This window comes from Miniopterus natalensis, chromosome 6 (genome assembly GCF_054644295.1).
Source record: "Miniopterus natalensis isolate mMinNat1 chromosome 6, mMinNat1.hap1, whole genome shotgun sequence".
NCBI classification, from domain to species: Eukaryota; Metazoa; Chordata; class Mammalia; order Chiroptera; family Miniopteridae; genus Miniopterus; species Miniopterus natalensis.
In genome coordinates, this window is record NC_142086.1 from 51,204,131 (window position 1) to 51,348,309 (window position 144,179).

At 37.0% G+C, this 144,179-nt stretch overlaps 1 protein-coding gene across 1 annotated transcript in view; it reads left to right on the forward strand.

The window, feature by feature from the left end:
• Window positions 1-134,830: 134,830 nt before the first annotated feature.
• Window positions 134,831-144,179, forward strand: part of GMNC (geminin coiled-coil domain containing) — an 11,766-nt gene continuing 2,417 nt past the window's right edge. Inside the window, exons 1-5 of the mRNA XM_016200174.2 lie at window positions 134,831-134,894; window positions 138,082-138,518; window positions 140,183-140,357; window positions 141,929-142,017; window positions 142,951-143,067. Coding sequence (XP_016055660.2) covers window positions 134,831-134,894; window positions 138,082-138,518; window positions 140,183-140,357; window positions 141,929-142,017; window positions 142,951-143,067 — 882 coding nt within the window. The remainder of the gene's footprint in view (window positions 134,895-138,081; window positions 138,519-140,182; window positions 140,358-141,928; window positions 142,018-142,950; window positions 143,068-144,179) is intronic.

Below are 144,179 nucleotides of genomic sequence, written 5' to 3' on the forward strand. Positions count from 1 at the left end.
CTGCTTTGATCGCTCTTCCCCAGACCTTTGTATGAGTCACAGTCTCATGTCCTTCAGGTCTCTGCCGTAATGTCTCTTATTAGAGAAGCCTTCCTTTGTCACTCTTTATTAAAATTTCACTACCACAAACTGCCTTTCCTTCCTCTGTGCTATTTGCCTTCAAAGCACTTATCACCACCTTGTAGTCAGTATTTACTTATTTGTGCATTGTCTGTCTCCCCCTACTGGACTGCTAAATAATGAGAACTAGGGTCTTATAATTTATTCGCCACCCTTCACTGGCAGCTAGGGTGTTACTGCAAAGTACTTGCTCAACAAATGTTCACTCAATGAATGAATGAATGAATGAATTTCCCTTCACTGCCTCACATATATGGTCAGTATCAGCAACACTTGGCTAAATGTTTCCAAAATTCCATAAAAGGCCCTGTATTTTACTTCCTGTTTTAATCCATTTCCCCCCACTCCCCATTTCCCATTTCCACACACTCAATTCATATCTATATTTCAGGGCTCAAGTTTCACATTGTATTATATGCAAAGATCTCACCAATTGAAAGTTATATCAGTCCTTAGAATATCCAAAATACTTTACAAATGTAATTACTTGGGGTTTTTAGTACTTTCTCTTCTATCATTCTATAAATTCTTAGAGAGTAAGTACCAAATCTCTCCTGTCTACCTTATTCCACAATTCCAGACCGTAGCATATAAGGATTCCTCAATAATTGCTTTTTGAATAAATATAAAAATGAAAGTTTCATTTCATTAGTGTATACAAGGAAAGGTATATAGAAGTCCTTGCCATAGCCTTAAATCAGGATTTTTAAGAAATAAAATTCAAACCACTTATATACACTACACAAACTTAAATGATCTTCCTTGCATGGTCTTTTATGATCTTACCAAACCCTACAATTTCACTTTGTGGCACCCCCTACCTCAGTCCTCGTGCTTCTGTTCTACTAGCCTTGATTTTTCTAGAATCTTTGAAGCTCTTTCCCATCTTAGGCCTTTGTCCTTAGTGCTTTTCTGCTTGCATTTTTACATGGCCTATTGTTTTGTAAGTGGATAACTCAGGACTCAGTTCAAATATCAACTTCTTGTATATGTCTCCCTTCCTTGCCCACCTAAATTGAGGTCCCTGCCAATTCCCTCTTTATCAGATCTCCATACATTACTGTCTTCAAAGCACTTATCACAATCTAAAATTATGTTTTGAAGTTTGTTTACTTGTAAATCGCATGCACTTTATCTCTTCCCCACTCCTACCCCTTGCCCCCCTTAACCCCATTACCCATAGTTCATATATCTGAAACATGAGATGCGTGAACAGCATGAACTTGGTTTGCCTTTTCACTGCTGGTGTTCATCATGCCTAAAACTGTGCACCATATAGGAAATAAATAAACATTTCTTATTTTTCAAATATCTATTGTTCTATTTGACTTTTCAAATCACTTCTATATTGGCTTATTTGTCCTTCATTAATAGCAACATTCCAGAGTTTATTAATCGAATAGGGTTTCTTTGTTGCTTCTCTCTTCATCACAGGAACCCACATATTCATGTAAGGAAGGAAAGCACACCTTTTGGCATATGTCTTTTCAGAGAAACACTAACCACAAGAGAAGTCCTGAAATGAATTGTAATTGATTCATAAAGTCACCTCTTCGCATTTGTGAAAGATAATACTTAGCTCCTGAAATAAGCACCTTCCTTCTTACTGAGGAAACTATTTTGTGCAGATAAAGTTATACAGCAGCAGTAGTTTCTAAGGAGGAATAGTCTAAAAATAATTCCTCAGATCTCTAAAAGAAAGCTAGTCCAGAGTGGGACTATACACAGTCCTATTCCAATTTACTAATATTTAAGAGCTTTGGTATTTTGTGGCAAATGTGGCTTTCAATGCTTTTGTGTGCAAAGATTTATTAAAGTCTTTTTCATGAGACCAAGAAAAAAAATCAATATAAACATATAGAATTGACACCATGGAAACAGATTCATGCTGAAGGGTTTTATACTTAGCTGTCTTAATGTTTTTCCATTGTGGTTGACATTTGCTGAAGACAAATGGAAACATCTTGTTTTAACATGAAACTTTCTGGGATCCTCCCAAGCAGGCACAAGGCACAATCTCTCTTCTTCCTTTTAACTCCAAACCCATCTCTCTCTCTCTCTCATTTTACAATGTGTCATTACTCCTAATTACTCCTAAGTAATTAAATTCTCACTAGTATGCATTTTTAATCATTTCCCATTGCTTTCTATAATTTGAAGTACATAGAAAGTGCTCAGTAAATGTCTGTGGAATATATGAATAACAGTATTTGTGTATACAGTTTGTTTTTACTCTTTGAGGGTTAAAATTTTTAAAGGTTCAAATTGACAATGATCTTTTTTTTTCATTGAACTTCTGACTTCCAGAAAGACAAACTTATATAGTACCATGTAAAACATAGTTTTCCAGATTCCCGTAGGAAGCTGAAATGACTGTCTAGCTCTTTATTTGTAAGATTTAAGTACGTGCCATGGGGTATTTAGTATTAATTTATAAACAAATTGTGGAAAGGCCATCAGAATGTATAGATCTCCTTCCTACAGTCTAGCACAATGCTAGGCAAGGTGATGAAAATGCATTTAGATGTAGAAGAGTAGAGTTTACACACACAGAGTTGCATTACAGAAAAGCAGAACAAATAGGTCTAGAGATTGAAAATTTTAGGGTTTGCTCAGGAGTGGTATGTTGCTTGTTGTATCTACAGAGGGGGATCAATAAAAAAAAATAGTACATGGCAGTTTGAGAAGGAAGTTGCAGACTGCTACAGGCCCTGGACTGTTTAAGGCTTGGGGCTGAACTTGGCAGGCAATGGGGAGCTCTTGAAGGTTTCAGTGCAGGGCAATGACATGATAAATGCTGTGCTTTAGGAAGAATAATCAGGAGCGTATGCTTGATAAGTTGGTTAGAGACAACTAAGGAAAAAAAAGTCTTTTCAGAAGCTCTTTGCGACATTCTAGATAATCTTTTTTCCTATGGGAAGAAACATAAACTAAAAGTTTGTTGTTTGACACTTAAAGGGAAAAAGAAGATCCGATAACGAATGGATTATATCTGTGTAATTTTTCTCTGTCTATGTACTCATGCATACACATATTTCTTTGTCAGAAATATTGCTGACTGTTTAGAGTTATAAACTAAAGTGTTTGACAGTGTGTCAGATTAGATTTCAGGTATATATATTGGCATGTTTTGTTTTATTAGATTGTATGACTCACAGCCCTGGTTACAAAATCAATTTTAAATTTCATCTAATTTTTTAAAGGAACTTCCATTATAAAGCTACTAATGGCAATTGATCTAGAATAACTTTTAACTTAGCATTTTGTGACTATGTCAAATGTGATGTTCACCCTCAGAATACAGGCTTTTCTCATATTTTTTGGATACCCTACTATCAAAACAAAACAGGCAGTAGGCAAGGAGATAGAGTTGACAATTCAAATCAACTCTACCATATATGGAATGGTAATATTTAAATATCCTCTAGAAAGATTAATACATTATAGAGGGTTGCAGTTATTTTACAGCACAGACATGAAAACAGGCATAGGTACAGAAAAAAGTTTTTCTTATTCAACTGTTATTGAATCACTAGTACATTCTGATCCCTTGTTGGATATTAATATAAATCTGACTCATTACATGTTTACCTTCCTGAAGAGTCATCTCTCTCATATTTTTATAGCCTCGAGTTATTCAACCAGACTTCTTGGGTTCAAATCTCAACTGCTTTCTGACTCAAGCTTAGACAAATTACTAAATCTCTCTATATATTTACAGATGATTGGTTAAGTTTTCACAACTGTAAAATGAGGAAAACAGGATATTACTCAGGGACTTGTTATGTGCAGTTTAAATTGTTAGTACATTAAAAATGTTATAAATGCTGTGTGCATATAGTAGGCACTCAGAAAATATTAGTGATTATCAAATTCCATCACTTATTCAAAGAACTTTATAATTAGAACCCCCTCCCCAAAGTTCCCTTTGTACATTAGGGAAACGACTGTTAGGATACTTAAAAGGTTGTCTTCTAATCATTGATTGACATGTCAGTGTTCCACAGATGAACTATAAACTGTTTGAGGGAATAAGCTTTGCTCATATTTTTATATTTCTAGTACCTATAACATCTGGTCCATCGGAAACAAAGAAGGAAGGAGAAAGGAAGGAAGGAAGGAAGGAAGGAAGGAAGGAAGGAAGGAAGGAAGGAAGGAAGGAAGGAAGGAAGGAAGGAAGGAAGGAAGGAAGGAAGGAAGGAAGGAAGGATTAAAGATTAATTGGCCATGGGTGTTGTGTCAGTTCACTATTGCTGCATGACCAAACACCCAAGGACTCAAGCGCTTGAAACAACAACAGTCACTCATTTTACAGGATAAAATTTGTGATTTGGGAAGATATCTTGGGAATAGCTTGTCTCTTCTTTATGTGGCTTCAGCTAGCTAAGTTGAAACCATTTCTGTAAAATGCAATCTGCCATAGATGTGGTGATGATGATGGTTGTCTCTTGAGGTTTATAAAATGATGATAGCAATGAAGACAGAAACACAAGACAGTTGAGTATCATTGCAAGGAAGTAACAAAGTGATAAAATAATTAAAATAAATACAATTCAATATAGTAAGAAACCTGGGTATAAAATTCCTGGGAATGGTGATGAGATAGGAATAATCCTGACTTCCTCTCCTTAACCACATGAATTCTACCTCTGCCACAAGAATGCTGGTTATGTACTTGTAGTTTACTTTTAAAAAATAAGCCTAACTCACCCTGCTGATATGGCTCAGTGGTTGAGCATCAGTGTTGACCTTTGAATCAGGGGGTCAAGGTTCAGTTCTGTTCAGGGCACATGCCTGGGTTGCGGGCTTGATCCCCAGTAGGGGGCTTGCAGGAGGCAGCCGATGGATGATTCTATTTCATCATTGATGTTTCTACCTCTCTCTTCCTCTCTCTGAAATCAAGTAAAAAATATTGAAAAAATAAATTAAAATAAACAAAAATAAAAATAAGCTTAACTCCTGAGCCTCCTTTTTTTTTTTTTTAATGAATATGCAGTTACTTATTTTTCCATATTGTGAGTGCTTGGAGACACATTTATATCTCAACAAAATGCTGCTAATTGATGGGAAAGTATTTGCATTGAGATGTTGGTTTTAAAACACTTCGTCCTTAGAGGACACACTGCTCTCTCCAAAGTGAAGCATAATAAGCAACATGGGACAAATAATTACCTACATTTTCCACCACTTGCTGTCCTGATTGCTTTCCCGTTTGCCTTTTTGCAGGAAGAGTAAGTTTGCAAACTACCCTGGCAATGGCAAGGCTCTCTTTCCCTTGTTTAATGGAGTGTTAAACACAGCCTAGTTGGAGGATTTGGAAAAAGATAAATTCTCCATATAAACCAAAAACAAGAGGCTGGCTCACATTTTGATAGGGGAAATGATTTGTTCATTCATTCAATCAGTCTTTTAACAAGGAGGTTTTGAATCTCTGCTCTGGAACTCTCTTGGGTAAGAGGTTGAGATGACGAATAAGAATTATGAAGGCTTCTCTCCTGAAGAATTTGTGTTGGTGTAGGAGGGTTTTTATTCTGTTTTGTTTTGAATTCTCTCATGTATCCTAGTTGCGTAACTTCTAGGGCCAGACAAAACACTTGAGGATTTCAGTGTGGTGCAAAAATGGAATAGGGGGTGGTAGTAGGGCTATTAGGTACTCAACAGTCAATTACCTTACATTTATGTGGGGCTGCCCACTTGTGACCAATTAGAAATTTGTCAAAGTGTCTCATGACTGAAAGAAAGCCTAAAGAAATTACTGAGTCCAACCTGAAGTACTTTACTTTAAAAAAAATCCAAGTTTCTACCCTTGGAATTCCCCTTCATCCAACCACCTCCATCCTTACCTACCTTTTCCAGCCCCTCATTCCCGGAACTCAGAGCCACTTCCCATGGGATTTACCTAACTCCTAATGAGAAGACCTGTCTGTTGTTACTAGAGTTTCAATCTTTAAGCAACTACACATCATTACTGAAACTGTAACATGTCAGAAAAAAATTGGATTTACTAGAGAAAGGAATGTTTATTGTATGAGGAAACTCTGAATACTGGATATAGGAGTGAGGAGGGGGCTCCCACGGGACAAAGCCCCAAAATGGTAGAGTTCTAGATTATCTTCTAAGGACAGTGCAAATGCAAGGTATATAATTTATGCGTAGAATATAAAAATATGAGACAGAGCTGGATTGCTCAAGACAAGAGAAGTGGCTGGATGCTTCTGTGAGCATCTCACGGAGAGTACTCAGCTAGCTTCTAAAATAAATGGTAATAACCATCTTTAATAAGCACTTAGTATGTAGCAGGAACTGTTCTAAGTTTTCAATTGTACTAACTTTCATAATCCTTGAAAAAATATCTCTGAGATAGGGGCTAGTATCATAGCCCCCATTTTACAGAGGAGGAAACTGAATTCCATAGAGTTTAAGTAACTTATCCAAAGTAACAAAGGAAGTAAAAGCAGACTCAGAACTAGGGCAATCCGAGTCCAGCGTCTGTGCTCTTTTTTTGTTTGTTTAAAATATTACAAATGTCCCTTTTTCTCCCCAATGACCCATTCCACCCCATCCCCTCCCCCTCCCAAGTCCCTCTTCCCACCATTGTCCCTGCCCTTGGGTTGTGCATATATGCAGATAAATTCTTTGGTTACTCTCTCCCCCTCCACTCACCCGCCCTCCTCCATCCCTCTGACATTCATCAGTCTCATCTATGCTTCCATGTCATTGAATCTATTCTGTTCATCAGTTTATTAAGTTCTTTAGTTTCCACATATAAGTGAGATCATGGAATGTTTGTCTTTCTCTGCCTGGCTTATTAGACACTTAGAAATTTGACTGTAAAATATTTAAAGACTATTAGCTTAAAATGACATCCAACTTATTAGCCTATTCTGAAGATCAACTTCTATTTATGCTTTAAGTATGAGATGAGATCTTTCTTTATTTAAGAAGTCCTTCCAGGACCTTTTCAGGCTATGCTGGGTGTCCCTCTTTATCCTGACCACAAGATCTAGAACTCAGTCATGTCAAGACTATGACTTACTTTTTGAATTCCTAATGCTTGACATAACATGGGGAGCTAAAGGGGAGATTTTAAAATGGCTTATTGCAGTAGGCAGGATATTTAAACCTAAGCAATAGAGTGCAATCTTATTAATTTACACTTTATGACCATCCTAAAAAGCAGTTGTGTATGTACTAAATTTATATTCAATTTTATGATCATTTATTGTACTCTTCAAAGTCTTAAGAATTTATAAAACCTACAAATAATAACCACTATTTATTGTTAATGCTGTTAACATTTCAGTATTAGATATTAAAACCACAAAAATGTTGTTGCCAGATAATAGAATATGCTTAATTAATCAAACAAGTCTCTTGGGTTTTCCTTTTGTAGAAAAGGAAATCTATCTATCCATTTATCTATATATCTTTGACTATTCTCTGTAACCAATGATACACATCTAAACATGCCCTTTATTCTCATCAAACGTAATTCTCAGTTCTCTTTTATCATAGTTACCTGTCACTTTGAGAAATAATATGATGAGCAATAGAATGATGATCGTTAATACTGGCTCAATGTATTTCAACACTGAGATTTCATGCTTTTTATTTTATTTTTAACTGAATTTATAGAGGTTACATTGGTTAATAAAATTATAGAGGTTTAAGTTGTGTAATTCTATAATAGATCATATTGTAGTGAGTGTTCACCACCCCAGGTCCTGTCATGTCTCTTTCCATCACCATTGACACCCCTTTTACCTTCTCCTGTCTCTCCTCACCCCCATTTCCTTGTGGCAATGACCAGACTGTTGTCTGCCTATGAGGGTGTTTTGTTGTTGATGTTAATCCCTCCACCTTTTTTACCTAGCCCCACTCCCTGCTCCCCTCTGCCAGCTATGAGTCAGTTTCTATTCTGTTCGCTAATTTTGCTCATTAGATTCCACATATAAGTAAAATCACGGTATTTGTCTTTCTCTGACTGGCTTATTTCACTTAGCATAATACTATCCACGTCTGTACATGCTTTTGCAAAAGGTAAGATTCCCTTATTTTTTATAGCTTAGTAGTATTTCATTATGTAAATGTACCACAGCTTTTTTAACCACTCATGTTCTGATGGGCATTGGGGTTATTTTCAAATCCTGGCTATTGTAAATAGTGCTGCAATGACTATAGGGGTTAAATAATGGGCAAAAGACCTGAATAGACACTTCTCTAAAAAGGACATAAAGATGGCCAATAGGCATATGAAAAAATGCTCAGTGTCATCACTAATCATCAGAGAGATGCAATTTAAAACCACAATGAGACATCACTTCACACCTGTCAGAATGGCTCCATCAACAAATCAACAAACAAGAAGTGCTGGCGAGGGTGTGGAGAAAGGGAAACCCTGGTACACTGCTGGTGGGAGTGCAGACTGGGGCCGCCACTATGGAAAGCAGTATGGAGTTGCCTCAAAAGATTAAAAGTTGACCTGCCATTTGACCCAGCGATCCCAATTCTGGGAATTTATCTGAAAAACCCAAAACATTAATTCAAAAGAATATATGGGATCTCATACATTTTAAAGGGTAATATTTTTTAAAGTTCAGAATTATATTCAAGGTTATTAGTCTTTAGAGCTGCAGTCACCATTCAACATGCAGTGTTTTGAGTAGGTAGGCCCTAACTATGTCTTTGAATGCACGCAGTATGAAGTAACTGTGTGTTCAATATTTTTCCATTGTAGTCAGGACAAAGCCCAGGTGAAATGCCTACTTCCCCGAGAAAACCTTTCTAGATCCTCTAAATTTTTATAAAACTTTTTAAGAGTATCCACTACCATTGGTTTTGCATAATAGCTAATTGTGAATGCAACTGTCTTCCTTTAATGTCCAGGAAGAGCCCCGAGAACCAGCTGAATTAAGTTGCATTGAACTGACTTCATAATACTTATGTGTATGACCAGCAAATACCCCTTAAAGCACACTCCAGCTACTCTTTGCTTCATTTTTTTCTATTATTATTCTTCAGCTCACATGGAATTTGGGGGGTGACAGTGATGCTGCTTATTCTTATTTTCCATTATTAGAAATTTATTCAAGTGAGAGATTTAACAGGTGACCTATTTTCCAAAGTATTTCATTCTATGATCCTAACATCACTCTATATCACTATCATACATTCAAATACACACACACACACGCACACTTATCTCAGTATTTTTAACATAAGGATCCTGAATTAATTTACTTTATGAAATAAGTAGTCATTGTGAGAAATACTATGTGAGAAGTAGTACATGGGGCTGTAGGAATGGAAAATAGTAAAACAAGGTTCTTCATCCTGTAGGTGAGATTAATATAGAATTAAAGGCGTTGAAGGATATCAGCCTTGAATTTTAAAAAGGCAGCTCCCCTGGCAGTGTGCAGAAATGGTTGGATCACAGATGAGAACAAGGGGCAGGACAGGAGGCCATGAGACCAGATAGGAGTACATGGGAATAGGCTAGGTAAGAAAACAGTGGGCCCCTGAGCTATACGGCAATGAAGTAACTCTGTATAAGAAGTAGCCAACTAAAAGCTGCAAAAGTGTTAACTGCTACTATAAAATGGTATTTGTTAATGATTCAAATTTTATTCCAGCAAGAGGGATCTTTTTAGCTTAAAATAATGTTCAAATCCTGAAAAAAGTATAATTTTGGCTTCTTTTAGTTAAAAACATAAATAATTAAACACACTGGTAAGAACTCAGCCATGCTTTAAATGTATTTTATTTTATTTTATTAATTGTAGTAGCATTTAAATACATTAAAAAGTAATGCACAAAAACATGCAATGGGCTAATATATATTATTTTTCCATCTACAGAAAATTCTCAGCAAGTAGTTTGGACTTTTTGCACTGGTAAATTTGGAATCATTGGTACAGTAGAAAGAATCCAGGATTTGGAGTCAGAAAAACTTAAGTCTATATCTGGATCAACCAGTGAGTGCATTCTCTTTTAAGTAGGGACATGTACTTGTCAGAATTTTGCTTGATTACAAAGCCAAGTGCAGAGAACATCATGTTAAAGGAAGCTATCAATAACACTGACAGTTAATGAGGAAAGATTTATTGTGGCTCTGTTTCCTGTGATTCTCACTCTTTGTCTTTGTTCTAGTTGTCATGGATCAGGAACTTCCACTATGATAGACGCCCCCTCCCACAAAGTATTTGGAGATAAGAGAAGTAAAGTAGTTCCTTAGCTTAAACTAATTCATCATTTATTGGATGAGGGCAGAATGTCTGTAGCCTTAATCAGTGTAATAAAAAACTCAAAAGAAATAATAAAATAACACACTAACTTAAGACCCAGGGGTAACACAGCAGAGCACTATCTAGAGGATCAAGTTTTATGAGGCTGTGACACAACCGTCATGGAAGAAAAAGAGTAGGGGAACATAAGAGAGATTGGATTAAATGTGGCTGGTGTGTGTGTGTGCAGAGTTTGGGCACAGGCGTCCACCTCCCTTTCTACAGAGAAAGCTGATGCCTTGAATCCGTTAAAATTAATTCAGCATGGTTTGAAAGCTCGCCTTTAGTCTAAATAGACACTAGCTCTTTAAAATGCCTTACCACAATTATATAACTTATTATTCTGTTGGTCAACCTTGTGAATTTAGTTAATAAGAGTCTGTCACTGAGAGCTGGATGATCTATTCATTTTAAAGTCCAAAGTAATAAATAATGCATTCATCAGTCATCTCAGAGGATGCCATTTTAAATATGTGTACCCGAACTTTTGTCCAGTGCTTTGACAGTGAATTTGAAGACAATGTTTATAAAATATTGTGTAGAATTTATGATTTCTGTGCAAATAAATGTGAGCTTAAAACCCTGGATTCAGTTGTGGGGAGAAAGGACTAGATCATCTGATGAGTCTTCCCTATTTTTAATTCTAATTAATAGAGCATGTTTCTTTTTTTTTTTTTTTCTTTCAACAATGCTTTACCCCACCCCCAGTACATACCACTGGAAATTTATATAGAAAAGAATCATTATAACTGAGAATAATTCTCAAAGTCCCAACTTCCTACTAAAGTGTAAAAATAAATATTTGTTACTTTTCTTTTACAAAAATAAATTTTTTCTCCATACCTTTCTATATAGCCTGTGTTTTCATTCAGTAAAATTCTGACATAAATTTACTTTAATCACATTTGAATTTTTTTGCTTCTCTAACAGGTTCAGTTATTGATTACAACATACATTTGATAGAGAATGCAATCAGATGGGTTTCAGCCAAGTCAATTATATCTTAACACAGATAAAGAGTTCTATTGGTCCTGGATGAAGCATACCTAATGGGAAACTTTACAGTGATTGCTATTCTATTTGGTAGAGATTCTAAGACCCTGCACATATCTAAAAGGTAGAAACTAATGCTAGAAAAGCACTTAGCTCTAGTCTTTCTTGTTTCCAATTTAAAGACAGCTTTCCAGAGAGGCAGTTTAATATATCTGGATGTATTGTGAATAATAATCGAATGGTGTTCTAGACTATAAATCAGCTTTGCAGGATGCATTTGAAGGAAAGTTTATGTTACACTTCACTGCCTCAAGCAAAGCCAGTGGCTCAGTGGGGCCCTTCGCTCACAGAGGCCTCCTAAATGCCTGGTCCTTATTCACGGATGGTTGAACTAGGCTGATATTCAACAGTGTGTTCTGGGCTGCTGAACCCAAATTAGCTGTGGTTGCTTCTCTCTGTGGGAAGAATTCAGCCCTTCTCACAGCCCTGGCCATACTCTCCAGAAGGAGCTTTGTTATATTTGGTTCTGTTGCCTATGATCTAGCTGTTTGGTCTTCCACTTGGAAAACTACAGATTAGTAGATTTAAGATACACTTCTTTAGAACCATGAATGGCAGAAACAAATTGCAGCGCTGATTGAACAGTCTGGGTCGCTCATATAGATGCCCACGTTAAGGGCCCAGTTTTAGAGACTGACCAGTTCAATCTTTACCTGCCCAGATGCCGCCTGGATCCATCATTTTATTGGACATGGCAGCACATCATAGATGGAACACACATTACAGAACTCAACATTGTTAATGCAGGGTCACTACATGTCTAATGTATTAGTTTTGCTAAAAGTTGACCCATCTGATCCATGATGAGAGAGGTCATATTACCCAAGCAGTGGTCCTTGGCTGCTACTGGAAGCTACTGGAAGCTTAGCTACATCGTACTGTTGACATTTTCTTGGGGCTATAGGTAGTGCCTCGCTGCTACTGACACTTTTTCCTGTTTAGAATGTGGCTGTTCCAATTTTACCATTTGATTCTAGCCATACTATTACAACCCTTAAAACTAATCATTGTCGTATTTTTATATTTCTGGTTCTTTTGCAAGTCTGATCCTGTGTGCCTTTCATTGCAGAAGCCATTGAAGATGGGCCAGTACTCAAGAGAACTGATATGTCTTCCATGCTCTCTACGTTCCATTCACAGGCATCTGGTATTATTGAGCATTGGAATAGCCCCATCAAATATAGACTTAAAAACATTCCTGACTCTTCCTGAACTCCTCATGATTTATACACTTTAAGTAAGGCAGTTTGGTCATTAAATATGGCTGTTTTTCAGAAAAAGATCATCTCTTGGTCAGTTCCTATTTTGAAAATTTTGTATTGCACCCTCTCTGTTCTGGGCATAATACTTCCATCTTTTACCTGACAAAAACCCAGGCTGGGTCATTTGGTACAACCTTCCAGTGGCCACTCAGCCAAAAGGGGGTCTCTGGGTTCAAACTTAATTGTGGCTCAGCCATCTGTATCCTCTTGTTGGACTGACATAAATCTAAAGCATGAGAATAATTACTACTTGCTTGCATATGCTGTTCACAGAATACCCCTAAGTAGCATACAAGAACCAAAGTGGGGGACATATTGAAAATGCTTTTGTTCCTCTTGAACTTGAATTTTCTGGACAACAGGTCTGATGTGAGCAGGGGGTTGTTGAAAAACTTGTTATCCATACAGCAGTGGGAAACACCAATTCTGTGGCCATGGAGGTAAGTTAATAACCCAGGTGCCTGTGGAAGGAACCGTGTGAACCCCCAGAAGTAGGGCAGAAAGGAATACATGAACAATCCGTTTTTAATAAAATCCAGCACTGGAATCTTCCTCATGAAGGAAAATGCCCTGATACAGCTCTTTCTAAGGTGTGGTAAGCACCTTAAATTCACTTGGAAAAGGTGGTAAGAAATATGTTTCTGACTTCAGCTGAAGTGGCTGACGGTACCTTTGGAGGTCCATTATCCCGCCTGTCACAGTGAGTGAGGGAAGTCAGACACACACAGGACGTCCTGTGTGATTTCATTTAAGTAAAGTTCAAGGACAACTGAAACTAGTGATAATGCTATAAGCCAAAATAATAGTTACCCCAGGGATGGGGGCTGTCCTGATTGGGCAGGGGCATGAGGTTATTGCTCGGGTGATGGGAATGTTCTGTATTCTCATCTCTGTTGTGGTTAAATGCAAAATTCCAATATCTGTATACTTTAGATTTGTGAACTTTAATATATGCAAGTTGTCCTCAATTAAAAATATTTTTAAAAAAAGATTTCTAGGAGGAGATCACTTTTTCCCTCTCCTTCCTCAACTAAGAATGTCAGTTTCTTATATTTATCGGTTGTGCATTTCTGATTCGCCCTCACTCTGCTCTAGAGCCCTTTTGGGTTCCAGCTTTATCTGAGGGATGTCGATTTGGGAGTTTCCTGAACTTCTTCTGTCTCTGTATCACGTGCAGTCATCAAAGTGCTTTCTCTGAGATTTCACAAAAACCCTCAGAGTAAAGGCTGGCTGTGTGATCCTACATTTCCCAGCGTTCCTGTTTTATTTGTTTATTGGCTCATCATATCCCTATTCCCATGTCACTTCAAAATAAGATTTAAAAGAGCACATGCATGTACGTGTGTGTGAGCACCTCTGCATTGCAAACGCCTGTCACCCAGCATTATTACTGTTTTAGTCAAGAGGGCCACTCTGGCTGTGTAGCTCCTGTACCAAAGGGAAGGAGTAACTCCTCTTTTTAATTTTCCTTCTTTGCTTTAGACCTGTGTGGGTTTTTTTCTTCCAGGCTCATCTTGAATGGGAGCTTTTTTTTATTGTCATGTGCTATCTTTTTCTGGATCTCTGTACACCTCAGTTCCAGTACAGCGTTTTTGGCAAATGTACTCCTGTATTCTCATCTCCCAGTCCAAATCAGATCTAATATTTACAACCAGGTGCTACTCTCCTGTGTCAAAATGATGGGCAGACTTATTCACTGAAACCCTGTGAATAAAGCTTTGTATTCTTCCTCTCCCCATCTCAGCTATGCAGTTCTACATAAGAAGCAACCACGAGTAGTCACAGCATGTTAGGCCTCTCTCAGGTTGGAGCATCCCAGCCTGGCTTCTGATTTAATATAATAAGCATGGCTTGTGTCACCTGACATACATACCTAAATTTCCGTTCTGACCAAACACAAACTTGTTTCTCTCTTAAATTACATTTAAAAAAATATTTTTTTATCTTTTTCATGTTTAGAGAGAAGGGAGCAACAAAACACATCCTCTGACAGTGTGCCATCTGAATTAACACGTCTGCCTGTGGATTTCGTAACTGGTGACCCGTCCACAGCAACGCATGAGAAACCATCACTTGGTCTTCAACAATCAGACTAATGGAAACCTGTTTCCTTAAGCTGCCCTCCTCTCATTTTCCCAGGAAGATTGAATAAACTTATCCCTTAAGTCATTGCATTTTATGCACGTCTCTCTTATGGCTCTTATAATACTATGTTGCATTGTTTTCATGCATCCTTTCTCTATAAAATTCGGAGCTCCTTGGGAGCAGGTATCATATCTTGTTTAAATCTGAATCATTAGTACATAGCAATGTACCTAGGTACTCAAAAAATTATTACAATTAATTAACTAATTAAACACCTCAATTTAATTTCTAGGACTTTATAATCTGACTCCTCACAAGTTCTGCTTTTTCTTTTTTTCCTACTAATTTTTAACAACCACCCACTGCACCAGCTAAACCTATTGCCTCATGTTTCCCAAACATGCTGTGACATGCGCATTCTTATTTTTGGGCTTTTCTCTTTCTTGGAAATGTGTCTCCCTGCTTTGAAAATTAGTGGGGTATGTGTGGTATATTTAACAAGTCTCTGTTTACAGCAGTATTTTAAAATCATGGCATACAAGGACGGATGTATATATTTATAAAAGACGTACAAATGAAAAACCTCAGAGAAATTGCAGGGGAACCTAGGGGAGGCGAATAAAACCTAGGTGACATTAAACACAGTTCAAGTTGCATTCTGGACGCACTGGTCTGAATTTCACTGATCTGTCTGATATATGCCAGCATTTTAATGGGCAACAGAGAAACATAAATTCTAATGCCTGGTGTGCCTCGTGCTGCAGTTTGCTTTCAGGGGTTAGAGGGTAAGGAGCTTATCTGGACCTGACTGCTGCAGAACCACACAAATATTACGCCGACACCAGGGCCTACAATTTGACTAAAATATCTATTTTAAACGCCATGTATATGTTCCATCCAAACATTGTATTAGGTAAAACAAGTAACACCGGAGCAACTTTGCATGTGTTTGAAGAGGAAACCACTACAGTGCTTGGATTAATCCCCATGGAGTTTTCATCCACATTTTAAGAGTGTAGCAGGATACAACCAAAAATGAAATATTGAAAGCTGAAACTGTTACTGGCATGTATTTCTATGAGTGACAGGCTTCAGATAAAAGAGGGATTTCCTCTTTTTTCTTTAAATACATCACATAGGAAATTCAAAGTGATTGATCAGATTTATTTCTCTTACTAATTTTAGCACCTAAATTTATGAAAGCCAATATAAGAAATTAGGTAATGTCTTTTCATTTAAACTTGGTTAGTAACACATGGCTCAAAACATATATATAAATATATATATATAAATTATAATTATATAATTATATAATATATATATAAATTATATATATATAATTTATAATTTATAATTATATATTAATTATAATATATATATATAATATATAAATTAGATGTTTATTTAAATGCCTGTTAATTAGATACTTAATACTATTTTAAAATTCACTGTTAATTAATCTGACCAAAAAAGTCTGGCTAGATTTAAAGCCGAGCTTTGGCATTTTTGGCCAAGTTACTTAAGTAATCTCTGTTTCTGATACTTTTTGTATAAAATCAATATCTATCTCATGATGTTTTTAAGTAAATTTAGTATAGAATATATAAAGTAATTTCATTTTATTTCTTAACAATACTGTATATGTACATTAAAATACATATGTATTACACTATAAAATAAAATTATTTATTTTACATAAATATATATATATGAGTTCATGTATATTTATACACACAAAAATATATACCTACATATATGTGAGTTCATAGCTAAATAAATATGTGTGTGTGTGAAGTGTTTTGAACAGTAAGTACGTGGTTCATGGAAAATAATATGTGTAACCAATTATTATCACTAATATTGCTATTATTAATGACTATGCTTAAAATTTAAGCTACCCTCCTCCCCCTCAGTTTAGGGGTTAAAAAATATAAATGGAGTTTTCTGGGTTTAGAATTTTATATTTTATATCTGTCATTGGAAACATTCTTTTGCACAAGTTAAATAAGAAATATATCTAAAACAATTTTCATAAAGACTAATAATAAATGCTTTTTCAGTGTTTAGAAATAACCCAAAGTAAATGTGTTTAGTATTAGCTTAATTACGAGTTTAATTATAATTGAATATATTTTAAGATGCAATTACACAATAATATTTTTAGCCTTAATTTTAGTAAAATGTTAAATAGACTTGTAAGGTAAATTATAATCAGTTGACAAATATTATTGAGTGACATAATGAGGTTATTTATAGCTCTCTAAGCCTTAATTTGTAGATATAGAAACTGGGGAAAATGGCAATGACAATCCCATAGGTTGTTTTTGTGATTATATAAGATCATATTGGTACAGCATTTAGTGCTAAGCCTGGTTCATTGCAGCTTACAATACATGTTAGTTATTGTTGCAAATATTTATAGTCAGTATTTTAAGAACTCCTAATGACAAGGGCAAAATCTTACTCCTTACTGTGCATATAACTGGTTATATTTTGCAAAAGTTTTATAAAATTTAAAAAATTATAAAATAAAAATGTCAATTCAATAGATTCGTACTGATTGCTCTAAGCATAGTGAAAGTGTGTGAGTGTGTGTGTGTGTGTGTGTGTGTGTGTGTGTGTGTGTGTGTAATGTGTTTCTCTCTCCTTCAGGAACATTTTTTTGGTTCTGATATATAGAGATTTTAAAACATTTGCCTAAAATAACTAGAAATTAAATTGAGGTCACACAATAGAAAAATAATAATTTTTCTAAAAAAAATGCATAATATATTTTTAAGGCTGAATTTTGAAAACAATAAAAATCTCAGGGACACTGTAGATACAGCATAAAATTTAAAACCAATTTATACCTAACCAGTGTACCTATACTTATGGGAAAATTGACCATATAACATTGACTAAACAAAACAGTCCTATGAATTACTGTATTATTGATTTAATTCACTTGTGAATTGCTTTCTCATTAGCTACAGATATTTAAATATTTGATATTAAAAACAAGCAAATGTAATAGAGCCACTTGAAAATTGCATTTACTTTTTTTGATTTAAAAGCAAGGTTTCCTTGACTCTTTTACTAATTCACTTTAGTTTAACTTGGAGAGAAGATAGTTATAATGCATCAGTATTATCTGAGCTATAGCAGGCTCTCCATTCTCTAGGGAATAAGAGATGAGCCTATCATAAATAATACTGATGGGCATAGTGCAGTTCCTTAGCAATTAGTGGGGATGGGTACAGGGAGGGGAATTATTTGTACAGAAATCAAATTTAGTTTTCAAACCTGTATTTATGATTTTGAAAAGAGCCAAGAACAGAAAAATTTTAAATAGCTGTTAGGGGTTTTATGGAAACTGAATAAATGAAAGGTTTAAATGGGAAGCTAAATGTAAGTACATAAAAAAGATAATACTAGCAGGAAACCATCAGATATTGAAATAATATATTTTAAAGTGAAGACATCCATTCTTAAAAAACAGTGACAAAGCCAATCAAAAATGATTTTCCCATTCTAGGGACTGTCCAGAGTTTTAAGATATTGCTTCTCTATTGGCTTTATTTTTTAATCTTTCATTTGACATTCAAGTTTATTGGTGTGAAAGAAATGCTGTTACTTCTTATAAACCTTTCTATTTCTTTATTATTGAAATATGGTTTAAAATCTTAAATACCTAGGCAGCTCCTTATCTCTATAAATTACACATATTTTTATAAATTATATTTTATTAGTATGTAGCAATTTTATTTTCTCTGATTTATTTAAATAACAACTTATTTGTTCAGTGTCTATGTGAAAGGAACTGTATTAGGTGCTACAAAAATAGAAAATAATTAGATATAGTCACTGTCCTAAAAAATACTTACAATAGGGGGGTATTAATATAAAGATAAATTGCATACATATAAATATCTGAATATATGTACATAAATACATGAATATATATGCATACTCAAGATAGAGACAAAAGGAAAAAAGAAAATAGCAAAGTTGAAAAGAAAATCATTAAGAAATAGAAATTTAAACAAGGTCCTCTAGAACATAGAAAGAAACTAAAAGAAACAATCAGAATTCTGGGGAATGTAGCCAACTCTGGGGGTAAGAGAGCTTATTACTAAGTTGGGACAATAAAAGGTATAAGATGTGAAGGGGTCAGTACTGGTGGAAAACTATTTGAAGGATGCATAAAATTCACTAGGGAATGGCAGAGGAAGAGAGACTTCTGGTAAATAGAATAGCATGAGAAAACAGAATTTCTTTTGAGAAAATGAAGGCTTATTTAAAAAAAACTAGTACTATACTATTTTTTGCATTTTAAAATTTCAAAAAATATAAGCAAACACTATTGAAAGAGTGGGGATTGAATATTTTTAAAAGTTGAATGTTTAAAAAAATTTTTTGATATTTTTCAAAACGATACCTATAGACTGGAAGGGAGCTTTTTCTAACATTCACAGGGCCTACAGGTCACATATCATATAGGGAAAAGTTCTCCTACAGTGACTAGAAGGCCAGGTAGAAGCTTAGGTTTATCTAATTGTTAGAAAGGTGGCAATGCATAAAGAATTGGCCCTGGCCTGTCAATAACAGACCACTCCCTTCTATCCCACCCTTAATTCCATTGACTTGTACTTTGAGGGACTATGAACGAGGTGGACACTCCAATCCACATAACCAGCTTCTATATATCTGTAAAAAGACTCCCACTGGTGTGGTTCATCTTTGGGAAAAAGAATTGGAGGAGGGGGCTCAAGTAAACTTAGGTAGTTTGGGCAAAATATTCCAAGATCTTGTATGCCCAAACCCTGGTCTAGAAGTTGGGGTGTGGTTCTGGTTAGGCATGAATCCTAGGTCACTCATAATCTTCAGCCTGTGGGAGGAGCATGGCTGGAGAAGGGCCACAGGGGAAGACTTATAAGGCAGAGGTACTCAAAGCCTGGTACTCCAACTGGAGCCATGAACTGCTTGTTACTGGTCCATGGTGAGATTAGGAACTTCTCCAGAATGTAAATTAACTATATCACTTAGCACACTGTTTATTTTAGCTAACATTTTTCTTTGTCCCTTAAGAAGAAACCAGTATTAGCTTATTAGTTTACATTCTGATAGAAACACTTTATTTTGTCATGGATCCACTCATAAAGTGGCACCGTTCGAAAATGTGAGGCTAAAGCTGGGGCCACACTTGACCAAGTCTAGAAGTTAGAGTTACAAGAGACCAATAAAAACAAACAAGTTGTTTTTTTGATACATAACATATTCCCAATAGGTATTTCTAGCACGGGGGTAAATATCTCCACTGTTTAAGAAAGTTCTGTCAAAGGCAAACTCGTTAGTGAATTCACATTATATTTTTCCTAGTAACAACACCAGTTTAATTGAATTTAAAATACAAAACATGATTATTTTGGACACTAAATAATTTTTTTTATTCTGTAGATTAAGATATGTCCTTCAAGTGAATTCTAACCTTGTATTGTTTTCTTCCAAGATTAGTGTTACTAGTCATAATTAAATGCAATGATTATATAAAAATAATTTTGATGATCTAATGTAAAACCATAGATGTGAAAAAAATAAAAGTTTTCAACTTAGTCTAATTAACTTACATCCAAATGGCAAAAGTGATGTATTATAAGAATACTGTAGATAATGCCTGAACTCTGTAAATGGAAGCTTTTATCTCAGTACTAAAGAAAAGACTGGGTTGGAGTGATAATAGACAGTCCAATATCTTCTACTTTAAAGACATCAGAAATATTAATATTCAAATTTAAAGAGTTTAATTAGGAGTTATTTCTCAGTGATTAAAAAAAATTCCCTTAGAAATCACCCCAAGGGAAGACAGTTAATATATTTGCCTCTTTGTTTTAAAAGATGTGGGTATTTAACAGAGAGGCTATCACAGAAACTTTAACCTCAAAAATATTGACTATCAGTAATAAAAATGATTTCCTCAGAAATTACAATATAATTTTATTAGAAAATGAATTTAATTTATACAGTTATTTTGCACACTTTTTACAACACAGTGTTTCACAATACAGAATACTATTGAAATGTTTGTTTTAATGTAGTATTATTAAAAAAGAGAACTTCATCAATAGAGTGAATGTAAGATCATTTCAAAAGAAGTTAATTTGAGTTCAACTGCTATAGACTGTAACTTCATTTTTATATAGGCTCAAGTGTACAGATCTAGAAAAGAGCAATTGGTATCTCTTTAAATCTAATTTCCAGCTCTTGTTTCTAAAGCTAATTTGACTCCAGAGACAATCCATATGTTCAGGTTCATTTTAGGTCAAGGCTGAATGAAACCTAAGAATGAAACTTAAGAATGTCCCCACTGCAAGAGGTCATGAAGATTGGCTTGTAGGTTGCTTTCTTTTTAGAGATATGAAAACAGTTCTGGAGAGGGTAGGTGACTTTTTAAAGACTCATAGAAAAATGAAATCATGAATTTTTTCCCTAAATCAGGAGGTACCCTATATCACTGCTGCCCCTAAAACAGATTTTATTAGTTACCTTCCTTTAGCTATCGAAGCTTACTAAAAATACATTGTAATTGAGCAAGAAGCCCATTTTATCTAGGATGGATCACCTAATATTTCATACATAGCCACATTATTTATCCATTTATTCAGCCAAATATATGCTGTAACTTAACTTCTATGTGCAAAACACAGCTGGGTGTGATGAATCAGACAGATGGTTAGAGCATGTTCAGTACCATTACTATTATCAAAAGCTCACCATTTAGTAGGGGCTCTAAGAAGTAGACACAAATATTAGATGCCATATTTATCCCCCCCCCAAAAAAAAAGCTACACTCCGAAGGATCCATTTATAGGTAATTAGAGGAAACAAAGAGCATACCCCGTGGTAGGTCAGGATCAAAGCTTCAAAGATGAAACTGTGACTGAAATTCAAAAAGTTTTTCTGAGAAAGAGTGGAAACAGTTTGCAAGTTGCCAAGGAAAGCTGGCAGCTGAAGGATGGAGCAGAACTGATTATAGGATGCAGATACCAGAGCCCTGCTGAGAAGGAAATTTGATAAAGAACCTAAGCAAGAGAAGGAAAAGAGAAGGAACCGGCTCCCCTCAGCTACAATCACTCCGAGATAGTGTCGGAGTGAAAGAACTTCTTGGTCTAAACGATGTTTATTTAGAAAGGACTAGCAGGCTCACTGCTCTGTTCTGGGTGTGTACGTTTGGAGTGGGGATGCAACTCATGGCTGTCATAATAGTCTATACTTCTATTTTCCAGCTGGCAGTGGTCACACCGCACCATGCCTACCAAATCCAACTAATAAGGAACATAGACAGGTCCCACTTGGGTCCTACTCTATTGACATTTTTTTGGGGTGAGGTTCTCAAAGAATTTCATTGTAATATGATCTTGAAGAATAAACTCTAAGAACAGCAATATTCTATTATAAAATTTTATATGTTCACCTTAATGAATTTTTAAAAGCATATAGAAAATGATAAAATAATAATCAATCATAATTTACACAAAAAGACCCAAAGTAACTACTGCTAAAATTTTGGTCTTATGTGTGATGTGTGTGTATATAGACATATATATGTAATATACATATATGTAAGCGGTGATTAAATGACAAATGACTACTTTTAGAAAATGGTATTGTGTGCCTTGGAAACTCAAGAAAATAAGTCTCGTTAGTAGTAAAAAATGTTTAAAGAATAGAAACGTTTTTTATTTAACAAATTAGAAATGGCTAACAACTAACGACAATATCCAATGTTGACAAAGGTTTAAGGATATGCACATGGTTAGAAGTGTAATTGTTTTAATATTTTGCAGCATAATATGGCTATATAATTCAAAGCTCTTGAGATAGTTTTTACTGTGATACAGAAATGTATAAAAAGGATGTGACATGAATATATACAAAGTTTTATAAATAAGTATGTTCACTAAAGTAGTATTTCTAATACTAACTTATTGAAATAACATAATTTCAATACTAACTAAATAAATGATGATATGGCTACATGAGGTAATAAGATACCACTATTGAAAATCATGAAGTAGAGGATGATATAAGTATGTAGTAAAATGTTCATGAAATGTCTTGCATTTTAAAGATTCTAAAACTGGCATGTTATCATTATGTATTATCATTACATAATAATAATGAAGTCAATTTATCAAAAAGACACAGCATGCAAAAAGTATGTATGTACCTAATAACAGAGTTTCAAAATACATGACATAAAGGTGATAGAATTGAGAGAAAGAATCATTTCACAATTAAAATTGGCGCTTTTCAACACCTTCTCTCAGTAATTGATAGAATAAGTCATCAACAACAAAATAAATAATAAAATAAAATAAAATAAATAAAATAACTGGTGTGTGTGTGTGTTGCATCAAATCTTTTAGGTCGTATATATGTATTGAAACAATTTTGTTAAATTGAGAAGAATTAAAGTTTTATATATGGAAAACTTTTCGTACTTTTTAAAGGTGCACCAAAGTTACAATTTTCTCTTAAGTGCATAATAAGGGTTTAAATAAACTTTTAATTTAATGGAAATATTGATAGAAGTCAAATTTCTAATCTGAAGTTCCTTGATAAGGGTATCTCTTGGCATTACATAATAAGCTGGCAACTAAATATCAGTACTTTTATTTCTCAGGAATTAATATTTTTCAGCCTTGATGTCCTGAACTCCTGAACTGGCATCTCAAGGTTGCCAGAATCCATGCAATCCAAGATTTGCCAGTAAAGTGAATAAATAATATGATGGCATATGTATATATATTCCATAGTTATAAATATACTGGGATCCTATTGAAATTAATAAAACAGAAATTCATCTAAAGAGTAATTGAGTTCATAGTGGTAATTTATCACTGTACATTTTTCCATCAGAGAGATAAAGTGCAGCTTTTAGTAATGTGGGAAAAAATACAATTTTATTTGAAGCTACTTGTTACGGATAAAAAAAGAGAAACCACGTATCTAACACTCTAGTCCTGTATCTTTGTCTAGTATTTTCTTTGTGTGTGTGTGTGTATTTATATCAGTTTCAATATACATGGTTGAGTTTTTTTAAGAATACTTTCATCTTCTTGGTAGAATCATGGAAAACAGTACACTGAAAGATTTGCTATTTGGGGTTCTCATCCCTGTTCACATAAGCTGTACCTCCTATCAAAAGGTAGATTCTATTTCCCCACACTTTGAATCTGGGTTACATTTGCCACTTGCATTGACCAATAGAATTTAGTGGAATTGACCCTTTAAGATTTCTGAGTCCAGCCTTCTTAATAATTGTTGGGTCCTCTGCTTTTGCTCAGGGGGAACCCATATGCAATATAAAATGTTAAGGTTGCACATGTGAATTGAAAGAGAGGCCACATGAAGAAGAATGAAAGCCTCAGATATGTATGAGCCCAGCTGACACTGTAAGAAGAAAGAGAGGCCCAGCCATCCCAGCCACCCCCAGACATTCAAGCCGTCCCCACTAAGGAGCCAGGCATGTGAGGCAATCCTAATATTCCAGCTGAGCTGATGGCCTTGCTGAATGAACTGAAGAAGGACCTATGTGTCACCATGTGGAAGAGATGAGCTATCTTCAGTGAGGATGCCCAAATGTCTGACCAGCAGAGAAAACAAATGATTACTATTTAAGCCAGTAAGCTTTGAGTTGTTAATTATGCAACCTAGTTAACTGAAACAGGAGTTCCTAGTGTGCAATAAGAAACATAAGTACCTAGTAAACTAGTTCTAAACTAGGTAACTAACATCCAAAACATAATTCAGTACATAGAATTGATTATTAAAGTGCCCTTTCAAAGGCAGATTCTCTTCACATGGACATGAATTGACATTTTCTGTGTTATTGGTATATATGCTATTTCTTATAATAGGATTCTGCCCATAAACTAATTTCTTATATGCTATTTCTTATAACATTTTACTTATATGGTCTTGCCATGTTCATTAATAAAACATAAAATATGTTTATGGTTTGTTATGTTCTATTCTCTGCACAGAATATTATTAAGGTAAGTCATTTAACAAACTAAGGTGACATTTGAATCTAATTGAAATTAATGTCAGGCCAGACATAAAGGGTCTGTGAGAAAGAAGTTTGATTGGAGAAAGAATCCTGGTTGTCCCAATGGCTTGAGGTTATAGGAAGTGCTTGAGCACTTACTTCTTTGAGGCTCTGATTCCTCATCTCTAAACAGAGGAGGAGAGACCTGCTGACATCTACATTCTCATCTGATCAAGTATTAAATCTGTATTGAAAGTACTAAGGCACACATTTTTGACTGAACATTTGTTATAATTTATCTCCTAAATGTATTCCAAAACATAATGAAATATTATATAGTTTTTTAGATTTCTAAAGGCTAATTTGTGTGATGACCTGGGATAGCAACTGGAAAGAAGACTGTCATGACTAAGATTAGGTGACTGATATTACTTCTTTTTACCTAGAAATTAATTCTAAAACTTAGAAATGAACCAGAGTTATATGAGCAAGCCCACTTTATAGGGCATAAAAATTCTGCTTTATTTATAGGAGTATTTCAATGCAACCTAGACAAAATGTGTTTGCTTGTTTTTTAAATTACAGTAAGTACTTGAAAAAGGTAAAAATTAAACTGGGCAAATACAGGAAAGAATGATTTAGATGGTGAAGTACTTGAAACCATGCTGTTAGATGAAACAATTGAAATATTTAGTTTGAAACAGTGATTGGGGGAAGATGTGTAGCAAAGAGGTTGGATTAATCCTTGTGACCCTAGGAGAACAAGAATGGATGGGTGGGATGGAAGAGAGACACACTTGACTCTGTTATATGGAGGAACTTAAGACTTCCCTCATAAAGGATCAATCAAGCAGAGATTATATAATCACTGGAGAGAAATTCTTCCAAGTAAATTCAATAACTCGTTTCATTTTCTGGTTATTCTAAGGCTCTGGTGACTGGTTATAGGCATAAAGATACTTCTGACTTTAGAAAGAAGTTTGGGTAGAGAGATTGCTCCTCCTGCACCTAAGTCAGTGGGAAGGGCAAAGGCTCAAGGCTGCACTTGGGGATGGTTAATATTGCAAATCTCTTCAGGGGCAGTAGAACCAACTCCCAGGCAAATAGTCCCATTACAGGTCTGAAGCATTCCCAAGGTTAGCCAGCCTTCAAAGACAAACACATTTCTCTAAATGCTCCTGCACCAAAATTACATCAATGTGTTCTTTAATTCTTGTATTTTAAAACCCATGATTTTCTTGTGGTGAGTGCCTCAGAGCCATTGGAGACCTCGAGGATGAAGACTTGCCAAAGCCAATTGTGGCCCAGGCACATGTGCCAGCTGGATGGTTGTGCTTGACTTTGGTTTTTTATTTTTTTTTATTTTCCTTCTTCTTGCAGCTTTGAGGAAAGGACCCTTTCTTGGCTTTCTTGGGTCACAAATACTGGACTCTGGACTGAAGTCATCTTTGGAACTCGGCTGTCATAGGGTACCCTTGAGGGAAAGTAAAATTTGTTTTCCTCTCTAAGGGATTTGACAGAAACCATTTTCCACCTCGGAGCCTCTGTTAAGGAATTCGGAGCTCCCTTTCTGATCCTCCACAGTTCTAAAAAAGAATAAAAGCTTCTCTTCGCATACTTCATAGCCAGGATGTATGTCCTTACTAATGCTACGGGCTCCTGCCATGTCCATGTGCTTTCAGATTTCTGGATCACCTGCTGATGCACTGTGACACAAGTTCCGATTACACATTGTAATGAAATGACCAGTACCGAGGTTTTGTTAGCATTATGGCTTTTCACCTGGAAGTTTAGTTTCATTGCCTTTCTTATATTCCTTGTGAAACAGTGGTGGAGATAAGATCTGAAGGATTTAGCTCTGTAAAATTTTTCCACTTTACTTAGAATCACGGAAATTAAGACAGAAAGAACAAACTTTTGAAGTCACAATAACACAAATACCGCCATCAATAATTGAGGAGATATTTGCCCTAAGATGTTGAGCGATTGAACACAGAAGGCAGGTATCTTTATTCCTTGCCCAGGGCTCTTCCAACCACACCTGGATTATTCATAAGACACGCTCTAGGCCTCCACAGAGCTCCCTAAAGGCTGTGTATGGCTAAGTGTCTGGCTGCTATACTAAGGCAGTCTCTTACTGAAGAAAGAGCCCCAAAATCAGATTCATTGATTAAACTAGATACTGAATATAGTGTTATATATTAAGTATTCAAATATAAGTTTCTTTCCCTTCTAAAATCTCAAAAGGAAAAAAACACCAATAAAATAAAATTGTGGTGCATCCTTAGCATTTAAAACAGGAAGACAATTGTTTACAGCACCTTTAAATTAGGAAAAAAATACAAGAAAACCTTGTTATATGTATCAAGAGTAAGGCTAGCATGATAGCTTTAACTATAAGATATGAGATTCATTTTTATGTGTGGATTTTAGATATCAGTTTTGCATGCAAACATATTAACTATGATTATCAGTTGTATAGTTTTCTGAATATTCTACATAATATAAATTGCTTTTTAACACTCAACTCTTTACTTATAATATTTTTGTTAGTTTTCTTTCAATTGACAGAGATATAGATCATTGATTCAATCCACTTTTCCAGCAAAAGTTTAAGTGTTCATGGGGATTTTTAGCTGTTTACCATAGGACGTATGATTAAAGAAATTTGGGCTTCTTATATTTGGGGACCAATTCAACTTACACACACACTTTTTTTTTAAAAAATATATCTTTATTGATTTCAGACAGAGGACAGGAGAGGGGGAGAGAGAGGTAGAAACATCAATGATGAGAGAGTCATTGATCGGCTGCAGCCCACAACCCGGGCATGTGCCCTGACCAGGAATCGAACCCTGATCGCCTGGATCCTAGGTCGACGCTCAACCGTGTCTAACCGACTAATGAAGGTGATGCAGAAGAAAAATGATGTAGTAATATATATGCAGAACAACACAATGTGCACATAGACTGAGAAGTGCAGAAGGGGCTCAGGATTCGTGAGTGGCATCATGTGCCTGAAGTCTATATAGTGTGTCAGTGGGAAGCAATACGGTGATGATTAATCTGGAAAAGAGAGGGAAAGGTTTGGATTTTATTCTACTCTATGCATCTTCCTGCCCATCTTTAGTCATTTTTTGAACTGAGATGACAAGTAATATTAATACTTTAAAAGCGTTTTAGGAGAAAATAAGCTCTGGATAGTCTGGTTTCAAATCTTGGTTTCTCCACTTACTTCATACGTAACTTTAAACAAACACTTTATCTTTCTATGCCTCGGGTTAGATGCTTGTTAAATGGGGATAATAATAGAATAGGCTTCATTTAGTTCTTCTGACTGAGGAATAAATGAATTAATGAGTGTAAAGTATTCATACTGAGTAAATGCTCAATACATTTGGCTATTATTATTAATATTACATTTGGCATTAAAAAGCCCATACTTTATATTTTATTTTAGCAAGTCTTTGTCTTATTTCTGGAAGCATATTTCTAAATGTGGAACACTTGTTTGATTTTAACTCTATCCTCTCTTGTGACTTCAGTATAATTTCAAATGAATTTGGATCTGCGGAGATAAGGTTGTATTCTGAAAAAGAGGAAAGGGACCAACTTGATTAGGTCAGAATCTTGGCTCTACTAAATTCTAGGCATTGACAATAAGAAAATAATTTAAATTCTCGGAGATTTGTTTTCTCAGCTGTAAAACAGGGATACTAATCCTTGGCCATTGTTACAGTTTTATAGAGTTGACTATCATCGGACGGGGCTAGAAAGGTAAGTAAGAAATGGACAAGGCAAGGTCTTGCAGATGGTGTTAAGGATTCTGGACTTTGTCACACAGACAATGGAAAGCCCTATGGAGATATTTAGTAGGAGAGAGAAATGATTAAATATTAGTTTTTAAAAGATCTTGCTGACAGCAGTGTGTAGAAAGTAAGAGTAGATGAAGGAAGCCATATCAGAACTTAGTACACGTAAACAATAGCAATAGCTTAGTTTAAGTTATGGGCACTAAGAATGGAGAGAGATGCGTGAATTGAGGTCTATCTTGGAGATGCCATTAACTGGTGAGGCTAGTTTGGGAGGAAAGGGGATGGAAGACGTCACAGATGAAAGGCAGGTTTTGCTTCAATCATCTGAGTAGAAGGCCTTGAGCAGCCCTGAATAAAGAATAAATACTGTTGGAGGGAGAGGAAGATCAGGAGTTGGTTTTGAATATCTGTTGAGTTTGAGGTACCCGTGAAGCATCTAAATATAGATGTGAAATAGACAGTTGCATAAATAGCCTGGAACCTAAAAGAGAGGTGTGGGTTAATGGTATGGATTTGGTGTCCATTAGAAAATAGGTGGTCACTGCAGCCAAAGGAGTACAGGAGATGACATTGTTTTAGGCGAAGGGTGTTGAGAACAGGAAGGGTGAGGACAGAGCCCTGGGGAAATTTTTATAGCTCAATAAAGGAAGATAAGCCATCATCTAAGACTAAGGAGAGAGAGCCAGGAAATAGAGAATTAGAAGTTTGAAAGGCTTAGAAGTTAAAGGAAAAGAATGTTTTCAGGAGGAAAAAGTGATTAACCATTTTGAAGATGACTTAGAGATCTAATAAACTAAGGAAGGAAAACTTTCTCCTGGATTTGAGGTACATGCATATATATTTAATTTTAATAAAAACAGATTTGTATTACATATAGTTTTATAATATTTTTTCTTTAAACTACGTAACATGAATATTTGCATGTCACAGAATATCTACATAATTTTTAATTTTCCACAAAGCAATACCTATTTGTCCAGCCCCAGAAATAATAAAGCATTCAAGGGACATAGTCTAGTCTATAATTCCAACCTGAAAAAGAGAAGTTCTCAAAGTACTAACTAGATGTGTGATTTGGGGTATGTCTCTTCTAAGTCATAGTGTTGAAAGGATCGGATTAGTGGATCTGTAAAATTTCTTATAGCTCTATAATTTCTGTTCTGTTCTATTTTATTCTCTTCTATTTTAAAACACTAACTGGTAACATCCTAGTAAATTCACTATGCGGTAAATGTATTCATCTGATTATACTTAGAAGAAAACTGGGACAGAGAACATTAAGTGGCTAACACTGATTTATTGGGAGAGTGAGAGCCAGGGCTGGGAACAGAGCCCCAAATGCCTCGCTGCAGTGTGCTGAGTTCTCCGCTACTCAGCAGAACCACGCTGGGCACCCCACCCTGCCACTCTGAAATACTGACTTACCCAATTTGAACCTCCGAGGTTTTTGAGGTTTCAACATCACTAACCTTTATGGGCAAAAGCCTGCTTTCCAATCCCAGTGTGGCTTCCTCTGGACATCCCCCCTTTCCAGGCCAGGATTCCAGCTCAGCAATTGCAATAAACCTCTGCAGTCCAGATCCAGGAATCGTATCTTGCCTTGTTGTCAGATCCCATTTTAATCTGTAGTGACTATTCTGCTGGATCACTCTACTGAAGCTGATTCCAATATCCTATTCATTTTGACTTTTCTTCTGCAGACAGTTTTTGTCACAGTGTAATTTGTTTGGGGGTAGATTGGAGTCAGTGATTATAGACTACCCTTACATTAGTCAGTGCAAACCTTGGCATTTCCAGCTGTTTCTCTTTTGTGGTACATTTTTAAAGTTAAGTTTTATTAAAAAATTCATGAATATACAATATTCATGTATGGTCAACAATAAAGAAAGGGAAAATGCTTTATGGAATTCATGAGCAAAATATAAACTCCAATTAGGAAACCAAATGTCAATTTTCTTGATTAGCAGTTTATACCAATATTAAGAATGAAAGGATATCAGGAGTCTACATTGAATGAATCTAATTGCTAAGAATATATATTTTTTACACACAGATTTCAATTGGTGTTAGACCATCTTTATTTCATGAAGGGCATCAAGGTAGCTATTTCATAATATCCCTGGGTTATGGAAGAAATGTAAATACATTTGAAAAAGTATCACATCTTTAGAATATGTTCTCTTTTTGCTATACAGGTAATATATGCTAATAAGTAAGCTGGCAGTTTTGTACTGAGTTAACAAAGTTTTAAAGCCTTGCTTGCTTAAAAGTCGGGTAAATGAAATATACCCTCAATAAGCCCTTATGATGTTTGATGGTGGATATTCAAGAAGCCTTTTAGGAATCATAAACATTTCCCTTTTTAAAAATATGGAGACAGAAATGAAGTAAACCAATATTTTTTTCCTGGGGAAATTTTTTGCTATTTTTTTTCTTAAATAATAATTCTTCAAATGCTCTGACTTCTAAGCAGAACCCCAGTGTAAGGCTCAAACCTACACTTTCTAGACATCTTTATTTGAAAACCTCTAGTCATTTCACACTAAGATTATCTGAACCAAAATTTATTCCCTCCTTTCATAAACATGTTATTTCTCAGTTTTCAATCATGGTCAATAACATCTCCATTATTTTATATGTGTACAATTTTATACTATTTTGACTGCTCTCTTTCTTTTAACAGTGACATCCAATAAAAATCTGGTAATGCTCCCTTCTCCCCCTGATCCACCTCAGATTTTACATAGGTCAATAATATCTACATAAGGCTCAAGGTATTTGCCATACTATTACTTTAAATGAGTTACAGAGTCACAAAAATTTCTTCTTAGAAAGAGAGAGACAGAGAGAGAGAAACAGATAGATACAGAGACTGAAAGACAGAGAGAAAGAGAGAGAGGGAGAGAGGAGGTCATATCTCATAACTTATACCATATACTTAAAAATGGGATAGCCCTGTGCCAGCATCTGGTAATTGTCAAATATCAATATGTTTTATAACATTTATGACACAATGAGGTATTTTGCTCATTAGCTATCATTTCAGGAGTTTTGACCTATTTATTCTTATATTAAAACTTTTATGGTAGAGCCCTGGCCAGGTGGCTCAGTTGGTCGCTGCATCATCCCTTATACTGAAAGGTTATGGGTTCGATTCCCAGTCAGAGCACATACCCAATTTGTAGGTTCCATTCCTGGTGGGGTGTGTACAGGAGGCCACTGATCGATGTTTCTCTCTTGCATCAATGTTCCTCTCACTCTCTCCCTTCCTCTCTAAAATCAACAAAAATCATATAGTATGCCACAGAGCCTGCTGAAATTATTCAGACTACCCAACTCTAAATCTGTTTCACTGGCTTTGCCTGCTCCTTCCCATGGAAACTACAATGAAGGCTCTTGTCCACAATTTGATCTTCTCTTTCAGCCTCCTGACCGACCTCGTGCTTCCTCCTGTGAGTCCCCGTCTCCCCCTGCCTGCATGGTATGGTGTGCTCTTTCTCTTAGCATCTGGAAGTATGACAAACTCTCTGTTCAATGGCTGTCTCAGTTAGCCTTGCCATATTTAAATAATAATAAAACTATATAAAACAATAGGATACTGCTGTACATACATGCATTCTATGGATTAATTCTTACATCAAAACTCTGAGGAATGCCCAGCCAGCATTGACCCAGGAGCTAAGAGGTCCCAGTTCAATTCCCTGTCAGGGCACAGGCCCAGGTTACAGGTTCCATCCCAGTAGGGGGTGTGCTGGAGGCAGCCGAAAGGATATGTTAAAATCCTGGAATATCACCTCTCCGGGTCTGGGTGCAGACATAAGAGAGGGTAGTTTTATTTCTTCTAATATGACAAAAACAACACTAAATGTGATGTCCATTTTTATCTTTCATCTACTATGTATTCTTTTTTTCTCCCTAAATATATCTTTATTGATTTTAGAGAGAGGAAGGAAGGCAGCGAAAAAGAGAGAGAAACATCAATGATGAGAGAGTCACTGATCGGCTGCCTCCTTCCCCCCACGACTGGGGATCGAGCGCACAACCTGAGCACGTGCCCTGACCGGGAATTGAACCGCGATCTGCCGGATCCTAAGTTGACGCTCAACCACTGAGCCACACCCGGCCAGGCTCATCTACCGAATATTCTTATTAAAACTATTTAAAATCGGTGAGAGTCATTTACTTTATCTAAAACCAGGGCCAATCATGGCTTAAGCTTGTTAGAGAGGTGAGGTTTTATGTACACACAGGCACCACTGGAAGGAGCGCAGAGTCTAAGCCACAGCGGGCGCAGGCTCCCATCCCGCAGTCCACCCTGCTAGTGATAGAAGTGACACGGTTGTAGCTGAAAGGTGAATGTGAGAAAAGGTAAAGGAAGTCAGATAGGCAAGCTGACTTTGCGTTCTAGCAGCAAGGCAGTTTTTGTACTAATAAGCAAGCTTTGCTTCATGCTCTCCTCCTCTAGGACTGAAAATAAAATAATTTAAGGGCTTGATGGACAGAAATGCAGTTCCTCAAATGAAGGTACATCGATATAATGAGCTGGAAAAGAGAAAGAAAACGATAAGGAGAGAGACAAGGGAGCCTCAGCAAGAGGAATAGCGTGACGAGAATTATTTTACAAAATTTTCTAGGAAGGGAAGGACTTCTACACTCAATACATCTATCTGTAAACCTTATTCTCTCTCCCTACAGGAGCAAACTTGAATGAGGAAAAAACCCTCTTAACTCAGAAATCTGTAAAACTCTTAATGTGAGTTTTCCATTACCTATTTCCTGAAATTTCATCTGCTTGTCAGCATGGATATCAGTGCCTTTTCACGTAAAGACCAGAGACGAAATTCATTTGCAATGTGTTCTGGCTTTTCCATTGACCATTGAGAACTGTCACTAAAGAAAACAAACCTGACATTCAATGAAGCCCATGATTGTCCTTCAGTGTGCACTTCATGAGACATGATCTCAGCTAACCTAAGCTCTTTCTTCTGTGCCTTCTTTCCAATGGAAAAGGCAGTTAACTGACACTGCAAAGCTGAGTAATCTATTTGTTCAAAAACACCAGGGGCCTCAAGCATCATAGCTAAAGCTAAAGTAATTTAAATGGCACACCATAAGTCCTTTCAAATTAAAATATCACAAGGGTACAAGACATTTGTGCTTAACAATCTGGAGACTATTTTGCCATGCATTTATATGAGTACCTAAATAGTGATTGCTTAATTATTCTAAATTTTTGTCAATGGCTAAGAAATAATTGTAGGAGAGTATAAATGAATGATACCCACACATATAGTAGCTGTTCTTTTAGGCAAGTGATTTAATCTCTCAGGGCTTTAATTAAATTATTTTTAAAATGAAGACAAATTTACATGGTTGAAACTTAAATGTAAGAGTACCAAACTAAATTCTTTCCATATGTATATGTTATATTTGGAGTTTTATACTACTATTTACATAATTAAGAAGAGAAAACTGGAGAAGATAAATATAAAAATAAATTACGTGATTTACTATTATGGCACATAAATCGTTTGGGGTGGAAGCTGGAGGTTATAATGTCAGAAAGCTAAAAATGTTGATTAGAACTTATTTTGCTCTGGCTCTCTGTCTTTTAGAGAGGGTTAATAACAGACATTAACTTGCTCCAGGCCACATAGCTGATATCAGAGATCAGGGATTTAAACTTAGGATCCAGTGCCCTTCCGCCTTCTGAATCCTTCACTTTCAAATTCATCTTTAATTCAGTCAGTTAAGGTGGGTTCTTTGACCTGTAGCTTCTCTGGCCAGGGCTACTGTTCTTGTCTTCAATTAATGACCAGTATACTGAGCCTGCTGCTTAAATACCAACCTTGACTTGTACTAATTTTATCCTTGATGCCCATGAAAATAATACTGTCTGAATTTATTTAGAAAGTGTTTGAAGTTTATAAGTGACTTTAATCCTTATTATATTAAATGCTCATCATAACCGCACTATGAGAAATGCAAGAGAGATATTATCATTCCTGCTTCCCAGAGGTTAAATGATTTTCCCCATGTTGCAGAGGAAAGAAGCCTCCTATCTCCAATTTCACAGTGCTTTTCCGTGCCCCAGACCGCTGCAGGGACACCAAGATGGATGACATGCCACCACCAACTTGACACATCTCCTATCTGCTCCCACAGCCTGGCACAGGTGACAAAAACGTTGGCAGCCTGAAATATACAGTCTCGTCTCTAAGGAATACAAACATAATTATATAATAAATTATGCACTCCTTTAAAATCTCATTAAGGTGGTGTTAAGTAATTTTACCATTTCCAAATAATGTCAGTTGTTGCAGGGAAGGGGGAAGGAAAGGGAAGATAAGAATAATAGAGCCAGACTCTTGGGCTCCGAGTCAGACAAACCCATCGTAGAAGAATCAAAACCATCCCTCCCTCCTTGCCCATCAAATGAAGCTAATCAAGCGTGACTAATGAGGCCATTTGCCAGGGCGTGGGTGAAGGATGGCACACCTCGACTGGGGGGTCAGCGAGGACAGAGGCCCGCTGCGCGGTGCCCCTTCAGTAGGCTGCTTAGCTATGTGAAGGGTGTTCTTGTTAACCATACCTCAGAGCAACTCTGATTCTACTTTCTAAATGCATTAAGATTCAGGATAGATCTTACTTTATTTATTTTTTTAATAATAAAAGTAAATTCTAACAAGTCAGTTAATACTTGAAACTACATGTTGTCTTGTAAAAGAAATCTCACTCTTCTATTAATTTCTATTTTTATTCCAGAAAGGATGTGTCTGCATTTTATTGTGGAACTAAAGTTGTCAGGGGCTTCTCTTTCATAGATTTTCATCTTCTCAGCTTACTCCCTTACGAAGGATACAGTGATCTCTCCACAAGCATTGAAATAAAGTGAAAAATAATTTCGGTAAAGAAAAAGAATATGATTTTGCCCACAGTCTGCCAGATTGCCCTGATTTCTAATGTGAGACTTATTATGGACCAGGTTTTTCTAAAGCAGTACACTTCAAAATAGTTTATTGACAGCAGAAGTTGTAGGAAACAAAATATAGATTTCCTAAAAAATGCCATTTATTATGGGTACAAGACTTCTTGGAGTTAGGTCACTCTGTCTTTATCTTAATGTAATTTTGATATTTTATTGGATTAATTTGGATATAGAATGATAATAGAGTGGTTCAATGTATTGCTGACACTTCTTGATGAGCATTACACAAATTCTCATTAGAAGGATAAATAAATTAATTAACAGATGAATGAAATCCTCTCAATTTTTTTTTTATTTAAAGAGGTAACTTCATACTCTGAGGAAACCATTTGTATAATATTTATTATTTTATGTTTTTCTTATTGTTTTTGATTTTTTTAAATAAGTAATACAAGTTACTTAATAGGTCCAGATGTCTGTATTTCAGTGAATGGACCCTACAAACATTTTAGTTTTCTTGTTTTCTATTTCTCAAATTAATAAAACTTAAAATATGTTGTTTAAAGTCAACCAGAGAGATTTGAGAAGTGTCAAAGACCATAAAGAACAAAGGCCCAGAAGGCATGTAGAATTACACGGTTCTTCTCTTGGAACCATGGCAACATAGGGAAATATTGTTGAAAACAGTGCCACATTTAACAATATCCTCAGATAGTAATCAGCCTGACTCCTAAGATATGACATTTAAAAAAAGAAATCTGGTTTATTTTAAATCTCCATTAATTCAGAGGCAGATCTCTGAAAGCAGATGTGGCCCCTCAGCATTGCCTTTTACAATTCTTTAATTCCTTTAGACTCAGGGCAGGAAATACATAATACCGGTAAATTCAAGTTACCTCAGAGATCACAGGTACTGAGACCAGAGACTAAGACAAACAAACTGCAGAACACAGAGGAACACAGTTTCCCATGTCTGCCTCTAACACTGATAAAGGATATATTTGTCAACTAATACTTTAAATATCCTGGACTTTCTTGCGTCTGTAAATGAGGCAGCCATATGTTCTCTTGACTCTTTGTTTTCTCTACTTGAATACATTTTCCTGGCCAACCAAAGACCTAAGTTGAAGTCAAAGCCATATCTAAGTTCTTGTATCCTGGACAAATTCTTTTTTTTATTGCATAGTCCTAAATTATAAAGTTCCAGGATTGAATTAGATCTTTTTTAGGTCTTAGAGTCTATGAGTCAATGAATTAGAAATGAAATATTTTGAAGGTCTACTGAAAAGCATATGTAAAGGAGCTATGCTTTAAAACTTAAAAAAAATTATGAGCTCTCAAAGATCTTGGACAATCTTAAAATTATCATAGAATCTATGTAATAAGATTTGAAATTTGTTTTCTGTGATTATTTCATATACATCATCTTTCTCATATGGAAAGTTCTTCTAACAAGAAGAGTTAGAATCTCATGTTATCAATAACTTTTCCAACAAAACTGGGTTTATGTACTCTTAATCAGGTACAGTAGTTGGTAAATATATATATATATTTTTAATATGTCTTTATTGATTTCAGAGAGAGGAAAGGAGAGGGAGAGAGAGAGGTAGAAACGTCAACGATGAGAGAGTCATTGGTTGAGCCCACAACCTGGGCATGTGCCCTGACTGGGAATCGAACCCCGATCGCTTGGATCCTAGGTCGATGCTCAACCGCTGAGCCATGCCCGGCCAGGTGGTAAATATCTTTAAAGACAATAAAAACTCAGAGTTTTAATATGGCATAATTTTCTCAGAGTTCTTTTTTAGGGCAGAATGATTTCTTCAGGCTAGAGCCTTATTGAAGTACCCAAGGGCCCCATGGTTTTATGCTGGGGTGCAGCCCCAGCGGTCCAGGGGTCCCCAAAGGTGTGGACAGCATGGGCAAAGAATGGAGGAAGGACTCGGAGACAGCCTCCAGAACATCAGGACAATCAGCTTCTTCTCCCATTGCCTTTTTGCAACTGTATTTATACTATTTGATTTTATTGCTGGTTAAACAACATGACATCATGCTTTGTTCTGGTTTCTGTTTCGGCCTTTCACAGTTAATGAATATACCTCCTTATCTGACCTTTGCTGAAGAATTTACATCTGTTTAGGTATGTTAATTTTAGCCTAACCTATTGTTTATATTTCTATAGACTACTCTACAGGTTAATCTCTAGTTTGTTATTTATATTCTGAAGTTACTATTTTATCACTCTACCACATAGCTAAAAGGAGACTAACTCAGCCAGCTTCTCTTATGTGAAGGTGATGCGAGTCCTGAGTGAGGGCTCTGGAGCTTGTGCGTGATTGTCTTTAGCTGTGGTGACTGCCCGCCTGTCTGGCATGAGCCTTGGTCTCTCTGCTACATTCCCTGCAGCAGCCGGTCCTCATGTAAGATCCTGTGTATGATTATTCCGTGTATGATAAGGGTTCTGGTGTAGATTGAAATAATCTCTTTCCTAGTCTGGTCTTTCCTTGTGGGGATTCCTAGAGTTTTCCATTAATATAAAAATCTCCCAGTAATGCATTCCTTAGTGGGGACTCACTGGTGGCCTCCCTGTGGATGGCCCTGCGCCTGCCGAGTCAGCAGGGCCCGGACCCAGGCCTTTCCCCTGGTGGGGAACTTCCTATGGCAATGGGCCTGACAGTCCTAAGCTTTCTGCTGACAGTCTGAGTTCCTCATGAGCGGCACATGATTTTCCTGTACTCCTTGGGGCTTTTACTGAATCATTGTCTTTCCAGTCCCATCCAATCCCCCTGCTAGGGAAAAGTTTCCAGCCAGGGCAATGCCCTTTCCTGGTGCAGTGACTCGGGTAAGGACAGAGAGCGTTAGAAAGGGAACAAGCATGGGAAGAGGGACATGCCACACACCAAGTCCGATGGAGCATTGGCTGTGCAGAGGTCTCCTCCTGGAAGGGCCATGTCAAGCAGCGAGGATGGAACAGCTTCCGGCCGTTTTATAGCTCGGGAAAGGAAAGTCTACATTAATTGCCTCACATCTATGGCCAGACTTAAGTTGTTTGGTAACAATGAGTTTGGGTCCTGATCTTTTGTAGATGAAACTTGAGTAAAAGTTTCCATCAGCTATTGTTCTTTTATTATAAATCTTATTTACTGATAGTTGAATTTGCTTGCTAGCATTTTCAGAAATGGTTGTATTTCACTTTATAAATTCTTATGTTTTTGTAGGATATTTGTAGTATATGAAATCATTACACATTCTTTCCTATTTCTCTGTTGAAAATCATTACATTGTTTTGGGGAGTTTTTAAGCTCCTGAAGAAATCAAATACAAGGTGGGACAACAGAGCAGGGCATTCTCTATACAGGAAAAGAGCAAGGCTAGCCAATGCCAGGCAGACAGATCAAGGATGAGTGCTGGTGGTGAGTTTAGGGAAGCACTGATAAAGAAATAATTTTTGTCCCAGACACACTTGCAGCATGTATGTTTCCTGAAGAATAATAGGGGTGTGTGTGTGCGCGTGTGTGTGTGTGTGTGTGTGTGTGTGTGTGTGGTTTGAAAGAGAGAGTGCCCAAACACTTGCCCACACTTTGCTGGAAAACATTCAGATAGACAAAGTGGTAGCATGTCACAAAAGCAGCAGTGCTTCAGTGAACAGAGAAAGTGAGCAGCAGAACTCAACATGAGCACCGGCACAACCAGAACTGCTGGAATCACGCATGGGCAATGGATCTGTGCTTGAGGCTTAGCTGCTGAACTCATGGTCATCAGAGGACGTCAGTTCCTAACCCACCGGCAGGTAGCACTCACAGTGAGAGACGGCCCAGACTGATCCAAGCACCCTCAATGTTCACTGAGCATTTACCAAGGAGAAATCTGTGGAATACTGGATGTCCTGCAAGTCAAGTATATGAAAACTCGGACATAGTCAAGTGGACATTAATATAAGAGGGGCTGCACTAGTGCTAGTGAAGGATGATTGATTCCAATTATATAGAGCTATTAAGAATAAATGGGAAATGGCAAAAATAATTCCATCTTGGACATCTAAAATGACATTAGGTGGAGTTGGCAATGGACCAAAGATTCAAAGAAAAGGTAGGAAATTGACAGTTAGAAATGAAGGAGACATATTCAGGTTGAAGGCTTAACTAAGCCAAGGCATGGAAGTGAAAAGGACATTTGGCAATATCTAGAAACATTTTTCATTGTCACAACTCATAACTCGTGGGCTGGAGTCGGGTGGGAGAGTGTGCTGCTGGTATCTAGTGGATAGAGGCCAGGTGTACTGCCAAACATCCTACAGCGCACAGGAGAATCCCCTACAACAGATAACTGTCTGGCCCCAAATATCAGGAGTGCTGATGGTGGGAAACCTTGCTCTAGTGCATTCCCTTCTAGTGGTGTCATATGCAGTTCCCCAGTGGGGGCAGTTTTAACAACTGTCCTTCTACTTTTGCCAGGGCTCTCTGTGCACTGCCTACCACCAGTGATGGGGTCATTATTGCTGGCTGGGTGGTGAGGCCTCATCATCCAGCTTTAAGACCCTCATACCCACCTCTGATTTCTCCACTCACATCTGATACCAACTGTGGCAGCTTGGGTTCCCTGGGAAGCATCATCTGACACAGAGATTAGTGTGTAAGAAGTTTATTAGGGAGTGTTCTTGAGATCAACCCCCTGTGGAAGGGAAGGAAGCAGGACTGGGCAGAGAGAAAGGCTGTTCTTTGATCAGCTCAACAGAGGCTTCAGCCAAAATGCACGTAGTTCTAAAACTGGGATGAATGTTCAGAGTTGTTGTGAGAGGGGATGAGAGGAGCAGACCTTTATATACCCATGTCAATCAGTTATTAAGAACATGCTGCTCGAAGAAGGGCTCATGACCTTGGGCTAGGTGATTTTCTGCACCCTATAAGACCATTTGGAGAGGCTGACAACTAAAGACCTTCTGGCAGTCTTTTCAGAAGCTGAAGGAGTGGGTTCAATATTCTTGAAGGGACATTTGGGCTCTTAATCTCTGCATTAATGCCACACTCATTCTCTTAGGTACATATGTAAGTAATAATGTTATTTTCCTATAAGTTTGTTTAAAGACAATTGAAATGATTAAAATAACAATGGTGATGTTCTAACAACACATTATTGTTCACTTTCTTTAGTCTTTTTCTTTCTTAAATGAAAATGCCATTCAATAGTTCCTGCAATAGTTCCTTCTCTCTCTTCCTAAGGTTAGCATAGGAACCATCTGAAACTTCCAACCACATACTGATTCATCTCAAACTTATATTTCCATGTTTGAACCTTCTCCCGTGTCTCCAGCTGCACTGGATCTTTTCATTCTGGTGAGAGAAATAAAGAGCATCCCCTGACATTCAGAAGCTGGCCTGGCACTCACAATTAGCCATGCTATTCTCCTATTAAATATAAACAGTTTTATCAAAACCAACCCCAGAGAAGGTTATATAAGACCATTATAAACTGAGAAAAAAAGCAAGGTTATTTCATAATTATGTATAAGCACACACAAAAATGAGGTCACTGTTCTACCCATAGAATACCAAATTCCCTCTTTCTTGTCCTAAATAAATGCCTGCTGCTTTTTAATAATTACAATTTTATCATCATTCTAGTCTTTTCTCTATACAGAAATTCCTAGAAATTTGTTTTTAGGCTACAAGACTATATATATATATATATATATATACTTAAATATATCTTTATTGATTTCAGAGAGAGGAAAGGAGAGAAAGAGAGAGAGATAGAAACATCAATGATGAGAGAGTCATTGAGAGAGCCCACAACCCAGGCATGTGCCTTGACCAGGAATCGAACCCTGATCGCCTGGATCCCAGGCGGATGCTCAACTGCTGAGCCATGCCCAGCCAGGCAAGCCAATATTTTTAACATGGTCTATATAGGCTTTACCTGCCTACTATTTAGATGTCATCTCAGATCCCACCACCCTGCTCTCTGGATTTTAGTAACAATGGTAAGAAACCACTATCATCCCCATTTTAAAGCAATTATTAAAATCAAAGATACATGGAGCTCTTGCCCCAAATATCACAATATCATAAGTAAATTACTTTTTTTATATTTTCAATTCAATTTAACCTAATGTTATACACAAGGGATTGTGATAGGAAATATGAAAGATACAGAAATTTGTTTTCTCCCTTTTGTGAACTCACAGTATATTAGTTTTACTTATACCTTTTCCTCCTAAACTTTACCTTTCTTTATTCCCTTTCATTAGTAAAATTTATTATATCTCCATGAAGCTTTATTTTTCATAAGTTTCAAACTGAAAACAATCATGCCTTATCAGCTCATAAGTGAATACACAACTTGCGGTATATACATAAACATGGATGGACTATTCATACATGCAAAAAATGAATTTTAAAAGCATTATGCTAAGCTCAAGAACCCAAACACAAAATACTATGCTCTTTATTGTTCCAATGATATGAAATTCCGGAACAGTCAAAATGATACTGGCTGAAAACAGATCGTGGTTGCCATAAGCCCACTCACTATGAGAAAGGATATTGGTTGAAAAAGACTGCAAGGGAACTCATGGGGAGATAGATTCTATATAATGATTTTGGTGGTGGCTACATGACTATCAAAATTCATGGAGTTGTACACTTAAAATTGGTGAGTTTTATTGTCAGTCAATTATACCCCAACAAAGCTGATTTAAATTTATAAAAATCAGTTGTAGAAAAATATGAAATCTGTGAACCTGGTTTAGATTCCTCTCAGGAGGCAAGAACCATTTAAATAAATATGCAAGAGAACCTTCTCTTTCAGGAAAAGTCTTCTATAGTTCTGGGGAGTGGAGATCTATTCAGACTATTTATTTTTCAACGTGGGTGACATTGGTGGCCTTGCTGCTCATGGAGCAAATGGACTATCATGAAACTCACTTAATTTGCTTTAGAAGTTATGCTGGAAAGTCTAGGAGTCATAGAGAGTATAGGAGGGGATGTCTCCTGTGGTGCCTATTTTCTTTTCTTTCATGATTTAAATATGCTATCCAATTTTATTAGCATAATTAAATTTCCTTAGAAGCATGTATAGTATTTCTTTATGCATAATATACTGCACTATGTATCACACCCAAAGGATTTAGTTAGGCTAAATTAAAATTTGAAAATAAAGATGCACTTAATTATTTGAGGTGTGAATCAGCATTACTTATTAACACTTAATTGGATTTCTTCATTTAAATATTGTAAGGGCATTATCTAGATCTTAAATATAAAGGAGAAACCTAAAGGAGAAGTTAAACATGTTAGAAAAATTGGAAAAGTCCTCCAGGAAGAGATGGCAGTGTTGCACTGTGGGAAGAGAATCGTCTTTGAAATTGGTATATGTGGCTTCAAGAGAGCTGATTCCAGATTCACCTGCACTCCTTACCACCTGAATAATAATACTGCACAAGTCAGTGAATGTTACTGAACCTCTCAGTTCCACCCATTTTGCAGGTCATTGTGAAGATCAAATGAAATAATGTTGGTGAAAATACTTTGTGTACTCTAAGTTAATGTGCTGAAATTCAGTAAGTTGCCAATATTTGAATTTTTATTTCTAATATGGTGATTTCACACAGTTTAACCAAATACTTGGATAATACTTTTTTAATTGTTAAAGTTGCTCCACCTAGCATAGGAAAAGCGAGGAAACAGATAGCAACAATCACATTCCAGATCAAAGAAGTGGCACAAATGAGGCCTAAGAGTAGAGGAGAGAAATGTGGAGGTGTGAGCCCAGAAAGGAAAGTAAAAGGGGCCGGAATGTAAGGTCCTGGCAGGAGGGCAGGGGAAAGCCTCCGGGGAAGATAGTGGTCTCGATTGAGAAAACCCAGACCGCTGCTCTGGATGGCTAGAGCCTAATTCAAAGGCAGTGGGACTTGTGGGGAGAGGGGTGCCATGGTGAAGGGTGGCCTGAGAAGGTGTGCTCTGGCCCTGCAGGGAGGAAAGAGGGGAGAAAGGGTAATGGAAACTCACTGGGAAGGGTGCTGCTTTGATTCAGCCCAGCGCACTGAGAGTTATTCCCAGATGTTTCCCTAAGACGCCTGAAGATGTGCACAGATGTCAGGGAAGGCCCAACACTCTGAAAATCAGAAGAAGAAAAAGCCCACAGTAAAACTGTATCTATTTAAAGACCTAACCTCAACAGTAGAGAGGGTTTTCACCCCACATCCTCCTGCCACAGCTGCCTGGCATGTTGCAGCCCTATTTCAACCTAAATAACAAAGGACATTTCACAGTACACCATTGTCATGGGGTAGTTTTGAAACCATTTGTCAACTAACCGCAGTTCTTTTTGTTCAGTCTGCTCTTAATGAGTTTGTGAAGGACTTTGTAACCTTTGGAAATCAATTTATGGTCTTGTCAGGAAACTGTCCCTTTTAAAAAAAAAAAGATGGGTTATCCAATTGAACACACCACAAGCAGGACTGGAAAGTCATCTGAAGAAATCACATATTTAGCGCAATCCAGTCAGCTTAACGGTGTCTCTCAAATCTGATTACATCTGAATTTAGAAGCTTTCCTTTTGAAGGGAGACTTTTTTCCTCAGCTATTTCCATGTTCCTGCCCAGGAAACATCCATAAACCCTTCCATCAATATTCAATTTAAGCCCATAGAGATATGCAGAATATTTGGTTGATGTCAAAAAGTACCTCCTTTAGGCAGGCAGCATTCGATTTCACTACAGGGAACAGCAAAGGAAATAAAACTTCAATCTTTTGTTCCAGATGTTCACAATTTAAGTGCCATAATGATCCTATAGGGGAAAATTGTCACTGTTACTAACTTTATAAAGAAATGGTTTCAGAGAAAGTTAAAATAAAAAACCATACCCAAAGTCACACAACTAATAAATTACAGAGCCAGAATTAGAGCCTACGTGGTCTTATTCCAGAGCCCACATGCTCAACTGCCATTTTATGCTACCTTGCATTAAACACAGCTTTAACTTCTGTCATAAATCTTACTGGTCTGTGCACTGAATTGCAATTCAATGTTTCTAGGTTTCTCTTTCAAATGTGCAGAGAAATAATAACATGTAAAAAGCTCACTTAGAAAAGTGCCTGGCACTTAATGAGCATTTCATAAGTGATGGCTAATATTAATTATTAAAATTCAGAAGGAAAGATAGATTCCTGTCTGATGTTGTCTGGAAGAGCCTGAGTAAAAACTTTTAAAATGTGAGAAGGATTTTGGAAAGTTAAAATCTGGAGGAACAATATCCAAGAAGGGATACAAAGGCCCAGAGGAAGAAGAGCGGAGGTGGGCTTGCAAGAACAGTAGCTGATGGAGGGTGATAGATGGGAGGGTACATAGGGACAAATAATTTGAAATATAACCAGAGTCCAAATCAAAGAAAATTTGTGCATTTTTCTGTCTGCAATGGAAAAATCGTTAATAGGCTCATCAGGAGGGAAAGGAACCAAATATTTGCATTTTACAAAATTACTTTTTGAAGCAGAGTAGAAGGTGAGCTGAAGAGAGGAAATGGTAGGAAAACTAGTAGAAAGATGCAGCCAGTTGTCCATGGTCACCGATTAAAAACTACTATTTATAGGGTACTTACTTTGTGTCAATCATTATTCTGAGCTCATTTGGTGCATCAACTAATTTACTTTTTACAATAAAATTATGAAGTGAATACTTATTGATGTAAGCCTCCAGCCCACTTCATCCTTAAAAATGTGTCAGTTTGGACAATACCAAGACTATAGCATTCAGTGGATGTGCTGAGAAGGTTAGGAAGACAGGAGGCTTGAATAGAAATTCTCGCTATATCCTGGGATTAGTATTTTTTTATCAATTATCCCTAACCATAAGAACCAAATATTGCTATAACTAGAAGGGATCATAAAAATCATCTAATCCTGTAGATTTTAACTTTTACACGTAGGTAGGACCCATAGAGACCATAGATAATACTTCGGGAGACTACAAAGCCCCCAACCTTATAGGCAAACTTTGGACTGTGTTAGCATATGTTCTTTTTTCTTTCTTCCCCCTGAGAAAATCCATCCTCATTGTTTTATCATATTATCAGAGTTAGGAGCCATTTATCTGGGACAAGCTATAAAAAGCTAGGTTCCACAGAGAAAAAGTGAAGACTTTTACACAGCTAGTCAATGACAAAGCCAGAAATAAAGTCTATTTTGTTTTCTGTTTCTTATACCTAATAAAAATAATTAAAAGATGTTTTTGCATTTACTTTAATGTTTGATATAGTTTGCTTAACCAAAGGTGAATGTAAAATTTAAGGAATCAGCATTGCATTTGCTTTATTTACAGTGTTCCCAGTGCAAAGAATGTAGCTCAACACATAGTAGGACCTTAATAAATATTTGTTGAACAAGTTGATGAATGACATTAACTAGTCTCTTATTCACTGTTTCGTTGTAGTGTTGGATTTCTGAGAACAAAATGCATATTTCAACCACATGGTGGAGCCATTTTACAGTTTATTTGAAAAATGAGTTGAGAAAACCAAATAACCAACACACTCTTTCTTTTGATATAGTAACTTAAATCCATAGTATGAAATACATTATTTAGATAATTTATCTGGAAAATCTACTCACATATAAACCTACATAAAAAGTAAAATGACCATAAGACTTGAATTACTGATAGAGGATGTAAATGCTGCAAATGAGCAGTTTTTGCTTATACTGGGGTTTATTGTAGAAAGCGTTTAGTCCAGGTGACATTTACTAGGTGGCTGGTAGACACTCTTGTGGTCAGTAAGCATCCTGGGAACTGAAAAAAAGCATTCACAAAACAGCTGAATCAAGATAGAAAAATCCACCTGATGTCTGCTCTGGGTCGCAAAGTTCTCGGGAGAAACAGTAAGAAATGGAGCTTCCCCAGATTTTCACATTTTATCTCAGATTTGGGTAAATCAAGGAACTGGGGAGTAAAAGAGGTAGAAAATAGAGCTTTGTAAGTGGGATTCAGTGGCGGAGCTCTAGGGAAGGCAAGTTATAAACTTTCCTTGTGTCTGTTCTGAGGGGCAGGTGGTTCTCATTTAGTTCAATTTTCATAGTCAGTAACAGAGGGTGATAGATGAGAGCACCTCTCTGCTCAACATCATTTCACAGTTGACTTTCAGGGGTTTTTTTGGGTGTTTTTTCCCCTAATGCTTTCAGGTTCTCTCTGCACATTCACCCTACCTCCAATACACACACACACATGTTGCCTTCTCAGGCCACCAGTCTCATCCTCTGCATAGTGTCCTAGGTTTCAGGTTGATATGTGACCAACCAGTAAGATATTACTTTCCACATGCATAACTATGTGCATGACTTTTATCCACTTTTCCCCCTTTTTTAAGTGACTTGATGAAGATCTCACCATTCTGAATCTTCCTAAGACAAATATGTCTTAATTTTCAAACAGCCCAGAATAAATATCAAGACCATATTCCTCCTGTAATTATCCATGACAAGATAGTAAAAAAATATATAAAGACAGTGTCAGGACAGGGACTAGAGCTCCATTGTAGAGATTTTCCTTGGCTCTTTAATAGCCTATCCTAAGCCCCTTGTCATACTTCATTACTTTCTCTTCTTATTTTTTCATTTACCAAATTCTCAAGGTCTTAATGCCACCTCCCTTTTTTTCAAAGTTCTAAGATATACATGCCAAAGTCTTGCTGCACCAATCTAATAGGTAATGCCTCAAAATTTAAAATTTTCCTTCACCCAACCGTACAAAAAAGGGCATTTTCTCAGTGGCTCATAGTATTATGTTAGAATATCCATCCCATCAGTGAAATCCCTCTGCTTTTTCACAGGGGTTTGCCAGCTCAACAAATTCCATCTAGAAGGGTGGATATTTGAAGGGTGATAAGAAAGCTTGTGTGGAGCAGTGTGAGGGGAGGAGTGGAGGCCTGCTGCCAAGAACACTCACATTAAGGGTTAACAGTAAAACTAAAAAAAAATACCATTTACCATTGCAACTAAAAAAATAAGATACCTAGGAATAAATTTAACCAAGGACGTAAAAGACCTGTACTAGGAAAACTACAGGACACTGAAAAAAGAAATAGAGGAAGATACAAACAAGTGGAAGAATATACTATGTACATGGATTAGAAGAATTAATATCATTAAAATGTTCATACTACCCAAAGCAATTTATAGATTCAATGCAATTCCTATTAAAATGCTAACAGCATATTTCACAGATCTAGAACAAATATTCCAAAAATTTATATGGAACCAAAAAAGACCCTGAATAGCCACAGCAATCTTGAGAAAGAAGAGAGCTGGAGGAACCACTTTACTGGATATCAAGCTACACTGCAAAGCCATTGTACTCAAAACAGCCTGCTATTGATACAACAACCGACATATAGGTTAAAGGAACAGAACAGAGACCCCAGAAATTGACATACATCACTATAGTCAATTAATATTTGACAAAGGAGGCAAGAATATACAATGGAGTAAAGACAGTCTCTTCAATAAATGGTGTAGGGAAAACTGGACAGGTACATGCAAAAAAATGAAACTAGATCACCAACTTACTCCATAAACAAGAATAAATTCAAAGTGGATAAAAGACTTAAATGTAAGTAGTGAAACCATAAAAATCCTGGAAGAAAACATAAGCAGTAAAGTCACAGACATCTCACATGGTGGAATTTTCACAGATGCATCTCCTAGGGCAAGAGAAACAAAGGAAAAAATAAACTTATGGGACTACATCAAACTAAAAAGCTTCTGCACAGCAAAATAAATCATCCTCAAAATACAAAGGAACCCTACGGTCTGGGAGAATATATTTGCCAAAGATACATCTGATAAGGGGCTAATTTCCAAAGTGTACAAAGAACTCATACAACTCAACAAGAGGAAGACAAATAATCTAATTAAAAATGGGTAAAGGGCCTGAATAGACACTTCCCGAAAGAGGACATACAGATGGCCAAGAGACATATGAAAAAATGCTCAATGTCGCTAATCATCAGAGAGATGCAAATTAAAACCACAATGAGGTATCACTTCACACCTGTCAGAATGGCTCCATCAAGAAGTCAACAAACGACAAGTGCTGGTGAGGGTGTGGAGAAAGGGAAACCCTGGTATATTGCTGGTGGGAATGCAGACTGGTGCAGCCACTATGGAAAACAATATGGAGTTTCCTCATAAAATTAAAAATGGAGCTGCCTTTTGACCCAGTGATTCCATTTCCTAAGAATCCTGAAACACTAATCAGAAAGAATATATGCACCGTTATGTTCATAGCAGCTTAATTTACAGTAGTTAAGATCTGGAAACCCATCTGACCTGGAAGCCCAAGTGCCCATTAGTACATGAGTGGGACATTCACACCATGGAATACTACGCAGCTGTAAAGAAGAAGGTTCTCATACCCTTTGGAACAGTATGATGGACCTGGAGAGTATTATGCTAAGTGAAATAAGCCAGGCAGAGAAAGACAAACATCACACAATCTCACTTATCTGTGGAATCTAAAGAACATGATAAACTGATAAACAAAATAGATTCAGCGACATAGAAACATGGAACAGACTGACGATTCTCAGAGGGAAGGTGGGGGTGGGTGGGTGGGTAGAAATTAATCAAAGAATTTACATGCATGTATGCATAACCCATGGACACAGGCACTGTTGTGGTGAAGGCCGGGGGTGGGAAGTGGGTGGGGGATAGAAGGGGTTAAGGGGGGAAAAAGAAGACATCTGTGATATTTTCAATAAAAATAAAGTAAAAATAAATAAATAAATAAATAAATAAATAAATAAATAAATAAATAAATAAATAAAATAATAGGCGCAAAATAAATATAAATAAATAAATAATAGGCAAAAAATAAAAATAATGACTAGGTTAGCATTTTAACAGATTTGAGAATTGGATTTCTCTGAAATTAAATTCCTAATACTACAGAGAACAGTTGTTTAAAGAAAATATGGATGATGTATTGTAGAATTGTGCACCTGAAACCTGTTTAATTTTGTTAACCAGTGTCAACCCAATATGTTCAATAAAAAAGAAAAAAGAGTTAACAGTAAAGGCAGAATCTGACATTCCCTGCAAAACTCCTTAAAAGTCCCAGGCTGAAAGTCAGAGGTATGGCTGGCAAGGAGAGAGACAAGAAAGAAAAAAATCAACGGAGTTTTTGGTGCAAAGCAATTATGAGGCTGGTAGCTTTAAGACAGATAAAAAGCTAAACTGCAGGGCAGCCAGCTTACCAGAGAGAACCATAAAAAGAGGCAGCTAAGAAGGGCCCTCCTGGGGTCAAAACAAACTTCAAAGAAGGGTGTCAAAAACTACCTCTGCTTGGATTTATTTGTATCAGTCTGTAATCCCATTTATGCTCCACAGTAGTATTGAAAACAATAGCGCAATCAGTCAACAATCAGAGGATTTTAAAATCTGAGCGGGATATCAGTTTAAGCAGACAGTTTACCAGAGACATCAGATTTGGATGTAAGAGGTAGACAAAGAGAACCCTCCTTAAACCACTATCATGCCGGTCACTGTGCTTGCACAGAGCTGCATCCTTTTAGGGGCAACTTCAGAAGGTTTACACTGATAGGGAAATAAACTTCATTAAAATAATCTAACCAATTCACTAACAAATCCCAGAAAGGGGTAAAGAGATTCGACATCCAAAATTGCTATAATATATTACCTAAAACACTGAACTTTTAACAAAAATTTATGAGACATGCAACCCTCCACACAGGAAAAAAAATCAGGGAACAGAAACTGCCTGTGAAAGAACCTAGATGTAGGATTTAAGAGACAAAAAATTTAAAGCAGGCATTATAACTATATTCAAATATAAATAACTAAAGGAGGCCATGTTTAAAGAAGCAAAGAAAGCTAATATGACAATATCTCATCAAATAGTGAGTAACGATAGAGATAAATATTATAAAAAGTAATCAAATGGAAATTATGGAAAATACCAATGTAATTTTATATATAGTTCCACATGGTTCAATATCCAAAATGAAATGCTTATTAAAGTAGATATGAGTAGAGTAGGTTTGAACTGGAAGAAGAACCAGTGAACTAGAAAGTATAAGTGAGATTATGAAATCTGAAAGAGAGTGAGACTAAAGAATGAAGAAAAATGAACAGAGTTGAAACAATATTAGAAGAAATATTGGTTTAAAATTCCCAAATTGGATGAAAAACATTCATTGACACATTCAAAGAGTTCCATGACTCAAAGTAGGATAAATACAGAGACCCACATACAGACACATCATAGTAAAAATGCCAAAAGTCACAAAGAAAATTTTGAAAGTAGAAAAAGAAAAATGACTCATTATGGACAAGGAAACCCCAATAACAGAAATAGCTGACTTATAGAAATAACAACAGAAAGCAACAGGGTAACATATTTAAAGAACTGAAAGAAAAATACTGTTAACCAAGAATCTTATATCTAGGAAATCTATGTGTCAAAAATAAAGGCGAAATAAAGACATTTCCAGGTTAAAAACTTAGAGAATTCTTTGTTAAAAGAATAATTTAACCAGAAATACTAAAATAAGTTGTTTGGGATAAAGCAAATTACCACAAAGGTTAATTTAATTCCACACAGAAAAACAAAGAGGAAGTTAAAAGTTATTATATATTTGTGAAAGACAGTATGAATGCATATTCTCTTTTCTCATCTGGTTTAAAAAAACCAATTGTATAAAATAATATGCATATAACATAATGTTGAGCCTATAACATTTAAACATGTGTTATGTTTGGCAGTAACAGCACAAAAGAAGTGTTTGGGAGCAAAGCAGTATTAGAGAAAAAAAGTAGCACCAGATGGTAAATTGAATCCAGAGGAATAAATGAAGAGACTGGAAGTGATAAATAAGAAAATGAACATAACTCTATCAATATATATTTCCTTTTGTCAGTTTCATTAATTGACATAAAAGTATATAAATTAATAATTATTGCAATGTGTTGTTGGGTTTGTAACATATACACATGTCCTATGTATACTAATAAAATTAAAAAGGAGAATATGAAAAACTGTGTGCCACAAATTAGATAACATAGACGATGTGTACAAATTCCTAGTAAGACGCAAATTACTGAAACTGACTCAAGAAAAAAAGGAAATTCTGCACTTATGTATAACAAATAAAGACACTGAATTAGTAATAACAAATCTGCCTGCAGAGACCCAGAGGTCTCTCCTCATTGTATGTTCTTCACACCCTTGTCAAAAATCAACTGATCATAAATGTGAGGGCTTGTTTCTGAATTCTCAATTGTGTTCTACTGAGCTATACATCTGTTTTTGCGATTTGGCATGACAGTGTGGTGCTGGAATAAGAATGGGCCTATAGATCAATGGAATTCAGTTAAGAATCCAGAAACAAACCCTCAGATTTGTGGTCAATTGACTTTTGATAAGAGAGCTAAGATAACATGATGGGAATGGAATAGTCTTTTCAGTAAGTGTCTGGGATGACTGAATAGACACATCTGAAAGAATTAGTTTAGACACCTGCCTCACAGAGTATAAAAAAGTCGACTAAAGACCCAAATGTTGGTACTAATACTATCAAACCCTTATGGGAAAACATAGGCATGTTTTAAGAAGACATTGTGCTTGGAAGGAAACCATCAAGAAAGTGAAAAGAACATACCAAATAGGAGAAAATATTTTCAAATCACATAAATAACTCTGATCTAGAATATGTAAAAGAAAAATTCAATTAAAAAAAGACAAATAGCCCAATTAAAATTGGGTCAAGCATCTGAATAGACATTTTCCCAAAAGACGTAAAGAAGTGGCTAGTAAGCAAATTAAAAGATGTTCAGTGTCAGTAGCCATCAGGAAAATGCAAATCAAAACCATAATAAGAAAGCACTTCCTACTAACTAAGATGCCCATTATCTATAAGACAGATAAGAACAAGTGTTGATGAGAGTATGGGGAAACTGAAGCCATCATGTGCTTCTGTTAGAAATGAAAAATGCTGCCACCATTTTAGACAGCAGTCTTCCCGTTCCTCAAAAGATAAACATGGATTTACCATATGACCTGGTAATTTCACCCCTGCCTATTTTGAGGCACTTGAAAATATATATCCATGCAAATAAAAACTTGTGCACAAATATTCATAGCTGCATTATTCATAATAGCTGAAAAGTAGAAACAATCCAAACATTTAAAAACAGATGAATGGGTAAATAAGATGTGATATATTCATACAACATAATATTATTTAGCAGTAAAAATAAATGACGTATTTATACATGATACAACATGGATTAACCTTGAAACTATTATGCAAGAGAATCCAGTCACAGAAGGCTCACATATTATATGATCACATTTATGTGAAATATTCCAAATAGGCTAATCTAAGAGACGTAAAGTAAAATAGGGGTTGTCTTTAGGGCTGGAGGGATTTGTGGAACACAGGGAGGACTGCTAGAAAAATGGGGTTTCTTTTTAAGGTGATGAAATGTTCTAAATTGTACTGAGGTTAAGGTTACACAATTTTGTGAATAAGCTAAAACCAAAAAAAGAGGAAGTCATGATATAAAAGAATTCAATGGTCAACTGTACTAGATAATAGTGAATTACTGCACATCTCTTTCCAAATCTCCATTTAGTGACTTCACATTGGCACTTTGAAATTAGCCATGTAGGGAGTGTTTGCATGGTGGAAATTAGAAAATATTATTAACAGGGGCTCAATTCATCATCACAGAGCTGTTTTTTAAATATTAGCAGATCATTTGTTGCAAAGAGAAATTTTAGATTTCAAGTGTGGAGGAGGCACTGTTCCAAGTCATGAGGGCTGCCTGACCTGCAAGCTGGGCCTGGGGCAGAAGGGGGAGACTGCTTCCCATAACCCCCCCTTGGAGATTGATCATAATTCATGTTCATTCTAACATAAACTAGTAACCCTCACCCGCCACCCACTACTGGTTCCTGAAACAGGTCATTGCCCTAACCTGGTCAAACATGTAAACCATTTACACATACCTGGGGCTAGTCATGAACTAGGACCCATCACTACCTCGCCTTGGTCTATATAATTCTCTAGTGTCTGCCAAGGGGCACAGGGATACATTTCATCTTGCTGCTGTCCCAGACATGCCTCATAGGTAAGTTTTCCTTAATAAACTCTATTAATTACCAGACTAGAGTGTCCAACTTCTTTCTTTGATCTTCCCTGCCCTCCATTTACTGTGGTAGATTTTCAGTTCTAGGACCTTTCCCTGGGTCTGTGAGTTCTAACACCAAGACACTACATCCTATAGCAGAACAGCAAGAACTATCTCTTTATAGTATGAACTTTGAATAATAAGGTAACAGTAAAAGGCCTTCAAAGTTTGGGAATGGGGAAAATATTCAGAGGGTAGAACAAGGGGTTCAAGTTTGGATACAGTGTAGGATTTTGACTCCATATCTCACCTAAACCTTCCATTCCAGCTTCTTTGGGAATGAAAATTTCTTAATACCTACTCCTCATTACAGTTCCAAGCTCTAAAGGATATTAATCCCTAGATTGGGTTTTATAGTAAATTATTTTCTCTTACTGATCCTGTGGAATAACAAGAAAAAAAAAAGACAGCTGGGCCAGATGGAAAGCAATTTATAAGATTATTAATCCGGAGAACATCATATTCCCTTAAGGTTTATCTTTACTGAAGTGAGATACTGTTGCCAGAGGGTCAACTCTGCCAGAAAATATTTTTAGGTCAAGCACAGGCCTTGCACAGAATAGATGCTCAGTAAATATTGTACGTAGATGTCATATTAAATTTAGTTGAGCTGAGCTACTTGGCGGAGAATTAGAGTCTATGTCCAGTACTTTACACTAAAAATGATTTAAGAACCATAGAGATAATGTACTTTGAATAGATGCTTATGAACAAAGTAATTTGATGGTCTCCAATGTTCTTATGAGCAAACGATCTAGAAATTATATACATAATGTTAGTCTCAGAGGTGTATATCTCTTCATACCTAAAATACAATTTTATTGATTAATTTTCTGAAAAACAAAATTATAAAGTTCCAACTAAAAATTAAGAACACAACTCTTCTCAAATGTAAAGTTCTCTTTCTTTATGTGCATTTTAAGTATTTTATCTTTTGAACCAGAATGCTAGTGAGGTGCCTGGTTAATGCTGTTTGATTTCTGCTTTTTTTGTGTTGACACACAATATAATATTAGTTTTAAGTATACAATAATTATTCAACCTTTATAAACCTTATGAAGTGATCACCACTGTAAATTTAATAGCCATCAGTCACTGAACAAATTTCTTACAGTATTATTGACTATATATTCTCTATGCTGTACATTACATCCCATGACTTACTTTTTTTTTATGACTGGAAGTGCAGGAAACATAAAATTTAAATTATTTTACTCATGCGAAAGGAATATGGAGGGAACAAAATATTTGTTGAAGTGCTTCATTCCATTAATTTCTCAATGAGTACTTGAAAACAGTATCTTATAAGTAGATATGTTCATGATTCTAATATTTCAGTTTTCATTGTACATGGTAAAGTTTCTGATGCAGTCCTGGGAAATGGTTTCCTTGGTGAAGATCCCAATTTTCAACACCTCTAATTTTGTAATCTCCACTGATTACTATCCAGTGCTAAGTTTTGAGGTTGTCAATACACAAGAACTCTTAACTTGATATTTCATTTCATTTCATTCAACATTAAATGACTGCTAACAAGTACTGCACACTTACAATTGTTCTCAATCAAGTCATGACACAATCTTTAATGCCTTCGTATTTTCATTATCCATTTGCTCTATTTTATTGCAATTTTCTCTTATGACCATCTTAGAGCCCATGTTTCACTATTACAATCATTTCTTTGAAAATGCCCAGAATTCCATTCCCCTTTCTGTCTCCATCATCCCTGAAAATATAACTCAACCACCCATCTTTCTATAACTATACCAGAGCAGCTAGAAAGAGTCACACAATTGGATAGAATAGTATATTAGTTTCCTATGACTATTGTTAACAAATTACCACACATTTGTCTGCTTAAAACAACAGAAAATTATTTCCTCACAGTTCTGGAAGCCAGAAGTCTGAAATTACTGTCACTGCACTAACATTAAGATGGTGTCAAGGCCGTTCTCCTTCCAGAAGCTGTTGTGAGAAATACATTTCTTAACTCTTCCAGCTGGTGGTTTCTGACATTACTTGCAATGCGGTTGCACCAAGGTCACTTATGATGGCATTTAGAGTCTACCTGAATAATCCAGGATAATTTTCTCATTTCAAGATCCTTAACTTAATCACATCTTGCAAAAACTGTAACATGTAAATTAACATTCACAGATTCCAGGATTCAAAATTTGATACCTTTTTTGGGGGGAGGGAAGGGAGGCATTTATCATCCTACCACCTAAGTTCTGTGATCTCAAAATTCAAGTAGGTTCTCAACACTGCCTACCCATTTTACTATATCTACTGACTCTTCATGATGATAGTGTATCTGCATTCTCTCTCGCAAATCTTTCATATTCTCTTCCATACTTCTCTTTTAGCTAAGGACTATGAGTTTACACATGGTGTTTTCATTTCCTATGTCTCTAACCTCATTCCATGCCAGTGTACAATTGCTCACTATGTGCCAGCCATAGTTCATTCAACACATATAGCTCTATCTTAATTCAGATTATTTTTTACATACCATTCCCTCTCTCTGGTATGCTGCATTTCCCTGCTCTTCTCCTCTTACCCCTTTTCCAAACAAAAACTAAAACTCTCCTTGATTAATACTCTGATGTCACAAAATATCACTTTACATTAGTCTTTTTAGAGAATATGATCTTGTTTCTTATTTTCAATATCTCCACACCTCCTGCTATCTACACACTTTGTCTATTTAATGTAACTGAAGACCATGATTGTTTATTCACCATTATATACCTAGTATTTAGTACAATGGAACTTAAAAGGCACGCAATTATTAGTTCAAAAAATAAACGAATTGCTAGGACACAAGTGATAAAATTTTATAATTTTGTGTTTAAGTAGCTTTATGGTTGAAAGTGTGAACTTAGGAGTCAGAGGCTTGTATTTAAACCCTTGCTTTCTCATGTTTTAACTGGAAGAACTTGAGAAAATAAAATGATACCTTGATATTCCACCTACATTAATTAAAAACTGAGAATGTCAAATCACAACTCTATCTCTGACCAGTTCTGTGACTATGGACTTTGTCAGATTTCAGTTTTTTTCAGCTTTAAAATAGTGGGCTTGAATTTTGTAATCTCAAACATTCAAATCATATCTAATATCCCACAATTCCCCTTTTGTGTGAGATTCTAAAAAGGAAAATTTAATAGAACAGTCAACATTTTTTCTTAAAATTTCTGAGAAAAATGGCATAACTATGCTGAATATTTATTACCATTTAAACTTTTCAATGTTTGTTTGCAAGTAAAATATAGTACATACAAATGTTGTTCACATCATCTACCTTTCCAGATTTTACTGTGCTTGATTGAGGAGTTGACATATCACACTATATGCCCATCATATTTCATCCTCAACATTTGACAGATTGGAAAGCTGTGACAAAGAGCTAATTCCAATTCAGCTTGGGTTATTCTTTGCAACTTTCATAGGACTAGATGGATGTGCTCTATGTGAAACAGATGATAGTTTTGGATAACCCATCTGCGAGATGGATAGCTAAGAAACAGTACAAGTTCACGTAGAAAATTTTTATTTTACACAATACCAGAATATGGAGGGAAAGAATTAACCTTTTTGGTACGAGACAATGCTGTATCTAGAAACTACAAGTTACTAATTAGAAAAAATAATTTTAAAAAATCACTTAAGGTCATCTTTTAGGTAAGAATTTAAAGAAACCACATGGGTAATAGACTTGATATCAGGACAATGAAGGATATTTAGGTTATTCATGCACTGAGTAATGCAAAGAACAATGAACTTGCAGTCAGGTTTATCTGAATTCTAGTTCTGTCACTGCCACAAGCTTGCTTCCTAACAGTACATTATATGAATGTGTAGGATGCCAAAGGGTTTTCTCCTCCACTAAGATGTACTGACTCAAATATTTTCTGTCAACTCTCTACAATATGTGTATCAGTTAAAATAATCTAATGCAGTAACAGAAGCCTCAACTCGAAAACGTTTACACAATATATTTGTAATTTCATATAATATGAAGTCTAGTGATCAGGAATTTGGTGGTTGTTTGATTTAATTAATCAAGCATGTCATCAAGGGTCCAGGTTTTTCCCACCGATAAAGTCTTATCCCCTTTTAGTTATATGATGGATGCAACAATTTCAAAAATAATATTCTCAGACCCAGTGCTCAAGGACCAAAAGGGATTTCATGTCCTTATAAAAAATAAAAGAATTGAAGACAATGTTTTATTGAAATTTCATAAATATTCATACAGAAAGAGGGGATGTGTATAGGTGTGTGCACATAACTGTAGGAAAATGGTGTATTTGATACCTTAGAACATTTTTGTCACGGTAATGAGTATAATAAGATTGGCTGGTTACTCCTAATTGTGCTGGAAAAAATGGGAAAAGTTCAAGCTCAGAATTTAAATTCTCAGCTCAAGCACCTCATAAATAACCTGAAACTTCCTATGCCTGCCCTGAAAGAAACCCTTATTTCCTATAGCTTCAGAGATGAAATTGTTGAAAACCAAACCCAGAACCTCATCCCGAGAGTGGTCAAATTATAATGCAAATCCAATTCCCAATCTCAGAGTTCTGCTGCTAAAATAAGGACACTGATTGGGATAGAATTGTGTTCTCAAAATGGGAATGGGGACATATGGGAAGCTCCTGATGAAGCTGGAGACGTTAAACTCTAAGTTGTGATGAATCTCCTTCACCAGTAGAAGCTACCATTACATTGGCAAGTAAGATGATTAACTCTGATTTTCCTGAGAACACTATAATGGCCTCCCATGAAATAATTACAAAACACTGCTGATTCTCTTCAAGACCCCTCCCCCTTCCCCTCTTTGCTTCTAGACCTATAACTAGACTCAAGACCCAGCAGACCTTGAGTTGAGTTACAAAGTGTGATCCATGAAGTGGTGTGCTATACTCCAAAAAAACTACATGCTTTTTTTCAATTTATACAGACAGAACTCCAGGAATATGTATGGGAATGGATATTGAGAGTGTGGGGTAAAGGTAGAAGGAACATAAAGTTGGATCAAGCTGAATTTATTGATATGGGTCAACTAAACAGAAACTCTGAGTTTAATGTTTCTGCTTAGAGGACTAGAAAGGCTGGTTAGTTAGGTGGCTGAAATGTAGACCAAAATGTGGCCTACATGAAAATAGGTTGAAAGGCCAGAATTGCCTTGGTATATGATAAAAAGATCCAAAGGTTTTAAGAAATTGAACTATTAGAGTGTATTTATCATGTAAGACCTGTTCTTTTACTCCAAGAGGGTCCACAGTTCACACCTTACAACATGACTGTGACAAATAAGCTTGTGAGGAGAGCCCCAGCATCCTTGAAGAGCTTGCTGGTCATTCTCTTCTTTAAGTCAGAATTGCTGCCATTGAATTAGGAAACCTAAATGCAGTGGGAAAAATTGGATTTCAGGGTGTCAGGGGCAAGTGGCAGCACTAATCATCAAAGGCAAGGTGGATGTGTTGCCAGATGGGCAGCAGAATCAAAGCCGCAATCAGAATAGTCTGATGGGCAGAGACTTGTGATGCTGGCTAGTTAGTAATGGTGTCTTACAGGTGAAATAGACAGTTTACTAAATTCTTACTTGATCTCTATAAGCAAGGGAGTTCTAGGTCAAGGGAATTAAAGTCTAATTTGAATGATTAAAACAGAGTCATGGTCAATGAATCAATGCCCAAATTTGAGTCAGTTTCCTAAAGACCCAGAACCTCTTGGGGGGTGGGGGGGCTGGATCCTTTTGAGAAAGGACCTTGCAACACTGTAAAAAGTCTGTACTGTTAATTTTTCTCTGAGCCTTCCTCCAAAGATACCTACAGCCTTTTACCAGGGAAAAGGAAATAATCAGGGATTATTGGACACTGGCTCTAAACTGACACTAATTCAAGGAAACCCCAAATGTCACTGTGGTCCACCAGAGTAGGATTTATGGAGGTTAAGTAATTAATAGAATTTTAGTTCAGGTTTGTCACACAGTGGGTTCCTGAACTTATTCTATGGTTATTTTCCCAGAACTGGAATTCACAAATAAAATAAACATACTCAGCACTTGGCATAATTCACACATTATTTCCTTGACTCATAGAGTGGAGACTATAATGCTGAGAAAAGCCAAGTGGAAGCCACTAGAACTACCTCTACCTAGGAAAATAGCAAACCAAAGCAATACTGCATTACTAAAGGGATTGTAAAGATTAGTGCCATTATCAAGGACTTGAAGGTAATTTGTAGCATATCACCACTCCACTTGCCTTCTGGCTTTAAAACTGGTGGATCTTGGAGAATGACACTGGATTATCATAAGCTTAACAGGTGATGGCTCCAATTGCAGCTGCTGTACCAGAAGTGGTGTCATTGCTTGATCAAATGAACACATCTGCTAGTATCTGGTATGCAGCTATTAATATGGAAGATTTTTTTCTCACATCTGTTAATTTATACCACAAGAAGCTCTTTGATGTGAGCTACCAAGGCCAGCAATCACGCCTACCTTAGTGGTATATCAACTCTCCAGCCCTATGTTATAATTTAGTTCACAGAGATCTTGATTGCCTTTCCTTTCCACAAGACATCACATTGGCCCATTTCACTGGTGACATGATGGTGACTGGACCTAGTGTGCAATAAGTGGCAATTACTCAAGACTTACTGGTAAGATGCTTACAAGTCAAAGGGTGGGAAACAAATCTAAAAAATTCAACTACCTACATGTTATCTTTACTTGGATGTCTAATACATATCTCAAACCAAACATATGAAAAAGAAACTGCTGATTATCTACTAAATCCCATCCTCTGGTAATTCTCCACATCTTAGTGAAGAATTCTTCCATTTTTCCTCACATAAAAACTTTGCAAACTACCCACATGTGCTTCTTTTTCTCACGCAGCAGTTCCAATACATCACAAGATACTTTGGGCATTATTTCCAAATATTATGAGGACCCATATGAAATTTCCAACTACTGATCATTTTCACCTATAAAAACATCAATTTCAAATGATTAAACTTAATATATATATATATCCATTATTAAACCCTTTCTCTCCATCTCCATCACTATTGTCCTGGTTCAAGTCACCATCATCTCCAACCTGAGTATTGCGGTAGCCCCTCGACAAGCAACTTGATAGCTTCCAACTTGTCCCCTAGGCTATTTTCTAGTCAGCAGCCCCAGTGAACCCTGAAATGGAGAAATGAAATCACGTCTCTCCTTTGTTTAGAATCCTCCCGTGGACCCCCATCCCATTCACACTAAGAGTCACAGTTCTGACAATGTCCTACAAGGGCCTTTATGATCTTGCCCTCTGCTATCTTTCTGCACTCCAGCCCAATCACCTTCTCCACAGCCTTGCCCTGCCTTTAACTCCCCTCCAGCCATGCTAGCTGCCCCTTGATCTTCAAAAACAGGAAACCTGCTTCTACTTGAAATTCATTTGCTGTACTATCTTCCTGGAATCCTCTTGTCCAGATATTTGCACATCTCCTTCCCTCACTTCCATTGGGTCTTGGTTCAAACGTCACTTCAACGGAGGAACTTTTCCTGACCACTCTAAAATGGCATCATCCTAGCATTTTCTTATCCCTGCTGATTAATTTGTCTCCATATTTATCAGTAAGAAATTATGCATTTGTTTGTTGATTGGCTTATTGTCTAGGTTTATACATTCTGTTAGGGAGGAACTTTGTTGTGTTCATTGCTGTATCTCCAGTCTACTTCATTATATCAGTTCAAAATAAATATTTGTAAGAAAGGGAGGGAGAGATGGAGATTAAACCAGGAACATCGTTTGAAATAAAGGGTACAAGTGACTGTAGTTTCCTGATGCCTCTCTTGTCCCTTCTTGGGAGCACCCAAATTTAAGCTGCTGCATGCAGTCTGCTAAGAGTGAAGTATCTCCAGGATTGGAGCCAGCTCTGTGTATTAAAAAGATCGATAGGACAAAAGTGAGACAATTGAATTTTGAGTCCTAAGTCAATAGATTGTGATCAGATCACAGGACCTAGAAAAAGGTATAATGTTCTACCAATCAGTCTTCTCATCAACAATTATTGCACGCTTCCTAGTCTAGAAACTGTTGTGAGACCCAAGGAGAACACTTCATCATAACTTGTATTGTTCCAGGTACGTTTATGTGTGTGATAATACTCCACATTTCACAACTGGAATATTAATGAAAATATTTCATGAAAAATAAAGAACAAGTTGTTTCTCCTATGTGTATATCACATGGAATATGCCTGAAATAATCCATATAGTGCGATATAATTTACCTCCCATACAACCTCAATTCAGAGTAGGAGCAATATTTACATTTTAAACTTAAGAAAGATAATTACAAAAGCTATTATAACACAGAAGTATTTATATAGCTGTGCTTCCTGGGTTCAGGGACCTTGTGTCAAACACAGTGATTTCCCTAAAATAAGTGTCCAGTAAAGGTTTGTTGAAATGGTAAAGGTTTTTTGTTTGTTTGTTTGTTTGTTTAAAGGAGATTTTTGTTTTGTGCTGTTTTTTAAAATAGATCTTTACTAATTTCAGAGAGAGGAAAGGAGAGAGGGAGAGAGAGAGAGAGAGAGAGAGAGAGAGAGAGAGAAACATCAATAATGAGAGAGTTGTCATTGATCGGATGCCTCTTGCATGCCCCTGACTCGGGATTGAGCCCTCAACCCGGGCATGTGCCCTGACCAGGAATCAATCAAACTGTGATCTCCTGGGTCCTAGTTCAATGCTCAGCCACTGAGCCACACTATTTGTTTGTTTAAATACCCAAGAGACAGCAAGGATTCACAATGGCCTTTATTTTATATATATACTTTTCATATATATATATATGAATATACTTTTTCATATATATATACTTTTCATATATAAGTATATATATACACTTTTCATATATATATATACATATACACACATATACTTATATATATAATAGTAAATAACATATACTTATATATATAATAGTAAATAACAATTTAGATGTTTGGGTGTTTTTTTTCCTAAAGTTTCTCAGGAAACCATGAAGGTATCCATAAAAGATCCATTGCTTTGGAAGTCTGAGATTACATTACTGTAGTTTAAATGCCATTCTGAACATATTCAAGTATTTTTTGGGTGGGGGCTGCATTCAGAAGCACTTTTTCTTAAAGGTTAGTGCAGTTGGTTAGGACCTTCCTCCATTTGTTCTAGAAGATACCATTTAATATTTCTACTAGTTTTACCCTCAATGTGGCTTCAGCCTTTCCGTTGTATCTTTGAAGTTCTGTTTATTTCTTTTACTTTTAAAACTGTTTTCCATTTTGTTTTAAAATGGAATTCTTTGGCATTATAAATGCCAAGAATAAAAACCATGGATTTACCCTGGAGGCTAAACTTTACCCTGAACCCCTCCCACATTTTTTTTGAACATTACCACTTGCATTCACCCTTATTTGAATAGAAATTTCTTACCCCCTACACAGCTACTGGCAAAGACTGCCTCTGCCTACCTCAGCTTTTGAGACTCAAATTCATTTCAAATTAGTTCCTTGGGAAAAAAAAATCAAAATAGAGTTCTAACTCTAGTAAAGATGAAGGGATTCAAGATACTGATTTAAATATTGCCTATCAGATTATATTTCTGGGTTTCTATTTTAGAGAATCTTGTGTACACTGGGTGAGTAAGCCCAGGTAGTGGAATAAGAAAAGCTGGAGTGAGGACTCTGGCTTTCCTTGTCGCTCAGAATTGGAGCTACAGGCAGAGGCATCATCAATATGCTGCAGGCAAAACACTCTGAAATTGCCTTACTCTCCCTTTCTGAAGTATTAATTAGCAAACGAACTAATCCCAAACCACTTAAATGTTGGCTATTTACACACTCATTCCCATTTTGTTAAGAAAAAGGGTAGATTAAATTACTTTAAAAATAGTGCAGTGGTGCCAAAGTATTTAGCTGTTTAATTTATCTTTAATAAGAAAAAGAAAAGAAAAACTAATTGTCTTTATATTCCCCCTCCCCAAGAGCGCACTCCATGCATCATACTTTCTCCTGACTCTGTATGGGATTATTAAAAAAAAAAGAACTTTCATAGAAAAGCTATTGCTATAATGTGCTGATTGTTACATTAATTTCCCCCCTAACTCTATTGCTTGTCAGGAATTTTGGACTTGACTCAGGACCTGTTTAGTGAGCTTGTCCGTGGATGGGATTAGTTTAATCTCCTCTCACAAGCCTCTAAACCCTGGACAGGGTTGGAGTGGAGGAGCAGTGGTAAAATGGGGAGGGCAAGCAAAGAAAGGTTGCCGATGACCAGTGCCAAGGTTTATTTAGTCTTAGAACTAAATTTGAATAGTGAGCAGAAGGGAGGGAGAGGCAGGGACAGGATGGCAGTGGTAGTGAATGAGTGTTAAACTGGGGAGGTGGTGGTGATCTCTTCATGATTTTATTGTGCTTGGAGTACCTCCAAGCCCTGGGGGCAGTGCAGAAATGGGAGGGAAAGAAAGGGGTGGGGGGAGTGGAATGATGATTAGACTCCACAAAGAACACTGAGAGAAAGGAAAAAGAAAGCGGAATTTCTGGACCTGAAGGGAGTACCCCCGAGATGTGAGATTTGACTCACTTATTTTGGTGGACCTCACCCATCATAAGGATGGCCTAGGTGGAGGCCACAGGAAGATTTTTAACAGAAAAAGTTCTTGACTTGGTTTTCCCCCTTGATCAAGATTAAAAAAATTGGGCTAGATGAATTTTATGACACAAAGTTTGTAAAATGTTTTACAAACTTTGAAAGAGAGATATAGGGAGTTATTATCATTGTCACGGGACAGATTTGGTTGATATAGTACGACATAGTAAATTTGCTATTTGTTTAATTTAAAATTTTAATGTATACTACTTCCTGTTCCAAATAATAGATAATGAAATTTTACTGATGAAATACGTATGCTTCCCTTTATAGACAATGGAGCTTGGTAATTTTCTAAAATACTCCATTCTGCAATATTCAGTTTTGAACCTGAAGACTGTGTTTTATTCCTGGTCTAAAAAAAGCAATTAGATGCTCTCCCAACATTAGCTAAAATTAAAGAGGGTGAAAAATTGAAATGATTAAGGAATTTTGTCTTCTAAATTTTCCAATCAGTTATAAATTATATATTTACACTTAACTATGTGTTCAATTGATGAAGATTTAGATCTAAATTTGTAACTAAGGTATTTTGCACACTTTTCCTGAATACTTCTGGTATCTTTATTAAAAACAACTCATCCTATTAAAAATTTTTAATTTGTATGTTTAAGAGGCCCAATTCATGTCTATAAAGGTATTGACAAAAGAAACATTCCAACCTGTAGAGGTTTTTATAATGGTTTATCTGACCCACACTGACAATGCTGGAAAACAAGATCTCAAATGCTCCAGAGACTAACAGTTTTGAAGTTTCTTTTATATATTTGGAATTAAAGAAGATTACATGGAAGTGGGAGAAAGCAAGGTACAGGATATTTAACAAGATTATGTGCTCCCTTGAGGGTAGTTATGCCTCTAAGGGGTTTGAAAAAGAAGATTACTCTGGCAGTTCAATGGTGTTTTGTTGTCCAAGAACAATGGACAAGGCTTGCTTAAGGCAAAGATAAACCTTTTCATAGGCCTAGGACCTGCCTACCCACCAGAAACTGCCCAGTTAGGAGTTTATGATTGGATCACCCGGTGAGGTTACTTTTGGTCACTGGACTTGTTAGATTTATTATAGAACCCATTTTTCATCCACAAAAGGGACAAATATTTAGAATATTGAGTAAGCTTTTGTATACACTGTTCTTAAAGCTAAACATTTTAGCTTTCTGAGGATTTACCCTTTGATCAGAGATAATGCAAAAAAATTATTTGCCAAATTTGATTTTTTATCTATATTTTCAGAGATTTGTAAGTTTTATTAGTTTTTTCCAAAAAACTATGCTTGACTTGTTCACCTTCTTAAATGGAGACTAGTTCTCTACTTGAGTACCTTCTCTTCTTACATTTATTTACTATTTTGAGGTTTATTATTTTTTTTTAGTCTATTAATCTTGAATGCATAGCTCATTAATATTTAATTTCTTTTCCCCCCAAATCTAGTTGTTTAAGACTTTACATTTCTCTTTTTACATTGCTGCTTTGTTTCATTATATAGCCTTTTAATTATCATTCAATTCTAAGCATTATTTAATCTTAATGATGTATTAATTAATCCATTAGTTACTTAAAACTTTTCTTGAAGTTCTAAATGTACTTTTTTGATTGACGAATTTGTTTTCAATGTTTTATATTTCCAACTGAATTTCATAGAATGTGATCTCCATGATATTTTTACAATAAAGCCAACTTGTCTTTGTAGTTTATTAGGTCATCAATTTTTATGAATGTTCTCTATTTGCCTTAATGTGCATTTACCAATTATTTAGTGTAAAGTAATGCACATAAATAATAGATTACGTTTCTCAATTGTTTTTCTAATCTTTAGTATTCTAATGCTTTCTTTAATTTGCATAATTTATAGATACCTGTGATATATGGGATAACCTCTTCACTATCACTCTGCCATTACTTACTCAGCAACACTGGACTCTGCATTTCTTAAACATTCCAAACATATTCAAAAGTCAAGGTCTTTGTTTTTTAATCAGCTTGGAATGGTTTTATCCCCAGATTCTGTGCTGCTTACTCCCTCATTTGCTTCAGGTTCTTTGACCTGTTTAGTAAGAACCATAATGGCAGAAAGGGTCAAGTGAAAGCCTCTGAAACTGGCCTCCCCAACCCTTGATCTCTAACCAATACAGTGAAACAGAAACAATAAACTCTGGGAATAATTAAAAAGATCAGTTCCACAAAGACTTAAGCAACACAAGTGTTGTAGTCCTCATTATTTCCTACATAATTTACCTGTTTGGCTTCTACAAAAACCAGATGGATTGTGGCAGATCATGATAAACTACCATATACTTAAACAACTGAGAGTCTCAAATGTGGCTTCTGTGGTAGATGTGGTGTGTTTACTGAAATGGATCTACAAACTATCCGGCATTTGGTCTGTGACTACTGGCCTGAGGAAGGCATTATTCTCAACCTCCTTCAGTAAAGAAACTCAAAAACAGTTCATATTTATGTGGAAACAAGGGCATATCTATTCACCATCTTGCCTAATGTCTATCCTAATTCCTATTCTTTTATACCAAAGTCTGCAGGTATTTTGGTAATGTTGGTTTTCTACAGAATATGCTGTACGACATTAATGATATTTTAATCCGGCTTTATATAAAATAGTATAGAAGCCTTAGTAGGAAACATATGAGTAGGAGATAATCTCTATAACGATTTAAAAGTCTACCATATCCGAAAGTATTTATGTATCCAAAGTCCTGGAATCAAGTGGAACATCTCCACTGGGACAGATTTATTTGGATTCTGGAGGAAGCATATATTTCACTTGGAAATGTTGTTTTAACTAATTTTTGAGTAACTTGGAAGGTTTACTATTTTGAGTAGGGTGAAGAGCAATGTTCACCAGGCTGTTGTGAAAGCTGCTCTTTCTATTGGGCCACACGACTCAGCATAGTCCATCATACTAAATAATGATTTGTAGAGATTCTAGAAAGCTCCGATAGAAAATTACAGTACAGATCTTGGGTTTCTGGAGCAAGCCATACCTTTTGTAGCAGAGAATGAAATACTTACTAAATTTTGGATATATTATGCCTATAACAGTTCTTTGCCAGAAGCTGTGGTTAAAGTTTTTAAATCATTTGCACATGGAACATTCAAAAATAAGTAGAAGCAATCCAGGCTTTCTGGAAATATTTTCTCAGCAGCCTTGTGCTTGGCCAGCCTCACTCCTTTACCTTCACTTTGCTCCCATTAGTTTTAGCCCCAACTCTTGGATTTGTTTCTGGGAATACATTTATTTACTTCAGTTTGACATATGTTTACTATCTGGGCTAGAACATTTTTGTTTATTTTATATTGTTTGGGCCTAGACTTTGGCCTAGGATTTTGCATCCAGAGATAACACCTGCTTGGTCCACAGCCCAAATGACTATTCATCTAGATTCTTAATTAGGCACGTATTCTCTTTATGATTTCATTCTGTCTCTGATAATTGTTTGTAAAACCACATATCTACAAAGTTAAAAATTCTATTAAAAAAATTGAAATTTAGCTACAACAACTAGTTCATCCCATATTGGTTTTTTATTATCACTATTTCTGGGAAATCTCATGCTATGCTATTGTGAATTTCCCCTCTGTAATCTTGCCAAAGATCAGTTCCATGTTAACATTGGTAGTTTCCAGGATCTACATATTGTGTCTATACATAGTTATAAAGTACTCTGTCTTTTGTAACCAGTTCTTTTTTACTTAAAAATATATCATGAGGACTTGGCCTGTGTGGCTCAGTTAGTGGGAGCATCATGATGTATTTACCAAAAGGTGATGGGTTTGATTCCCGTTCAGGGCACATACCCAGGTTGCAGTTTCGATCCCCAGTCCAGGTGCGATTAATGTTCCTCTCTCACATCGATGTCTCTCTCTCCCTTCTTTTCTCTAAAATCCATTATATATATGCCATGAGTATCATTCTTAAGTTACACATCTGATTATCACCAATCTTTTTTTTCTTGATTATTTCTTCTAAGATAAACCTACTAATGGCTTTCAATTGAAATGATCTGGTGAACCACAACGCAAAGAGACAAACTACTTACTACAGAAATTCAAAAAACTTAAAGACATCCAGTAGACCTAAAGACTACTTGAAAAACAGAAAGTAGAATGATGGCTACCAGGGGCTGGGGGTGGGATGGAGGAAATGGGGAAATGTTGATGAAAGGGTATAAACTTCCAGTTACAAGAAAAATAAGTTTTGGGGAGCTAATGTATAGTATGACAATTGTAGATCATTATATCGTATTATATACTTGAAAATTGCTGAGCATAAACATTAAATATTCTCCCTTCTCCACAAAAAAGGAATGGAAATTAAGTGACATGACGGAGGTGTCAGCTAATGCTATGGTTGTAATCATTTTGCAATATATAAGTGTATCAAATCAACACTTTGTACGCCTTAAACTCCCATGATGTTATGTTAGTTATATCTTAGTACAGCTGGGGAGAAGAACTTGTTCGGTGATCCTTGAGTTTATAAAATAATTCTTGGACCCAAAGCCCAGTGAACTCTTACAAACTGGTTCCCTGGTCCAGAGCCAGACCATCAGCTGAAAATTAATTAGAATTTCTCAGGTGTCTTTACCAAGTACACAAAAAAACTGCGATTATACCTTATTCCTTGGGGGCAACTTAGGATTTTGACTACTTCTCAAGGAAATCCTAAAACTGTCCTGGTTTTCATGACAAAGGGCAGAGAACAGGTCCTCTCCTTCACCAGGACAATTGTTTGCTTGCCCAACTCCATTAAACACTGAATTTTTAAATTATATATTTGTCACCACCAGATAGATAAAACTTTTAAAAACTTAATCGTACAAATGTCTACTTCCTTGCATTCTATTGTTTTTGGCACATTCTATTTATTCTTCAATATACTGCTCAAGTTCTTCCTCCACAATGATTTTTAAATCATTCCACCCCATATCAGCTTCTTCCCTTGAATATCAGTGGACCTGAAAATCTTCAGTGTTTACAGATTCATTATAAAGTCAGAAAGGAACCTTGGAGAACTTTAGCTTGCCAATCCTATTTTACAGAAGGGAGCTTGAGGCATGAAGAAGCAAGATAAGTGGGAATGACATGTGATTTCACATTGCATATGTTGTTAAAGTATGTATATTTAACACACGCATATGTTTGTGCTACATACATACACATATGCATGTTTATATACACATAACGCATATGTATGTAATACATTCTCTTAGTGGTCACCTTCTTGAGTGTTTCCTTCACTATCTTCCTTGGTCCTAAAATACAGTGTTATTTACTTACCAAAAACATTGAATTAACTTGAAGAAGACCTTTACGAAATAATTCTGTCAAGACCCCCCCAAACTATAAACAGATAACATCTGCCAGTCAATCTTGGATAATAGAGCATTATTTAATTTAAATGTACTCCTGCAAATTCTTTTAATTCTCTCTGTCCTGCTCCTTTCTTTACAGCCAGGCCAGAGGATGAGAAATGCCAACAGCAGAAGCTGAGGTTTAACAGTATTGATCCTGTTCAGAGTCGTGCAGAGCAGTGTAAGGATCCAAGATGAAAAGACACTTTCTTGCTCCCAGCACAACAAAATGTCTAGGTGGTTTGTCAATGTGCCCTTAAATCCCCCTCTGAATGGAAACATTAAAAATTCTTCCCACTGTGCCTTAAAAAGCCTCTTGTGTGCTGGTTTGGATTCTGCTGCCAGGCCAGGCCTCGCCGGGACATTCCTCCTCTGCCACCGCTGAGCTTCTCTAAATGTCCGTGTCCTGAATAGGTCAGCATGACATCATGCTCGCAGGAACGGTGGCAAAACAAGCCGGCTGCCTGTTCCCCTGCTTATTATTTATTTTAGGCAAATGTGAGTCCTTAGGTTTGCGACACAGCCCTGGCGGTAACCAGAGCCCAGAATAATAGCCTAGAGGAGGGGAGGGGAGGGGAGGGCTGGCAGCCAGCTCTCCCTGGGCAGCTTGAGAAGATGGGTGCGGGTGAACAGGGAAAGGAACGTGAGCTAAAGGAGAAGTCCAAGGGTGCGTCTGGGATCCTTCAACGGAGACAGAATACTGACGAGCTGAGCAAATTAAATCTTTTCAGGGATGTCCAGATAAATGATTGGCTTGCATTCAAGCAGAAAATACCATTATTTCTGGCTTCGTGTAGTGTGAATTAGGGAAAAAGACATGCCAGTTCCTCCTCTGTATCCTGAGTATGTGGGAGATCAGAAATGTGCAGGGAAGTGAGGGAGACTTACTGCTTTTTCTTTGCCCTAAAGGAGAGTAAATTTGTTGAGGAAGATTTTTTTAAATTGTCAAGTTAATGAAAACGAATACATATTGACTTGCTCTGTAAGGCAAGTCCTAAATTGCTTGGAAGGTGTGGGAGCTCTGAGGTCTTCAGCGATGGATCAGCCACTTCAGGTGCTCAGATGCAGCCCTGGATGCATGGGAGCAACTGCTGGAAGTTGCTGGTACTAAGATCAATTAGTCTCAGAGTTCCGATGCTTTATTCAAACCAGAATCTCCTTCAGTAATCTGAATCAGAACAATCTGAATACAAATCCCCTTCAACAATCTAAATCTTTTTATTTTATTTTATTGACACTATTACAACAGTCTCCATTGCCCCCCTTTTTTTTACCTCTACCCGGTCCCTGTCTCCACTTCCCTCTGGCCCTCACCACACTGCTGTCTGAATCTTTGAAGTAAGAGCAAGATGTTAAAAGGGGACATTTGTGTGCTTGTGTAGAAACACATTTCTCATTAAGCTGGTACAGGGTGATGATAGAGAAATGCTAACGGATTCATTTTGACCCCTGAAGAAAAATCACAGAAAAAGGCAAATTTACACATTAATATATGTAAACTTAGTATGCTATAATTCAGTGGTAGTTTGAAAATGCAATGTTTATATGTGTTGTGGTTATTAAATTATAAATTAGAAGAAAAAAATGACTCCAATTTTGAGTAGACTTTGGTTTATGTTATTAAAAGTTTATAAGAGAAATTTTTAAATGTATATCCTTACAGCCTATGTGATAAAGCATTCTTTCAAATTCAGAGAGCAACTTAACCACAGATGTACATATTGAAGCTGAAGATTCATTTGTATGAATAAAAATATATTTAATGAGATGTAATATACAGAATGATGACTATAGTTAATAATACTGTTTTGCATATTTGAAAGTTCCTAAGACTAAGTTTTAAAAGTTTTCATCATAAGAAGAAAAAATTGTAACTATTAATGGAAATGGATGATAGACCCATTGTGGCGATCATTTTGCAATGTACACAAATATTGAATGATTATGTTGTAAACCTGAAATTAATGTAATGTTACATGTCAATTATACTGCAATCAAAAGAAGTTTTGATATGAAAGATGAGTTGAAAAAGAGAGGAGACATGTATATATAAAACATGTATGTATACATTTAATTGACATAAAATATAGAATGCATACACATATAACATATAGTTAAATATAGAAACATGTCAGTACACCGTGGATCTAAATTTAAATCTTGGTTTTGTTGTATATAGTTGTGTGAGTTTGAACTATCTAATTAGAATCTCTAAGTTGCAATCTTCTAAGTAAAATGAGTATAATATCTCCTCTTTCACAGAGTTGTTCAAATGATTAAATTAAATGACATCACATCCATATAGGGTTTAGCACTGTATCCTGTGTGTGGTAAATGCTCAAATGGTTACTAGCACTTTGTGTTTTCTTACTGTCCCCATGCAGTAAGGTTCACTGTCTTTTTGGTTGTCTGTTTTTCTTAATTAAAAACTACTATAATAAAAGAAAGATAAAAGGTCTTCATCAGTACAGACATTCAGGAAAAAAGAGCTTGTTCAACACATTCTAAATGTTTTATTAATATTAGTGGCATGGGAATAAATATGTGAAGGTAGGGTTGGGAGTGTCTATATAATGTCTGTTTTTATGGCTTTAAGAGATTGGACTGGTTACATGTTCACAAGTATGCACGCCTTTCCATGCCTCCTCCCCTTTTATTTATCCAACTACAATTTTGGACCAGGTTAATGTTTTAATTGTCAGAGCCTACTCTACCCATCATATACACAAGAAGACCTGAATATTGCCATGGCAATGAAAAAGTCTGGCCTGGATTCCTTACAGTGTGAATGCTTCAAGATAAACAAACTTGCACCATGGACCCACACAGCCCATTTTATTCAGCATAATGACTCTGACAACCAGAGGCTCCTTTATCTGCTCTATTCTCAACAATTTGCTAATGATAATTAAAAATGCCTGGTGTTTGCCAACAATTCTAGAGCCGCCTTCTTTGACATAAAACGATAAGAGTAGGGAGAAAGAATAGGACTCATATAAGAAATTTTTGACTGGGGAGTTAAAAAAAAATTTAAAAGAAAACCACTGGAGAGAAATAGAATGGTTTTGATTCTAAGCAGTGGGTCCATATTACCGTAACTTGAAAGCCCAACCTCTTTCTGGGATAGAAAAGATGATTATAAATAAAGAATAAGAGTTGGCATGGAATTTTCTTAAAAATCAGCATACCCAACCATTACATGAAATCATGGATGTTGAAGTATTTTATATTATTTAAAGTTCTGTATCATGGATTCCTATCCTATAATTCACAATGAACAGACTCTAGAAGACCTATATGCCCCTGAAATTTTAGGCAATATTGTGAGTTCAGGCCCATCCATGATTTTTTTCTGGATAGTTTTTCTCAATAGTTCTTAGCCATATAATTATTATTATGGTCATTATGTTTCATAGTCTTTACATTTTACTGGGTAATTAAATTATAAAGTTATATAAAAAAGAAATTCTAACGTACATTTTCAGAGCAATTAAGAGTAGTAACTCTATTCTTTGGAATTTATCCTAAGTGAACAATCTGATAGAAAAATAAGTTCACATTAATTAGAAAGATTTAGCTATCTCAAGAAAAAAATAGCTTTAAAAATAAGAATATTTGTCATTTCACATTACAAGAAGTGTAGAGACAACTGTTGTATGGTTAATTAATTCAGTAATTTACTAATCCACCCTTGCCTCATCTTTTTGCTCTGCCTTCTCTGTATATTCACTTACCTCCCAAGGCCGCTGGCCCCGGGTATCAGGATGACGGCAGCAGTTCTAGGAATCACATGTAGATAGCAATACCCAGAAGTAGGAAAGACATAATTCTCTTTATGTGTATTTAAAAGCAGAAAACTTTCCCAGAATTCCTTCAGATGTCCCTTCCCTCTCATTGGCCAAAACTGAATTACACTCCTTTGCCTAAATGGCAGAGAGGTGATCAGATTCCTGACCTACATGGGGAGAAGGCCCAGCCGACCTGAAGGACCAGGTGCTCAGAGCAGGGTGAAAAGAAAATAAGAGACGTTAGGCAGAAAGAAGATGAAGCAATGGCCATTTTATAAAGTTGCCGTACTGGCCATAATGCACTGTCTAAGAAATTTCTCTTATTGAAAACTTTAATTTTTTTAATTGATTTTAGAGAGGGGAAGGGAGAAAGAAAAACATGGATTAGTTGTCTCCCTCACAACCCCTGACCCAGGAGTGAACCCGAAACCTGGGTATGTGCCCTGACATGGAATCGAACCCACAGCCTTTTGGTGTATGGGATGAAGTTCCAACGAACTGAGCCACACCAGAAAACTTTATTTTTTATGGTTAAGTATTTCACACACATAGATAAGAATTGATAGTAACAGAGCCAGCATCCGTGACCCAGTCACTCAGCTTTATTGAGCACTAACATTTGCTCAATCTTCATTAAACGGAGAAAACGACCAATATACTTGTGAGCACCTCTGTACCCAACATTGATTAAATTTCCTTTCCTCCTTCTCAGGCTGTGACTAGTGTTGGGGAACCGGAGACACTGACCTTATGGAAAGACCAAGCAGCACTCGGAGGCTGGGGGTTCAGCACGTTTATTTTACGCCTGCGGGCCCAGAGGAGTTCGACTACAAAGTCTGAGCCCCTTCTACGGGAAAGTTGACAGTTTATAAAGGTTCAGAGTTTAAAACAGAACAAAGAGGCTTCCTAAACTCGGTCATCACAGGCTAGTCTTATCTCTACTCGGATGCTCCTAGTGGAGCAGGCCTGAGCACAGGGGTGGGGGTGGGTGCACAGGGAGTGACAGGGTGAGAGCGGGCAGGAGGCAAAGGGGAGTCATAGCTTCAGTCACCCTGAAGCCAACTCAGGGACAACAGGAGGAAGGAGGGGGAGGAAGGATGCAGCCTTCACTCATCCCGCCCTTTAAACAGAGAAGCCGGCAGCCAGGTGCTTCTCAGAAACCAAGCAAAAGGGAGGGTTTTAATTTTATTCCATATCACTAGTAACCCGAGTTCCTTTTTTCCTTTCCCATGCTTAATTTTGTATTCATGCTACATATTTATGCACTGTTAAGAAACTCTAAAATTATATTTGTGATTTTCAAGAGGCAAAGAAAATAGAACAAATATCAAGTTTGTAAGAAAAAAAGAATAATCATATTATAGTCCTAAAAATTTCTGGCTGCAAGAAGGTTTTAGTTCCTTGTGATCCTAAATTTTGCTTCACCAAGCTCAGTGTGGCATATGGGTCAATAAAAATTAGGACCACATTTCACAAGAAATGATTTTTCACAAGCAAAAAGCCAGTGATAAATAATCCCCTACTTGTGACCTAAAAATTTGAAGAAAACACTTCAGTGAATATTATGTCCCTGTGGCATATAAAGGTAGTAGAGACAAGAAAGAAATAAACTCTAATTTCACTATATAGAACACTCCCATAAGAATGATGCTTTGAAAACCGACTGAATTCTTATGCTTTGCATTTTAAATATGCAACTGAATATGGAGACCTAGTAGCACATCATTCAGGAGAAAACCTTGATATTGCATATCCGCACCACCTGCATTCTTTCTTCAGGAACATTTCCAGGCTGTAAGTGTCCTGCCAGAGGGACAGGCAGTTGGTGCCCCTATTTACTGTGCTGTTCGCACCATCCAAAAAAGTATAGGCCACTTTTCCTTAAGATCTTGGAGTTAACAATTCTCGATTCAGCCGACTATTATGGATTGGTTAGAGAGCCTGGAGCTAAGCATAATTCTCCATGCCTATAATTGATTTAACTTGCTCGGGTACCAAGTGAAGCATAGCTTACTCATCCATTATGGGCAGGTATGTAGTAGTCAACAAATAAACCAAGATGAATAATACCCAGTTCATATATTAAGGAGATCACTCTTGTTGAGCATAAACAATTGTAATGAGATACGCTAAATCCTCATTAAGTGAATATTGCAGGGTGATCGTATAGTAGTCAGAAATCAAGGTCCACTCTGGGGGCCTATTAATGTCTCATGGAGGAATATTAACATGGTTTTTGAAAAATAAGTAAGAGTTCACCAGGTAAAGAAGAGGGGAAGAGAACAGACAAATAGGGAAAGCAACTGCATCTGGCATCTGGACTCTTGAATGTCAACTCTTACAGTGCTCTTCAGTAGATCCATATATTTGGCTCATAATGGACTGCAAATCTCCTCCCATTCTGAACAAATAGTTCAGCTCCTAAGCTTCTGAGGCTCCCCTTCAGTAATGCTCTTTATTTCTTCATTCCATCTTCTGACCATCTCTGCTTTCCTACTTCCATCAGAGGTAATTCTCTTCTCAAACCCGCTCTTATTGATCTTTCACGATAGACCTTGGTAGATCATTGGGATCAGAGCATGAATCTATAGCAACTAGAAACTCTTTAAGCACAAGTCAGTTTTATTCTCAACCCTTCATCAAGACTGAGGGGAAGTTTTTGTATCCCAAAGTACGGAAAAATAACAAAATGATTAAATATCTAGAGTAAACCATTTGAATGTATATGTCACAGTCTACCCCAATCCATAGCTATCTATACCCATCTCTCTCTCTCCATTTAAAAAGTATTTTTCCCTAACAAGCCTTTTAAAATATTTTTCCATGAAATTTTAATACCATAGATACACTGTATATCTCTTCTTCTACTCTATGTATATCTTGCCCTGTTGAGAATGCAGTATATGTATCATCTATGAATCATCTATTTATCCATCCATTTATACATTTTCCACTTTTTTCCCTAAAAGAAAAACAAGTCACTTCCATAAACTTTAGTCATGAAAAGTCAAACTTACTCTGACTAATTCACAGGGATATTATGAGATATTATTACCTTCACAAATGTTCTAAAATCAGAGTTATTATACAGGTTGAATTTTGAAAAAACTTTGGGAAAATGAACAATTTTAGGCCAAGATCTTGGTTGTTTTATATCTATAACATTTGTTCTTTGATATTCTCTAAATAATCTGTTTAATTTCCTTACCAGTCCTTGATGAAGGGACTGTATCTGTATATGTGTGTGTATTGGTGAGTGCATTTTTCTCATATTGGTACAAAAATTTCAACTATAAACTGACTTATAGTCACCTAAATGGGTTATATAAGAATTTGTTGATGATTTGCACAATTCTAGTTCAACCACAGAATCTCTGGGTAAAAGCTTTAGAATTGGTTAGAAAAGGGCTCTTCCTCACTCCCATATAAGTGAGGGGATTCTGAGAAGTGACCTTATACTATATGGACTTTTAGGAACCTCTGATTTGATTTTTCTGCAATGTTAAAAAAAATTTCTCTTTTACTAAACAAATGCTAAATAATCAGGTGACAACAGATCATGTCATTTTGTTAAGTGAATGTTGAAATAATTGCTTCATAAAAAGCTAAGGCAGATTTTATTCACTTAAACTCTAAGCAATTAAATGTGTAAAATTTGGCAGTTTCTACATTCAAATTTTTAAAAAGTTCTACTGATATGGAAAGAATTCAAGAAAGATTGTCATTTAGTATAAATTCCTTTTCATATATTTTTTAAAAATATTTTGCTTCTGTTTATCTGTCAACTATGGTACAACTTTTTCCCCTCCACATTATTTTTAGTGGATAAATCACATGTGTTGGAGTCACACATCTAAGCTAGAATCCCATATCTAGCATAAAACAGTTGAATGTTTGGGGCAAATAATTTTGTTCCTTTAAACTTTAGTTTATTTAAAACAGTGAAGGCAGTACTACATATTTATAAGATTTAGGGGAAGGTTAAATTATATAGTGGATCTGGCATAAAGGAGACACCAAACAATGTGAATCTATTTACCTTCACCTCCCACTCCCACCACGTTTCACTCCAAGCAGATTTCACCTGCTTATCGATTTGTGAATGGACATTACCTGTGAATCATCTTCTCCATTCTAAACACCAAATCCTTGGGGGTTGTAGGTGATTGATCAATAGGAGAAAGAGGAATACACTTCCATTCAAATATTTCCAGAATATATGCAATGGGTCAAGCCCCATGTTAGGCTCTGTGAGGATTTTAGGGATTAATAAAACCAAGAGTTTACTGAAAAGCAGGTGATGCGGACATACAAAGCAACAGTTATTAGGTAAGTTTTAATAATCTGTTACAAGGGTGCAAGAAAAATGCTGTGAGAGAACATAGGAGGGTGTGTAAAATTCTATCTGCAGGAAATTGTTCCTATCACCAAGAGAAGAAGGAAAGAATCCCCAAACAGTGTCCTACTTAGGAATAGGCCTGTGTTATAAAGCCTACCTTCCTCCGAGTCCTGACCCACAGTTTGCACTTGAAAGTATTTGTAGTCCACATTTCAGGTACTGGTGTCACAGACCAACTGCTCCATTCACTTTCAACCTACACTATATGGGCACCCAGGTGTACTATAAAACAAATTTTGTCAAATGTCCAGCGGGGCAGATTAGCTCTGGCTGCTAACAAGAAGCAACTGACACATGCATTCCTCAAAAATGGCTTGCACTCGGGTTTGGGGAACATGATTAGCCAAAAGGGAAACTTGTGGGTGCTAAATTTAGAAGTGAATAGAAAACTTGTGGGCTACAAAATCCTTTTTGGCTCTTAAGCCAGACAAAACTTGAGGGCAATGTAAGGCTCTTTTCTCTCCTTTTTCTTTCTTTTTCTGTTTTATTCCCATGGCAGTCTTAAAAGAAGGACCAGGAATTCCTTTCAAGTAAGAATGTTTATTGCCTGCATGATGCAGGCTTCCATTTAGTTAGAAAAACATGTTTTTCAATTAACTTTATCATGATACACAATAATTTAATTTAAAGGGATGACCGTTTTGCAAATTGCAAAAAAAACCATATTATTATGAAGGAGGAAAACAAGTTTTTTTTAAAAAAACAACAGATGATTAGTTGCCAAAGTTCCTGGAAGCAGAGCCTAACTTTTGAGCCCTTGCTCTCATGCCACAATATTTTTAGCGATGTACCTGAATAATCTCACTTGAAGTGTCCAAAGGAAGATGGCATTCATCCAATATAATCCATTTGATTTTCATTAGCTTGCCTTTTGGTGAACAGATTCTCTTTGCTGATAGCAATTCTCTTTAAAACTGACACCAGGTCTTGGCTTAATTAAGAGTGAATGCGTCTTTGTTTCCCATCAGATTTTCACATTTAATTCTCTCTCTCTCTGTCTCTCCTTTTCTCCCTCTTCCTTTTTATCATATTGATATCTAGGTACATGTGGGTTATAAGAATACTTTTCCCTTTTTTGACGTGCCAAGCCAGTAATCAATTACACCATATACAGATTTCTAAGCATATTCATATAAGTGAAATATATAAAAAAGGAAAAATACATGGATAAAATATTAATCTGAATATAAATCATTGCATAAAATTTATAATAAATCTGCCCATAAAGCCAAATGGAAAGTGTACTGATTTTATAATAAGTGACAACCATAATGACAACAGTAGTAGTAACTAACTAAAGAACATACCCTCCCCCAACATTCCTCTCTTCCCAGCCACCAGCAGAAACTATGAGAAAAAGTCTTATCTAACAAATTAAGCTCTTCTAAGTGGCATTTTAAATCTTTAGCTTGGTGTTTTCACAGTTAAAATAGAAATCACCAGATAGTATTTGGCCCAGGAAAAGGCTTATTTTTTTAATTCTGGATCTAGAGTGCAATTAGAGAATGGGAGGGGTAAGAGAAATGCAAAATGTTAATAATCTTCTAAACAGTTATATGAAATACCAACCCTATTGTGATGCAGAAGGCTCACATATTTGGGGGGATTTTAGAAAAATGTTCCCCACAAAACTTGTTTAAATGCTGTTCTTTTACATGTTTTTGAGAAATGAGGTGCTCATGTGTAAAGGTATATATGTTTGTAAAAGATCAAATGGGTTACCTGCTGCACATGAAGAAAACCAAAATTGTGTGCAGTCCACACTTCCAAAAAAGCAGAGTTGGCATGGTCATGCCTGGTCTGGAATGCATTTAGAGTTTTGGGGTTTCCAAGCAACCTCACAACCCTGCACTCTCTTGTGGGTCTAGAAATGCCAAAGGCTACCACAGACTGTCCTGGAGACAACCAAGGAGTGTGTTCTTTAATGGGTAAATAAAACTTTCAAGAAAAAAAACAAAAACAAAACAGTCCTAGAGGGAAACTAGTTCGCATGAGTGCACAATAGGCTTCCTTAAAATGATGGGAGAGGTATATAGTGTAGAACTTAGAAATTGTGTGTGTGGGTTCTTTCCAAATAGTGTCTGAAGACAGAAGATCAAGCTAGGAACTGGAGACATCTGTGAGATTCCCTCCATGAAAGGTTTAACCGTCTTTATATTTTCATTTTTATTATGGGAAAGGCAAATATAATACAGCTATAATAAGTCTTTTTTATGTTTAGTTATCCCAAGCATTTAACAAACCTTGAGATACCTGGACAGCAGCAACATGGGATGTTTTTATGGAAGGAAAATGCCTGTGCAGAGGGAGCAGCAGTCTATGGAAATCATCACAATCATGAATTTCAGAATGTTGTGGTTGGTCAGGCCCACAATGCTGAGAAGCAGTTTTCAGCTGGATGGCCCATGAAGGGTGCCAGAACTATCAAATTCCAACTGAATCTGACCAATGCAACAGAAGAATGAATGTGACACTTAAAGGGGAGAGAAAACTGACACTTGGGTCAAATTAACAATAGTAAACACTTATGCCCAGCCCACGTGGCTCAGTGGTTGAGCATCGACAAATGATCCAGGAGATCTCGGTTCAATTCCCACTCAGGGCACATGCTCAGGTATTGGGCTCAATCCCCTGGAGGGGGTGTGCAGGAGGCAGCTGATCAATGACTCTCTCATCATTGATGTTTCTATATCTCTCTCTCTTTCTCCCTCCCACTCTCTGAAACCAATAAAAACATATTTAAAAAAAAAACACAGTAAACATTTATTTAGCATTTGATCTGTATTGGGTACTCTGCACATGTCATTTTATAATCACTAAATAGCTTATATTTAAAATGAAGAACCTACAATTTGAAGAGCTGAAATGATGTTTCCTGGTTTACACAGCTAAACAGTGACAGATCTATGATTCCAATCCTGGCTTTCTTAAATCTATAGTTAGACTGGCAAGAATTTCTGGGTTTCCTGTTCAATACTCTTTTAAATAATATTTGCATTACGTATATTTTAAAAATTATACAGAACCTTGAATAAACCAATTAGATTGTACTATTTTCAACATTTATTATATTTAACACTTTTAGGTTTTAATTTTTAAAGAAAGAAACCGTTTCAGATAGTTCTGAAATCTATTTATAAACTTTACTAATTTCATTTCTCCTTTCCCAGAAGGAACCATTGTTCTGAAGTTGGGCTCTGTCAGTCCCATTGGTGTTTTTATATCATATATATGAGTTGAATCATATATATGTGTGTATATATATACATCACACAAGTTTAATATACATATGTGTGATATATATTATACATATATAAATCAATTCATATATGTGTGTATATATAGTTTTGACTGTTTTAACTTTACTACAGGGTGTTTTTCTGCATCTAGCTTTAAATAAAAACCTCAACATCGTATTTTTAAATTCTATCCATATTGATAAATGTAGCTCTGATTAATTACTTTTTATACCTGCATAGTAATAACAAACATGGGTACATTACTATTTATTTGGCTATTCTCCCACTGATATATATTTATTTTATTTCATTTTTGTTATTATAAACAATGCCATAATAAGCATACTACATTTATTATTTTTATGTGCTTGTGCTAGACTTTTAGGCATACATCTAAAAGAGAGATTGCTAGGTCATAAGGTATGTGAGTTTAAAACTTTAATAATTGGATCCCTTCACAATAGTAAGAGCTCCTGACACTACTTCCTTCTTACCAATTGCTATTTTCAGAAATTTAAACTTCTGTCAAACTGGTGGGTATAAAATGATATTCCTTTGTGCTGTTAATTTTCTTTTTCCTGATTACTGTCAAGGTGGTGTATGCTTTCTCAAGACTATGGGCTTCGAGGCATCGTTGTCAGAGGTGGTTTAAAATATGTGGACAGCCCGGTCGAGCGTGGCTCAGCGGTTGAGCATCGACCTAGGATCCAGGCGATAGGGGTTCGATTCCCGGTCAGGGCACATGCCCGGGTTGCGGGCTCGACCAATGACTCTCTCAACATTGATGTTTCTATCTGTCGCTCCCTCTCCTTTCCTCTCTCTGAAATTAATAAAGATATATTTAAAAAAAATAAAAATAAAAATAAAATATGTGGACAGCCCAGCCGGTGTGGCTCAGTGGTTGAGCACTGACCCATGAGCCAAGAGGTCACTGGTTGAATTCCCGGTCAGGGCACATGCCCTGCTTGCAGGCATGATCCCCCAGTAGGGGGCGTGCAGGAGGCAGCAAATGGATGATGTTTCTCTCTCATCGATGTTTCTATTTCTCTATACCTCTCCCTTCCCCTCTCTCTGAAAATCAATAAAAAACATATTAAAAATAATAAAATACTTTATTGATATTTTATTTAAAAAGGATACATTTTTTGATATCCTTTAAAAAATGGAGCCTAATTTCCTTACTCTTAAAATGCAGAAAGACTTTGTGAATCACTTCTAACTAAATGGACAAAGGGAAGAAGTTATGCTACTTCAGTGGTTACAAATGCTTTTGTGTTTGTTTTTAAGTACATGACCTCTACTCTTAAATGTTTCTCTCCTTTGAAACTTCTCATTCTTTCTCTGTGAATCAAATGCCTGATAACTGTAGCCCTGCTCCCAGGCTTTCTACCATGCCCTAAGGCTTCCAGTATTTAGAACCCACCCCAATACACAGAGATTCTCAGAATGAAGAGACACCCTTGGAATAACAAGAGGGGTCCTGTTTTAGAGTGGCTATTTAATTTATTTTTATTTTTTCTTTCTTTATTTTTATTTTTTCCATCATCACCATTTATTCCCCTATACCCTCTCCCACCTCAGTCTTCTAGTCACTGGAGGTTTAAACATAGATAAAGAAGGCAAAGGGGGTGGGGGGAGAATCACTGTTTTACTTTTCCCCTTAAAAATTTTTAAATAAGTCAGGTTATAGAAAGGGTCCATGGAAAAGCATATGGTCCCCACCTGGTGGAGATCTAGCATAGCTACCAGGCTGACTGTGTCATGTAACCTTCCTGGACTCCATTTCCTAGGGACTTTGGGGACCTCATACCTAAACTCCTAGGCCTCTCAGCACGTGTCTGAGTCTTGCCAACAAAAGATGGATTTCTCTTCACTCCATCATTCTGAGATTCTAGACAGGACAGTAAGTTATTTTCTGCTGTTGCAAAGTATCATGATGACCCCTCCTTTAGGTTCTACATTCCTGGAGGGAGCTCCTCAGATTGGTTGGTGCTATTTTATATCTCTGAAATTACCGTGTATTCTTAGAGTCAAGGCATTGCCAAATGAAGAGGAAGTGGAAGGGGAGCATAACCCTGACTTTGGGTTTTTGAAGGTGTCCCTGCTCTGTTTAATTAAAACTGCCTTAAGGCCTTCTAATCCATTTTTTTTGGATTCACAATATATTACTAAAATCTGCTGACTTTATATTTCAGAAAAGAACTTCTCTTACAAGAAAATAACTTAAGCATCAAGGCATTTGGACAAGTAATGTTTTTTTTTCTTCCTGTTATTTGAATTGAGAATAACTGTTTCACTGAAGATAACTGTCTAATAATATAATGACCACTGAAAATTTAACTCAAAAAATTAAATTTGTTGTCCTCAGACGCCTTAAAAGAGAAATCAGTAAGTAGATTACTATTTTGTGTTTGGTGAAAAAATTAAAATTTGTATTTTACATGAATATTATCAGAAGTTTTGATCCTGGCATCAAAACTTATTGATAAGGCAAAATTATTGATAAGAGTTGGTCCAGTTTACATGATTTGTAAGTGGGATGGGGAATACTTAAATCTACCTGCGATGGTTTGAAGACCCAGGCTTTTTTCATTACACCATGCTCCCTTAGCTTTGGTGGTTATGTCAAGAAGAATGCCTTTCTCTCACTATCAGGCAGAAAACTAACCTCTCTTCCCAGTGTAATCTGTTCAATTTATAACAAATGTTTAGAAATTAGAGGCACTAGTACAAGGCGAGGAGTGGTACAGTCAGTGTGAAACAGCTTCTCTCCACCCCCAACCTCCAGCCAGACACTTATTCAGTCATAGAATCTGAGACACAAACCTGAAGCCAAGTCTTAGATTCAGTGTGTTTTGTTTTCCAACCAATTCCATGTGAAAATTTGCATCTGATCTTTTAAAACAAAGGTGTATAGTGTATGTTTGTGAATAAACTGAAGAAATTTCCCAGGGTCAGAAGTTATTTAAAATAAAATATAATCATAGGCAAAGGATGATAAAGCTGGATAAAAGCTTAGTTATACAGACATGAAAATTCTACGTGTGTATATATGTGTGTCAAACTAGGCATAATCTTTTGGTAGCCTATTGTGAATATTACCCAAGATTCACCTGCCTTTGAAATTGAGAAGAAAGAACATACAATGTTATTGTGGTAAAAAGCACAGCACGTGCTACAAAAGTATGTATGATGCAGTGAATAAATGTGTGGGCTAACAATGCAGAAAGGCTGGCTCTGCCACTCCTTAGCTGTATGACCTTGAATAGTTACTTAAACTTCTCGCGTTCCTGTTTCCTCATGGATCAAAATGCAGACAATAATGCCTTCTTCATAGGACTGTTTTAAGAATAAAATAAGTAAATAGGACAGTTCCTGGCCTATAAAACCCATTTAATAACTGGTAACTCTTGGATATTATGCCTATACGTGTACGTCTCTATGGGCGTAGTTTAGGAGAGAAGCTGAGTGTTTGGGGAAGACCAGGAGCAGACGATGAAAGGAAGATGGCAGAACAGCGAATGATATTGTAAAGAGACATACAGAGAACAAAGGGATAGAGGGAAGAACAAAATATGAAACCAGAAGTGGTAGAGAGAAAGATAAATGGGAGGAGTCTCTTCTAAACTGTCATTGGAGGACTTTCTACTTCCCCAGGCCTGTAAGCCACCGGTGCCAGGAAGGGAATGTGTGCTTGCTTTCTAGGTGTCTTGATTTGCTAATAGTTGGTGAGCCATCCCTCAGATGCCCCCGCCCCCAGAATCTGTACTCTGAATAGAATAATCACAAGGAGGAAATTATGCTTTGGGTTCTAGCTTTAAAAGATGGAGTAGCAGACATATACCAGTGCATATGTGTACATGTACACACACACACACACACACACACACACACACGGGTCCATATAATCCAATATGTGTTTAAATACAATCCTTGCGGTCTAAACTATTGAAAAAGACCACTGTGCATCCCTCATCACTGAATAATGTAAAGCAAGAGAACATTTTAGGTCTGTGTGGGGACGCAAAGCTGGCCCTTAAGACAAGGACGATAAATTTGCTTCCCTCAAATTCACACACTCAAAGTTACTTAAATCAGCCATGTGGAAGTTCAGCATGACAGCCACGGAATGGATAATTCTGCTGTGAATTGCCAATATAGCACTTGCAAAAGTTTGCATGATGCCTGATATTTCAGGCAGATGAACAAATGGCTAATCTAATATTCCAGTAGACTTTAAGTTCCATTCCCTATACTTTAAAATGATTAGAATTGGAATTTAACTTCCTAGGCCCCTTTATCTCAATCCCCAGAAGAGATGCCTCCACTGATTAATCACTTAGCATTGCTCCTTGAGTCTATACAGATAGTGTGTACATGAATTATTTTTTTAATACAGATGTTACATAGAACAAAGAAGCCATATTCACTTTGTCACATATGCAAGAAATCCTTAGACACATTCTTCTTTGTGTTGGTTTCAGGACAAACACGTATCTAAAGATAAATGTCTTATCTTTCCTCTGTTATTTAATATTTACTACTCTTTATATGTTTTCTTTTTTTCCTTCTGCTCTCAGTAATTAAATATTTTTCACATAAAGGCCATTTCAGGTGCTTCGTAACTTTGTAAAAAATGTTCTTACTTTTTTTTTATATATCATCACTTTATTTCACAACTATTATTATCTTATTTCTTTCATTATTTTTAAATGGATAAGTTTTTTGGATGTTGGTACATAAATTCTAAGGACAGTCAAAGATTTCAACATTTCCTTTAATTTGTGGCACTTCAAAATCAAGCTGGAAAGAGGAAAATCTCTCATTTGAAATGGATAGTAAGATAGTCATTGAAAATTCATACTATACCATTTGAGCAATTAAATGTGTTGGACATAACTTTTAACCTGTGGACTTATTTCTATAAGATAAATCCTCTTTAGATGGTACTAGCCATGTTAAGGCATATTTTGTTGAACATTTCATAGATTTTGGGTTACCAGCCAGTGGTTTCTTTCTATCCATAGCCATTATGTGCCACAAGTTAAAAAAAAAAAAGAAATCAGAACAGAAAAGTAAAGACTGTCCCTGAGCTACTAAGTTATCCAAGCAGCAGGCTGACTCTTCCTTAGTGATAACAGTGACAACGTCTTAGCACAAGAGAATATTGTGCTAAACTTAGCACAAGAGAATATTAGCACAGAGATTGGACCATGAATGCTTATGGAAGCTATTCAGATGCAGAACTACGTGTTGCCAGTGGATGACATTCCAGTGAAACAGAATAAACTCTTACTACTTTATCTCCATTTACTTCAGTTAAAAAAACTTGGTATGAACATATGTAAGGGTCCTCAGCACCTTAAAGTAGGTGTTTAGAGATGAGGTAATTGAAAACTAAAGAGGTTAAAAATTTTGGCCAAGTAAATAGACCAAATTAGTCAAATTTAACAAAGATAATTGTCTTTCACACATACAAAATATTGAATGTTGAGCCATTACTCAATATATCCCATTTGTTGTGAGGTTTCCTGACCAGTCTCTTTCTCCAGATCTTTGTGAATCAATCATTTCTAAATTGTATTCAAAATGAAGAATTATGCAAAATATGCAAATATTTTTGCATACAAATATTATGCATTATAAAATAAATATTATTCAAGTAGTCAGAGTACATGTAACTATTTCCATAATGTTAATTTGTTAATATGTTTTTTTCCAAAGTCATAAAGCAACTGTATTTGTTTTTCAATCTTGCAGTAGACTAATAAAAAAGCAGAGCTTGACATGAAACCCAGGTTTGTCTTACCAAAAACTTTTGTCTTTCTACTACACCAATTCTAATATGGCCCAGGTTATGAACAAATATTCTCACTTGAATACTGATGCTTTACAAAAAAATAAAAAAAAAAACCTTTCCTTTCCCTGGACACTATTCTTTGCAAACTGATTTAAAGAAAGTTGAGTAAGAGTGATATTAACATAGGGCACAGGGTCTCCCTCCAATTTGCATGTTCTTTCATGTCTTAGGAGCCCCATTTGTCCATTTACTACTCTTTGGCCACACAATGTTCCAGCCTTAATAAAGTTTATTAGGTATTGAATAAAGTAATTCATTAATCTAGGTACTTTCCCGCGCCCTACCAGCCTATAAGTCTATCATCATACTGGGAAGGATTAAAAACAAAACAAAACCCCAGAATGAGAAAAAAGAAAATTAAAGAAAAAAAGCAGACATTACAAGAATGTCTAAATAGGGAAGGGACTCCACAGAAAATGTTTCCTGTGAATTTACAACTTTAAGAGGATTACCCCTGGAGGAGTGTTGGTGCTTTTTTCCCAGAGTAAGCAGTCGTGGGGCAGCTTGGGCTCACCTTTTAGCCCCTGGCTTCATTAAGAGCTCAGCACCCCGGGAAGAGACCTGGCCGGGCTGGTGGCACCTGGAGGAGCAGCGCTGTATCAGACTGCGGAAGGGAGGGTTCATGTACAACCTTGACCCTGTAGATCTGGACACTGAGAATCTTCAAAAACTTTCTGGCCGTTGGTGCTCTTTAAAATCAACTTTATTAAGATAAAATTTGCACAAAATAGAGTAGAACCGTTTCAAGGGTACAGGTTAATGAGTTTTGGCAAGTACATGCATCTTTGGTATAAACACTGTTAGCAATACACGTAATATTGCCAGCATCCTAAAGGGTTTCTTCATGCTAGACCCAGCACGACCACTGACCTGCTTTTGATCATAATGGATTAGTTTTGCCTTTTCTAGAATTACCTATAAATGGTATCATACAATATATACTCTTTGTGTCTGGCTATTTTTCTCACATGTTTTGAGACTCATCCATGTGGTTCCATATATTAGTAATTCATTTATTTTTACTACTGAGTTCTATTTTCTTATGTATCTATTACAATCTATTTAGCCATTCACTTGGCTTTGGACATTTGGAGGTTTTCCATTTTTGGTTATTATGAATAAAGTTGTTATTCACATTTGTGTATAGTCTTTGAGGGGACATTTTCTTTTTTCATTTTAGAAATGAAATCTAGATATACCACATAGGTCATATGGTATGTGTATTTCCAACATTATAAGTAATTACCAAACAGTTTTCCAAAGTAATTATATAATTTTATATTCCCACTAGAGATGTGTGAGTACACTTACATATATTGAGATAATCATGTTTTTTCCACCTTTATTCTGTCAATATGGTAAATGACATTAATTTATTTTTGAATGTTAAACCAATATTGTATTTTGGGGTTAAAATGACACTATCTTATTGGTTTATTCCAGGATGTTAGTTTGCACATTTCTGTTTCTAGTAATGTCTTTATCTTGTTTCGGTATCATAAGGTAACTTGGGATGTTTCCATTCCTCTTCCATTTTCTGAGAGAATTAGTGAAGGATTTATATTATTTATACCTTAAAAGGGTAACAAAATTCACCAATGATGCTTTTTGGGCCTTAATATTGTTATTATAAATTCAATTTTTAATAATTGAATTGGGCTGCATAGTTTTTTTAACCCCTTAAAAGTGATATTTGTCTTCAAGGAATTTATCTATTTGATTTAAGTTGTTATTTTAGTCAATATAGATGCTATAACAAAGTACCATAAGTTAGATTACCTATGAACAACACAAATTTCTTTCTCACAGTCCTAGAGCCTGGAAGTCTGATATCAGAGTGTCAGCATGGCTGAGTTCTGGTGGCCACCCTCCAGGGTTGCAGACCGTGGTCTTCTTGTTATATCCTTACATGGTGGAAAAAGAGGTTAGGAGAGCTCTCGGGCATCCCTCTGATTAGGGCAATAATCCCATTTTGAGGGCTCTACCCTCATGGCCTACTTACCACACAAAGGGCCTGCCTCCTATTATCATTAAATTGGGGGCAAGGATTTCAAACTATGAATCTGAGGGGACACAAACATTCGGTCCATTGCAGTTGTAAAATCTGTTGGCATAAAGTTGTTTGTAATCATGTATACTCCTTTGCTCTCCTTTTCATGCCTACGGATTTATTGTGATAACCACCTGTCATTTCTATTATTGGTAGTTGGGCTTCTATATTTTCACCATCAGTCGGCCTAGAAGTGTGTCAATTTTATATCTTTCTTTAAAAAGCCCAGCTTTTATTCGGTTGATAGTTTTCTATTGTTTTCCATAGTCTCTTTTGATAAGTTCTGCCCTTACCTTTACTATTTCCTTACTTATAATCTGAGTTTCATTAGTTCTTCATGTAATGGCTTAAGGTGGAAGCTGAGGTCATTGGTTTTATGCCTCTCTTCCTTTTGCTTGTTTTCATTTTCATTCAGTTCCAAATAGTTTATTTTCTAAAGTTGGGAGATTTTATTTCCTTGGCTCATTCTAACCTAATTAAATTTTGATCAGAGGACATACACTATATAATTTTAACTCTTTTAAACTTATTGAGTTTTTTTTTAAATCATTTTTATTAATATTTAATGTGTTTCAAAATAATGTGAGTTCTGCTGTTGCTCCAGAGGTAATTGTATGGAGAAGTTTAGATAAAAACTGAAAAATTTCCTAATAAAATATGATTAAGGTGCATGTGCTGTGGTTAGCAACTTATCCAGAAATGGCTAAAAGGAATTTTAATTTAAATTTACAATGAAATCAAGTATAGTTTTAGATTTAGCTTATTTTTAGTTTCTACTTCAGGGTACAGATTATTTTTATACAATTATATGTGAGTATACTATTATATGTGCTTGCCTAGTTAAATAATTGATTTACCTTTCACCTTTCTTTACCTCTTGGGATAACAATCGCTTTCAAGATAGAATTGTAGATGTTTTTCTTGTTCTGAAAATCAGTGCATATTCAGGGATAGGAGAGCATCTTTAATCCAAGCAGTGCCCTGCCCTACTGATCACAGACTGGTCAAAACCCAGTACCCTCTGGAGACCAAGAGAAAGGAAGCAACACCCAGACCACATATTATTCATTTTTCATGGGCCCTGTTTAGAGAAGACCCCCTTGGAGCCATAATGCTTCATACAAACGGTTATTCATATATAAATTCCAGGGAGATGAGCTACATCTTCATGATAGCAGCAAAAGTCACTCCTGACTTCAGTCCCTCTCACAACACTTAATATAGGTAAGTTTATATAACGCACATATTATATGCTAAATAAAATAATAGTAATGTTTTAACATAATATTGTTTTTCCCTGTGGAAAGCAATATCAAATTAACATTAAATACTGCCCCAAAGCCTTAATAATCAGCAAATATAGATAAAAAATAAACCAGAGAAAAATAATTAAAAATACAGTTTTATATATTATATTTCCATGTGAAAAGAATTCAGAATGATAGGTTACTTTAGTAATAGAACAGACTATTTATTCAGTTTTTAGAAAATTCCTTCAAAGAATTCTAAGTCAAAGGATATGAGAAATTTAATGAAAATATAATAACTATTAGAAATAATTTATTGATATCACTTCCAAATTATCCCCATCACAAAATGACTAAATATTAATTAAATGTATTGGTTTATAGCATATAATGTTATCAAAGGTTGACTAAGTTATGCCTTTAGCTGAGAAAAAATATGAAATAAAACATTTTAAACTGATTATCAATTCTAAAGCCAATTATTTCATTTCTATTATTCTAACAGTAAAGTTAATAAAAGGCTACTTTGGGGGGACAGAGATCAAGATAAGTTGAAGATTAAACAACTCTGAACAGCTGGATTTGTTAACACTATGGCCACATTATTGATCTCTTGGAAATGAATAATACTTAATATTTTGAAATTTAAAATAAAGATTTGATAACCTCTGCTTTTGAGTTCCAAAAAGCCAGTATTTAAAACTGATATTTTATGATTACACAATGGCATTCTATAATTATGCTTGGTACAGCTTACAATGCACTTTCACAAACTCAGATATTTCGGAGGGCATTAAGGCACACGAAGGGAACTAAGTCACAATGCACCCAAATCAGAAAACTTAGAGAGACTGAGGTCATTCACACTCACTACTTTGTTAGAGCATTTATTTGCTACACTTGAAAATAAGCATCAGCGTTTGAATACACTGGCCAAAATAGACAAAAACGTTTGAATTTCTTTTAACTCTAGAAATATTTTGAGACCCTCTTTAACAGTGAATGCATTCAGTAATTATTGTAAATGGTACATGAGTTAGGTGTTGAATCATTTGACTTTCTGATTGAGGCAAATGGCCGGGGCTAACAAGGAGGCCAGGGGCAGCACCCAAGGCCGTAATCCACTCCCTCCGCACAAATAGCTGCCGAAAGGCAGATGGAGGTGCCAGTTGTGGGAGTGCAGGTGATTACTGCCCAGTCTGCACGCCACCAGGTTTTTTTCTCCACCAGAAAACTATCCATTAACTTTTCTAAGAGCCAAAAGCAAAAGGAGAGGAATTTATGAAGTCACTAGCCCATATGGCTGGCAGCGAGTTAATCTGTATCTGAGCAGCAGGTGGCATGAGCCGGTCTGTCTGTGGGGCTGTTAGTACCCCAGGGGCAGATCAGAGAACAGCAGGGAAGGGGATCAGCTCAGGCTGCAAATACAGTTAGGAATGTGGCAGGAAATTATTTCCCAAAACCCACTTTGCAGCATAAGGGCAGCCGTCAGATGCTACGTGATAAGCTATCTGCACTAAGTGCGCTTTGGGAATTATGTAGAGCTGTACATATGGGAGTAAATTTAACATGTAGTTATAGTTATCACGAGATTTTCCTTTATTCGGCTTCTTGCATTAAAATAATTATTTCAAGTGTTCCTTAAAGGTAAGATATGTAGGCACTGAGATGTAAAACTAGGAAAAAAGGGAAATTGTTCTAGATTAGCTATGAAAAGGACATGGATCTATTCAAAAGGTAGGACTGCAAAGGTGAGTGCTCTGATATATAACTAGAAGAAAATTGGGGTTAGGTAATAATAATCATGGATGAAGTTGTGAAAAAATAATTTAAGAATTTCTTTAAAACACTAAGAGAAGGCTGAGACATAGGGACAATTAGGCACTAAAACTTAAATGAGCCATATAAATGTTAGGATGACTGAATGAAGGTTCCTAGTTCCCTCCTTCCTTCCTTCCTTCCTTCCTTCCTTCCTTCCTTCCTTCCTTCCTTCCTTCCTTCCTTCCTTCCTTCCTTCCTTCCTTCTTTCCTTCCCTCCTTCCATCTATATCTATACCTATCTATCCCTTTCTGTCCATCCGTCCATCCATCCATCCATCCATCCATCCATCCATCCATCCATCCATCCATCCATCCATCTGTCTAATCTATGATTTATCTATGTACAGTAATGTGAAGACTAACATTGAGATTTGGCCTATTATAATACAGGATTAAAACTAAAGTATTTTTAAAGATGAACTAGACCAAGGAATCTGCTTACGTATAGTCTTTTTGTTTCTCGACCATGAAGATAAAGAACTGATTTACTCAAACTTACTTACATTAAAAAGCCAGAACATTGTTGTCATTCTTTAAATATTGAAGCGAAAGGTCAAAGAGATAAAAAGTTCAAAGAGAAAGAGAGAGAACACTGAATTAAAATGACCATTCCCCCCAAAAGATTGTATCTGTGATTTTGCTTTCCATAGTTTTAGTTGCCGGTGGTCAACTGCAGTTCAAAAATATTAAATGGAAAATTCCAGAAATAAACAATTCATAATTTTAAGTTGCATGTAGTTCTGAGGAGCTTGGTAAACGTCAGGCTGCCCTGCTCTGTCTCACTGGGGCCGTGACCCACCCCTTCGCCCAGCCCACCGTGCTCTGTGCGCCTCGCTGGCTGGCCGCCTAGTAGCCACCTTGCTTACCAGATGACTGCTGCAGTGTTGCAGTGCTTGGAGTGAAGCTTTGTCACACGGCCTACACGTCATTCACTGTCCTTCACCTCATCCCAAGGCATCTATCATCTCACATCACCACAGAACAAGGGTGAATAGGGTACAATAAGGTATTTTGAGACAGAGAGAGAGGCGACATTCACATAACTTTTACTGTTATTGTTCTATTTTATTAATTGTTATTCTTAATCTCTTTCTACGCTTATTTAAAATTAAACTTTATCATAAGTATGTATGTATAGAAAAAAAACCAGTACATATAGGGCTCAGTACTATCCATGGATTCAGGCATCCACTGGGGGTCTTGGAATGTATTCCCCCAAATAATGGAGGACTATTCCAATACTGCAAGACATACAGAGGTAGCCAAGATAGCACTAGCTATTGTCTAATTCATAGATGAAGAAATTAATGAATCTTGCTACAACGTTAAAAACTAATACTGAATGAGATTACTAGGAGGAAATATTTTCAGAAAATTAAAACTACTATTTGTTTTGAAATTTAGCCATTTTGATTCCATTAACTTGTGCTTGAGCTCAAAGATCTTCAAGCACATATTCAATGGGTATAAAATTTCAGTTATGCAAGATGACTCAGTTCTAGAGATTTGCTGCATAACATTGTACCTGTGGCTAACAATACTGTGTTGTACACTTAAAATTTGGTTAAGAGGGTAGTTTTCATTTAAGTATTTTTACCCACAATGAAAAATTCTCCATGGAGGGAAATAATTAATTGAGAAGGGTCAAGTCTATGCCCCATGATCAAAATGCAGGTGGAGTTCATCTTCTTTCTCCAAGGTCTATGTTCTTTAGCTTCAATGCACTGAATTTCATCTTCTATAAGATCATAACTAAAATCTTAAAACATTTACTATTATTATGCTTCTATGACCCGATCTTAGTAACAGAGTTTGGCTGTTTCCACAGTGCAGCATTTTCTATTTTCTTTGTAGAAACATGGCAAGTGAATATTGTTAAACTTGACACAGTTTTTGCACTGAGATATTTGTTGGATGACTGGCTGACTAAATAAATGAGTGATTGAATAAATGATTCCTCACAGTTGTACTCTAACACTTATGTAATTGGGGGTGCTCTTGGACATGAACCTCAGAGACTAAGTAGGGTTTTCTTCTCTTTGTTCCAAATTAAAACAAAACTCCAAACAAATTTCTTAGAGTGATCAAGAAAGGCATTGTGGTAGAAATGGCACTTAAACTGGGCCTTGTAATTTTGTAATAACAAACAATAGAGGGGAAGAGATATTCTAGGTCGATGATACATCAAGCACAGTGGCGTAAAGGAGAAAAAGACCAGGGTGTGCCCGGGGACAATGCAGAGTGGTATGTGACAAAAAGAATAGAGAATAACCATCTGTAATTAGAAAATATATTGTCTAATTGAATGATTTGCCTGCTACATTTGATCTTCACAGGGAAAAGCAGTTTTGGGGGTAAAGAAAAATACAGTTTTATTAATCTGAGAAATAATGGGAATGTGGGGACATTCATAATGACAGCTCTTTGACTGAACTTATGTGAATGAATTGCTTGAATAAACTCTGTCAAAAAAGAAGTCACTGGATGGAACCATTAATATCCTCTCAATGTATCAACCAAATTATCACTATATTGATAGAAAGTGTCCCAGCTCTACATTGTAACCGATACATCAAGATTCCCTTTGTAACCAAAATCCAGTACTTGTTTCTTGTCTGTACTCTGTATCTTCTTGGCCTTTCTGAAGAAAAGCATCTTTTTTTCTTAATTAATCACGTCTTCCTTTTCCACCAACCTTTGCCTACTTTAGAATCAGGACTTGCATTACTCATATTTGAAAGTTAAATGGAAACTTTAATCTGTGGGATCCCAAGTACTTTTTTATTTTCAATTAAAATTATCCAAGTCCTTCATAATTACAGGGTTGCAGGGTTTTATTTGATAAAATACCACTATTCAAAAAGTAGCCAATAGAAGGTAGGCAGATTTGCTGGTTATTGACAGCAAAAGCCAGTGGTCGGTGTTCAAGATTGAGTAATGATCTATTGTTATAGAGTTTATTAATTCCACTAAAGCCTTTAATATAAGCTCATATTAATTGTATCTTTAAGCTTCATTCCTTAGCTTAGCAATGCTGAAATTTCCTAATTGGAATCTGGACTGTAATTATAATTTACTTAGCTGGAATTTACAAAGCATGTTGCCTCTTGTAACTCTTAAAGTTGAGTCCCAAGTCAAAACTTTTAAAAGAGAGGCATGAGGGGGCCTGAACCATACTCGGAGAATTTTGTCATTTTATGCACAGTATCACCTCTGAAAGTATGGGCATTTATATTCTTGTGATGCTGTCTGGTGGACGAATGCTTTGTTTTCCTCCCCTCCCCTCCCCCCTCCTTCCCCTCCCCTTCCCCCCTCCTCTTCAGAAGAAAGGTTTATGAATTCAGTAACTAAAAGTATGGAAGATCCTACAATATGTTCAAAATATAAAATCTACTAGAGGAGAGCTCTTTTTGCTCTTGTCATACTTCTTCACACCATCTTATGTGTTAAAATAAAGCTTTTCAGGTAAAGAAAATACCAGCAAAGACTGAGGCTCAAATCTTTCGACCTAAGCTGAGACTTAAGCTTTATCATCAGCCTGGCAAGAAGTTGTGTCAACAGCACAAACTCTTTCTAGAAAGTAATATTATCATGAGAGAATGGCCTCAGATACGTCTTGGTACTACAAATTTAGTGTCACAGATTTAACCCCTATAAAGGTGCCTGCTGGCTTCTCCCAAATTTTACAATTCCAAACATAGGCTAGTTAAGAGAGTGATATTTTTGTGGCAAAGAGTCATCATAATAACTCAAAGTGCAAGCATTTCTGGTAGTAGATCAGGAATACTGTCTACATCAAAGGATAGTAAGCTTAATCTGATTATTCTAAATGGTACTTAATTTTCCAGTTTGCAGAAGATACCACAGATATCTTCAGAACTATACATTTGAATACAGAGCAAATTTTTATAGAACTGGGAATATTGTTTTATATGTTCTCACTCTCTAGAATTATGGATTGGGGGAGAAGAAATGCTTGCCCTGGATTAAAATGTATCGGCAATTCAAACTTGATATTGTTGTCTGTTATTGTGCCATTGATGGTAATAACTATAATTTACTGGATACAGCTATAGACCAGGCATTAACAAAAACATACAAGATCATTTAATTACAATGTTCTTGAACAACACATAAAGAAAATAAGGTTCAAATAGAGTAGTACTTTCTCTGTGTATATTTTACTAGATAATGGTGTATCTGGGTTTGAAGGCAGGGTTTTTAAATGACAGAGAATCTTGAACAGGATTTTCAGAGGGAGATAATAAAACTGCTATGCCATAGAAAATAAGAATCAAATAAAATGGTGTGTGTTGTAATTTGGATAGCTTGAAACAGCACCATTATTATTACCCTGCTTAGAGAAGACAGAACAGGCTGACTAGTAGATAAGACATGCACAAAATACAGGGCAAAACGCAGGCAGTGTCAGAGAGGAACAGAGAAAGTGCCACAGTGTCCTGGGGAGGCACAGCCGTACGTGGATGGTGTAAGGGGAGGTTTTTCAAGGTGGTGTTACATAAGCCAAAGAAGATATTTGAAAATGAAGGTAAGTCAAGAAAGGCGTGTCAGTGAAAGGAAAATACTAAGGAAAGTTTTTATTTAGTATATTTAATGCTGTATTTAGTGTTGGGAGAAAAATTTTAAAAACTTAGATATAGCCCCTGATCTCAGGATGAGAGCTCTTTCTTTGAGAAAGTGGCCTATGTTCATGAAATCATTGGAGGACAGCGCACAGTACGAGGGGTGTCTTGATGACACCCCTAACTGAACACCTGAGCACTGTATTTTCTCCTGGAATATGAGGGTAAGGTATTTTGAGATCCCTTCACAAAAATCAAGCAGTTTCATTTTACAAATTATTCTAAGTTCCTAGGTTAGACATTTTCTTTCTTTTCAACCGGACCTCATTTTAAACTATGTGTATAATTTCACGTAACTGTTGTGTCAGAAATGTAAGCAGAAGAGTTAAGCTCTAAAAAAAAAAAACACTTACCCTTTGTAAATAAAATATCTGAAAAAAACCCGAGCCCAGAAGAGTTCTGGAAGGAAGTCTTCCTAGTGAGAAGGAACGAAAGTTAAAGTTGTCTCCAACTTTATGTTCCTGAATTTTTTCTTTCCTTTGGGGTTCTCAAACTTTGTTTCTTGCTGCTTGCTTATACTCTGTCAAAATGTGGGTCTTTTGCTACATCCACTCACATGTCTAATTTTATTTCTTTGTAAACATTTATTAACTATTTACTGTGTCAGACACCATGCTTGTACTTTATAGAAATTGTTTCATTGAATCCTCACAAACATATAAGATATAATGTACTTTTATGTTTATTATAATTCCTACTTTCATCTGATGAAAAAATATATTTAAAGAGGCTAAGAAGCCTGCTCAAAATTACACGGCAAGTAAGGAATCTTGCTAGAATTCAAGTCCAGAGGCCCTCTTGCCTCCTGTTTCACCCTCATTTGCCATGACCGCGTGTGGTTAGCACCTGTCTCTCGTACTGTCCGGTCCACTCACTGTGGTCTTCCCAGAGTCTAGCCTGGGGTTTTGTAGATAGTAGACACATAAAGAATATAGAGTCCTGTTACATCAAGTTTAAGGATATTGAGTAATAGCATCATTATTAGAAGGAAATTTAATAAGAAAATGAACTTAATAAAGGTCATAAAGATAAACAGGGCATTGGGAAAGGTTTCTACTTTTGGTCAAGATGAAGCAAAAGAGACCAAATACACCCTCAAGACAAAAACAACTAAAATGCTGGATACAATGTATGAAAAATGATTTTAAAGATATTTGTACATTAGGAAATGAAGGACAGCAATTCTTGATATGAGAAAGGAAAGAGGTTAAGCCCTAATATCGCTCCAGTTTAATGCCAATGTTTCTAGGCAGTTCTCTAGAAAAGGGGGCTCAGGCGAGCCAGGTAGTCCCTCTGCATTGACTAGAGTTCACAGGGCAGAGTTCAAGAGAAAGGAGAGCTATGCATAATGAGAACTTTGAAGATCAATAAAGGTCCCCCTTGAGAATTTAGCTGAGTACTGAATACTGATTAAACTGCATTTATTTGAAGGTACTATCCAAGGCCATAGAAAGTAACATCTGAAAGAATCAGAAGAAACAATTCCTAAAACTCACATAGGGCACAGAATAGTTCCTATTTGTCTTCCCACCAATCCGAGTATAAACCTCCTAATTCACAGGTCACTGAAGAATGTAGTTGAGAAAAATTAACCCTATTGTAAACATGCTCTGGTCATGTTTTTCAATGCTTAAAAGCAAGAACCAAAAGGATTAAGCAGCTTCCAAATAACTCAGTTTCATCTCCCCAAAAGTTTATTTTTAAATGCAGTATTTAATAAGGTAAAATTCATAATCTCTAGTATCTAATCAAAGAGTCACAGGAATGAAAAGAAACAAGAAGTGAAACAGACTCGACAATGACATAGATGATATAATTAGTAGACAAGGGCATAAAAAGTTACTATAAGTCTATTTTGCATGCACAATAATCTAGAGAAAAATAATGATCATTAAGCTGAAATATGAAAGATATAAAAAATAAATTTAACTTCTAAAAATGGAGAGTACTATGTCTTAGAAAAATATACTAGATTACATAAATGATAGATACTGCTGAAGGATATATTAGTAAATTTGAAGGCATAGCCATGGAAACATTCCAAAATTTAAAAATAATATTTAAAAAAGGAATAAACATAGATGACTTGTGGGATAACTTCAAGTGGTCTAATATACATTAAATTGGAGTCCCTGAGGGTGGGGCAGAAAGATATTTGAAAACATAATGGTAGATCATTTGCCAAATTTGATGAAAACTATAAACCCACAAATGCAAGATACTCAAAGAAGCCTAATCACAAGAAACATGAAAAAACTACACTAAGGCACTTCATAATCAACTAAAAACCAGTGATGAACACATTTTAAAAGGAGTCAAATGGGGGAAAAGCATATTCCATATGGAGGAAGAAAAATAAGGATGACAGCAAATATAATGTTGGAAACAATTCAACCCAAAAGACAGCGAAGCAACATCTTTAAAAAACTGAGATAAAAATACTATACATCTAAAATTCTCTACCCAGCAAGTATATTTTTTTAAAAGAGTGAAAGTAAGATTTATTTTGGATATACAAAAGCTAAAAGAACATATCAACATTAGACATGCACTACAAGACGTTAAGGGGAGTGCTTCAGGCCAATAGGAAAACTATAGCAGATGGTTATCTGGATCTGTAAGAATAATGGCAACTTCCCAAAATAGTAATTACTTGGCTAAATATAATATTTTAATTAAAATCTCTTCAAAAGATAATAGGCAAAAGTAATTTAAAAATTGCATAAAAGCCTCAACAGGAGAAAGGGGGGGGTATGTTGTTGTAAGGTTTTTAAACTATATGTAAAGTCATGTGCTATCGTATGGAAATTATACAAATCATACATAAAGAATCATGGCTCAATTTGCCAAGTCAGGAATCAATGAAGGACATAGTTACTGACCAAGAGAAATTTTAAACATTGTAAATACCATGAAGATTTTTAACAAATTAAACAACTTTGACAAAATGGACAAATTCCTAGAAAGGCAAAAATTAGCAAAACTAATTCAGGAAGAGGTAGACAGTCTGAATAGATTTATAATGAGTAAAGAAATTAAGTCAGTAAAAATGGTCTCACAAAGAAGAAGTGAGACCTACATGGCTGTCATCCATCAATCAACAAACAGGTGTTGGTGAGGAGTGGAGAAAAGGGAGCCCTTGTGCACCGCTGGTGGGATGCAGACTGGTGCAGCCACTTGGGTAAGCAGGATGGAGTTTCCTCAAAAAATGAAAAATGGAACTGCCTTGGACCCAGCAATTCCACTTCTGGGAATATATCTGAACAAACATGAAACACTAATTTGAAAGAATACATGCAGTCCTATGTTCATTGCAGCATTTTCTGCAATAGCTAACACTTGGAAGCAGCCTATCATTACATGAGTGGATAAAAAAGCTGTGGGATATTTACACCATGGAATACTACTTGGCTGTAAAAAGGAAGGAAACCTTACCCTTTGGGACAGCATTAATGGACCTGGAGAACATTATGCTAAGTGACATAAGCTGTGCAAAGAAAGACAATTACCATATGATTTCACTTATATGTGGAATCTAATGAATACAATAAACAAAATAGAAACAGACTCATAGATTCAATGAACAGGCTGCTGTCAGAGGGGAGGGGCTGTGGGGAGCTGGATGGAAGAGGTGAAGTGATTAAGCAAGATAAAATAAAATGAAATAAAAACACAAACCTGAAGACTCTGCCTTTAAAGAAAGAACTTATTTAATAAAGAAAATATATGCTTTCACTATAGCACAATAAGGTTTTCACAAGAATTAGTAAAAGGAGTAACTTAGTTCATGGTGGGACATGGAGAAAAATTAGAAAAAGAAAATGAATGCAATGCAAAGGCAAATCTTTTAAAAAGCAATGGGCGAAAAATAGAACTAGAATAAAGTGTCTGAGAAATTAAAGTCCACAAGGTAAATTAAATGATAATTTTGTGCTTATCTGGACACAAAAGGAAGGCATTTGATAGAGAAATCAAAGACTGCAAAGTGTGTAGAAAGATTTTCTACCTATTGAAAGAAGCCTTTGTGTTAGATGATGCAGGTACCTATGGCTGCTAAATAAAATTATTTCATTATGCATATGGATTTTGTGATTATTTTATTATGCGTGTGGATTCTGGGGATAAGGCGTTGGGGGGGCTCAGCAAGTATGGCTTGTTTTGTGCTCCACAGTGTCTCAGCTGGGAAGAGTTGAATAGCTGGGGCTGGGAACATGGGGCGGCTTCTTCAGTCCCAGGCCTGGTGCTTGGGCACAGGTGACTCAAGTAGCTCCCCCCTCTGTATAGTCCCAGGGCCTGTCTGTGCGGATTCCCTCTGTGAACTCTCCTGGATGGTGGCCTCGGTGGAGCTGGGTTTCTCACACTGCAGCTCAGCTCCCCCAGAGGCAGGGTTTCAGTGAGAAAGACAGAAGCTCATCTCATTTAAAACCCTCCCTGGACGGAGCACTGCCTCCACTGGTGGCAGAGGCCATGCACTAGCCAGAGGAGGGGCGGGAACGCGGGTCCCCGGCTACCTGCCAGAGGGAGTGAAAGCACCTGCGGCCAGGTTTCCAAACCACAATAGGAGATTAATAGCGGAGGGAAGAAAATGTCAAATTTATGGCAGTGATGGATGAAGTTAAATCTCCCTGATTCTCAGCAAAATATGTGACACATTTAACGCTGAAACAGGTATGGGGTAAGGAGTAGATGAGATGGGAGGAAAACTGTCATTTTTGCATGAGGGGCAGAAAGGGCTGGGAAATTTAGGCAGAGAAAATCAATGAGCAAAGAGTGAGGGTTTTGAGATTCTTCTGGGATTGAGAAAAGCAGCGAAATAAGAAAAAGTTCGAAATATAATTTATTAATCAAAATCATGGCAAAAATATTGTGAATAAAGTAAAAATATAAGCAAAAAACTAGGGGAAAGATATAATGGATTTTTTATTTTTATTTCTTAAGCTATTTTTATTAGGTTTTTGAATTGTTTTCTAAGAGTATATGGGTTTCAAGTGTACGACTCTATGATGCATCATCTGTGCAGGGCATCGTGTGCTCCCCAGCCACAGTCAAGTCTTCCATCACCAGGCACTTGGCCCCTCCCTTTACGACCTCCCCACCCCTTCCCCCCGGTGAGCACCACACGTTGCCTGCGTCTTGAGTTTCAGTTTCCTATCCCACTTGTGAGTGAACATGTGGTTCTTAGCTTTTCCTGTCTGACTTATTTTGCTTAGCATGATCTTTTCAACATCCATCCAGTGTAGCAAATGGCAGTGTGACATCTTTTCTTATGGCTGATACCACATCTTCTTCTTTTAAATTTAATTTAACTTAACTTTTTCCATCACCATTTATCCCCTCTATGCCCTCGTCCACCACTGCCCATTGCCCTCCACCTTCGCAATCACACTGCTGTCCATGGCCATGAGTTCCCTCTCTCTTTTTTTCTTCTTTCCTCAATCCCTTCATCCCCATAACTACCCCTACCCCCAGGCTGTCTGTCTGCTCTCTGTCTACGAGTCTGTCTCTATTTTGCTTGGTAGTTCCTTTTTGTTCATTAAATTCCACATAGGAGTGAAATCATGTGGTACTTGTCTTTCTCTGGCTGACGGATTTCACTTAGCATCATGTTCTCCAGGTCCATCCATGTTGTTGCAAAGGGCAAAAATTCTTCCTTTTTAAAGCAGATTAGTATTCCATTGTGTAAATGTGCCACAGTTTTCCAAATCTTTATCTGATCATCTCTCAAAGGACACCCTGGTAGTTTCCATGTCTTGACCTCTGTGAATAATGCTGCGATGAACATAGGGGTGCATATATCTTTGTGAATAAATGTTTCCAATACTAAAATATCTCACAAACTAATAAGGCCAATGGCCCAAGGTAGAACACAGTGCTCTAATAATGAACTACTATCAGGTGTAAGCCTACAGCATTATGTATAAACCTGGCATACCTTCTACCGGTAATAGTGAGACAGATTAGAAAATAAAAAATAAGAGATTGTTTTATCAGGTTTCAGAATGTATTTTTCTTAAATAGTTTTAAAATATCTGATAAATACAGAACAAATCACAAATTCAACATCTTTTCATAATGTGTGTTGTAGGCATGAGGAACATATTTGAGCTTCAATACAAACTTGATTAGCATGTGCTTTGTTACAGAAGATTTTGCATGGAAAAAATAACATTTATATGTTGACCAGAATAAAAGAAAAGCTTCATAAACTTTATGTAAAAATATGCTTTGAATAATTTCAACTCACTATCTTCACAATAAACCTGAATATACACATAGGTCATTGCTGCATTTGTAAGCTAATAAACTCAGGTTTCCCTTTGAATAGCAGAATTCAGAGAAACCATCCGTTCCCAAATGCTGCTCTCTCTTTATCCCAACAGGTGGGCTTCAAGCTTTTCTATACACGTAGTTATTGCTGGAAAGATCTTTCTTCCTTTCTCTGGGCCATTCACCCCTTCCTTGAGCCCCAGTTCTTTATGATGAGATGACTCATTAAGTTTTCTTCCCTGCGGGGAGCTGACACCCAATTAATGAGCTGACACAGTTCTGTGTCTGCTCACACTAGTGCAATAAGGCTCTGTTTACAAACACAGGCTGTTGGGCCTGTTAGGGGGGCAGGTTAAAATCTCCCTGCTGGGCCAGTTTGTTCAAAATCAGAAGGCTTCTTTAAACAACGTCTTTGTGCCTTAAACATCAGACATACTGCTTTCAGCAGGATGCAAGTTACCCTAATGGCAACATCTTATTTGGCAGGAAAGGGACCAATGAGCCAGGCTTTTGAATTATAAATGATATAAAGGGAATATTTTATCATAAAGTTGTCAATACTATCTAATAGTAAATAATTGTTCTTTTTAAGATAAAATTTCAGTTTTGCAGACCTTTATTTCCAACTAAATGTTTGGTTAAATCTAGACTCCGTGTTTTCCTCCCTCCACCTAAAATTCATTCTGGCTTCTCCATTTGACACACTCCTATGTAACCTCCAGCCTCAGCTAAGATAACATTTCTTCCTTGAAATCTTTCTTGAAATCCTCAGAAAAGTGACTCTCTCCATGGTTTTCTGTAGGAGTTTTTAGGTGTTTCTATAGTAGCATTTATCACATTAGCTCTTTTATTCTTCATCACTAAAGAAATGACCAAGATATAGCATAGTGCATCGCACATAGTAAGCACTTGCTTAGGATTTCATTTCTCTGAATATGGACTTCTACAGTTGTGCTCTGTAGCATTTGGTACTCGCTGTTTCTTCATATTACACCCATGGAACTTCTTGGTTACTAAAGATATCTCTTGCTGTACTATTTGGATTCCACATCTCTCTGAGCCAGCTAGTTAGTTATCCAGATCAGCCATAACAGCACCTATGTAAAACTAGCAGACAGGTATAGGGCCAGCCATGAGCCTTCTCCCTCCAGCTCAGTTTTGTATAAATAATAGAACATGCTTTAATAAATTGAGTTCACTTGAGTTCACTTTTGTGTATGTTGGGTTTGAAATATTTTGAGATATCAAATTAAAGATACAAGGAGAGAGAATATTTTTGTTTCTAGAACTAAGGAAGAAGTCTGCAAAGATATATATTCGGTAGTTGAAGCCACAGACATTGATGAGAAACCCGAGGAAAGGGGTAAAAGATAAAAATAAGGTCTAGAACTGAGTTTTGAGAAACCTCAACATATAATGGTCAGCTGCAGGAAAAAAGAGTTGGTAATGAAGAAAAGGAGTGGCTGAGTTAGAGAAAAACAGCTCCAGCACCGTGGAGTTAAGAAACCAAGGGACTAGGATATTTCAGCAAGAAGAAAAGAGTTAACAATGCTTCTGAGAGGTTAATTCAAATAGTGATTCAAAATTGCCCATTGAATTTAGCAAGTAGGAACTTATCCTTTACACAGCAGGAACTATTTCAGTCGAGTGATAGGAAGCAGAAGCCAGATTGGTATGGGCCGAAGAGTTCATGGAAGGGGAATAAATAATAATGTTGAACGTAAGTAGTTTATATTTTTATTGTGATGAAATATACATAACATCAAATTTAATGTTTTAACCATTTAAGTGTACATTTCAGTGGCATTAACTACATTTACATTCTTATGCAACCAGAACCACTGTCCATCTCCAGAACGTCCTTCCTTTTCCCAAACTGAAACTCAGTACCCACTGAACAATAACTCCCCACTCCCCTTTCCTCCCAGCAATTATTTTAATGGAAGGAAACAGAGGAGAGGTAAAGAAAGATGTGGCCTTGAGTGGCCTCCCCACATTTTTTTTGAATGAAAGAAACACGCATTTTTAAAAGTTCATGAGAAGCCATCTGAGGCCATTAAGAGTGAAGCTTTCTGAGAAGTAATGATGCAATGAGATGTAGCAGTGGAAGTAACAGTCTTAAATAGGAAAATGAACAGTTTTGTTACAGAAGGAAAGGGAAGATAGGAAGCTACAGATATAAATTAATTACTGTGTGGCTTCAAGAAAACTGGGGATTTTTTTTGTGATTATTTATATTCTTTTATACATTTCAAGGTGGATACCATTAGTCAACAGTGAAGGGGCTGGGGCCTGGGGGAGGTTTGAAGAAAGTGGAGATGATTTGATAAAGTTGCTATAGACAATAGCAGAATGATTTAACAGACTAGAGAAGATGTTGAGTTGACAATAGATAATTCCAGCACCTAGGCCCTCTTACATGGTAGATACATGTTCAAACACAGGTACAGGGAAGTTCTTTTGTACAACATGTATGAAATGAGCTACATGATGCTAGACACTCTACTAATCCCAAGTGATCACAAGGTGGACAAGATAGAGCCCATTTCCTTAAGGACCCATAAATTCAGATAGAAATAACTTATTTATCTACTTTGCACAGCCTGTGAATATTAGGGCCTGGGTCCCTAAGATATTTCTCTGGAGATAGAAATAAGTGATATAGGAAGAGAAACAACTAGGCATGGTGTTTCCATTGGCTAAAAACTAAAAGCCTAAAGAAGAGTTAGAGGTCAAAGTGATATTATTGCAATCAAAGTAAAGACAAAGCAGTTCATTCCTTTTTAAAAATTCTGATATCTGAGCCCAAAGGTTCCCATTTATTCAACAGTCTCCCAATGAATTCTGACTCAGTGCCCAAGTTCCCATTTAGAGTGTTCATCCTGATTCAACAAAGCCTGAATGTAACAATGGACTAGTGAAATAGCTCAAATATAAAATTTAAAACCTGCACTTGATTGCTCATCACTGGCTAAGCAAAAAGTACACAGAGCTCCCAAAACATGAGACAGCAGATTCAGTATTTTGGAAATACATATCACATATTAGAAATACATATTTGGAAAAAATATATATATAGCATTTTCATTTTTATTGTCCACCCTTGGTTAAAACTATGTACTGTTTTCAACACTGTTTTAATGATAGAGATCAAAATAATTAAGATAATTTATTAGGTTCATTGTGGCCTGTGTTTTATCTACCCCTCTAGCCCTTTTATTTTTATTTATTTATTTATTTATTTATTTACTTACTTATTTCTTTCTTTCTTTATTTATTTAAAAAAAGTATCTTTATTGATTTCAGAGAGAGGAAAGGAGAGGGAGAGAGAGATAGAAACATCAATGATGAGAGAGTCATTGATCGGCTGTAGCCCGCAACCCGGGCATGTGTCCTGACTGGGAATAGAACCCTGATCTCCTGGATCCTAGGTCGATGCTCAACCACTGAGCTATGCCTGGCTGGGCCAACCCTGGTAAATCTAAAACACACACACACAGTCACTCACACCTAACACTCTTCATGTGTATTCTTTGTAATGGAAGAACATAGGGGTGAGTCTACCTGGTCACATCTGTAACACTTCTTCTATCTATAAGTTCACTAATAAACATCGTGAAGTTGTTAGTGACCATATATTAATGGAGTCTACATAATCACTTCTGTATAATTAATAATTCAATTTTAAATAATCAATATAATATCTATATTGTCTATACCACCCTGAGTAAGATAAAATCAGTAAATAGAGAACAAGGATTTGAAACTACTTAGCAAGTCTTTCAAGAGCAAATGTTTCCTGGTAGGTAAACTAGTCTTCATAGAAGTCATGGAGCATTTTTTGAGGATCCAGAAAATTTAGAATTTTAGATTAAGTTTATAAAACTTAGACAATATGTCTAAGATTCAATGAACAAAAACCAATGATATTCCTATTGATTGTGGATAATTTTGAGTGGAAGCCTTTATGTTACTGAGACTATAAGATTCTAAATACTTGAATCCAAGTGATATGTACAAAGTATGTATACAGATTCTAGATAATGGAAAACATCTATTTGGTTTAGCTATGCAGTTGAATATCAGGTGTGTGTGACATTCCAACTTATCTGACAGACAAAATTCAAAGATAATTTTAAACTATCTACCATTAATTTTTCAAGCAACCTTCCTTTCTATAAAATAGAATATCTGCTTTATTCTTCATCAGACCTACTCACAACCCATTCTACTAATTTGCCTTCTAGTCTTTTTACATCTGCCTTTTTCTCTAGGTATTTTAACTATGAATAGTGTACTTGCAAAGCTCTTGCTAGGGCTTTCCTGCAGCCTTTTACTCAAAGCTTCTCTTGTTCTTCTGATGGCAATCACACCAATAAAAGATGACATCTGTGCCTCAGATCATTGTTAACCATTTCAGGTAGGCCATGTGTTGTACCTTGACCTAACATCTATTTCTGCTCTCACCATTGTGGCCAATTAAACCGGGCCTTGTAAGGAGCCAGTTGACTGGTCGTGTGCCGGTTATCACCACAAGAGCTTAAGGGCCACAAATCTCTGTTATTACCAAGCTGTTGCTGCCAGAAGCATGCTGCTTCCTGACAAAAAGAATAGATTAGGATCAATCAAATCCCCCCCAGGCTTGTCAGTGGGACTTTTAACCACACCTTCTACCTCAAACTTTCCCCTTCACCTCCTTCCAAACACCTACGCAGCAGCAAGCTGACAAGGTGTCTGCCAAACCATATGTTCATAATTAGTTAACTTCTTGCCTGTCGCTAGAGGCACCACTGATTCAGCAACAGCCCTCAAGGGTGTTGGGCATCCAATCAGACACCGCCAGCCAGCACCAGCCCTTCCCTCAGCGGTAGGAGAAGAGGCATACTTAATTCCAGCTGTGGCATTGTTAAGTGAATTAACTTTATCCTCAATTTAAAAAGCCAGCATGAAATCAAAGGAGACCCCAGAAAAGAAAAATAAGGAAAATGAAAAAAAAAAAAAATGCTTGTAGGTTAACTCAACAATTCGGGTGAATGAAACTCAACTGGTTGGCCCCATTTAGCCAATCCCTGCAGAGCAGGTTCCTGGCACCGTTGTTACTTCTGGCATAATTCTTCCTTTTATTTCTCAGTTCTGTGGTTAAGGTCTCTTGTTACACACAGAGGGGATTGATGATATAATTGTTTGTGAGCCAGTGGAGCACATTTTTAGGTAGTAGTGAGGTTACCAGGCAGTGATAAATTAATGTTAGAGACAGCAGTGTTTGTACGATGCTGGCTAAGAAACCTCACCTCAAGGTAAGAATGCTACATATAAAATTAAACTTGCAATCTCCTCTATGGGTCTATATATGTTTGAGTGTGTGGTTTTCTTTATGGGAAAGAATAACAAACAATGTTTTCAAAAAGTTCTAGGGCTATGAGGATTCTGAAATATTTTATGTTACCATTGACAAAGAAAGAAATATCTAATATTTTTTGGGGAAAAGGCCATTTTTATTAAATTTATTTAAATAAGAACCACTAATGAATTACCCTACTTTCAACAAAATTATTTATGCAGATGCTCCAATAAATTTATTAATATAACTTTGCTTAAAGGGTGAAAAGATAATACTAAAGGAATATCTTTTAAAGCTTTGAAAAGTGTGGGGCACAAACTTCTAAACTTGAAAAAACTTAAGGATATTTTTTTATAACTTAAATATTATAAACTCTCTTAAATGTATATAAATTAACATAATTACTTAAATTGGAATGGAAAATATTAGTTAAGTAAAATATGTATTTTTAATATATACTTTAAAATAAAAATTGCTGTAATTGTGAATCACAAAATGCAATTGTGTAAAAATAACACTATGCTTACAAAACACTCATGAAACCAAAAATGAAGCTATAAATATGCAAGAAGACCGAAAATTTAAATTAGAAGATTAAAGAATTTGTTAAAAATCGTTGTAAATGAGAAAACAGGTTATTATTTTAAACAACGTTAATCCTAAAATATTGTGACTTCGTTGTTGTAGTTGATGTTATCAGGATGTTCTCTTGTAAAGTAATCTGAGAATTTTTGACAATATAGAGCATAGGGGCAAACAACAACCCAAGATTTAGATATTTACCTAGGGTAGGTCACTGTTTTAAGTATCATCTTGAGATCTAATTTCATTGTCAATCACATAATCTCTGATATTATATTAAATAACCATTGAGATTGGCAAGGGACTCAAGGGTCTGGAGTAACAGACATTGTCAAGATAATATGTGGCTTAAAGTGAATTAAGAAACAATTGATGTGGTTTGGGACCAGGGAATTAGAAAACATAAGCCAAAGGAAAATGCAGAAACCACAGATTGGTACAAGTTACAGCCAATTTTCTTAATAAACCCCTTTACAATAGTGTCAGACAAGACACATCAAGCTTCCTCCCTACCCTTTATGGAACAAACCAATTAACAATCAGAGCCAAATGTTTGCTTTCAAAAACGAGTTGTCATCCTAAAAAATAATTTTCTAAACATTGTCACCAAGCAACACTTTCTTTAACAGAAAAAAACAAAACAAACAAACAAAAAAACCAACAACAGCCAAGAACAATAAAATAACCTGCCAAAAAATGCCCATAGAGTAATAAACCCTTTTTTAGGTTAGCCTCTCTGAATTTTCAACTTTGATGTACTTTAAATAAAATAAAGCATAGTTAAAATAAAAATGTAACATTGATTCCATAGCCAGGGAGATTGTTTATACTTCTATAGTAAGAGGTCTTTCTTTTAGCGCTCAGTGTGACTAACTTATAATGAGATTTAATTTATAATGAGTATTATATCATGGAATAGGAAGATAGGTAGAGTAGAAATGGGAAATGGTGTTGATTTGGTTTTAAGAACTGATTTTGAGAAATCTCAAATCTTATAACCCTGTTGCAACAAGACATGATGAGCCACTGAAGAACAGAAAGTGGTGATCTAATCTGATGAACAGGGTGCTTAACAAAAACTGAGCAGCAGTGAGCAGTACAGATTGGAGGACACAAGAGGCTATTTAATTTCTGTGTTCCGTATTAGTGATAAGCAGTCCGCCAAGGGTAGTGAAAATCGGACTGGATAGAAAGGAACAAATACCAGATATATTAAATGCTGAATCAAATGGCAACAGCTAATAAAAGATAGAGAAATTCAAGACAATAATGACAAATCGGCAGGCTTAGGTAGCCAAAAATATGACAGTGGCAACAGGAATATGAAAATAGGAAATTTGAGTCAGCTGTTTTGACAGAGAAAATGCTGTTTAAGTCAAATTAAATCTGAGGAGTGATATGCACAATAGCACTGAGTGTCTGAGGGCTCTAGGGTTCTGATGAGCAGATGGGGAGCATTTCGGTTTGGGAGTTATCAATACGATGAGAATGACCAGATGCATGTGAATGGGTGTGCTCTGCAGGGGAGTGGATATAAATTAAGAAGAGCAATATGATAGGCCCTAAATGTTAACTCCCAGAGAAAAGGGGGTGGGGGAAGTGAAAAAAGTCAGGCCTGAGAACGTAGGAAGAGCGTAGACAGTCAGGCAGCAGAATCTATTAGACTTAATGAGATTCTAAAAAGCAAGGAAAACATCTTGTGGTGCACTGGGGTCAAATATAAAGAAAATGGCTACAAATTCAGTTTAACCCAGTTAATCATCACTGGCATCTTTCAAATTCCATTTCTAAAGCATGAATCCAGAGTGGTCAAACAATGAGGTACATTATAGGCTGTTCTATTAGTACCTGCCACCCCTCAAACCCATATGGAAGCGTGGTAAACAAGCAGAGCCACATTTTATACGTATTACTTAGCAGTTCCCAAGCACGCTTATAAGGGGATTGGTCAATGATTTCCCTTTCTTATCCTATCCAGATTTTTTTTTTTCCCTTATCCAGATTTTGATGTGGAGGTTACACTAGCTTCACAAAATGAATTGGAGTGTGTTTTCTCTTCTCTGCAACTATTTGTAATAAATGAGGATTATCAGTTCTTTTCAAAACTCACTTATAAAACCATCTGAGCCTAACGTATGTTTTGCAGGGAGATTTTTGACTGTGCGCTTAGTGTCTTTAAAAGCTATCACAGTCATTTGAGTAGGTATTTTACCGTGTCGTTTTGTTCCTTCGTTGTTCTAAAAACGGAGCATTTCTCCTAAGTTTCTAACATTATTTGCAGTAGCCCTTCCTATTTCTAATATCTAGATCTCCCTTTTCATAATAAGGACCTATGTATGCCTACTGGGTTTGTTGCTTTTAGAAACTCGCTATTAAGGTCGTTGATTAACTCAATTATTTTTCCAGTTCTTTGTTGCAATTACTATTACTCTTTCTTTATTGTTTCCTTTCTTCTACTTGCCGATTGTTTTGTCTAGTTTCTTAGATTTAAAAGTTTATATTGAACTCCTCTTGTTTCCCAGTAATTTATTTAAACTTATAAATCACCTTCTAAATCTTTATTTCTTACACAGTTTTATACAAAATTATTTTGTTATATGTAGTTCCAAAATTTTATAATATTCATTGTGATTTTTTTCTTTAGCTTATTAATTATTTAGACATGTAGACATAGGCTTTAAATTTCTTCAGTTGCATTGGCGTTGGTTTATATTATGGATTAATTTTATTGAAAAACCAGGGAGTTGCCAGAGATTACCTTTCAGCCAGGCTAAAGAGAGATACTGCTATACTAGTTAAAGACAAAAATAAAAATAAAAAATAGAAAAAGTTTGGAGCATGGTGGGGGGTAGGAATGAAAATAATTGAAGTTTTAGGAGAGTCTGAGAATTGGAACGTGATGACTGCAGAAGCTGATGACGAAGCAGGAGTCAGCTTTCACTTCCCTGCTGGATTCTGGCTTGAGCCACAGGACGGGCGATGCCACCATCTCCTGAGACAGAGACTGAGAGTGACAGCAAAGTTTGAATTCAGTTTTGGTCAAGCTGTGCCTGTCTTGCCTGTGGAATATCTAGTAGGAGATAACATGCATGCAACACATACACAGACCTTGAGGTCAAGAGAAAAGTTCATATTAAATATGTAAAATCTGAAGTAAAAAAGGTATAGGAAGTCATTGAAACCATGGCAATGAATCGTTGTGCTCAGGAAAGCGTCATGGGGTAAGGAAAGGGGCGAGCCTTCAAGCCTGGGCAGTCCTGATGGTCTAGAGGCGGGGGAGCTGGCAATAGAGACCCTGAAGCACAGGCAGAGAATGAAGAGGGCTGTGCTATCACGGGAGACAGAATGGAGTATTTTCAGACAAAAGGGATCATGAGGAATGAGACGTAATGAATAGTGAAGTTAAGGAGGACTGAAAACTATACTGATTCTATGGCCTTGCAAAGGGTAACATTTCCTTCCTTTTGTAGCCCAGTAGTATTCCACTGAATGTATGTACCACCCCTTCTTCATCCAGTTTCCTATTGACGGGCACTGGGGCTGCTTCATATCTGGGCTATGGAAATCGGCTGCAAGGACGTAGGAGGGCATGCATCTTTTTGAATTAGTGCTTTGGATGTCTTCAGATATATTCCCAGAAGCAGAATTGTTGGATCATAAGGTAGTCCTAATTTTTAGCTTTTTGAGGAACTTCCACACCGTTCCCCATAGTGGCTGCACAAATCTGCACTGCCACCAGCAGTATACGAGGGTTCCCTTTTCCCCACCTCCTCAACACTTGTCGTTGGCTGATTTGTTGCTGGAGCCATTCTGACAGGTGTGAGGCGATATCCCGTTGTGGTTTGAATTTGCATCTCTCTGATGATCGGTGGTGTTGAGCATCTTTGCTTATGTCTGTTGGTCATCTGTATGGATGGACCTAGAGGGTATTACACTAAGTAAAATAAGTCATACAGAAAAAGACAAATACCATGTGACTTCACTTACACGTGGAATCTAAAGAATAACCTACACAAACAAACAAAGCAGAACAGACTCATAAATACTGAAAACAAACTGAGGGTTGCCAGATGGGAGGCGATGGAGGGGATGGGTGAAAAAGGCGAAGGGAGTAAGAAGTTACATAGCAGTTTTGGGGATGTAAAGTACAGCACAGGGAATGTGGTAAATAATATTGTAATAACTATGTATGGTGCCAGCTGGGTACTAGAAATATCAGGGGGATCACTTTGGGAATTATGCTGTACACCTTAAATATAAAACTTAAAAAGATAGAAATAAATCAACCAGAATGTCTTTAAAATATCATATTGATACTTAATATTTATTATAAGAAATTGAATTATAAACGTGCAATTTCCAAAATAAAGTCACCATTAATATTATACAAATAACAGATTTCAATAGTTCAGGAAGTCCCATGAAATATATATATTTAATGGCTAGGACTGAATGGAACTGTCTAGTAAAAATTCTAATAACAAACTACCATGTGGTAAGTGCCTAGAATGCTCCAACAAAAACGATAAACATCTTATAAAAGCAACCTAAAAGGCTAAGTGCATTCCTACATCATATTTTATCAGAGGAGCCCTGCATTGGGGATTATCAGGTGAACTCCCAAATTAACTCTCTCTCTTTTTCTCTCTCCTTCCTCACTGGCATTTTCTTTTTGCTTTGTGTATACTCTTTTAACAAGTAAACTCAGAGAAGAAGAAATAAATTATTATTCATATATTATAAATTTAAAAACTAAAATCAGGAGGTCTTGGAACTTAACCAAGGTCAAATAATTAATAAAAAGCAGACCCAGGATTTAAATCCATATCTTTTCAGTTTACTTTTATTATTCTTTTATACAATCTATAGTTTCTCATATAGACATTATGTACAGTAATTAGTTAAATTGGATTAATCAAAATGCACATAGCATTATTCCTTCTATAAAATCTTTGTCATATCTGTATTCATCAATAACACCATTAAATATATCTTATCTATTTTCCTAATACCCAGCAATACACAGGCTTTATTTATTTTAGAAAAAATAGTAGTGCTCCAAACTACAGGAGCACCATTTTGGGAGTAGAAGCAAGACTGAGAAAGGAAATGAGAAAACATTAAATGTTAAAATAATTTTGATACCTACATAGGAAATAATATATTATCTATTGAGCTGGCTTATAATTTTTATACAAGCATTATCCAAATGTGGGGTTCTGGCTATGTTCAGAACTTTGATAGATCAGAAAAGACAGAGAAAGAGAACAAATGCAGAGTCACACTTAAATAAATAGAACAAAATTATAGCTTTTCCAACCTTGAAATATAGTAACAAAGCTTAGCTGAGAGTCTTGTGAAAGATGGTGAGTTCACAGTAAAAATTCTTGAGCCTTCTGAGGAGTGTAAAGCACATGGAACAGAGAAAATAAATATTTAAAATATAGATTTACATATTTCTAGAAATATAAGGGAGGATGTTGGAAAATAAGATGCAAAAATCAGTTGGTAATATTGGTTGTCAAAAATATAATTGCTGAAATAATAAACCTGAAAGGACTGGGTGAGTAGGAGATGGATGCAACCTAACAAATGCAGATTAGAGAGACTTGTAAATAGTCCAGAGGAGGATTACCAGAAATGAACGTAAAGGAGCCATAAATGATAAGAATAACCCCGGCTTCCTCATAATGAAACCATAAGATCTTGGATTACAAGGCTTTGCAGAGTTTTAAGCCTTAAAGAAAAGAAAATCCCAATACCTAAAGACATGCTAAGATATAATATCAAAGATAAAATAGAATAGATTCCTAGAGAATAATAAAATAGTTACAAAAGAAGCAAAGAGTCAGACTAATCAGGTCTTCTTGATCACAAGATATGTTGGACTGTTCCTTAATTTAAAAAAAATAATATTATAAACACAAACTCTCATCAACCTATATTTTACTTAGGATGATAGATTTTTATTTTTTCCCCATAAACTTTTCAAACTTGCTTTCCTTGGAATTTAAGAAATAGCTCATAAAACTTTTACTTTTCAATGGATTTTATCAAATTGAATTTCTTTATTTTCTACATCCTGTTCTTTTTTTTTTTTTTTTTTTTAATATATCTTTATTGATTTCAGAGAGAAAGGAGAGGGAGAGAGAAATAAAAACATCAATGATGAGAGAGTCATTGATCAAGCCCACAACCCAGGCATGTGCCCTGATGGGGAATCGAACCCCAATCGCCTGGATCCCAGGTCGACACTCAACTAAGCCACGCCTGCCCGGGCTACATCCTGTTCTTTAGAAACTACAGAGGGCCTTCACAACTTTCCTTTTACAATATCACCAACCGAAAGAAGTGTCTTCGTTGATGCTTAGTTCAGAATCCTAATCTCGTGATTGTGCTTTCCTTCCATTGGTTTCTGAAAGTGCAACCCTATATTTTCATAAGTTTAAAGACAGAGGATAGAAAATTCTATACCAGGTTGGTATTTAAAGCAAATTAAATTAGCCTCAAGCTAGAAAGTCATATTAATACATTTTATAACTGTTGCAAAATATATTTTTTTCTCATTTACTTTAAAGTGAAAGTGGAATCACAGTTCTCATCGGAACACGGAGTGTCATTGAGAGACACACATTCCTTACTTAAATCTGGGAATATTAGAAAAGTCTTCAGGAAGCCCCCTCTAGTGTCTGAAGGATGCAACAGCTCACTGGCAAAAAGATCTGAGAGACAAATATTTAGTGTCTCCTCTAAAGTGGCTCATAAGGACCTTGGAAATCATCAGCTCTAGCCCCCATTCTGTTTATAAATATGAAAACTACAGGTCCAGATAGAAAATGGATTGTGTAAGGCCATACTCAAAGTCAACAGTATATCAAGTTTTAGAATTCAGGTCTGCTGACTCCAAATTCACAGTACAATCTATTCTACCCTGTGGACTTGGATTTGGGCCAAGAAGGTCCAGAGTAGAATAAAAATAAGGAATTTGGAGGATGTTGGATTTTTTAAATTGAAGGGATACAGAGTTGAGGGAAGGGCCATTGTTATAAAGGAGAAGTCAAGAAATTTAGCAAAAAGAGCAAGGGAGTCATAGTTCTCTATTTAAAGAACAGGACCCCAGAGATAGGGAGATCAGGATGAAGCATTAAGGTTTATGATACTTGGGAGTTTATTGATATGTGATTGGAAATATTCTTAAAATGAGAATATGCAAAAATATGGATTTTATTTGTGGGTCTGAAGGTAAGATCACGAATGGATTTTAGCTACTAATTTCCCACTTATTAAAATTTGTCACTTATCAATTATTCCCTTCTTACTCTTGCCTGCCTCAATAAAGTTTACTGACAATACTGAACATTAAAATGTCATAACAAGGCAATAAGCCTTGTTTTCCTGCCCACTTCAGTTCAAATAAAACACCCACCTTTTGGTCTCCCTATCCCCCCCCGCCCAGGATGCATAAAGGGCAAGGTCTCTCTGAAGAAATACTCCAAGAGTATTTGAAACAGCCTGCTTACTTTATCCTTATATGTATAACTTCTGATTGTGTACTATTGTTATGAATTAGTTTGTAAAAAATAGTTAATCATTTTCTTTTGAATGAGTATTGCATGTGAGAGTATGCTATAGAGCTGGAGCTGTGTATCAGGGAGCTCAGAGTCTGGTGGGGCAACACAACCGCATTTAGGGGAGGTGGAAACACACTGTGCACCTCTCAAGCCTCAGCCTATTCAGTGTCTTAGCACTTACAGAAGGTGATGCTGGAGCATTCTGGAGATGTGTTCCCAAAATACGCATTGCCAGGTGCTAAGGATACCTAACGCACGAGTGTCCCCTCACCCGTGATGCCAGGGCAGAGGGCAGTGCGCAAAGGAGGATGGCCTCGGTGGGAGGGAACCTGACACACAGATAACAGCGTTTCAGAGGAGAAGCTTCTACACAGAGCAGTGTGAGTATCCCTTAAGGAAGTGCTGGGTATCCTTGGGGAATAGCGTGTAAGTGGATGAGAATTCCTGAGTCTCTGTGTCATCTTTCAGGGGATGAACTAACAAAACTCCTCAAGGCTGACTTATTTACTCATTAATTCAGCCGTTCTGTGCTAGGCAATAATGGGAGGGACTTGGAGATAAATAAAATGTGGTTGCTTCTATGGAAAATTTATAGTCACTCATTATTTGCATACAATTGCTGTGAAGTCCCTTTTAAAAATAAAAAGACTTGCCGGGCCGGCGTGGCTCAGCGGTTGAGCATCGACCCAGGATCCAGGCAATCAGAGTTTGATTCCCGGTCAGGGCACATGCCCGGGTTGTGGGCTCCATCCCCAGTTGGGGGAGTGCAGGTGGCAGCTGATCAATGACTCTCTCAACATTGATGTTTCTATCTCTCTCTCCCTCTCTCTGAAATCAATAAAGACATATTTTAAATAAAAATAAAAATAATAAAAAGACTTTCCAGGAATCTCATTCTCTTCCTCAACTTCAGTTTTCATCAAGCATTATCATGGATGAAGGTAAATGCCTAATAAGCTAAAATATATTAAGAACCATACATGTGCCATGCACTGTCCCTAGTACTTCTATAAGCATTGTCTCATTTTGTTTTTCCCCAAATCTTTCATCAGTGGGCAGTCCTACTGGACCACCAGTTTAAGAGAAACAGTCAAAATACTTCCCAGCAAAGCTTCTCCATCATAGCTTTCAAGTTGCTGTGTTTAAGATGGTATATGCAATATTGTATGAATCCTTCGGGTTTTTTTTAATGTAAAACATTTAATTGAATCTCATTGAGCTGAACATAGGAAATGCCATTAAACCTAAAATGTTGCAAACATTTATCAACCTGTGAACAACTCTACCTGTTTGAAGAAACAGGATCCATCCTAGCGTAGTACCTGTTCATTGTGATGGGAGTGCCCTGGTGGAAGAGGGGGCACAGGAGGAGAGCTAAGGTCCAACTGCAATTGCACCCCTATGGCAAATAATATTTCCTTCAAGATTACATTTCCCTCTTTTTTAAAAGCACAGTGGTGTAACCAGCTGATCTCTAAGGCACATTATAAAAGCTCTGATGACATCAGATGTAAGGATCGTTTTTAACCCCCTGCCACTGCTTTCCTTTCTTCCCTCTATTCACTATTCCCCCCAAGAGCACTCAGTTATTCATGAGAAGGACCCAAGTTCAGCAAATTGCTCTACAAAGGAGCACTCCAAAGGGATGGCCAAAATCAGCCCTACACGGTATTCAAGGGGAAGAGCAGAGATTGAAATACATGCGAGTAGCTTTGGGACATCTTTCGTAATTTCACCTTGACCCACCCTCTGGCAGTTCCACCAGCTGTGCAGCACTTGCCCACAGACTCTCCCCGTGCTTGCTCTCTGACCCCAGGAAGGCATCCAGTTTACTGACAGATCCATTCTCTCTCATTTTCTCAACCCTCTTGAAACAGTTTCTTTCACGTTGCAACATTTCTACCAATCCTTTACCAAAACCTTCTAATCTATCACTACATTGAAGTTCCTCTAAAATGTCAGCAAACTCTCAAATGCAGATCAATTCAAACATACTTTTCATTTCTTTTCTACCCTGTGCCGCGCATTGCATAGTTCAGTTGCTTCATGTCCATAGCCGTTCTCTCTATCGGAACCATTAATGCTGGTGATCTCGTCCCTCTTTCTCTCCCTTCTGTGGCAACTTGTGACCTTTATAATTTTCCACAAACCTGTATCTGTCTCTCAATGGATTTATTTTCTCCTTTACAGAGAAAATAGAAACTATCTAGTAGGTACTGCCTCAAGTTTCTGTCAAAACATGTCATATCAATCTTCTTCCAAACATTTTATCACCAATGGCTCCCTTTTCCTATTGAAGTACTAATCCCTGGTCTTTCTCTGGATGCTGAACCCTACTCCTCCTTGTCTTCAAGGGTACTCATTTTATTCATAATTTTGCATTTGGATACACAATGTTCATAATTAAAGACTCGGTGTTATTAGTACACTAATTCTCCCCAAAATTGTACACAGATTTAAGATAATGCCAATCAAAGCTCCAGTAGGCTTGCCCTGGCCAGTGTGGCTCAGTTGGTTGAATGTCCTCACATGCACCAAAAGGTCGCTGGGTCGAGCCCCAGTCAGGGCATATGCCCCAGTAGCTGGCTCGATTCCCAGTCGGGCTTTGTGCGGGAGGCTGCTGATTGATGTTTCCCTCTCACATCAATGTTTCTCTCTCCCCCCCCTTCCTCTTTCTCTAAAGTCAATTAAAAAAAAATTTTGTAGGCTTTGGTGAAAATTGACAAACTGACATTGAAGAAGTAAATGCTAGTCCAGATAGTCTTTTAAAAAGAACAAAGCTGTAAGATTTCAAGATTTAATTTCTAGTAATTAAGACAATGTGATACTGGAGTAAAAAGAAACAACAACCCACAATCATATCATTACTTGATTTACAATGTATGATAATGGTGACACCACAGGGCAGTGGAGATGAAGCACAACTATTTTAATTAATATGCTGGATCAACTGAATTGGTATGTGGAGATGAATCTTAACTTCTATCTCACATGACACAAACATTGCTTCAGATAACTGAAGATAGAAATGTACAAGGTGAAACAATAAAACCTTTGGAATAGAAGATAGAAGACTATCTTTATGAATGAATTTGGGGTATCCAAAGATTTTAAAACTGATTGCCCGAACTATGTTAAAACTCAGAACTTTAAGGGATCAAAAAATACCCATTGAAATGCAAAGGCAACTCACAGAGCAGGTGGAGATATTTTTGTTTAGAATGATGTAAATACTCAATACCCATGATAGAATTAATCAATAATAGATACATTTTGGGTTCTCATTAAATATTCCATTTTTTTTGCAAACTATGTGCCTACTCAATGCCAGGGACTGAGAACTTTAGACATTATTTAATTTGTTCTTCACCATGACCATGCAAAGTATGTGATAACATATTTATAAAGAAATTGAAGTTCGGGGGATTTAGTATTTTGTTCATAATCTCACTTCTAGTAGGTGCCAGAGCTGTGATTTAAGCCAGTCTGAATTCAAAGTCCAAATTCTGTTTATAATCTGTCTTGGTTGACTTAATTCAATATCTCAATGCATACATATTTTATGTGATCTACTGCACAGATATAGTACATATTAAATTATAAATAGGAAAAGACTTGAGTGTCATTTTAATACCATAGACCTCTCAGTGAGTTCTTGAATTTGAATAATCTAACAGCTAAGTGAGCTTCACACAGCACTTAAAGGGAAGCAAGAGAAGAACGAAAACCTTTAGAGAAAAAAAAGAAAGGGGATTCCAGAAAAAGTCTCATGTAAGGAAACATGGAAACACACTGGCAGACATTATATAGCCCAGAAGCAGAAGAGAGGTATTTCTCTGTAATGGAAAGATTGCACTGGCCTGGAAATCTAAACAAATGTATCCCAGAAAGAGCTTTGCTAGGGTCTTAAGTGTCAGCCTGTCAAAGTTCCATGATCTTTCTTCTACTTAGTTTCTCTGTCTATAAAATGAGAGAATTGAACCAAAGGGTCTCAGACATTTTCTTTATCTCTGTCATTAAGTGAATCACCGAGTATCTACCCAGGGCTACACACAGGGCAAAGAACACACACAGCCTTTGCAAAGTGAATACCCAATTTGTCTACAACGAGCGCATTTACTTTCCATTTATTTTTCAAAATTATTGATTAGTCACATTTCAATCAATGTTTTAAAGAGTTGAATTTATTTCCTGTAAGCTTTAAGTTTCACTTCTGCCAGGAATGTGTTCTATATTAAATTTTATAGAGTTCAATATTATTATTAGGCCAGTGATGCTGATTCAGTGCCTCATGTGACTATCTTGGCCATTTTCATATATTATCCTTTCACAGAGCCACTTTACACATAGAGTTCTTCTATGAAAGTGAACAGAGCTGTGCAAATCTCTGTGCCACTCTTAAATAAATGAATAAATAAAATTGTGGACCTGCCAAAATCCTATAGAGGGCAGTATGGCTCAGTATTCTATCTTATTTCCTTGTAAAGAATATAATAATTCTTTAAAAGAATAAGAAGGGAGAAGCAGAGGAACTCTGATCATGAAGTATTAGATAATCATTGTAAAATTTTTGTCATATACCAAAGTAGAAATAATTTTAAAATTACAGATTTTCTTGTTCAAACAGAACTATGTTGGTTATACAAACATACATGTCATCTTTTAAGATTTTTTCTAGTGTGATTACATTATTTGTTATTTTTAATGGGTGAGCAGAATTCCTTTATAAGGTTACATGTTATAAACTATTCAGCTCCTGATTGAATTTTAGGTATCACAATAAATGCTGTGAGATACAATTTTACTTGAATTTATGACTTTATTTCTGAATATTTCTTTACAATATGTTCTTGAAGTGGAATTAAGGTAAATATATATTAACATGTAAATATTCTTTATATACATCAAAATGTTTTGCCAAAATGTAGCAATTTACACTTGTGTGTCTAGCTTTGACAACACTGAATTATACACTTATTTTTTTTAAGTAGGAAAAATAATCTCATTTTAATTTGCTATGTAAAGAAGCCTTGGTAACAATAATAGCTCGGAACTAAAAATTTTAAATTACTTCCAAAAAATCTAGGAGTAGATGGTGGGCAAAATAGAGTGTGAAAGCCTTACAAAGTTCTCTGAAGAACAGCAGAGGAGAGTAAAGGAAAGGAAAGGGAACATATTTTTCAAATATCATCTTATTGTAATAGAAAAAAAAAAGATGAGCAAACAGAATGCTTTCCTGAGGTAAAAAAATGGAATCAATGCAAGTCAGTATTTAATTTAGTTTCAAAGTTTGGGCTAGACCCAGTCTACCTGGTTTCAAAATCCTGGCCCCACCTCTTACCTCTGTAATACCAGCCAAGTCTCTCGATTCCTCAGTAGTTAGACATGGTCATTATGTCTGCCTTATAGGATCTTCATGAGGACTCAATAAGAGCCTATATATTATTATATGTTGTTAACTATAACCTAAAGCTAATATAGATTATAAACTCTTAGGACATGTACACGGTAACACTCAATAAATGTTATTAATACTATTTTCTTTTAGTCAAGTTGTAGTAGAGAAATGTGTTACAACCTAAGCATCGAGAAAGGAGAGGCAACCATTAAATTAAAAAAATGGTACAATTTCTAAATTAACAGGGTGACGAATGGAATTAATAGTAACTCAATCAAACAAAGAAAAAAAGGAACAAAAAGCAAAGAAAGCAAAGTTAAAAATAGTAAAGCAGGAGGAAAACAAGCTGGCGGCGTAGGTAACAGCTGCACCCCCGCCTCCCGCAACCACATCACAATGACAACTAAAACACAGAACCACCGTCACTCGGAGCCTCCTGAGACCTGGCTGCACAGAAGCCCCACAACCAGGGCCCTGAAGGAGCACCGAGACCGGGGGGAGGGGCGGAGACGCGGGCAGATCGGGGCTGAATCACGGAGACGCGGCCGCGGGCCCACAGCCAGTGCCGAGGTTGAAACCCGGGAGGGAATCTCCGCGATGGAGTTTTCCCAGAGCGAGGGGTCCCAGCCCCACAGCAGGCCCCCAGCTCAGGGCCCTGGGGCCGGGAAGAGACGCCCCCACAACTTCGGGCTGTGAAACCAGCGGGGACTGTCCCTGAGGGTCGCGGAGGCTGCGGGAGCCCCAGCAGCTCCTCTAAAGGGCCCGGCACGGACTCACTCGGACGCTCCCTCTGAGCCCAGCGCCGGGCAGCAGCCTGAAGGGACCTGGGACACTCGGGAGGAACTAACCTGCCTGAGATCCGGGCGAGAGCTGGAGGGGCGGCTTCCTCCCAGGCAGAAGGGCTGGCAGAGGCCATGGCTCCTTTGGCGAGTCCTCCCCGCATGCAGCCGGCAGGCAGGCGCCATGTTTGAGTCGCCAGCACCTGACTCACACCTTTGGCCCCGCCCCGTGATTCCCGGAGGCCCCGCCCCTCCCCACCTGCAGCTCAGCCAGGCCATTTCCAGGGGCTTTTCTGTGCAAGTGGCCTCTCAAGCCTCATGCTTAGGACTTTCCTAAAATCTCTCAAAGAAGCAGCAGCGGGCCCCATATGGCTTGATAAGTGGCCCCAGGCCTGGCACTAGCGGCAGCTGGCATTGGCTCATAGCTTGGCCTCTCCTGGGCACCTCCAAGCCCAGCACAAGTAGCAGCCAACTACTGTTTGCTGTGTAGCTCATGCTGGGTGGCCCTGGGCAAGACACTGGCAGAGGCTGACTTTGAACCTCCAGGGAGGCCCCAGAGACAGTGCACCTGGTGGTCAGACTCGACCACGCTGGATTACAGCCCTACCACATCCACGACTGACACACTCAAGGGGCACACTTGGTGAACACCAAAGCCCCACTGAAGTAAATCCTGCTCCATAGGGGTGTCTCCAGCACAGCGGCTCTCTGGCTGTAGTTGCAGCTGGTCCTCACAGCTGATTGGCTGGGGGTCAGTTCCTCCCAGTGACGCCAACAGCAACCAAGGCTCAACTACAACAGGACAGTGCACACAGCCCACACAGGGGAGCACCTAGAATGCCCAGCTCAGGTGACTGGGGAGGCTGAGCCACTGGACCCTACGGGACACCTACTACACAAAGCCACTCTACCAATTCCAGGAGACATAGCAGCTCTACCTAATACATAGAAACAAACACCGGAAAGCAGCCAAAATGCAGAAGCAAAGAAAGATGTCACAAAGGAAAGAACAGAAGAAATCTCTAGAAGAGGAACTAAATGAAATAGATCCAAGCAAGCTAACAGAGGGTTCGGAATTTTGGTTATAAGGATGTTTAAGCAGACTGTTAGGGAAATAACTGAGAAAATCGATAACATAATAAAGTACCAATTTGAAATGAAGGCTACAGGAACTGAAATGAAGAATAATTTATAGGAAATCAACAGCAGAGTAGAGGATGCTGAGAATCAAATCAGCAATTTGGAACACGAGGAGACAAAAAACACCCAACCAGAAGAGCAAAGAGAAAAAAGAATCCAGAAATATAAAGATAGTATAAGGAGCCTCTGGGACAACTTCAAGAGGCCCAACATTTGTATTATTGGGGTGCCAGAAGGGGAAGAAAGAGACCAAGGAATTGAAAATCTATTTGAAAAAATAATTACAGAAAACTTCCCCTACCTGGGGAAAGAAATAGACTTACAAGTCTAGGAAGCACAGAGGGTCCCAAGCAAGAGGTACCCAAAGAGGCCCACAGCAAGACACATCATAATTAAAATGCCAAAGGTTAAAGACAAAGAGAGAATCTTAAAAGTAGTCTGAGAAAAGCAGTTAGTTACCTACAAGGGAGCACCCATACGACTGTCAGCTGATTTCTCAACAGAAAATTTGCAGGCCAGAAGAGAGTGGCAAGAAATATTCAAAGTGATGAAAAACATGGAACTACAACCAAGATTGCTCTACCCAGCAAAGCTATCATTTAGAATTGAAGGTCAGATAAAGAGCTTCTCAGACATGGAAAAGCTAAAGGAGTTCATCACCACCAGATCAATACTACATGAAATGTTGAAGGGTCTTCTTTAAGAAGAAGCTAATGAACAAAATAATCTGATGAACTAAATAGATCCAGAGACATTGACGCATGCAACAGACGATCATATTTCAGAGGAAAGAGAGAAGGGGGGTGGAGGGTGGGAAGAGATTAACCAAAGAAGTTATATGTATAATCCATGCACACAGTTAATAACGGGGTGATGGCCTGGGAAGGGGGTGGGAGGGAAGTGGAGGGGATCAATTGAGGGGGAAAATGGTATACCTGTAATACTCTCAACAATAAAGATAAATTTTAAAAGTAAAAAATAAAAATAAAAAATTAAAAAAAATAGTAAAGCAAATACGTAACAACTTAAAAAGAAATAAAAGATACAAAACGTGGCACAAGGGATTTTTAGAGCAGTGAAACTATTCTATATGACACTGAATTGGTAGATATACATCATTATATATTTGTCAAAACCCATATAAAAGTAAATGCAATTAAGTGGGGTGGGGGGTGGAGAAAATAATAAGATATTATGAAGAATATTATGTCAGAAGGTAAACTTTAGGATTGAAATCACTACTCATTAAACAGGGTATGAAGTGAGGTGACATGTATAAATAAAAGCCACACTGTGTGCAGAAGACATGCAGTCATAGACCTTTGTATAAAAAACAATACAGAAGCTAAATGTATAAAGAACTACATATTAGCATACTGGCAACTTAAGAAAATATAATTACAATAAGAACCTTCAATATGTTTCTTTTGAAATTTGAGTAAATTTAAGTACTTTGTTAACATGATTAATCCTCACCATGATAACCTTGATAAATGGATACACTTATAATCTCTATTTGCAGTTCAGAAAAAGTATGAAGGATAAATAATTCAAAGATGCTTTTTATAGAAGTCCAATAAAATGATAAATCCTTCATAAGCCTGATTAAGGACAAAAGAATTGGGTAAATATACATGATTAGAGATGATAAGACTTAACTACAGAGGGTATTAAAAGAATATTTAAAAAGTTTATGATATGTAGTACTATAGCAATGCATTTAAAAACTAAGCAAGTGGATAATTTTGGGCAAAATATATAATTGCCACATTGAATAAAATTTAGTAGGTTTTTGAAATGAAGAAGTAGGTTCACAGGTGATTTATATTAGATATTTAAATTACAGGTACTTCTGGTGTATTAAAGTAACACAGAAAACATCAGGAGATCTACAGATAGAGATAATGAAAAGAATTTAATATTTTATTTACCAAATAAAATCAGAATGAAAAGAAACTGCTTAAATTTAATACTCGACTATACAAATTAAACAACAAACATGGTTTTAAAAGCATAGCTTTAAAGCCATTCTTTTTTAGGTCACAACCTGCATAGGGAAACTTGCTTTTACAGTAGTTTTTAATATTGGCTGGAGGTATACTGAGAGCAATAGCATAAGAAAACAAAGTCGTATTAATTTTGGGGGGAAAAAAGGAGTTTCACTTCTTTTTGTGATTGATATGACTGTGTCCATCCCAGGGAATTCTAGAAGCATCTATGAAAATTAATATGAGAGTTTGTAAGGAGTCTGGATATAAGACACATAAAAAACCAGTTTTCTGTTTACTTCTGAAGCATCTAGAAATTCAAAGCGAAAAATAATTCATAACTGCATGCACACACAGATGCACAAACACACACACAACTGAAAATTCTTGGGAATTAGCAGATGGAAAAGGGTATATATATGATATAAACAGGAAAATATGTATGTGTGTATATATAATCTTATTAGAGATATAAGAATATTCTGGACCCACAAAAGAAGTTGTATGCTGCTAGCTGAAATGCGAAGTATTGCAGACAATTTAGAAAGAAGCAACCTAACAACATCTGCTAAAATTATGAAGCATTTGACTCAGCAAATACTCTCCTGGAAATATGTCCCTAAAAAATAAATCACCACTACATAAGAATATATGCATGGAAAACAGGGGGATTATGTAATGCTTATAGAAACAAAAATATAGAAATAAACTGAATACCACTAAGATATTATATATGTTATATTGCATATATGTTAATAAATAATAGTGTATTAGTCTCTCCCTGTGGCCTGGCCTTTCTCATAACAATGTGATTGAGTTCCAAGGCTGAGATGGAAAACAGAGACTGGGGGGGGGGGGTGGGGGAGAAAGGGGGGAGGGAGGGAGAAGCCATATCACCTTGTGATGCTCTTTTGGGTGAGGCAGCCACAAAGTCTCATGTACTTTCAAGAGGAAGGGAAATAGATTCCACTTCCTGATGGGAGCGGCAAGGTTCTAAAAGCACACGTGGACATGGAAAATTGACTCTGTCCATTTTTGAAAAATATAGTCTGCAGCATAGCAACAGTGAAAGACACCCGTTTTAAAAATTACTTCTGTAAAATTGTAAATGTGTATGGTTATTTTAGAATTCCTCGTAAGGTTAAAAATGTTAGACATTAGTAACTATTTGTTACTTTCTTCTGTAAATATTCATGTTCATTGCACATTTTTACTATAATTTTAGTTTCCTAATTTATTTGTATATGTTCTTTCATTATTTACTATCCTCCACGTCTTTCCAGAGAATATTTAAGGCTTCTTAAAAGGTAGAAAAGTACATGGAGCTGGCATTAAAAAATAGGAAAGACAGAAGAAATTTAAGAAATGCAAGAGCATTAAGCAAGACCAGAAGGAGAGTAAAACTGAGTTCCATAAAATGCTGTACCTTTCCATAGGCAGGACACAGAAGGCTCTACACTTACACAGCCAATGGAAAGTGGGCAACCTGGGCCAAATTCTCAATGTACATATTAACTTTGATATAAAGAACAGAATTGGTCAGGGAACAGTTGGAGAACCATGAGAAAAAATGACAATATTCAATAAAATACAACAATTTCAATGACATGACAAGATTCACATGTGTTCACAATATACAATAAGAAACAAAACCATTACATATATGGCATGCCTTTCCCTTTGTACATAAGACTTTTAAATGCAGTTTTGCTAAAAATATCTTGAATTTTCCCTTTAAAAATATTTAGAAAGTCCCCATGCAGCCAACATTTATACTAATATTAAGAATATGGTTCTTTTTATACTGTGAATATCTTAATCTGAGTGATGACCCTTAACAAGTGGCATGATATGGCTGATATAACTGTAATTTAATTTCAGGATGTTATATAAATTTCTCTAAAGATATGTAGAGTAACCAAAGAGGACATTAGAATAACTTTTTAACAGTCCCAAATTATTGTAAAATACGAACACAGTAGCCCAACAACGTATTTAAAACACAACTGCCTAATAAGCACGAAAGAATTAATACAGTTGCTAATCATTCGTAAAAGGACAACATCGACTGGATGGGACTTTGGAGACCCAGTTTCAGGAACTAGCTTTGCACTTTCCAATAGGTGACTTTGGGCAACTCAGTAAACCTGGTTGTGCCCAAAGGAAATGAGAGGAAATCAGATGGGATGATGTCTAAAGCCCTTTTCTATTCTACAAATTATGAATCTACAGATATAAAACCTTGGGAATGACACAGGACCAATGAAAAATAATATTTTTTATTTCGTTTTTAAACGGGAGCTAGTTCTACACAAGACTATAGGGAACTGTATTGCCCAAGACACAACTGGTTAGAGAAAGTGCCTCAATTAGGTAGACTGTTAAAGTAGGACGGCCATTATTATATCCAGTATTTAATGCTTTGGCAACATAACCGACTGCACTCAGCTAGGGAAAGCCCTTCAATAACTCCCCACTGCTCTTAGGACAGAGCATTTTGCTTACATGACCTGTTCTCAGTCTCTCTCGCCATCCCTATTACTCACTGTTCTTTCTGTCCCTGGTGTGTGCTTTGGGGGTTCCTTGCATGTGCTCCTTTGTGTTCCCTGTCGCATATTTTCCTTTTCTTCTCCAGATCTGTTGAACTCGGACTCTTTCTTCAAGTCTTAGCTAAAATGTCATTTCCTCAGGAAAATATCCTTGACACCTTGGTCTACTCCCAGCTGCCTTCTCCCAGTTGAGAGGGTTAGGAGCAGTGGGTTCAGCACTCGCACAGCACACTGTAATTCCTTCTTTACTGCACTTACCACAATGTGAACTTACGTAAGGATGTATACAACATTTCCTCCTCGAGTATAAATGCCATTAAGACAGAGAGCGTGTCTGTTTTATTCAGTTCTTTAGCCCCAGTGCTCATATAACGCAGCATATGAAAAAGAGGGGGTCACTTACCTTTTGAATGAATGCCTACTTGCATTCACTAAATAATCGAACTACTTGCATTCACTCTATCATCGAAAAGCAAAAAGCTTTCTGGCCTTTGATGGAATACCTCCAAGGATGAAGAACCCACTACTGCTTATGGAAAATCATTTCTTTTTTGACAACTCTATTAAAAGAACTTTTAACTATTGAACATTAATCGGTGTCCCTTTCATTTTTACCTCATTTTCTGTTTTGGCCTCTGACTTTACATGAAATATATCATCTTGAGAGTCAACAAATATATAGGACTTTCCTTCTTCCATAAAAAGAAAGGAGAACAGAGGCATATTTCCAATGCAAAAGGAATAGTGCAAGCTGATGTCTGCAGGAAGGTGGCTAATTGAAGGAGAGTAAAAGATGAGAGGCCCAAGTTTGTTCTACAAAGAGCAAAAGTAAAATACTTAACTTGTGGTTTATTAGCCTCAAAAAAACAAAAGGTTCATTAAACCAGTTTTCACATTATTCTCTTCTGATTGCCCACTTTTTGGCCCATTTTCTCCTTATATTCTTTTAAACTATGTATTAAATTTGACATTTTATGACAGATTTGTCATCCACTTTACCTGTGTATTTTTCAATTTTCTGGAAATTCTGGTCTGCTCACAATCTGAAGTTCCCATAAGCATAATCAAAGAATTAATGTGGGAGGAAAGTTCAACTTCATGACCTTTATTTTTTAATTTTAATTTTTTAAATTTTTATTTGCTTTATTGGGGTGATATTGGTTACTTCTCCAAAGAGGACATACAGATGACCAAGAGACATATGAAAATATGCTTAACGTCACTAATCATCAGAGAGATACAAATTAAAACCACAGTGAGATATTTAACCTCACACCGGTCAGAATGGCTATTATCAATAAATTAACAAATAAGAAGTGTTGGTGAGGGTGTAGAGAAAAGGGAACCCTTTGCACTGTTGGTGGGAATGCAGATTGATGTAGCCACTGTGGAAAGCAGTATGGAGTTTCCTCAAAAAGTTAAAAACGAAACTGCCTTTTGACCCAGCAATTCCACTTCTGGGAATACATCCAAAGAAACCTGAAACACTAATTCGAAAGAATATAAGCGCCCCATATGTTCAATGCAGCCTTATTTACAACAGTCAAGATTTGGAAGCAGCCCAAGTGCCCATCAGTAGATAAGTGGATAAAAGGAACTGTGGTACATTTGCTCAGTGGAATATTACTCAGCAGTAAAAAAGAAAGAAATCTTACCTTTTGCAACAGCATGGATGGACCCGGAGAGCATTACACTAAGTGAAATAAGGCAGTCAGAGAAAGACAAGTGCCGTATGACTTCACTTATTTTTGGAAACTAACGAACAAAATACACTAACAAACAAAATAGAAACAGACTCAGGGACACAGAGAACAGACTGACAGCTGTCAGAGGGAGGGGGCTTGGAGGGCTGGGTGAAGAAGGTGAAGAGATTAAGAGAAGAAAAACACCCCCCCAAACCTTCATAGACACGGGCAGCATTATGGTGGTTCCCACGGGTGAGCAGGGATAAGCGCTGACTTGGGGAATGGGCGCAGAACGCGGTCTGCAGATGTGTGTCCCAGAATGCACGCCTGACACCTGCATAGCTTTATTGCCCACGTCGGCCCAGCTTGCCCTCGAACGCTGACGAGATATGACTCAGGAAGGTCCTGCGGCCCGGGCCTGGCTGCGCCCAGGCTCCCCTCTGGCCAGACGCGCCCTGCTGCTCACCGCGCCCGGCCTGAGGACAGGGGCCACGGGAACGCGGGGAGCGGGGCCCGCGCGCCCCTCTGCCTGCCTTCGCCTTCCCGACCACCCTCCTGCTGGCGCAAACGCCAGGCCTCCGCCAAGCCACTCCCTGTAGACAGGGCAGAAAGCCCTCCGCCCCTTTGAAGGCACGCGTGGCGATTCGTTACCAAGGCGGGCTTCTCATCGCAAAATCACGGTAAATTGTAAGTTCTTATCATTAAAAATAATCTTAAGGAGCCTATTGTAATTGACGAGTGTATGAATGAAATATTAAAAAAAAAAAATCTGAGGTTACTGGTAACCTAGCCCCGGTGAATCCCCGTAGTCTTCCAACGCTCACTACTCACAAAGCATCCACTTCGATCTTTACGTAGCACTTCGTTAGAAATATCTTTCTTTTTTAAGCTGAAATCTGGCAACTTGTTAATTCTACCTACCGACACTAATTCTATTTAATCTCTTCAATACATTTGTTTTAATTTGAAGATTATAATTGTAAACTATTTAACTTTCTTCTATGTAGGATGACCCACATCTTCTTGTATTTTATTACCTTGGTGTCAAAGCTCCAGTAAGTCTTTATAGTTACTGGCATTATTGGAGCAATGCAGTATTTTTAAAAAGTAGCTATTTTGTTCTAACGTATTCTTTCTCCTCTCTATAGATTTGTACAATTGTTTAAAGTTTTAAATTTGTGGGCAGAAAAGAAATAAAGCATTTTTCTTCCCTCACCTCACCCCTTACCCTACATATTTGGATAAAAGTAGAAACATAAGGAATGTTAACCAATATACACACAGGCATCTATCAGTACTGTTTAAATTGCTTTAATTTTAAATATGTTGTTATTCTATAAAATATATTATTCTGATTATATATATAATTTCATATTTATTTTGATAACTTTTTTCTGATTATAAAAACAAAACATGTTCCTTGTAAAATTTTGGGAACACAGAGGAAGATGAAAATAAAATCATAATCACAACACTTCTCTTCTGAAATGATAAACACCATTAACATGTTAGCATATTTCCCCCTTGTTTTTTCACTTGTGTGAATATACTTTTATGCATTTTAAAATAATTAACGTAATGTTGTTTGCCCATGCCTTTCATTTTTTCTAAGATTTTCTATGTATATAAAATCCATACTATGAACATACTATAATTTATTGAAAGAGTCTTATTATTAGACATTTAGAAACTTTTTACAAATATTTGTTAAACTGATATAATGAACAAAGTTGTACATCAGTTTTGATCAAATTTATTATATTCATAAATTGATTTGTTTTTGATGATTTAGGATATATGGAAATTTGAAAGTTCTAGAAATATATATGCATATAGCTGAATTTCATATATAGATATTTCCTGGTTACATATGTTTTAATACATACCATACAATTATTTTTTCGTATACACACACACACACACACACACACACATATACACACAAAGCAATAAATAATACTCCTTTCTCTCCAGAGCTAAAAAATATGTAATAGACACAAAGACAGATACATGGAAATAGTTACTTTCATCACTTACAAAAAGAAGCTTGACTGTCAAACATGTCTTATATATGTAGTTGTAACAGGCTCCCTAATACACATTGCTGAGTAACACAGACTGACTTCCCCTGCCACAGTTGACTCGGGCAGCCACACTGGTTGGGACAGAGGCTTTTCTGAAAGCTTTCAGGGGAACAGAGAAAGTAGGTGTCATTCTTGCTGACATTAACCTGGGGAAAACAATATTTTTTCCTTCTTCCAATTTTGACAATCAAAAAATTCTGTTCTTTTGGCGAATAGTTGCCCCTTTATGGAAAAATGAGGAGTGGAGAATAGTCTTTGTTTCCCAACATGTTTACACTTCCAATGTCAGTATTTCAAGGCAGTGAGCTCATGAATTCCTCCCAATGCATGTGTGTGTGTGTGTGTGTGTGTGTGTGTGTGTGTGTGTGTGTGTGTGTGTTGTGTATGCAAATACATAAACATTACATTTATACACATCTAGGTAGACAGATACTAAAGAATACGCAAAGAAAACTTGCTATGAAGTTTTTAAAAATATGCAAGTTCCACAATATGCTACTTGAGTTGTTACCAATTGTGTTCTAGGATAATAAACCATTTCTTAAAGAGTTCAGCCAACTTGATTGCTTGGCTTTTGGTGACCTCTCACCTATAAATGAAGCCATTGAAATTTATTTGTATGTTTAAAATTATTGACTATGATTTGGTCATACAGACTACTGCTGTTCTAGAGGAGATGGCAGGAAGGCCTTTGGTTGGATAAAGAAAAGAAGAAAAAAAAAGATTATCTGCACTGTTTTCACCACAGCCCTCTTTTCGACATTCATAGAGGATTTTGAAAGTTCTACTTTATTACTGTCATGGTACTTCTTTCAAATTCTAATGCTTCTGTTCATTCATTCTAATGTCATTCAGTGTTATTAATATCATAGAAATTATAATTCTCTGTATTTTCTCAGATTGATTTTGAATGTATAAATGTTTCTACTGGCTAGAGGTTGACACTATGCTTTCATTTTATGAAAAACAAATGTGGAAAACAGAATTTGAGTAGAAATGCCCAAATTTCATTGTTACAAGTTTCGAGTAAGTTTCTTTGATTTGATGATAAATAAGGTAATTTTTGCCACAAATTATTGGGTTAATAAGAATTCAGTTAACATTTTATGGGTTTTATAGATTACAAAAATATGGAATTACAGTTTCATTGTAGTTTAACATCTTATATCTAAATACATTTCTTTGTCTTCTTTTCTTGAAAGAGGTCCCGTTATTTCAGGTTCCCTGATAATTCCAGGGCTAAAAGGAGTCGGGTCTCAGTTGTCCTATTTTGCTTTTACACAATGGACTAAGCTTTTTGAAGAAACCACAGTGATGTCTTTATTTCCATTATCTCCAGGGTAAAATTGGATGCTGTAGTCAGTGACAATTCACTTTTCAGGTCTTTAATGCCTAGTCAGCAATTCATCCACTAATCTATCAAAAGTCCTTATGGGCGATTTCAGGAACAATGAACGCACTGAAGCCTACTTTATGAAAATGCTGGGGCTCCTGAAGCAGACATTAATTTTATTTCCAATTATAATTGAACTACCATATCTCTGATGTATGGTTATTATAATAACTCACAATTTCAAATATTTTCTAATGTGGTTGGAGTAAGATAACAGGGAGTAGAGTTGTACTTACTTTGTTTTGTTTGGGATTCCACATCTCTAACCTTTGTGGTAATGCAAAGTTAACTTCATTGTTTTGTATGTATTTTTATAATAGTATTGAGATCACTTTATTCCAGTTTGGCAAGATAGGTTATCACAGAGCAGAGTTTCCCAACTAGGGCACCAAATCACAATGACTTAAAGTCCTGACAGAGCCTGTCAACAGCCAGCTTAAGCTTCAACTATTTATTCCAGCTTGCCCACAAACATTATTTTTAAGTGCTATATTAAGAGAAAATCCAGAGAGCAATGCTACAGAGTGCAGAACAGGTTTACCTCAAACACATCTATTTGCTAGCTATCCCTCAATATGAAGTAGATCATTTATATTTGAAAACTATACCCGTCTACTTGAGAATCTTCAAATTTGTGAATAACACAATCATATATGATTTTCTCTAATATAATGAAATCAAATATAACTGAAAAATTAGGCAATCACTTGATAGGTCCATAAAGGGCAAAAGCTCATTACAAATTTACTGAAATAAATTCTGACTCAAACATCCAATAAAGTAGTGTCGTAAATATCCATATCTTTCCTCTCGCACACACTCTTCCCTATAGTGCTAATCGGAGTCAGGAATGAATTGAACACGTTGCTCTTCACTTTATTGAAGACACTTCTCTTTTCTGGCTAACAACCTGATATCATTTTCTCAAGCATTTTATTTATTTTGTTGCCAGGATTAAGAATTCCGTTTTTTGGCATACCTTTCGTTCATGTACAAATGGTTTGTCACCATGACATAAGTTATTGCATGTGTGATGGTTGCTAGAAGCCATTCTGACATGTAGGTGGTGGGGAGTAGGCAAGACTCTGCCCATAGAGAAACGGTTGGTTTCTACATATCATTCTGGGGAGATGAAATTCAAAGCTATGCCATCACAAGCTAAATGTGTGAAGGTTCTCCAGACATGCTGGAACAAAATATGCAAATCAAATGTCAAATCTCCCAGGGTAAGTTATAACTGCACTGAATTTTCTCTAAGGGTTATGCTTTTCTTTACCTAAATGTGAAATCAGAAATACTATCTTTTTATTGCCTGGAGATTCAGCCGTTGAAGCTATGGGAAAAAGCTATGCTTGTAAAGAGAATTTAAAATTGTTCTTTTATTATATATGCTACTGAATTCACTAATGAGGTAATCGAATAAAGTGTCCTCCAGGGGTGAAATAAAAGAACATTCCATATGCCAAACTATTTATCTCCTTGGTGCACCTCAGATCATACTCTACTCTTTTCTGTCTGCAGGCTTGGTTTTGTGTGCAGGTCAAATTACCTCCTATTTTGTTATACCTTTGCCCTGGCAGGAGGCAGTGCCCTGATTCAACAACTGGTGTATGATTAGCCATCTCCCCATTAACACCATCACTTCAGTCACAATACAAAAGGCAGTTTTTAACTGATCTTATTTTTCATAGATGAAAAGACATCTACATGTGTTACAATCACTAAGGAAATTACATCTCTTTCTTTCAAAAATATAAATTAAAAACAACCAAAAGATTTCACATTATTATTGCTTATTGACTCATTTAAAAAAATCATCAAACCAACAAAAAAAATAAGACTTATACCTAAGCAATAGATTTAAAATAGAAAGATGTGCTTAAATTAGACCTTGAGAATTTGGAAATTTTTCCATCAGTTTATGGCTTCAGGAAAGCTTTATCTTCAGATTTATGTTCAGTTGTCAATAGCTCTTCACTGTTTAACCTGAGGGATTCTTTGCCACCATATACTCCCACTTCTACTACACTAAAGTAGTTAATGATTTGTGAAACATTTGTGTGCTTAAAATCCTTCAAAGTCTTTAAAAAATATTTCCAGCCCTCAAAAACAACCAGATTTTAAAATTATTTTTAGCAAGCACGGCACAGCAGCATATGTGTTGAAATGGCAAAGTCCTCTATACCAAACAATAACAACAGCTACTATTCTTCTTTTTTTTTTTTAAATATATCTTTATTGATTTCAGAGAGTGGACAGGAGAGGGAGAGAGAGAGATAGAAACATCAATGATGAGAGAGCCATTGATCGAGCCCACAACCCGGGCATGTACCCTGACCGGGAATCGAACCCCGATTGCCTGGATCCTAGGTCGATTCTCAACCGCTGAGCCACGCCCGGCCAGGCAATAGCTACTATTCTTAATGTAGGCAGTGAACTAGGGATATTCAAGCGTTAGTAGTCAGTTTTTTACCTGTCCAATAGGTATTTCTTTCTCTTTTTTTTAAACAATCCCCCTCCCCCTTTTTAAATATATCTTTATTGATTTTAGAGAGAGGAAGGGAGGGAGAGAGAGAAACATCAATGATGAGAGTCACTGATTGGCTGCCTCCTGCATGCCCCCAACTGGGGATCGAGCCCGCAACCTGGGCATGTGCCCTGACCAGGAACTAACCATGGTCCTCTGATCCCTGGGTGGACTCTCAACCACTGAGCCATGCCCGCTGGGCCTTCTTTCTTAATTTTGGACACATAGCACTTAATGAGCACCTGCTGTGTGCTAGTCACTGCTAAGTGCTGTGGGTGATAAGTGCAGTGCAAGGCTGAATAAATCAAGGTCAAAACTGGTTTAGAGAAAAGACTGTGCAAGCTAGAATCAGAAGTTTTCCCAGTTCCTATACCATGCCTGTATTCATTTGCTGAGGCTTCCAGAACAACAGCCACAGACCGGGTGGCTTAAACAGCAGACATTTATTTTCTCTCTGCTCTGGGGGCTGGACGTCCAAGATCACAGTGTCCGCTGAGTTAACAGTTTCTCCTAAGGCCTCTCTCCTTGACTTGCAAATGTCCCCCTTTAGGCTGTGTCCTCACATGGCATTTTCTCTGTGCCACCCCCATGTGTCTTTTTCTTCTTATAAGGACATCGGCCTTGTTAGCTTAAAGCATCATCCTTATTAATATCTTAACCTTGATTACTTCTTTAGTGGCCCTGTCTCCGAGGGTTAGAGATAAAACATAAATTTTAAGTGAACACAGTTCAGTGCATAAGAATGCCCATTGCATAAATGGCTATAACTTGCAATAGAAAGACATTAAAAAGAATCAAGGGGAAAAAATACTAGTAGTTAGAAGCATGGATGCCGGAGCCAGAGGCTCAAATCCGTCTGCCAGTACCCACCTGTGAAAACACTGGCCAGGTTCCTCAGCGCTGGGGCCTCATCTGCCATCCTTTAAAGCAGGGCCAGTAAGAGCACCTACCTCCTAGGTTACTGTCAGCTGAAGTAAGTTGGCTGTTAGTGGTGCATGAAAGGTTTTAAAGATGCTATGATTGCTCCTCTTTCTCCTCTGGATATGAAATCGCAGGAATTGTGAGAATGAAGTGCAGCTGAGAATCAAACATTTTGAGAAGGGTGAACACAAACTTTTCTTAAACCTAATAATTTCCGTATATAATAGTAGCTGTGGAGACAGGACCAACCCAGAGACAGGCACTTGAGATTCTTAAGCTTGTGCCCCGAGTCATTCCTTACTGAGCACCCCGATCACATGCCAGGGGCGGCCCAGGCCTCCGGGGGCCGCGGGGGGCACAGCCGAGCGACCCCTCGCTTCCCCTGACGCCCACGCTCTAGGGTGGAGACGGGGCCTCCGCACTGCACACCCGCGCTAGGGCTGGGGAAGCGGGCGTGGTGAACAGGGGGAAAGAGCCCGTCAGTGCACAACGTCGTTCAGCAAGCCGGTGTTTGTCGCGTGGCCGGGGAGATACACAGGCGCGGGGGCAGGATTAGCTCGGGCCGGTGGCCTGGGCTTCCCCACGGGCGGCGCTGAGCCCTGAGCTGCGGGGTTGGGCCCACGCCGCGCCCTGCGCCCTGTGGGGCTCTGCGCCCTGTCCTGCGGGGCCCTGTGCGCCCTGTCCTGCGGGACCCTGCGCCCTGTCCTGCGCCCTGAGGGGCTCTGTGCGCCCTGTCCTGCGGGACCCTGCGCCCTGTCCTGCGCCCTGCGGGGCCCTGTGTGCCCTGTCCTGCACCCTGCAGGTCCCTGCCCCTTGCGCCTGCCCTGTCCTGCGGGGCCCTGTGCGCCCTGTCCTGCGGGACCCTGCGCCCTGTCCTGCGGGACCCTGAGCCCTGTCCTGCGCCCTGAGGGGCTCTGTGCGCCCTGTCCTGCGGGGCCCTGTGTGCCCTGTCCTGCACCCTGCAGGTCCCTGCCCCTTGCGCCCTGCCCTGTCCTGCGGGGCCCTGCGCCCTGCCCTGCGGACCCCGCGGGCGCAGCAGGTGTTCCCCGCCGGGCGCCGGCCGCGCGCTCTCCGCCTCCCCGGGCGCGGGCAGCGAGCCCGCAGGGGCGCGGGGCTGAGCCTCTGCCGCGCGCCGGACTCGCAGGTTCAGGTCCCGGCGGGCGCCCCGCGTGCTAGTGACTTTGGCCTTGGCAGGGTGCCTCCTGACCCACGTCACCAGTGTGACAGCCTCGCACCAAATCAGAGGGCGGCGCTCGCCCAGCCCGGCGCCCCCCGCAGCTCCCTGGGATTAGAACTCGCCTCCCCTGGCTCCTCCCCTCGGTCCCATTTAAACTCCCACCGGCTTTACCGAAAAATTAAGAGTGGGCTCGGTTTCCGCAGCGCCTTCTTCCCCTGCAGGATGGTAAGTGAGGAGCCTGCGCCAGCTCGTCGGCGGTGAAGCCCGGGCTGCCCGAGCTAGTACGCTCGGCATTTAGAGTTTCCCCCCTTGGAAGCAAGATCTCTCTGCTCCCTGTCAGGACGGGTCTCCCCTTTCCCCTTCCCTGACTTTTCCTGATCTCTCCCTCCCTCCCCCCTCTCTCCCTCCCCCCATCTCTCATCCTTCGCCCTCTGTTACTCCTTCTCTCTGTACCTTCTCCCAGCTTTCTCCCCCTGCACACCTGCACTCACTTTTCATTCCACCTCTTTCTCGAGATTATGCACATATTTGCAAACACTTGGGCTTGACCTAGTCTAGGGCTATTGGGGGTTTGTTTTCTTCTCAGGTGTCGATTGCATAATAGCTCAACTCTAATTCCAGTAATAACCTCAGGAAAAGAGCCTACAAACATGCTTTTAGAATAAAAGAAAATAGCACTTGATAAACTCTTGGCTGAATTTCTTTGGTCTGCACTGCCCAAGCTGGACCAGCTTCAAAATGGGACTTTTTCAAAACGTAATTTACCGGGGAACATTAACAAAGTGTGATTTTTAAAAAAATAATAATAATAACTTTTTTTTTCTTTTTCGTATTTGTTTTCTCTTTGTTTATGTTATGCCCAAGAAAATCCTCAAGTCAACAAAAGACTTTGGGGTGGTCAAAAAGAGTTTGTCCAAAGCTGGGCTCTGCTAAAATGAATGGCTTTTACCTGATTAAACATTGACAGATCATTAGAAATGGGTTGTTGTACAAATTAACCCAGGGGGGCCGCTGCATACCTGCCCCTGCCTGGACATTTGGAAAGGCTGCTCTGAGGAGTCGGGGGCAGGAGGGTGTTCACTGGCTCAGAACACGGTGGAGGACCCGTGCCAGGGAGTCAGGGAAGGCGAGATAACTCTGGAAGGGCACTGAGACCTAGGGATGGAGACCTAGAGCTTGCTGTCTCTGCTGACTAATTTATCTCAGCTTCGATTATATGTTGACTTGGAGTGACTTTATGCTTCGTGCTTAGAGTTAGGAGTCAGGAGCGATATTTATTTAGTTATCCCTGGGCTATATCTACATATGAGTCTCAGGCCATTCAGATCACCACAGGATCCAGCAGCATTGGAAACCAGAGGAAGGAAAAAGAGACAAATGGGGCATGTTTATAATTCAGAAAGTAGGACATTAAAATAAGGAAGTTAGATTATATTTTGTTGCCCTGTTTATTTCAGCCTTAGTGTTCTTTGTCTTTCAAGGCTACTGGAAATATAATTAAGATATTTGCTAGAAAGAGTCAAATAGTTCTTACGTCTTTGAATCATTCAGTAGAATTCCTCTTACTTAATTCCTGGGTAGCCTGTTAGATGACCCAGACCTGGCAATGGGGAATACTCCTGGTTATGTACAGACTTGGTCCCTCCAATACTAGCCTGTTCTTCGCTGAGAGGGCCTTGGGAAAGTACTGGGTAAACCAAGGAGCTGACTCCTTTCTAGTATTTCTATTTTGACCACTCAAAATTAACCTGGGACCCATACTTAGTACCTTTACTGTTTTTGAGTCACTGCATGTAATTTTGGCATTTTCTCCCACCCTTTCCTCTCTCCAAATCCCCATCACTGCACCTCCTGGGTAACCCCCTACCCTTTCGTACTGATTTTCACAGAACACCGTTCTGCCTTGCCAAGACCAGGACTTTGTAGGAGGCCAGAGCTACAATTGCCCGTATTCCACTACAACGTCAGAATCTAGTGTTGACGTTTCCACGGAGACTTGGGTCTCTTTCTGGGCTGCTGGTCTCCTGGACAACAGAGAGACCCAACAAGCACCACAGGCACAGGGTAAGTTCTGCTCTTCTGCTTTCCTGGTAGATCTGAAGCCCTTTTCCAGCACCCATAGTTGCAAAGCATCATGAGCTGGAACTCTGTAGAAGGGATGGTATGGAAAGTTTAAGAAAGCCCAAAGACTCCTGCATTTTACAAGCTAAATAATTTATTCTTTCATACTTGCCAAATAGTGACAATGGGATTCTTTCCCTTTCCTGCTGGACAGTCTGTATTTCTCCCTATACTTTTCAATTCTTGGAGATTTCCAACTTGCTGAGGGAGTTTGCGTCTGGATCAAAGTTTTATAAGCAATGCTAATGGGATGCTTTTGAAGTCAAGACACCAATTAAAGCATTTCTTTTGGAATTCAGGGAAGTTTCCCTGGAAATGAGAGGGAAGTAAAGAAAATACTAACTTAATATTTTATTTCATAGATAAAATTCTATGAACAGTGTCTTGTAAGTAGAGAAAATGATTCCTTTTTGCCCAAAGAAAACTTCAGTTTTGGAGGGAAGTATAACATTGATGGAAAATTACATATTAATTTTGACCTGGGGCTTAGTAAACAGTATTTATACATTAATTTGAGAAAAGGCACAAAAATTCCCAAACTATTGAAAAACACATATATCAGAAGAGAGTTTTTCAGGTTTTGCTTTCTACTATAAGCAGCAGAGAAACAGAATGCCCAAGATTATAGACCCAAACTGTATAAAATTTTATTATTGTCCCCTTAGTCATTGTGAAATGTTTAATCAAAAACATTTCAGTAGTATTTCAGTGTAAGTAGAGAAAGGCAAGAGTCAGAACTATGCTAGGTGAGGGAAAAAAGATAAAAGTAAACCAATGTAGCATGCCCACGCATAGTCTTTGTTGGTAGGTATAGCTTGCTGTCAAATATGAAAAAAATACACACCCCAAAACATATAAAGCATATAAAACATACAAAGAATGACATTTGAAATGCATGAGTCTGAGTTACAGTTCTGAGATTTCTCCAATGTTGTCAAAAAAGCAAGGTCGGAATTACTGTAAAATAGAAATTGCGACCACATAAAATTCTGCATAAATGTTCTCCATCAGATTTAACTGGCAGGCAGACAAGCAGAGATTTTCATCTGGGGGGGAATGGTAGCATCAAAAATAGAACTTTATTCTGGAGCCAAACACTACATTTTTCAAGCAGTAAAGCTTAGAAAATAAGATAAAAACATAGTGGAATTGCAATGTTATGCCTAGTGGGGGGGAGGATCAGTAAATATTTGAATACATTAATAATGGGGATGAGACCATCTTTATACATTTAGCCAGCAGGAATACATATATTAGGGAGGGATGTGACTTGTTAGTTCTTAAAAATTCACCTCTGTAGCCACTCTGGCATATGGTCTATAAATATTTGTCTTTCATAGGATGCTGACCCCTTCCTAAAGCTTTAAATATTTTGTTTTCCTGTGAGGAGGCAATGGCTATTTTGGGGAAGGAAACTGAATCTATTAAACTTTCTGAAATCCTTTGGTAAATTCTTTATCACCCAACAACTGCAAGTGTGTTTTCTCAGTTACCTTTTTTGTGTTTCCACATAGAATCATCTAGTGACTTGAATTTCCCTCTTCCTAACTCTTGTTCGTGGGAAGAGGCTCAGCTTTCCTCTCAGCTCTACAGAAACAAGCAGGTATGTACAGATAATCAGAACCCTGGGACCGGCCATGTTCCCGCAGTCCATTCTTAATGTTGTCGCTAATGTCACACTGCTTCCTTTCCCTTGGAAACTCATCTGCTGACCAAAGTGGATATGGGTCTATAGAGTGATACAAGTTAGATGAATATACCAAAGAAAAAATCAAACAAACAACCCCCTGCCCCCCAAAACCACCACCACCACCACCAACCAAAACCCTCCAAGAAGACCAGAGGTCAAGGCCTACCTCTACATAGTTTACCAATTGTATGGCCTCTTCAATCCTTTCTACTTATCTATGAAACTGAAATAGTTGGGCTGCCTTCCTCCGAGAGCTGCTGGAAAGATCAAATGATATAGTGAGTGTCATAATATTTTTAAACCATAAGTATAGCTCCTCACTTGGTGAAGGAACGATGATTATACGTTTTTTTACGAAGATTGCTTCATGTTCCATGTTTTGCTTGTAGCTGTTCTTAAGAGAGTAACTGAATCTAATCGAGTGGACACACAAAAAGGTCAATCTGAGGCTGGGGAAGCCCACCCACCTTTGTTCTTCTTCCCTTTTTTGTAAGGTGTAAGGAAGGAGTCCAGCAAAAACGTTTTCATACACCTTTTTTCTATATTTAAACAGTTGCACGCAGTTCATTTTCCTACATACCTTCCCTTGTGGTTGCTATTTTCAAAGTCATATAATCTCTTCAAACACTTTGCAGTGGAAAAAATTCAGAGCGCAAACTGAACAATCAGGTGGTAGGTGGGTGTAGACTGAATTTAGGCCTCTGAGGACGAGGGCTCCCTGAGGTAGAGTTCTTAAAACAAACAAAATTATAATCAGGTTTAAGCAGGTGAAGGATCAGTGGCACTATTATAAGGTTACAAAGTCAATATAGTGGAGCGGCCCTCACCATTGTCTGCCTTTTGCAGCTCCAAGACACTCTGGTGCAGAAGGAAGAAGAACTTGCTAGGTTGCATGAAGAAAACAATCACCTCAGACAATACCTGAATTCTGCTTTGGTTAAATGTCTTGAGGAAAAAGCCAAGGTATGTACCTCTCCCCTTTATAAGGACAGAGTGCTGATTGGAGAAAGGAGACCGTCTGGGTAAAACTCCTTGATTAAATGAGGAAGCATACTAAACAAAGTGCCTTCAAATGCATTTAGAGGATGGACGGATTTCTCTAAACAAAATATAACACTTTCGGCAGAATCTTCATATATCATTTCTTGGAAGCAACTACATTGCAGGTTTCAGTCATATATTACAAAAGACGTCGCTTAAGAATCAAAAGCCAGTTAAGGGGATTGCTGAGACCACGGAAATTAATAAAAAGGCAGAGATGGATGGAACATTAGAGAGGGAAGCAGATCTGAGAGACACTAGGTTCTTCTAAGTATCTAACTTTTGGTGAAGAGCTGTCGCTTAGGGCCTCAGTTACCTTCACCTGTAAATGAATGGGCTAAAAGTTCTTTGTCATTCTGTTATTATTATTGCTTCTATCAATCTTTACCTTACTTCTAGACAAGCCACACTATTTGATATTATTTTATCTAAACTGATGATGCTTCTTACTACTCTTACTGGACATAATAGTTCAGAGAAAAAAGGGCGCACTATTTTGTTAGCTTTGTTAAAAAAGGGAGCACATCTCATCATTAGTAGCCAGAACCCTTAACTCCAGAGAACAGTTATTAAATTAGGAAGTGACATTAATTAGGCGGTTTTCTCTCCCTTGTTCTGAATTTTGCAAGATTTAGAATAATATAATACATATCACATGAGAGTGCTATGAAAGTTAATGAAATAAGAGGAAGCAGTGCTACATAGTGTTTCTTTTGGGACCGTAATTGCAACTAATTTTATATTATTTTTATTTTTTTAACTTTATTTTTATTGTTGACACTATTACAGATGTCCCATTCCCCTCCTGGCTTTGCCCATGTCCACCCAGTCCCCTCCCTCTTCCCTCTGGCCATGACCACACTGTCGTCTGTGTCATTGGGTTATGCATATATGTTCTTTGGCTAATCCTTTCGTCCAGTTTCCCCCTCCCCCGTTAGCTCTGACAGCTGTTAGTCTGTTCCATGGATCCGTGCCTCTGGTTCTAGTTTGTTCGTCAGTTTATTTTGTTCATTAGATTCGACATATAAGTGAGA